The sequence below is a fragment of the Sarcophilus harrisii genome, chromosome 6 (genome assembly GCF_902635505.1).
Source record: "Sarcophilus harrisii chromosome 6, mSarHar1.11, whole genome shotgun sequence".
Classification (NCBI taxonomy): Eukaryota; Metazoa; Chordata; class Mammalia; order Dasyuromorphia; family Dasyuridae; genus Sarcophilus; species Sarcophilus harrisii.
Window position 1 is genome coordinate 135,481,466 of NC_045431.1, and position 144,179 is coordinate 135,625,644.

The following is a 144,179-nucleotide window of genomic DNA, read 5'->3' on the forward strand; positions in this document are numbered from 1 at the left end:
TTCAGAAGATTCAGAAAGATAATGGCACAATTCTGTACTATTCCATGGAGCTGATGAAAACCTATTTGACCATGGGTGTTGGAACTAAAAAGGCTAGGATCAGTAGATGTTTTACAAACCAAGCTGAAGTGGTAGAATACTAAGGAAAATTGCAAGATTTCAAGCTTAATCAATAATTCTCCCATTCTGTCCAGTTTAATAACCCTAGGTGCTCATGAATGTTTTCATGCCCAAATATACTCAGATTTCCCTATGCATTGGTTCTCTGAATTCCTTACTCACCAATTTTCACTGTGGTAACAACTGGAACTAAGCCGTAGCAATAGAACCAGAGTGCAGAGATAAAAGATTTGCCATAATCAATTTAATTTTTCTTTTAAGAGAAAAGAAAGAAAGAAAGGGAGGGAGGAAGGGAGAGAAGGAAGGAAGGAAGGAAGGAAGGAAGGAAGGAAGGAAGGAAGGAAGGAAGGAAGGAAGGAAGGAAGGAAGGAAGGAAGGAAAGGAAGGAAAGAAAAAAGAGCAAGTTTGGGAACAGACAAGCATATGTAATTCATGGGTACAATTCATGGGTCGTATTTAAATACTACATTAAACTCTACAGTTGTTGCAGTGACTCCTTAAAAGATTCCAAAACACTCAGAGTTCCTATGTTGATTTTCATTTTTATCTAGCTCATTTACTGCATTAGTCCTAGCTGTACATCTACAACAATTCTCATAACTGTCTGATCAAGAATGAAAGGACCAATATTTTCCAGAGAAACAAAAAAAAATTTGGAAATAAAGTATTAGGAATGGGAAAGAGAATAAATTGCATGTTTTTTTTTAAATTTACCCTATCTTTGGACATGTAAAATAAATGAATCCATCAATATCTGAAAGTATATCATGTTGGGAAAGAATTGAATTCCCAATGTCACATCTAAATAATATATAATAGAATAAAAAAATCTTTTAAAAAAGATAATCTTTTGGGTATTTAGGGTCACAGACTAGTCTTGAGTTTAATAAAAACACAATTATACTATTGAGTTTAATTTTAATTCCAATTCCCTGAGTTATGATAGATTATATATAAGAATCTTCCCAAATCTAATTTTTCAGGTTTCAATAGAAAGACCTTCAGGTAGTGAATATAATCAAAGTAATATCTAATTTAGTAAAAGATAGTTATTTTCCTTTTATGGCATGATAAAGCAGATTCTTTTCAAATCATATTTAGAATAGTAACTAAAATAGCAGCTTTGGGAAATGTGCATGAAAGCTGGGTAGAGTTAAAAACTCTCTTAAACTGTCCCTTAGAAAAAATGGAGAAAAAAGTGGAGGCCAAGATACAGGTCATTAAGCCAATATCCAACTCTGAGCTCTTAACATTTTTTTGCAGTCTAGTATTTAGAATTAGCTCTGTTCAATTAGACTTGTTCAAGAGGAGCTATATTCCTTCATTATAAAAAAGTTCTCTTTGATTCACCAGTAAAAACACTAGTTGTTCATGTAGAACAACTTATTTTGCATAGTAATAGCTCATCTTCTGAGCACCAAGGCTTAAACAAATAGCCAAATCTAGTTCCCAGTTTAGCTAATTAATTCTATTAATGTCCTATTTTCTTACTAAGAGAAAGACAATTATAAACCAAAAAATTCAAGAAAAGTATGCAATAAATATTTACTATGTGTCAAGCAGGGTAATAAACACTGAGGATAAAATCAGAAAAACTATATTATACCTGCCTGTAATGGGCTGAAGTTTGAGTTGATGCACTGAGGTCCCAAGTACATGAGGCTAAATAGTAATTGGACTATACTCTATACATGATTGGATAAAGAATAGTCCCTGCCCACTTTCTGTGCAAGTCCTGATGTGTTGTACAGGAAATGACGATTTTGGTGGGTGGAGGCAGAGAGAGGAACAGGAAGAGAAGCTGGGAGAGATGGGGCCTGGAGTATATTCTCCTGGCTGCTGGTCGTGTGGCTGTGGGTCTAGCTAGCTTCTTGACTCAGCTGCACACATTGCTATCGCCGATTCTCTTCCGCCTCCGATCCTTCTTCACTGAGAATAAAGACTGACGATTTTCCCCTAACCCGAACTCCGGACTCCTGCTGAATTTAAAAATACACGGTCTTCACACCTGCCCTCAAGATTTTACAGTATAATAGAGAGAGACATTCTAGTAGAGGAGTATAGGCAAGGGAAAGAGATTTCTTATATGGAGTCACACAGATGGTGAGAAGAGTCAAAAGAAATTAAGACTGCCTTCCCAGAAATAGGTCTTCAAACTCTTCATTACTATTTATGAACTTGATATATGTCTTATGTCTTCTCTCCAACTTAATGATGTAACTTGTAAGGAACAGCATCAGTAGAATTGGGTCATGTATATAGAGCAAATAACAATAATGATACATTGTTTAAAAATTGTATTTGCTACACAAACACACAGATTCAGAAAGAATTTGAATTGCCAAGATAATATTACTGGCATTCTTCTTGTCATTAAATTATCTTCTATAGGACTTCAAACTACAAGCTTAAATTTCTTGACTTCAAGAAAAATGATCATTGCATGCACATAAGGGATTCCAAATATCATCAGATGAAAGTTTTAAAGAAACTTGAAAAATAAAATCCAATTCAAGGATATAAATGCCCTCTCTCTCCAAATAAGCCAGAAGGACTTATTTAACAAATGTTACATTCAGTAAGCATTCTTTAAATACTTCATATTTGTAAGGTATCATGCTAGGTGCTAAATGAGACATAAAATATAATGTGGCATGATATATAAAAATAGTAATGATTATAATAAGTAGTAATTTATATAGTGCTTAGGTTTTATATTATCTCTTGTAAATATTTCAACAAATAAGAGTTAGGTTTAATTATTCCCATTTTACAAATGAGGAAACAAACAGAGAGAGATTGAGTTTGGTCTAATATCAGTTTGTATGCTACACAGCATTTGAACTCAGGTCTTCCAACAGAAAGAAAAATTTTGGAAAAATTATTTCTGTGGACAAACACAGAATAAGCAAAGAATGGTACATGATAAGAGACAATTTTGTAAACAAATCACATTTTTACAACTTTAATTACTTGAGCCTATTTGTTTTAATAATTGATATGTAAAATGTGTTCTTTTTTCACATGAGTCAGCATTAAGGCAAGTGATAGTTTATATTTATTAAGGTTTACCTGAGATGGCAAAAATCTTAGAATTTTTGTACAGTCTTTAAATCACTTTCTTCATTTTATTGTAAGAATCTATCTCTATGCTCTACTGTATGAAAGCTACAAAGTGAGATAAAGGAAATCTCAAATCATTAAGTCAGTTAACAAGCACTTATTTAAGTACTTGTTATGTGTCAGGCACTATTCAAAACACTAAAGCAAAAAAAAAAAAAAATAGCACCTATCTTCAGGGAGCTCACAGTCTAATGAGGAGACAGCATGTAATAATTAGGTACAAATGAGATCGATAAATCTCAGAGGAAAGGAATTCAGAAGCATTGGCAAAGTCTTTCAGGTGGTAGGATTTTAATTGAGATTTGAAGAATGTCAGGGGAAACTAAGATGGAAATGAAGAGAGAAAGATATTTCTGGACATGGGAAACAGACAGTGAAAACAGTTGGAGTTGGGAAATGGAATAACATAATTGAGGAACAATAAGGAGACAAGTGTTACTGAATGGCATCATCAAAAGATAAAGTATAAGAAATAGGGAAAGATAGGAAGCAACCTGGTTATGGAGAGATTTAAAAGCCAAATAGAAAACAGTATATTTGATCCTGGCAGTAACAGATAGTCCACTATAGTTTATTGAATGGGGCAGAAGGTGATATAGTTTGACTATCTGGGATATATTAGAGGCAAGAACTATTTGCTGGTTAAATGGAGGAAGGAAGGGAATGGGGAGAGCTTTGACGCAAGGACACCAGTCAGCAAGGTATATCAATAGTTCAGGGAAACCTTTATCAGGTTTCTGGAAATATCAGAGAAGAGAAGGCAATATATAGGAGAGATATCATGAGATAGAAAAGACAATACTTGACAACTGATTAGATATTGAAGATGAGAATGAGGATTTGAGTATGATTTGTGAACTCAAAGGACTAGATTTCTCAAAGATAAAAAAAATAACTAGGGAGCTGTTTTTCATTTTTAAAAGAAAGTCTGTAAACATATGTATGTATATGCATATATATATATAACAGAATGTATAGATAACATCCATTATGTGTATACAAATATGTGTGTATGTGTATGTGCATGTGTGTGTGTGCCAGGACAACCTAAGTTCTAGTCCTTATACACACCGATTGTGTGACTCTCGCCAAACCACTTAATATCTCAGTGCTCCAGACCTGTAATTTATAGGCTCAATCTCTATCTATAGATAGATAGATAGGCTCAATCTCTATCTATCTATTTATAGATAGATAGATAGATGAAAGACAAGTTGTTAATTGAATATCTTGTGAATTAAATTGTTAATAAGTACAAGATGACAATCTGTTTCTTTTTTTATTAATTAAAGCTTTTTATTTACAAAGCATATGCATGGGTAATTTTTCCAATATTGACCCTTGCATAAACTTTTGTTGCAAATTTTCCCCTTCTCCCCCCCATCCACTCCCTCATCTGATAGGTAGTCCAATACATGTTAAATATGTTGAAATACATGTTAGATCCAATCTGTGTATACATATTTATACAGTTATCTGGTTGCACAAGAAAAATCAGATCAAGAAGGAAGAAAAAGAAAAACTGAGGGAAAAAAAACAGAGAGAGTGAGAATGCTATGTTGTGTTCCACCCTCTGTTCCCATGGTTCTCTCTCTGCGATGTAGATGGTTTTTTTTCATTACTGCACAAGTGGACCTGGTTTGAATCATCTCAATGTTAAAGAGAGCCACGTCTGTCAGAATTGATCATCATATATGTATTCTTCTTGTTGCTGTGTATAATAATCTCCTGGTTCTTCTCATTTCACTTTGCATCAGTTCATGTAAGTCTCTCCAAGCCTCTCTGAATTGATCCTGCTAGTTATTTCTTACAGAACAATAGTGTTCCACAGCATTCATATACCATAATTTATTTATCCATTCTTCAATTGATGTGCATCCATTCAGTTTCCAGTTTCCTGCCACTACAAAGAGGGCTGCCACAAACATTTTTGTACATGTGGGTCCCTTTCCCTCTTTTAAGATCTCGTTGGGATATAATCCCAGTAGAAACACTGCTGGATCAAAGGGTATGCACAGTTTGATAACTTTTTGGGCACAGTTTCAAACTGCTCTCCAAGACAATCTGTTTCTTTTGAAATGAACAATAATCAACACAAATTCACATAAAGGAATTTTTATAGACTAGGTCTAGCAATGAAATTTTGAAATAGAGTTTCAAATGTCCTTAGGTTATCCACATTTATTATCTTTTTGCATATAGAGCATTATACTAAATTATTCACAGTTATGAGAGCAGCCAAAATCATAATACCAATTCCCAAAAAAATCAATGGGGAAAAAACTTGCACACAGGAAACCCCTGAAAAAAGCAAAATATAGCTGTAATTACAAATAAATGTGTTATGGACCTAGTACCTAGTCATAAAGCATGATCATGGCCACTCTTAAAGAGCATTTTAGTTTGATTTTTTTTTATTTGCACTGCATCCATCTCAGGTAAATCTTAATAAATATATAATAAATATAAATCGTTACTTGCCTTAATGTTGACTCATTTGAAAAAAAGAACAAAAACTGTAATAGTGGGAGATCTCAACCTTGCACTCTCAAAACTAGATAAATCAAACCACAAAATAAATAAGAAAGAAGTTAAAGAGGTAAATAGAACACTAGAAAAGTTAGGTATGATAGATCTTTGAAGAAAACTGAGTGGAGACAGAGAGGAGTACACTTTCTTCTCAGCAGCTCATGGAACCTATACAAAAATTGACCCTATATTAGGACATAAAAACCTCCAATTCAAATGCAGAAAGTCAGAAATAGTAAATGCATCCTTCTCAGGTCACAATGAAATAAAAATTACATTCAATAAAAAGTCAGGAGAAAATAGAAAAAGTAATTGGAAACTAAATAGTCTCATCCTAAAGAATGATTGGGTGAAACAGCAAAAACAATTAATAATTTCACCCAAAAGAATGACAATAATGAGACATCATACCAAAATGTGTGAGATGCAGCCAAGGCGGTAATAAGGGGAAATTTTATATCTCTAGAGGCTTACTTGCAGAAAATAAAGAAAGAGAAAATCAATGAATTATGCTTACAACTAAAAAAGCTAAAAAAAGAGCAAATTAAAAAACCCCAATGAAACACTAAACTTGAAATTCTAACAATACAAGGAGAGATCAATAAAATTGAAAGTAAAAAAAATAATGAATTAATAAATAAAACTGAGTTGGTTTTATGAAAAAGCCAACAAAATAGAAAAACCTTTGGTAAATTTAATTAGAAAAAGGGAAGAGGAAAATCAAATTGGTACTCTTAAAAATGAAAAGGGAGAACTTTCCACCAATGAAGAGGAAATTAGAGCAATAATTAGGAGTTACTTTGCCCAAATTTATGCCAATAAGTTGGATAACTTAAATGAAATGGATAAATACCTTCAAAAATATAGGTTGCCCAGATTAAGGGAGGAAGAAGCAAATGGGTTAAATAGTCCCATTTTAGAAAAAGAAATAGAATAAGCTATTATTCAACTCTCCCCAAAAAATCCCCAGGACCAGATGTATTTACATGTGAATTCTACCAAACATCTAAAGAACAATTAATTCCAATGATATATAAACTATTTGAAAAAATAGGGAATAAAGGAGTCCTACCAGATTCCTTTTATGACACAGACATGGTACTGATACCTAAACCAGGTAGGACAAAAACAGAGAAAGAAAATTATAGACTAATCTCCCTAATGAACATCAATACAAAAATCTTAAATAAAATCTTAGCAAAACGATTACAGAAAATCATCTCCAGGATAATACACCATGATCAAATAGGATTTATACCAGGATAATACACCATGATCAAATAGGATTTATACCAGGAATGCAGGGCTGGTTCAATATTAGGAAAACTATTAGCATAATTGACTATGTCATTAACCAAATTAGCAAAAACTATATGATCATCTCAATAGATACAGAAAAAGCATATGATAAAATCCAACACCCATTCCTATTTAAGAACACTAGAGAGAATAGGAATAAATGGACTTTTCTTTAAAATCATCAGTAGCATCAATTTAAAACCATCAGTAAGCATCATATGTAATGGTGATAAACTGGAACCATTCCCAATAAAATCAGGAGTGAAATAAGATTGTCCACTTTCACCATTACTATTCAATATTGTATTAGAAATGCTAGCTTTGGTAATAAGAGATGAAAAAGAAATTAAAGGAATTAGAGTAGGTAATGAGGAAATCAAATTATCACTCTTTGCAGTTGATATAATAGTATACTTAGAAAACCCCAAAGATTCTACTAAAAAGCTATTAGAAACAATCCACAACTTTAGCAAAGTTGCATGATACAAAATAAATCTGCATAAATCATCAGCATTTTTATATATCACTAACAAAACCCTACAGTTAGAGATACAAAGAGAAATTCCATTTAAAGTAACTGCCGATAGTATGAAATATTTGGGAATCTATCTGCCAAAGGAAAGTCAGGAATTATATGAGCAAAATTACAAAACACTTTCCACATAAATAAAGTCAGATCTAAATAATTGGAAAAATATCAAGAGCTCTTGGATAGGTCGAGCAAATATAATAAAGATGACAATACTACTTATCTATTTATTTAGTGCTATACCAAACAGATTCCCAAGAAACTATTTTAATGACCTACAAAAAATAACAACAAAATTCATTTGGAAGAACAAAAGGTCAAGAATTTCAAGGTTAGTAATGCAAAATAAATCAAATGAAGGTGGCCTAGCTGTACCTGATCTAAAACTGCATTATAAAGCAGCAGTCACCAGAACCATTTGGTATTGACTAAGAAATAGTGGATCAGTGGAATACGTTAGGTTCAAAGGACAAAATAGTCAATAATTTTAGTAATCTAGTGTTTGACAAACTCAAAGACCCCAGTTTTGGGGATAAGAATTCATTATTTGACAAAATTTGCTGGGAAAATTAGAAGTTAGTATGGCAGAAACTAGACATTGACCCATACTTAATAAAGTACACCAAGATAAGATCAAAATGGGTTCATGATCTAGGCATAAAGAATGAGATTATTAATAAATTAGAAGAACATAGGATCGTTTACCTCTCAGACCTGTGGAGGAGGAAGGAATTTATGACCAAAGGAGAACTAGAGGTAATTATTGATCACAAAATAGAAAATTTCAATTATATTAAGTTACAAAGCTTTTGTACAAATAAAACTAATGCAGACAAGACTAGAACAGAAGCAATAAATTGGGAAAACATTTTTACAGTTAAAGGTTCTGATAAAGGCCTCATCTCCAAAATATAGAGAGAATTAACTCTAATTTATAAGAAATCAAGCCATTCTCCAATTGACAAATGGTCAAAGGATATGAACAGACAATTTTTGGATGAAAAAATTGAAACTATTTCTATTCATATGAAAAGGTGTTCCAAATCTACACACTTCTCAGATTGGCTAAGATGACAGGAAAAGATAATGACAAATGGTGGAGGGGATGTGGGAAAACTGGGACACTGATACATTGTTGGTGGAGTTGTGAATGGATCCAACCATTCTGGACAGCAATTTGAAACTATGTTAAAAAAAAAAAAAGTTATCAAACTGTGCATACCCTTTGATCCAGAAGTGTTACTACTGGGCCTAAAGAGCTCTTAAAGAAAGGAAAGAGACCTGTATGTGCACAAATGTTTGTGGCAGCCCTTTTCATAGTGGCTAGAAACTGGAAATTGAAGGGATGCCCATCAAGTGGAGAATGGTTGAATAAATTGTGGTATATGAATATTATGGAATATTGTCATTTTATAAGAAATGACCAGCAGGATGAATACAGAGAGACTTGGAGAGACTTACATCAACTTATGTTAAGTGAAATGAGTAGAACCAGGAGATCATTATACCCTTCAGCAACAATACTACATGATCATCAATTCTGATCGACGTGGCTCTCTTCAACAATGAGAGCATCCAAATTAGTTCCAATTGATCTGTAATGAACAGAACCAGCTACACCCAGAGAAAGAACATTAGGAAATGAGTACAGACCACAACATAACATTTCCACTCTTTCTGTTATTGTTTGCTTGTTATTCCAAATAGCTTACATTGTACTACATACAAGTGATTGTTCTTTAAATGTTTGGTTTTAAGTCACTTGTAAATCTGTCTGGCCCTGGAGATTTTTTCTTAGAGAGTTCATTATTGACTTGTTTCTATTCAACAATTTTTACCAATATCTTGGATGAAGGAAAAAGGGAATGCTTACAAATGAAACAAAGTTGAAGACCTTTAATAATACATAGTAATAGAATACAATAGGGCCTATAGGCTTTTAAAATTAAAAGGGACCTCAAGTCAGGCTAGGTTACCCGATTTCTATGATTTTTTAAAGGTCTATTAGACTGGTGGATTAGGAAAATGGCAAATCACACACACATGTTATATAATGTATATAAATACATATGTATAAGGAAATAAAGATATATATATATATATATATAGAGAGAGAGAGAGAGAGAGAGAGAGAGAGAGAGAGAGATCTATAACATTGAACTAGAAGGAACCATAGAGTCCATGGAGTTCAAAAACTCCTCATTGAACAAATGAAAAAACAAAGGCAGAGTAAGTTCAAGTGACTTGCACAGAATCATATAGCTAATAACTGTCTAAAATGGTTATTTTTTTCAAGAGGCAATTGTGGTTAAGTAACTTTCCCAGAATCACACAATTCTTAAATGTTAAGTGTCTGAGGCCAGATTTGAACTCAGGGCCTCCTGACTCCAGGGCAAGTACTTTATCCACTGCACCATCTAGCTGCCCTTGCTTTTTGTTTATGTTTTCCTAAAATGGCATTTGAACTCATATCATCCTGAGTACATTGCCAACACTCTATCCACTATACTATGCTGTTCTCAACTCAGAGACTGGTGTTAGAAGAGACAACTAGATGAGTGAGAGGATATAAAACCCATAATATTTGAAAACTTATTGGAAAAAATCAGGATATTTATCCAAGAGAAAATAATTTCATTTATACCAACATCTATCTTTAAACATCTGGAGAGCTATCATGAGAATTAAACTTGTTTGGTTCAATCCAGAAGGAAAAATTAGGAGCAACCTGGTACAAGATTCAGAGGGGCAAATTGGTTAATATAAGAAAGAAATTTCTAACAATGTGTTTTAAAAGTGAAATAAAACATTTTTGAGGTAGGGGATTATATGACTCTTTAAGTAAATGCTGACATATTTGTCAAATATGTTATTGCAGTAGGAGGTCACAACCCTCAACATGTATCTGTGATTTCAAAGCACTTTTGTACTCCTCTTATACACTTATTATGTTTATTTGTAAAAATTTCTTCTCTTTCCAGTATCTTGTAGCATCTATGAGGTCAAGGATCATCTCTTTTTTTTATGCTCTGCTCCAGGGCCTGGCAATGTATTACATGTAGTAGGAATGTAGCAAATATGGCTTAAAAATTAAGAGGAAAAAAGGATATCCATTAATAATACTATTATTCAATATAGTAGTAGAAATGTTAGCCTTACCAATAACAAAAGAAAAAAATTAAAAGAATTATAATAGGCAATGAGGAAATAAAACTATAACTCTGCAAATGATATGACGAGATAATTAAAGAATCCTAGAAAATCATCTAAAAACCTATTCAAAACAATTCATAACTTTAGCAAAGTTCCAGAATTTAAAATAAAACCACACAAATCAGCATTTCTACATATTGTTGACAAAGCTCAGCAGCAACAGATAGAAAGAGAAATTTCATTTAAAATTACATAGACAATATAAAATATTTGTCAAGACAAACCCAAGAACATGAACCCATGAACACAATTACAAAACACTTGTCACACAAATAAAGTCAGATCTAAACAACTGGAAAAATATCCATTACTCATGGATAGGCTGAGCAAATATAATAAAAATGACAAGTCTGCTTAAATTGGTCTGCTTGTTCTTTGCCATACCAATCAAACTGCCAAAAAATCATTTTATAGAAATAGGAAAAAAAAAACATAATGAACAAAATGTCAAGAATTTCAAGGGAATTAATGAAAAAAATGCAAAGGATGGTGGCTTAGAAATACCAAACCTAAAACTATATTATAAAGCAGCAGTCATCAAAACCATTTGGTACTAAGAAATAAGAGTGGTGGATCAGTGGAATAGGTTAGATACACACAACACAATGATTAAGGTTTATAATAATCTAGTATTTGACAAACCCACAAACTCCAGCTTCTAAATTGAGAATTCACTATTTGAAAAAAAAAAATTTGATGGGAAAATTATAAAACAATATGGTAGAAACTCGGCATAAACCTGTATCTCACACCCCATACCAAAATAAGGTCAAAATGGATAGATGATTTGGGCATAAAGGATGATATCATAAAGAAATTAGGAGAGCAAGGGATAATTTACCTGTCAGATCTCTGGAGAAAGGAGGAATTTATGACCAAAGAAGGACTAACATTATGAAAGGCAAAATGGACAGGTTTTGCACAAACAAAACCAGCAGAAATAAGATTAAAAAGAAAGTACAAGGATTAGAAAAAATCTTTACAGCCAGTGTTTCTAATAAAGGTCTCATTTCTAAAATATATAAAGAACTGTGTCAAATTTATAAGAATACATGTCATTCCCCAATTGACAAATGGTCAAAGCATATGAACAGATAATTTTCAGATGATGAAATTAAAACCATCTATAGTTATATGAAAAAAAATGTTTTAAATCACCATTCATTAGATAAATGCAAATTAAAACAACTCCGAGGTACCTCCTTAGATTTCCAGATTTGCTAAAATGACAGGAAAAGAAAATGATAAATGTTGGAGGGGATGTGGGAAAACTGGGACACTAATGCAGTATAGGTGGAGTTGGGAAATGATCCATCCTTCTGGAGAGCAATCTGAAACTATGGCCAAAGGGTTATCAAATTGTGCATACCCTTTGATCCAGCAGTGCCATTACTGTGTCTGTATCCCAAGGAAATCATAAATAAGGGGAAAGGACCCATATAGGCAAAAATGTTTGTAGTAACTCTTTTTGTGGTAGCAGAGAATTAGAAAATGAGTAGATGCCCATCAATTAGGGAATGGCTGAACAAGTTGTATATGAACATAAATGGATAAAATTTGATAAAATGATGAACAAGGTGATTTTAGAAAATCCTGGAGAGATTTACATGAACTAATGATGCTGAGCAAAACAAGCAGAACCAGAAATTCATTGTACACAATAATAGTAAGAATATATGATCTTGGTTCTTCTCAGTGGTTCAATGATCCAAAGTAATCTCAATAGACTTTGAACAGAAAATGTCATCTGCATCCAGAAAAAGAACTACGGAGATTGAATGTACAACAACACATGCTATGTTCACTTTTTTTTGTTTTTTTTCTCTCCCATGGTTTTTCCCTTTTGATCTGATTTTACTCTCCCAACATGATTTATAAAATAATGAGTATTAAAAATAAATACATTTTAAAAATTTTAGAGGAACAGTGCCACATATTCGAAATCATGTTAAATTTGATAATAACTGATAACCTCCATTTTTTTAAAGTTACTTTTTTCTGGAAAGCATTCAAAAAAGAACTATCTCCCCCAAAGTCCTGCTAGCTTTGACAAAAGTTTAGAGTGATTTTCACTAATATTATTAATGCTTTCATCCTTCACTTCAAAAGGCATCCTACTGCCAACATCATTTTCATATATGTTATATGCAGTTCTAGAGGTACTAAAGAACTGAAGAGACTCTCATTATTAGTAATTATATTATATCACCCACTTAAGAGGACAAAGAAATTAAAAGAACATTTGGACTTAAATGGTTTTTGATTTTTTAATTTTTTTCCCTAGTAATTGAAATGAATAGCCAATGAGCTTAATCATATACTACCCATGAATATCATGTACAAGTTGGGGAAGAAACATTAATTTTTTTTCAAATATTTTAGGGTGTATTATGAAACAAAGGTAAATTTCATTTATTCATTCATTTCTTTATTATTGTTATTATTGCTTTTAGTGAAGAAACAAATTACTCATAGTTGTAACTAAGGCAGAGAAATCAGCTTTTGTCTCAGAGTGCTGACATCTGCGAGAAGAAACATTCTTTGTCTCCTTAATTGTCTTCCAGCCCACTATCCCAGCATCTCTTTATCCTCCCTCCCTGCCACTACTGAACATGGACTTTCAACATAACTATATTAAATTGAGTGCCAGTATCCTTTGTGATTCCCCTTTCATCCATAGCACTTCCCTTTACCTATGGAGTAAACTTATTTTCTAGAACCTCGAGAATTCCCTCCCAAGTACCTGTTTAGCTGTCATGGAGATATTTCTTAAATATGAATATCTAAATATTAAACATTTAGAATTGTCAATTCTGCTAAAAATCATTCCCTTGTTCTTTTTTGTATAATACAAATGAGCATTCTGATTTAGCAGAAATATAAATAGTATATAAACAAATATTAGTAATGTAAGTAGGTTCTAAATTAGGTTTTTTTAAAAAGCTATTAGTCACCTGGAAAAACTCAAGTAAGGCTTAATATAGTCACTGAAGTGAGGAATACAAAAATGCATTATTAGTAATAATGTAAGCATACCTTGGAGGACTTACTATAAATAGATCTTAAAATTAATAGGATTATACATCAGGAGCTAGAACAGTCTACATAAATCCTCTTCTCCATTTCCCTCCTTTGTAGATGGGGAAAAAAATAAAAAGCTCACTATGATTAAGCAACTTAAGTTTGAACCCAGATCTTCTTACTCAAGAGCTTGTATTCTCTCCATAGTGTCATACTGCCATCTTCTATTCTTTTTAATCTGGATACAATTTTCTGGTGTATTATAGGCAACTTCAACTGAAATGTTAATGTACTTAAGAAACACCAACTGAACTGAAACCAAAAACAATCTGTAATACAAACAAATAAAGTACAAACCTCTTCAAAACTGCTATTTGACCAGTATGGATCTTATCAAGAGACTAATGACTTTTTTCATTATTATTATTATTTTATGAGGTTTTGTTTTTATTTTTTTTCCTGTCAAGAGGACCACCTATCAGTCACTTTTTTTAATTTCTTGCACATATATGTGGGGAAAGCAAGGGGTAATGAAACAATGTCAAAAATTATTTTCAAAAAGCAACTGTTACTCTAATATTTATTTAAAAATCAACCCATTCCCTTCTCCCACAACTCTACAGCTAGAAAAAATGCAGCATATACTATTAATTTTTTGGTCTTAATAAAATCCTTTATGCAGTACTTTTTATTTCAGTTTTCCTCTTCCAACTGCAATCACAATGTTAATAATTCCCAATATTTCTACTTTGCTCCAGAAGCTTCTCCATTCCAGCTCTGTATTTCCTACATTGGTAATACCTTCCATCCACATTAGAATGTGAGTTCTTTGAGGATAGGAATTGTTTTTCTACTTGTGTTTGCATTCTTATCATATAATAAATTTAATAAATGTTAATTTGAAGAAAAATACTCTCTTTAAAAAAAAATAATTGTCAGGATTTTTTCCTGTTTATTTAAATTGAAAAAAAAAAAAAAAAAAAAAAACCACCAGTGGACTTTGAAAACAACTACAAATATTCTGTAATACCAGAGTAATGAAGATCTGGTGTGTGATCAGAGCTTGATTTGGGAAGAATAATGGAAATGTCTGTTGTGTTGTTGTTTTTTTGTTTTTTTTTTTGATTGGGTTGAAAAGACTATGGAGCATGTGTTCAACTGATTCATGCTGACTAAGCATGTGGTTGAGAGAAAGTTTTTTTTAACTGGCCAGCAGCAGATGAGAGACAGATTTTAATAACTTCTTCTCCTAGATCATATGGCCCTAGAAATAAACCCCAGTTCTTGGGCTCTAGGTTTGTTTTTTTTGTTTTTAGGTAAAAAAAGACTGGAGCCTACCACCTTGTGAGTTTCACAAAGGGAGATGAGCAAGCCACAAAAATTCAAAAGGCTAAATCCAACCCTGGTTTTGCAGACAATCTGTCATTAATGCTAAAAAGAATGAGTGACCTAGAGGATATAGGGTAGAGTTGGCTCTGAGGTATTGGAAATAGTTGGGGCAGGGCTAAGTAGTGTCTGGATTAGCTCTCTGGAGGATCTCCATAGCAGCCCGAGTCTTTGATCTTAGGAGAAGAGTGAAGGGGCAGGACTCACGTGGATGGTCAAACATGGAGTCCATTTATTTCAAATTCTCTCAGTCTTAAATAACCTAGTACAATTATATTACTACAGTACATTGAGTATAATGCTAATAGGCATGCACCAACTACAGGATGCAAAAGTACCTTGCTATTGTTATGTAGAAGCCTCTTTGCTGCAAATATCTCTGCTTCAAATAGAACACAGGTTGTCATGCCCCCTAATTTCTCAGAAAGGCTGATGCTCCCAAGGGAAAATGAGAACCAAACCAGACATTGTCTGTTGGCTCCCTCTGGGCTTAAGAAACATTCTTTGTCTCAATTGTCTTCCAGCCCGCTATCCCCGCATCTTTTTATCCTCCCTCTCTGCCACTACTGAACATGGACTTTTGACAATAACTATATTAAATTTAGTGCCAGTATTCTTTGCCACTTCCCTTTCATCCACAGTACTTCCCTTTACCTATGGAGTAAATATGTTTTCTAGAACCTCGAGAATTCCCTATATAAAAGATATATAAGAATATCTCACCCAGAGTTCCCCACTATCTGTGGCCCTCTATGGTGGCAGGGAAATGGCAAGGGAGTGTGGGGGAAGAAGAAGAAGGAAATCTGTGGGACCTTGAGCTATGGCCATATAAAAGACAAAATACTGACTCTAGGATGCCTTGAACTGAAGCTCCACTAGCACTGGCCTTAAGAACCTCAGATCATATGTACATGAAGATGATATGTCAAGAGAAAACTTTAGTGGAAGAGAGAGAATAAATGAGGAGAAATTACGTGAAAAAAATGCATTTAATTAATACAAAACCATGAGAGACTAAATGAACAGCTATCTAATATTTGCTTGTTTTTATAGATACATTTTATATGTAAATACTTGAATTCAAATCTCCCATATTACATATTGTACTTGTTTCCCAATCTTTCATAATTTTTTAAAATTATACAAACTCTCTGAGAGAGAGGGATGAAATATACTATATCACACTAATATTTTTGGAATACATATTTTTGTATTTCTGTTTAGAAAAGTCTTTGGAATGACTTCCTTCTTAATTTAACCCTCTTAGAATCCCTAGCTTCCTTCAAAGTTAAGTGAAACTTTTTTTAATGAAAATGTTACTATTTCTCCTTTGCTAATGCCTCCATTTCCCCAAATGCTGTATTTCTTGTATACATATTTTGCACTTAAATATTTTCTCTGATAAAATATGATACTTGAGAATAGAGGTGATTTCATTTGTATCAGTTCATCTAGTGCATAGTACATAATAGATAAAATGAATGTAAATCCAATCCAATAAACATTTATTAAGCATCTATTATGTGCTGAACATTGTGCCAGTTTCTAGGGTTACAAATAAGAACAAGACTGTAAGAAATGACCAACAGCATGATTTCAGAAAGGCCTGGAGAGACTTACACGAACTGATGCTGAGTGAAATGAGCAGGACCAAGAGATCATTATATACGTCAACAACAATACTATATGATGACCAGTTCTGATGGACCTGGCCATCCTCAGCAATGAGATCAACCAAATCATTTCCAGTGGAGCAGTAATGAACTGAACCAGCTATGCCCAGAGAAAGAACTCTGGGAGATGACTAAAAACCATTACATTGAATTCCCAATCCCTATATTTATGCCCACTTGCATTTTTGATTTCCTTCACAAGTTAATTGTACAATATTTCAGAGTCTGATTCTTTTTGTACAGCAAAATAACGTTTTGGTCATGTATACTTATTGTGTATCTAATTTATATTTTAATGTACTTAACATCTACTGGTCATCCTGCCATCTGGGGGAGGGGATGGGGGGTAAGAGGTGAAAAATTGGAACAAGAGGTTTGGCAATTGTTAATGATGTAAAGTTACCCATGCATATATCCTGTAAATAAAAGGCTATTAAGTTTAAAAAAAAAAAACAAATAAGAACAAGAAAAATAGTCCCTGCCCTCAAGTAGTTCATAATCTATTAGAAAAATACAACCGATAAAAGGAGGTAATAAAGAAGTCAGGAAACACCAGGTGGAGCAGGCACAAGGGCATCTTTTTCCACGTAGTTGAAACAAGGTAGAGCAGCAAGTGTACAGATATGTAGCAATTGATCCAAGTCTCTCAGTCTCTTCTCTCCTCTGGAGGGCTATAGGGTAAAGCATTAAATGCCTTCCAAAGTTTTCCTTTATAAAGGGCTGGAATCTGGACTTTACAAATAATTCTCTACTTTCCATCTGCAGCTCTTCTTAGTTTGAACTCTAAGGAGAAACATGATGTCTCTGATGGCCCTGCACTGGATACCTCTGGATTTGGTTCCACTTGATCTCCACCATCACCAGTTTCCAACTTCATTTTGTGTTTTGTCTTTCCTTATTAAATTTTCAAAGCCTGGCATATAGAAGGTATTTAATAAAAGCTTGTTGAATTAAATTGAATGTTTTTAATTATTCATAGATTAGCACCAGAAGAGAACTTAGATGTCATTTAATACCACCTTTCTCATTCCACAGATGAGAAAAGTGAGACCTGGAAAGTTTAAATGATTCACCCAAGGTTATATATGTGTTAAGTGCCTGAAGTAGAATTTCAAATTATTTTCTCTGACTCCAAAGTCAGCACTCTATCTATTATGGCAAAGAGTTCCTAATCTCTGTTTGTAATTCATTTTTAATGTTAGGCTAAGTCTCTAGTGTGTACAGCATCAGCTGTGAGCACCATCTGTCATGTCTAGCCTAGCTTCTAGGAGGAGATCCAGGAAGGGAATGGGGCCTCATCTCTAATGAAGGAGGCAACCACGGGTCAATCAAAATAAAATAGAAAGAGCCAGAGGCAAAGAGCCTCTCTGTATAATAGATATTTAATCAAAACTGTTCAAAAGAAAGGGGTAATCACACATAAAGAATTCTTCAATGAAAAAAAGAAGGGAAGCCAGAGAAACAACTAGAATGAGAGGCCAAAGAAAGAAATCAATTAAAATGAGAACTCCATGAGGCCAGAGAAGTTCCAAGCAATGCATAATAATTTGTCTCACTCAGGTAGAATATCCTGGAGGATTTTATGCTGGGGAATGTTTAGTTAGTTCCACAGATGTTGTTTTTTCACTCATTGCCATAGGTTCTGATTTTACTTTTTCATTTTCTAGGTGCAAATTTATTATAAGTTCTCCATTGAGAAGGAATCTCAAAGATCATCTTATCCAAATCTCATTATTTTACTGATGAAGAAATGAAGATCCAGAGAAATTATGTGACTTACCAAAAGTTACACAGAACCTGATACTGTTTTTCTTGACTTCATCATGGATAGATGCTTCCATTGCTACCTTGTAGCTTTTGGGGGAAAAATGACCTCTAGTGAAAGGAAGGAATACAGTTTGCTATGACAACTTCAGTCATTTTTCAGTCCTGCTCAGCTCTCTGTGACTGAAGCAAGCAGAGTTAAATGACTTGCCTATGGTCACATAGTGAGTATCTAAGAGTAGATTTAAACTCAGAAAAATGAGTCTTCTTGATTTCAGGATGAGTACTCTATCCATTGCCTCCTTAGCTGTCCACTAAGACCATTAACCAATCTAAAATTCCTGAGCTCCTGTTCCTCTGCTAGGATTTGAAAATTTATGGCAGCAATGAAGAGAGTGCAAGAAAAAGGATTGTGGTAGGATGAAAGATTCCTTCTTCCATTATTCTTTTAAATAAAATAATATTCATTTCCATTTAGCTTTGAAAAAACCTATTTTAAAAGGTTATTTTCTCAAAAAAAATTTTATCTCCATATTCTTTTTGTTTTCCATGCTCACATGAGTTTAGAGCTCCATAACACAGGAAGGTTTTACAAAATCTTTTTTTTTTTGATAACATAGCATTCATCTTTTATTCTTTTTTTTAAAATAACTTTTTATTGACAGAACCATGCCAGGGTAATTTTTTACAACATTATCCCTTGCACTCACTTCTGTTCTGATTTACAAAATCTTTTTAAATAATGAGTGTAGAGAGAGGGACCAAATACTATTTTTAAAGTGCCATATTAATAATAAAGCTCTAAATCCTGAACCAAAAGGAATGTCAGTTCCATAAACTCTAAGTCAACTTCCTTCCATGGTGGAGAAAATGTAATTCCCTATAACCATAGTTATACAATTAATGTCACTGTTCATGCTCATAGGGGAAAGATTTTCTTAAACATACCAAGATAGTGGAATCATAAATTCAAAGATGGAAGAAACTTCAGAGGCCATGTAAAATCGTTCATTATCATTTTACAGATAAATAAATCAAGGTACAAGAAAGTAAAATGACTTGCCCAAGGTCAGGCTGAAGTATCAATTACACAGAATGAAGGATCAGAGATGATAATTTAACAGAGATCCTGTGAATATAGGGGCAATATTCTTTCTATTATATCATGCTGGAATGGATTTTGGATTTGTTTTTATTTTTTCCCTTTTTGTTTATTCCCCAGAAAACACTTCTTTTTGTTTCCTTTTTAAAATTTTATTTTATTTTCACTTCATGGAACAAAATAATAATTTCCATAAAACAGAACAATAAAAAAGATGATTGCCCCTGAAATTGAAAAACCTACAAGGTACAACTATTCCTTCCAAATACACAATAAAGTTATTGTGTAAATTTCTTTTTTTCTATCCCAAATCAGAGATGACTACCATTGAACACAAATAGATAAACACATACTTCTATTTATTATTTCTTTTTCTGGATTCAGATGTATCTTTATTCATATATTCTTTATTTTTAACTTGTGTATTTATAATAATAAAAATTATTAGTCACTCAAAGTCTTTCTTAAAATAATATTGCTACAAAACTAATGCAGACAAGATTAGAAGGGAAGCAATAAACTGGGAAAATATTTTTACAGTCAAAGGTTCTGATAAAGGCCTCATTTCCAAAATATATAAAGAATTAACTCTAATTTATAAAAAATCAAGCCATTCTCCAATTGAAAAATGGTCAAAGGATATGAACAGACAATTCTCAGATGAAGAAATTGAAACTATTTCTAGTCATATGAAAAGATGCTACAAGTCATTATTAATCAGAGAAATGCAAATTAAGACAACTCTAAGATACCACTACACACCTGTCAGATTGGCTAAGATGACAGGAAAAAATAATGATGATTGTTGGAGGGGATGCGGGAAAACTAGGACATTGATGCATTGTTGGTGGAGTTGTGAACGAATCCAACCATTCTGGAGAGTAGTTTGGAACTATGCTCAAAAAGTTATCAAACTGTGCATACCCTTTGATCCAGCAGTGTTACTACTGGGATTATATCCCAAAGAGATTATAAAGAAGGGAAAGGGACCTGTATGTGCACGAATGTTTGTGGCAGCCCTTTTTGTAGTGGCTAGAAACTGGAAACTGAATGGATGTCCATCAGTTGGAGAATGGCTGAATAAATTGTGGTATATGAATATTATGGAATATTACTGTTCTGTAAGAAATGACCAACAGGATGATTTCAGAAAGGCCTGGAGAGACTTACACGAACTGATGCTGAGTGAAATGAGCAGGACCAGGAGATCATTATATACATCAACAACAATACTATATGATGACCAGTTCTGATGGACCTGGCCATCCTCAGCAATGAGATCAACCAAATCATTTCTAGTGTAGCAGTAATGAACTGAACAAGCTATGCCCAGAGAAAGAACTCTGGGAGATGACTAAAAACCATTACATTGAATTCTCAATCCCTATATTTATGCCCACCTGCATTTTTGATTTCCTTCACAAGCTAATTGTACAATATTTCAGAGTTTGATTCTTTTTGTACAGCAAAATAACGTTTTGGTCATGTATACTTATTGTGTATCTAATTTATATTTTAATGTACTTAACATCTACTGGTCATCCTGCCATCTGGGGGAGGGGATGGGGGGTAAGAGGTGAAAAATTGGAACAAGAGGTTTGGCAGTTGTTAATGATGTAAAGTTACCCATGCATATATCCTGTAAATAAAAGGCTATTAAATAAAAAAATAATAATTAAAAAAAATAAAATAATATTGCTGGTACTATATACAGTGTTCTCTTAGTTCTGCTCAATATGTTCACTTTGTTCTTCATCATTTCATTCAAGTCTTTCCAAGTCTTTCTAAGATGACTGAACATATCATATCCTACAGTACAGTAGTACTTCATCACAACCATACATCACAACTTATTCAGTTATTTCCCAATTAATAAGGATCCCTGAAATTGCCACTTCTTTGTCACCAAAAAGAGTTGCTATAAATATCCATTTACATTCAAAGTTATATTTATTCATTGTGAATTTCCTTCCATCTTATTTTTATTCATTATTTTTTCTCAATCTCTCTTTTTATTCTCCATTATCTTATCTTCTCCCCTATATTCCCACCCCTCACTTCAATAACCTCTCCTATAGTTTCTCCATCCCCTAATCACAATCCACATACACCTCCAAAATTACCCCTATTTTCTTCCCCTCTCCTTCTAAATTCCAATCCATTCACCCTTCTAAAAATCCCTTCCTTGCCTTGTTCTCTCACCTCTCTACATGTTCAAAGGATTTCTACATGCATCCAGATATACATGTTGTTTCCTCTTCTACCCAAAAGGGTAAGGTTCCAATAGGACTAGTAAGTCCTCCACCCTCACCTTTTACCACTGTATAAGTTCTGCCTTTCATTATTATTTTTTATAAACAATTGTTCCTTTTTCCTACTCAATTTTGTTTAGAATTATATATTTCATACACCTCTCAGATCCAACTTATCTTTCAAACTATTCTAGTAATGAAGACAGTTTTAAAAATACTGATAATATTTTCCAATATATAATGAGTAAACAATTTGACCTCAGTATCTTATAATTAATCTTTATGGCTTTTCTTATATTTCCTCTGGATCTTTTATATAAAATTTTCCACTGAGTTCTGGTCTCTTTGTTACAAATACCTGAAAGTTCTTCATATCCTTTTTTTCATATAGGATTATACTCAACTTTATTGGGTAAATTATTCTAAAATGTAACCCCAGATCTTTTACTCTTTGATATATAAGGTTTTAAAACCTACAGTCCTTTAGAGTAAAACTAACTAGATCATGTAAAATCCTGACTGTATTTTCACAGTATTTAAATTGTTTTTTTTCCTAGTTTCTTGCAATATTTTTTCCTTACACTGGAAGTTTTTAAACTTGACTACAACATTCTTGAAAGTTTTATTCTTGGAACTTCTTTTAGGTAGTAAACAATAGATTGTATTTTCCATTTCTACTTTATCTTCTTGTTCTAGAACTCTAGGGCATTTTCTTCAATAATTTCTTGTAATATTGTATCCAGATTCTTTTTTCAATCATAACTTTCTGCTGGTCTTACAATTTGTATATTGTCTCTTTTTAATCTGTTCTCCAGATCAGTTGTTTTTTTAATGAGATGCTTTCAGAGTCTTTTCTTGTTTTTTAGTTTTATTATTTTTTGGTTATTTCTTATAATCAATAATTTCATTATTTCTTAAAATGTGATTGAATGTAATCTTGTCTAACTCTAGATTTCAAGGAGTCATTTTATTCGTTAAGATTTTGTACCTCTTTTTCCATTTGGTTGACTTACTTTATTTTTCACAATTTTCTTGCATTGCTTATGTTTTGTTTTTCCTAATTTTTCCTCAATCTCTCTTATTTTACTTTTGAATTTCTTTTAAGTTCTACCAAGAACTCTTTTGGGACTTATGACTATTTAATGATAATCTTTTGGGTAGAAATGTTTGTGCTTTTTTTTTTTAATCTTTCTCTAAATATGAATGCAGATCTGAATGTGAACCCAAAGTAGCTATCAATGGTGGGCTTCTTTTATCTTTGTTTATTTTGTTTTTTGTTTGTTTGTTTTTAAGAATCCTATTATTATAATGAAGTTTTAATTTCTAAGATGTTGCCCTAAGATTTAGGTCCTCCTTACTATTGTTCTCTTAATTCTGTCCAAGGGCTCAACCTCTAGGATTCCTCTCTTCCTTTTCTAAGTCACAGTTAGGATCCACTTACATACACTGTCCTAAAAATTTACTTGCTTCTTGTGGTACCAGTACTGTATTCACCAAACATGTGCTTATCCCTTCTAGCCAATAGGTACAACTCAAGATCACCTCTGCTTAGCACTGCTAAGCCTAGGTTTTGAAAACAGACTCAAAGACACCTATTCCCTAGATCAAAGTTTGTGAAGTAAAAATTTCTGAGGCCATGGGTGAAAATTTTTGAGGTGAAATTTCTTAAGGCCTACTCTGCTTTTTAACAGAGTTATCCCAGGACTTGCTGTTTATTGATTCATTGAAATCAGCCTGGAGGTGTCTACACTTCACTTGGGTCAAACTTCAGCCTCTGAAATCTTCCCTGAGATTCTCTCAACTTGTCTTAGAAGGACAATTGCTTTAACCTTTTATTTTTTTTTCTTTTTAAAAGAAATCTTCTTTTAAATCTTCCAGGAATTTTAGTGATGTTTAAGCCTGTTATGTTTCTTTCTAATCATTGCTTGTAATTTTTTTTATTTCTATCTTTTAAAGTAGTTCATTACTACTCTGTAATATTTTCCTACCACATGTTATCACCACATATTTCTATTCTTTGAATATTAAAGATAAGGGAAGGAACAATATTTTGTGCCATTTTTATTCTAAATTAAAAATTTATCTGAAGTTCATGATCACAATTAAAGACTATTAAAAAAATATGAACTCAGAATTTTTATGCACATAAGTAAAATTCATTAAATTTTATCTTGTTCTTAATACTATATGATGATCAATTCTGATGGATGTGGCTCTCTTCAACAATGAGATGAACCAAATCAATTCCATTTGTTCAGCAATGAATAGAACTAGCCACACCCAGCGAAAGAACTCTGGGAAATGAGTGTGAACTACTACATAGAATTCCTAATCCCTCTATTTTTGTCTGCCTGCATTTTTGATTTCCTTCACAGGTTAATTGTACATTATTTCAAAGTCTGATTCTTCTTGTGCAGCAAAATAACAGTATGGACATGTATACATATATTGTATTTAAGATAGATATACTTTAACATATTTAGCATGTATTGGTCTCCGTGCCATCTGGGGGAGGAAGTGGGAAGGAAGAAGGGGAAAAATTGGAACAAAAGGTTTTGCAGTTGTCAATGCTGAAAAATTACCCATGCATATATCTTGCAAATAAAAAGCTATAATAAAAAATTTAAAAAATAAATTATATCTTGTTCTTAATAAGGAAAAGGGGGAGTATAGCAGCCAGATGTCTTCAAAAGTCCATCTTTAATATTGTTATCTTTTCAATAAAACTAGAGAAATCACTATTGATCTTATTTAGAGAAGTCTAAATTTAACAACCCTAAAACTATAAGGTGCAGAAGAATTATGGATGTGTACTAATATTTAGAGGTAGCCATCTCTTGGCTAGTAAGATATTTTTTTAATCATAATAAGATTATTCATTTTGAATACACATCACTTTATGAATCATGTTGGAAGAGAAAAATCAGAACAAAAGGGAAAAACTATGGGAGAGATTTTTTAAAAGAAAAAAAAAAAAAAGAAATGAACATAGCATGTGTTAATTTACGTTCAGTCTCCTTAGCTCTTTTTCTGGATGCAGATGGTATTTTCTGTCCAAAGTCTATTGGGATTGCTTTGAATCACTGAACCACTATGAAGAACCAAGCCTTTCATAGCTGATCATCACATATTTTTGCTGTTATTGTTTACAATAAGCTATTAAGATCTTGTGTTATTCTTTCTGTAGGGCTCAGCTTTCTCAAATATAAAGTACATAAGTGAGCAAAATGGGAGCTGATTATACATAAATAAAAAATATAGACAAAGATAAAGCACTTATTAAATATAAAAAGTGTGTTATGTGTTGTCTTTGCTGTGTGTCTACCTAGGTCTATCTAGATGTTGCTCAGAGAAAGAAAGAAAATAGATATTTCTATAGGCTCTTTTAGCTACCTTTCTCCAAGAGAAACTAATTCCTGCCAGGAAGAGAAGGAAGAATTTGGGTACAGAGGCTGGTGACTACTTTCCTTGGGGGGAAATGTAGAAGAATAGAATACTATTTATCTGTTCTCTTAAACATTGGTAGATTAGAGGGGATAATTTTTAATTTCAAGCTGAGCTTTTGATGTCCGCCGTTTTAATGTAGAAGAATAGTTCCAAGTTATATATCTCCTGAAAGAGGGCATCTTTGAAAGAGGAGAGGGCCTCCAAGACACTGTCCCACTGAAAGACATACTTCAGAAACAAAGAAGTCAATTTTGAATAAAATAGCACTGGCAATGTATAGAGAAGAAGGACAAGGTTGGTCAAAAGAATGCTACCTAGGGTTCAATCACAGGAAGTTCCTCCATATGGTCATATTATTTTAACTAATTGTTCTTGTTCACAAGATGCTAAGGTAAAATTTCACTAAATTTCAGCAATGCAGTAAAAGTCCAGAATTAACCACACTTTCTTTTTTGCTATATGTGTGTTAGACTGGCTTATCAAAGGTAGTTATGGACATCATCTAGAGACTTCAACAAAGTGTATTAAAAAAAAATCTTGTATATAAGATAAAGAAAAAGATAGATTACCTTTAACCCAGTGCTATCACTGGAGGGGTGAAAAGCAATCTGTTGTTAAGGTAAATAGTATTTTCCTAAGAAAATGAAAAATTCCATCTTTGCCACTAGAGTAACTAATAGTCGATTGCCTATAAAGAGCCATAATCAATCCATTGTACCTGTATATTTTAATGAGCATCCTGCTGGTTGGTTGTTGATAAAATTTGTGGAGGCATGAAAGGTGCAAAGAGGAGGACCAGGAGAGTAATTCAAATGTTTTCTTAGGAATGTATTGCTTTGTCTTTATTCCTCTTCTGTTTGTACTCCTGACTCTCCATTTAACTTGATCTATCATGTCAGAAAACTGTGAATTCACTCCACTTCTGAACTACTTTGAATACTGGAAGTACCTTCTGTCCCTGTGGCTTCTCCATATCGTCTGGTTCCTCCTAGAATTTCAGTTCCTCCCCAACCTCTATTCTTCACTCTGGACTTCATTTCTTCTTCTCTGACCTTTTCATCTTCCTTTTCTACATTGTTTTCCTCCACTAGAATGTAAGCACTTTAAGGGCAGAGAATGAGATTCCATTTGTATTCCCAGAGTTTAACATAGTGCCTGGCACTTTTGAAGAGCTTGATAAATGCTTGTTAACTTAATTTTCTTCACCTCTCAGTGTCACCAAACTGTCTTCTAAGACTATAAATTGCAGAGCATATGCTGATCAGCCTTGGCAGACAGACTGCTCCCAAATGGATTTCTACACACACACACACACAAACACACACACACAGAGAGAGAGAGAGAGAGAGAGAGAGAGAGTTAGTTCACACAAAAGAACTCCCAGGTCCCAGTCAAAACAAACAGGTAAACACCCACCAACATTTTTTAATAGAAGAAAGCCTTCTCTTGGAGTCACCAGAAGTTGTTGGTTTGCTGGAGTACCCCAAATGGGTAAAAGGTATGAGTGTATCTCCCCATTATTTCTTCCGTCCTGAGAGAATCTCATATTGCACCTCCTAGCTCTAGCACCTGAGCTCCTGTATTTGAATGACCACCTGGAGATCCAACACTTCTCCTATGATGGCTTCTGACAAAACTCACACAACTGCATGTGTTTCGTGTCCTATTGTCTTCACTGGTGTCCGGCCAAACACCATTGGTCACGCCAAGTCCAAACTCCTGGAATTCCATCTTCCGAAATCGAACTTCTGGCTGCCTCTGCTCCCTTGCACTAATATTGGCTATACTAGATGAATTGGAACCTTCGCTCCCCCTCCCCGCTCCCCGACCCTTTAATTTAAGCGTATTTCCACTGAGCAGTTTTTTTTCCGCTTGACAGTAGAAGTTGGGAGAAAGAAGTGTATAGATTTTAAGGCTGGGAAACAGTGAATAGAAGAACAATCTTGGGAAGATAAAGATGAAAAGGGTTTGACTAGAAGCAGAAATGTCACAGAAAAGCACGTAAATCTGTAATTTGCATGAATTGTGTCTTTTCTCCTCAATCCCGTCAATAGCCCCAATAAGACACTTTAAAAATCAACTGGACAGTCATTTGATTAAAGAGAATTTCCTGGAGCACGGAGAGCTTTAGAAGAGGTATCTGCTATAGAGACAAGATGACCATCTAAGAGTATCTAAAGCAGCTAAAAGCTGGAAGTAAATGAGCCTCGCGTCTTCAGGCGGCTTCTAAGTATATGGCGACAAAGCCTCTCCAGCTGGCGGACACATCCTATCAAACAGCTAGTAATGAATGAATGCAAGGCGGAGATTGAGACCTGCTTAAGCCTAAGGAGCCTCTACCCTAGCTTCTCTCTGACGTAGCCGAGAGCCAGCTCAGTCTATAAAGGACGTGCAGGTTGCTGCAGAGCGGTTACTTCAAGCCCAGATCGAAGGATGGCTTGAGCTGCACTCCCTGCTATCCCAGCCCCGCCAAGAGGACAATAATCCTTCCCATAGCCTCTGTGGCTAGGTTAAACCCTCTTAAGAGAAACACCCGCTTCCTTTCTTAGAGCTTTCCTGCTCATATCCCTCCATCTTCCTGCCCCCAAATCTCTCTCGACTGTAGAAGTGTGTTTTGCTACCCATGCAATTCAATCCTCAGGGTATCACTTTGCTTTCCAAGAGGTAGAAAACGACGTTTGCATTACTCCGTTGGAAGAAGGAGAGAGAAGAGAAAAGGAGGGAGTCAGGGAAATCTGAGAGGATCCGTGGTCTGGGTGGCACGAGAGTGGATTAACTTGAGAGACTTCAGCAGCAAATGCAATGATGGAATTTATCTCTGAATTTACGAACTGGACAGAGGGGGTTAGTGGAAGCAGCACCACAGACTCGGAAAACCTGAGTTCTGCTGTCCCAGGAGCTCTGGAGGCAGCGGGAATCTCAAGAGGTGACTGGATGCAACTGATGGCCCAGGAAGGGAACCTCTCTTCAGCCTTGCCCTCGCTGGATTTACTCGGAGGTGTATTATCCACTACCTCCCCAGGGCCTTTGCAACCAACTGCAAACCTCACCAACCAGTTCGTACAGCCGTCCTGGCGTATCGCGTTATGGTCCCTTGCCTATGGCATGGTAGTGGCTGTGGCTGTCTTTGGGAACCTTATAGTAATTTGGATCATCCTGGCCCACAAACGCATGAGAACGGTGACCAATTACTTTCTGGTAAATCTGGCTTTCTCAGACGCCTCCATGGCTGCCTTTAACACCTTGGTCAATTTCATCTACGCTCTGCACAACGAATGGTATTTTGGAGCTAACTATTGTCGTTTTCACAACTTTTTCCCAATAACTGCAGTTTTCGCCAGCATCTATTCCATGACTGCCATTGCGGTGGACAGGTAAGAAGGAAGAAGGGAAAGGAGAGGAGTTAGGTGAGCAGGACTGTGAATGAAAATTTAAAAAGAGAAGAGGAAACATCCAGGGAAAAATCCTCAAACCAGTTTGCAATAAGGGACAGTAATTCGGGAACTGAGGGAAAAAAAGCGGCGAAGAGGGAGAAGAGGGGTTAGATAAGAATTTAAAAGGGTAATACAAGGAGATTTTATTCCCTAGAAAGAAAGATTCCTTTTTTTTTTTTTTAACTCTTTCTTTGCCAAAGAGGAAAATCCTGAATTATATCCCTCTTCTTCATAATCCTAGCTCTTAGGACCTTAAATTTCAAGCTGGAAGGGATTTCGAAGAACATACAATCCAATCCCTTTATTTTACAGATGACACTGAGATCTAGGGCAATGTCAAGTAATTTTTCAACCCAAATCCTTAGATTGCAGGATTATTTCTCATTCTACTCTACCACGTTCCCTTTTAATTTCATTTTTCTCCCACGTGCCTGTCACCAATGCAGCAATTCGTTTTTACTAGGTTGGTTTGGGATTACATGAAAGAACCTTCTCCTTTAATCAATCTATTAAAGGCTGAGGTGGGGAGGGAGGTCTGGGGAATAGTGACTATGACCTTGACTTCTTTCTCTGCCTTTGTTGAATGGATAGAGTTGAACCAAAACTTAATTAGTATTATTACCTCAAACCTAATTAATCTGGCTAGTATTCTTCGGGCAACCGCTTGGAATTTCGTTTACCTGTTGCTGGCTTAAACTTTATTTCCTCTAGTCCCAGGACTCTGTCAGAATCTCTCCATCCTTTTCCCACAACCCCATTTTGTGCCTAGAGGTTTTAAAGCCCCCGTCTCCTTTGCATAGCCCTCAATCCGACCCCAGTTTGGGGCTGGTGACTCTCTGCCTCAGCAGAGTTTCCTGCGTTTGATGCAGGACTCACAGCGGAACTCCAGGCAGAGGCTGAGGCAGAGAGAGAGAAACGACACTGAGGGGTTCAACACCTCCCCGGCCCGCTCTCTCCCTGCCCAGCTCCTTTCCTTCTGTCATAAAAAAGGAAAGCACACTAATGGAACTGGTCTAGTGGTTTCCCAAAGCGATATCTTGACCAGAGATTGGGATTATCAATTATCTTCTCTATCTTTCTATTACATATTTTTTTCTATTATCTTATGTCTCTTTTTCTTTCTTTATCTCTATCTCTTTCTATCTACCTTGCAGTGACATAGTGGATAAAGAGCTAGCCCAAGTCAGGAAGAATTGGGTTTAAGTCCTCCCTCGACATATTAGTGTTCAATACTAGGTATATCACTTACCTTTTTCCCAGGAGATGGACAGCAAAAGTCTGCCCTTAGATATGACCAAAGGAGTTGGATTGTATGTGTTGCCCATCATAAAGACTGCTCCTTATAAATTATATTACTTATATTTGTAAAGAACTCCAATTTTTCAAAGTCCTTTCACATCATAACCTCATTTTAGGGGAGGTAATGCCCTTTCCCAAGATGCCCAAATTATTAGCGTGGCATAGATATTGTGCCTTTTTAAAACATCCACAAGATAAAAATAACTTTGTTGAATCTCCATTCTCAGTATGAACACATTGAAGCATATCCAAGGAAAAACAACTGTGAAATCCTTATCTATCATGAAAGTTGCTTGCACAAACATTTGGTTCAATCTCTAGTAGGCAAATATGTGGATATATGTATGGATATATAAATGTATAATAGAGATAGGAACTGCTTTTGTGATTTCTTTGATTTAGGAGATTCTACCAATGCAGGTCAGCATTTTCTCTACAATTTACTTGTTGTCTTAGAGAGTTACTTAAAGCACTAGGAACAATAACTTGCCCAGGGTGCCAGAGATGAGATTTGAACTAAGGTCTTTCCACTTTGGAAAACAGTGCTCAGATCACTATGGTGATGTTATTTCTCAATGTAATATATAAATATACATAAATGCAGATATATCATTTTAATTGAAATAACTCTAATATCCATCTTTCATCTATCTACCTTTAGCCTTTTTTAAATAAAAGAACTTTAACATTGATCCATGTTTCTATGTGTATGTGTGTATCTATCATGTATCTTCTCTCTATCATCTATCCTTTCTCTATCTATTTATCTTTTTATCATTAGTATTCTCTCTTTCTTTTCATTCTCCTAGTCTAGGCAACTCTAAGATTTCAAAATTGCAGAGCCATGGAAAGGTGGAGGGAATTTCCTTAAAGAGGTACCCATACCAATAAAGTGCCATGTCTAGTCTAGCTGACAATTTACACACACACACACACACACACACACCCCTAAATTGTATTTCCAGTTCTCTCTCTTTCAGGATTGGCTAAATCACTTAAGAACTTGGGCCTGAGATGTTTTGCTTTCTTTCTGTGACAGAAGATTAAAGAATTATTTTCCCTAACTTAGAATTCTTTCGAGATTAAAAGGAAATGATGTGTTTCATTTATCTGAATCCTTTTATCACTTAACCTCTATTTAGGAAGGAAATTAAGAAGAATATTTTTCCTGTGTAATAGCTCTTTTTTTATGGGGGGAGGGGGGTCCACTCCCTCTCCCTGTGCTGAAATAATAACCACTTTGGGTTTGGGGGCATTTTAAAGAACATCAATCAACAGAAGGGACAAATAATTAAACCAGAGGAACAGGGACTGCTAGCCACTGGCTGGGATGAGGATAATGAATCAGCATTTACAACTTTAATCCTATAGTTGCCTCTTCCCCTACCCCTTCTTCGTATCTTTATTTCCTTCCCACCCACCTCCATCCCCTGAGCTTGGTCAGAATGTTAATTGCCCATAAACAATTTCTGCCCTGTTACAAGGTAAATATTGGTCTTTGCATATTGTAAGCATTCCAACTTAATGAAGTAGTATATTACTGTTACAATTGTTACAATAAGAAGTTATTCCTCATGGTACTGGGGGGGCGGGGAGGGAGTTTTATTCCTTTAGTCAGTTTTCCTGAATCTATCTGTCTCTTCTCCTCCTCCTCTCCTCCTTCTTTTTCTCCTTCTCCTTCTTCTTCTCCTCCTCTCCTTCCCCTTCTCCTTTTCCTTCTCCTCCTCCCCTTCTCCTCATTCTCCTCCTCCTCTTCCTCTTTTTCCTCCTCCCCTCCTTGTCCTTCTTCTACTCTCCATCTTCTCCTCTTTCTTCTCCTTCTTCTTGAACATAAACTCTGACTCTTTGCCACAAGTCATGTCTTATTAGAAGAGGCCTGAATACCTGTACAGCTCCTTGGGAAATGGTATAGATCATCTTTAGGCTATATGTGTGTGTATACATATACATATACATATGTTTTATTTACATATACATACATATTGAGTATAAGGCCCAATTTTGCTTTTTCTTCATATCTCTAGGGCTTAAAATGGTATTTGTCGCATTATAAGTGCTTGATAAATTCTTAATTGAATGACTGACTGTTGGAATTTAGACTGTCCTGACTTTTCATCCCTCATAATATTGCCAGATTAGTAGATTCATGAAAACAATAACAGGCAGTAAATGAAATCCATTTATGGGTTCTGATAATATTCAACTGAATTAGCAGATACTGTTCCAATATAATGGACATAGTTATCCTCTATAGCTTTAACAAAAGAGGCACTACAAACTTTCCTCCTAATTCCTTATTCAAAATCTAACATTTATGCCAAAAGTTCCATTGCATGAAATTACTTAATATGGTATTTTAATCACCCTAAAAGATTTCCAATAATTAAAAAGCCCTAAAACTTTTTGAAGAGGATCAAACCCTCCTAACCACAAACCTTCCTGAGTAAATAAATCTTTAAACAAGAATTTTCAATATATTGCAGAGTAAAATGAAACACAAAAAAACGATATCAATACACATACTTTTAGATAATTAATTTGGTTTTCAATTTAAACCCATTCAAAATAAAGAATTCCTAGATGAAGTAAATAAGGGTATATAAAGATCCTTACATGGAGCAAAATTTAAATGATATGTGCTTTTAGAATCAAATGTTGATGTATTTAGACTATTCCAAAAAGCTATGATTTATAAAACATAGAAAGGAAGGTTCATGATTATAATAACTTATTCAATGCTGAGATCAACAGGTCATAGCAGAAAACTATGTGACTTTGTTGGTTAAGCTTTTGGACAATGAAAGTTTTTAGGAGCCATTTATTCATTCAATATATGTCAATTGAGTGCCTAATATATGTAAGACATTGCTTTAAAGAATATCATGATAAATTATACATGGTTTCTGGTCTCAGGATACTTACAGTCATTACCTTTATGTGTTTGTTGGAAAAGGAAGGAGTATAGTTCACATGCAGTGGGGACACTATATAATATTATGCTATTATTTCATGTCATGCCAATTATTAGTATTAAAAATAATTTAGTAAGATAGTAAAGACCACATAAGTTGGTCAGTTTCACTGCAATACCTTAATATCTATTCCTCTGAAACTTTTACCACTTGAAAAGCAAATAGCTCAATCTTTTTTGAGACAGAAAATTTGGGAAACTGAAATCCCATTGTCAAATCTCTTGGCTTTCATTTTATACAGGGCTTTCAAGGAACATGGTCCCTTCATTATTTTAGCAATTAAATTGGGCATGTTTGGAAGTTACATCAACTCTTTCTCAATACTATGTTAGTATTTAGTATATTGAAATTATAATTTATTGTATGATACTTAGTAGATGGTTTTAGTACAGTTTCCAAAAACAAATTAATTCAAATTCTAGAAGAATCTGGCTCATTAATACAATTTATTTAATCTAAGAGACCTAAGAAACTAGTCACTTAATCTCATGTCCCAAAAAATCTAAACAAATATCAATTGCTAAACAGTTGTAGATGTGTTAGTAAAAGTTGAGTCAAAGATACAAAAAAATTATTCAACATTTGATATTTTGTGGAGAAAGTATTTCTTTTCTATGATTTCAGTACATGAATACTATTCAAAGCAGCACTAGCACTGGTGCTCCTAAGACTTTATTATGCAGATATAAAACTGTGTTCTCAAATAAAGCAAGCCTTAAATTAAAAATAAATCACAAAAAAAAATCTTGATACAATTTAAATAATTATTGCAAATATTTTAAGCACAAAAATTTTCCCCAATCCTATAAAAAAGTACCATTTATTTTTACCTAAAATATAACTACTATTCCACTCATGATTCTTTCCATGTGGGAAGAATAATTTTTAATAAAGTGCATTGTATAAGCATTCTTTATTTTTTTTTTTTTTTTTGCCATACAGCCTGAATCATTACTTTAGGAATGGAAATTAGGAAATTGTTTAGGCAAAGGAATAGACTAACTTAAGTTCCAACATTATCATCATCATTATTATTATTATTATTATTGGAGACAATGAGGAATCACCAGAGCTGCTTGAGAAAGCAAGTGACTTGGATAAGACATTTGTTTTAGGAATGTCACTTTAACCACTTTAACCCCTCAAATCCACACTGGATTTGAGTAAACTTGAAAGCAAGAAGATGAATTAAGAGACTATTGTGATAGTCCAGGTGAAAGAAAGAGCTGGAAATGTGTGGTAGAGGAAAAGAATTAGATGTAACAAACATGGATGGAAATAGAATTGACAAGACTTTACAACCCATTAAATAATGGAGTAGAAGGTGAAGCAGATGGAAAAGTTTGTAATAAATTTTGAAATTTTGAACCTGTGTGTTAGAAAAAGAATGTGTTCGACATCACAAAAAAGGAAATTAAGAAGAGGAAGATGTCAACATTTCTTTTGGATATATCAAATTTAATATGCTTACAGGATATCTAGTTGAAAATATTCAAAGAGCAGTTGGTGATTCAGGACTGGCGTGCAGTGGAGAAACTAGGGCTGGATATTTGAACTTCAGAGTCATCTGCTTAGAGAGGGGGGAAAATGAACTAATGGGAGTTAATAAGATCTTTATTGAGAGACAAGAGAGAAAGTCTAGGAGAGATAATTAGGGGCCAGAACTCAGAAAAAGGGGAGAGAGAAAAAGGCAGACAGAGAAAGAGATAGACAGACAGAGACAGAGATACATAGAGAGACAGAAACAGAGATAGAGAGACAGAGAGAGCGAGTCAAAGGGGGACAGACAGAGAGGGAGAGACAACTAGGCAGACACACACAGAAGGAGTTGGATATGGGGTGTGATCAAAACTTGTGGAAAAGAGAATTCTTAGAAGAGGGAAGCCTTCAAGATTTTACTCTGTTTTACTAAGCAATTCTATCAAATGCAAAAGAAAGGTGAAAAATAATAGGGAATGAAGATTAAGAAAATGTCATAAATATTTGATTAAGAAATCACTAATAACCATGGAGATAGCCATATTAGTTGAATTATGAGTTCAAATGTCATTTTGAAAAGAAGAGAAACAAGCATTAAGAACCTGCTAGGTATCTCCCACTATGCTAAGAACATTACATTATGGCCTTTTGTCCTCACAACCCTAAGAGGTAGATGCTACTGTTACAATAACCCTAGGAGGTAAGAACTAATATTATTCCAGATTTATAGTTGAGGAAACTGAAACTGACAGTGGTTAAGTGATTTACCTAGAGTCACACAGCTACTATATGTCTGAGACTGGATCAGACTTAGTGATCCCAATTCAAGATCCAGATCTACCTACTGTGTCCCTTAGCCACCTCTAGGGGATGAGGAGAAAGACAAGGAAAGCCGACAGGATTTTGTTTTATTTTTGTTTTTCTGGATTCAGACTGTGGAAGCCTGGAGTGATATAAAACAATAATTTGAGATACTGTCAAGGAAGGTTTTTTTTTTGTTTTGTTTTGTTTTGTTTTTTATTATTCTTTAAAAAATGGAGAGTATTGGAGCAAGTTTATTGACATCAAGAAAAAAAAAGTAATACATAAGGATGTTATTAGAGATTAGTGAGACTGGAAAAAGTGATATTTTTCAGCCATTATAATTTCTTGTAGTTCATTTATTTATGAATTAACAAAACCTTATGGTTTACTTTTATTTAGATTAATATTGGTAAAGAATTCAAGGAACTGTATTTTTTTTTTTTGATATTTGATTTCTTTCACTGATCCCAGTCGTAACTTGTCACTTGACAAAAACTTTGGGGGCCCCACAATTACTAAGTATCATTCCAAAGTTGAAATCAGAACCATATCTATCCCCCATACCAATTTGCATCTGTCAAAGAGAAGAAAAGAATTTGGAGAGCTTCACCATCAGTTAAAAAACGTTTTAAGTTTATAGACTATTCTCAAAAATATTAGCAAATATTTTAAATACACATATACTGTTATTGTTCAGTAGTATTCCATTCTTCATGACTCCACAGACCATACTATCCATGGGTTTTGGTTTTTTGTTTGTTTGTTTTTGGCATGAGGGAGGGAGTTTGGTTATATATGGCTTTTTCTCTTTGTTTTTTGACAAAGAAACTGGAGTGATTTGTTATTTCCTTCTCCAATGGATTAAGACAAATAGAAGTTAAATGATTTGCCCAAGATCATATAGCCAGCAAATGTCTGAGGTCAAATTTGAACTGAGGTCTTCTTGACTCCAGGTTCTATTCAACTGAGCCATCTAGCTGCCAAGTATATGGATAATATACTTGCCCCCTTGTTTGATGCCTTTTTTGATGTAAATACTCATTCAGGCACTGAACAGTTATCTTCCGAGTCTCATTCCTCACAAAATCATTAAACTATAACATCTGTGTAGAAGAAAATCTTTTTTGGAGGGAAGTCTTCAAGATTTTATTCTGTTTTTACTAAGGAAAATGCTTTTAGAGATCAATAAACAAAGACAGAACAAAGCTTCTTAAACTTTTTCCACTGTCAATCCCTTTACACCTGAGAAATTTTTATACGATCCCAAATAGATAGATATGTAAAATAGGTATACAAATCAAACATTTACTGATAATAAATCATAATTTTGTGACTCTCACATTCATCTGTGAGACCCCAAATGAGGTAATGAACCATAGCTTAAGAATCTGAGACATAGAGGACTATTATATTTTTTATAATTGTCTATCATATCTATAACTATACATTTGTAATCTGCCCTAGAAAATCATATGAAAAAAAAACCTGTCTCTTTCAATCACATGGTTTTATTAAGGATATCCTTGATTCATGAAAAGGTCATTCTTATAAAGAATTCATAGAATTCTATTTGTTCATTTTTAATTACTTTTTTGGTAGGTGATATAGTAGCAGTATGATCTGTGACCTTCAAAAAAATCACAGTTAATTTTAATTTTTTATTAATGCCTTTTGTTGTATCAAATCATTTTTTAATATATTCTTCCCCCTTTCCTACCCAATGGTCATCCATTATTATAAAGATACCATTATATAAAATCAACCTTCTCATATAATAAAGGCTAAACATCCACTGTCCCCACCTCTATTTTCAGAGACTTAGAGCATTTTACATGACACTAATAATAGCATTTATATCCTTTAAGTTTTATTAAGTGCTATGAAAATATTATTCCATGTTATCCTCATAACTACCCAAGGAAGTAGGTGCTATTACTCTCATTTTATAGTTAAGAAAACTGATGAACAGAGTGGTAAAGTAACATGCCCAGAATTACAAAGAAGTAAGTATGAGGCCAGATTTGAAGTTGAGTTCAGAAAAGTGAGGTGATTCACTAGCATGGAATTGAAAGTATTGCATATTTAATATCGGAATATTAAATATGCAGTACCTTAAGTTTTGTGACTTCCCCCATTATTATAACTAAAGGTCAAATTTAATTATATGAGAAATATTGACTTTACCTTGAGTATGATAGTAAATTTAGAAATCTACAAATGGATTTCACAATTTAAATGGTTGAAAAATGCTCACCTTCAAGAACATGAATTTCTCAGAAATTTGGGGGAATTTGTGAATTCTAGATATCATTAGTTCTTACCTAAAGCTTTTCAAAAAGTTTGCAGAACCCTCATTTTAGATTTCCTTGGACAAAGAGGAAGCCAGACAGGATACTTGACCATTGCTGTATATTTCATAATTTGATTTTAAATCCAAATGGAAATCCTTGTGTCAGTCCAGGGGTCCTAGACAAACCAAGTGCACCTTACAATTTAGGATTTGTCTCAGAGACCTCTTTTACATTCAGAAAATCCAAGCAGAAAGCTATAAAACAGAACTAAGATTTAAATGCAAGGACTATGACTTCAAATCCTGTGTACTTTCCATGATGCTATACTACCTTTTGAATGGTTCTGGGGCTAAAAGTTTATTTAGAGAAGAGAAGGGATGTTATTTTGGAAAACTGGATAAAGCAGGATAGAATGAAAAATTTTTTTTGAGATATTATGGAAATTAATAGATTGTATAATAAACCAGAAAATTCCACATTAGATTTACTTTTTTGTTCTGTTGTGCAAAGCAGTTATATACTTTGTATTTATAAATTCTTTTATTTGGTAAATACTTACTTATTACCTATATACAATACATGATTAGACTCCAGTGCTCTGTATATGTGTGTATAGAAAGATAGATATAAACATAGACTATGTATGTATATATACTACACACATAAATATGGATATGTGTATTCTTTTGTGTACATATATCTATTAAATACATGTATTAAATACAAATACATCTTTATATGCATAGATAGTCATCTATTCACTTATATTTATTTGTGTATACAAAAAAACAAAAAAAGAGTTCCCTTGGAAATAAGACTGACTCACAAGTAATTATAATACATTTTTTTCCTGATAAGTGAATAAGAAAAGTGAAAAGTACAACAATTTTTCCAGGACATTCTTCAAATCTAAAATCCTGAATTGAACCAATCCAAAAGACTTATTTAATGATCAAGAAATGTGATATAGAAGAAAATATACTTATCTGCCTGCTAGTAAATTCAAATTCAAATTAAATGAATGGCTTTCTTGAATGGTATTTGATGAATATTAATGAATGTCTTTATTTAGACCCTAGAATAATTTGGGCTAATAGCTCCAAATCACATGAGAGATAAATTAGCAGTTTTATTTATTATATAACTATAAGTTTATATTTAATGGAAAACATTATGCATGTATTTAAACTTTTAAGAAATCTATCAGTACTTAAAATATCTAAATTAAATATTTATCAGTACTTAAATTCTATATTAACTGTTTCTCTTCAAGCATTCTCCTTGACTTTCAGAAGTTATAGCAACAAGAAAAAGTTGCAGGTTACAACAATAAGAATGTCTTCAACAATAAGAAATCTCTCCACTCATAGAATCAGAAATGCAAGGAAAGATAGTCATGTATACTAGACAATCTCATGATTTATCTACAATCTAATGTTCCATTATAGATATATATATTTATAGATATGTCTAGATAGATAGATATACAGACAGACAGATAGGTAGATATAGATGTAGAGTTACTAAATTCTTATTAGATGCAAAGCTCTGGACAAGATATATATAAAATATGTAATTATCGGAAAAGTTGGGCCTAACATAGAAGGACATATTCAACAAAGCTCAAATTGGAATGGAGATCATGAAAGGATATGGGGAAGAAACGATGGCATAACACTGCATGCACAGAAATGCTTCAAGTCAGCAATCAGGATACAATAACTTTGTATGCCTCAGTTTCTCATTTATAAAATGGGAGCAGAAGATGATAAACCAGTGCAATATCATTGCCAAGAAAACCCCATGGACAAAAATCCATATTTTTTATAAACATCTTATTTGATCCTCACAACAAACATATGAGATAAATACTATTATTCCCATTTTATAGTGGAGAAAATCAAGGCAGACAGAACAAAGTAACTTATAGATCACTTGAGCTCAGGAGTTGGATACTGTAATGGGCTAAGAAGATTGAATATTTACCCTAATTCAGAACCAATTCAGTAACAATCCCCCATTGCCACTCCCGAAGGGGCGCCCAAAGCTGCCTGAGAAGTAGGCTAACTGATCCAGATTATCAATGGAGATTAGGTCAGATCAGGCCCATAAATAGCCTTTGCACTTTCAATCTGGGCACAATAGGGAGATCTAGACTCAAAAACAAACAAACATAGTTATCATCTCTTCTCCATCTCAGTTAAAGACAGAGTAGAGAGGAATGGGCTTAATTTAGGGAAAAGGAGAAATTTCCAAGTATCTTGAAGAGTCATATTTTTAGTCAACCTTATCCCTCTCTTTCACCAGTCACCAAATCCTTCATATATTTCCTTTATTACATAGTCATTTGATTACTGACTTTCCCCTTGGTTTCCTTATTTCTAATATTTCTTCATTCCTGTATAACCTGGACATTTCTTAGGTACTACTTGTTTTGAAACACTTTTATTTATCACCTATGCTGTTATGTCATTTACAATGGCTTTCATTTCTGTGTTAGATGGTATTCAAGTTCCATAGTCTTAAATTCTATTAATCAGTAAGTATTTATTGAGCAATTAGCATGTACCACACATTCTGTTAGGTTCTAGGGATGTAAAAGCCAAAACAATGAAATAATTCTTGTTTTCAAGACGTTTACATCGCTTTGAGAATCACATGTACAATGTTAAGCATAGGCAAAATAAATACAAAAAAGAATACAAAATTTTAAAAAATGATAAAGAGAAACTAAGGTCAAAAGTTTTTAATGTGATTGGGTATATATCTATATGCCAAAAATAGTTGGGTAATATAAACTAAATTAGGACTATGACCTAACACAAAAATGGAGAATGGGCTTTTCTTGGCTTTACTCAGGTGAGGGTGGGTTTCCAGAACCCAGAACAACAGGAAAAGCACAGGATTTACTAACATGCTCTGGAAAATTTTATGTTGAGCAAATATCTTATTAGAAGGTTGACTCACACCCACCATAGTCTGCATAAGCTCACAGATTCAAGTGTTGATGGTTTGATTTAGTACATAGGAATAGGGAAATTAAACTTTTACAAATTCTGCCACTGAGATTTATACTATCAAGTCCAAATCTGATACATAAATATCGATTCCAATGATTATATACAATTGCAATAACAAATAAATAATAATAAAAGGGGTATCAATTTTTAATTTCACAGTACTTAATGATTAATTACAAGGTAGTTTGAGAGGGAAGGCACTAATAAGGAGGGAGCAGAAAAGTTTGTAGAGCAAGTGATATTTGGAAAGAGTTTTGAAAGAAGTGGCAATGCTATGAGTAGAGCTGAGAAATAAGTGAATTCCAGGTATGAGGGTCAAATAATTCAAAGACATAGAGATAAGGCATGTAGAGTTGTGTTTGAGTAACAGAGAGAAGACCAGTTTGGCTGGGCTATAAAATTATGTAAAGAGAGTAAAGTATAACGAGGATAGAAAAAGAAATTGAGGCCAAGTTTTTTTAAGGGCTTTAAAAACCAAACAGACAAATTTAAATTTTGCCCCAGACACAATAATGAGCTGCTGCATTTAATTGAGTAGGGGAATAACAGTCAAATCTTCACTTAAGGGGAAACAAATCACTTTAGTATCTATACAGAAGATCTATTCAAGTGGATAAGTGACTTAAAGGATGGAGACCAATTAGGAGGTCTTTGCAATAATTTTAGACTTATTTATTTATTTATTTATTTAAACTGTGTAAATAGAGATAAGGGATCAAGAGTGAGAAATGAGGAGATTAATTTGGCAAACAGATTGCGTATTTAAGGTGAAGGATAATAAAAAATCAAGAGATTTCATCATTTGACGATATCATACTCATTTAACCTTATCTATGAAAGCTTTTCAATCCTAACTCTCCTCCTCAACCAAAACAAATTTTTATAATTTGCAGTTCCTATTTTGCTCATTTATTCCTTCACATTTTTAGTTAAATATGGACAAATCTTTCCTTATGGTAGTTTTATTGCTTCCAGGTCTTCTCCCCATCACTCAGGTAAATTTAATAAAAATGTATTAATTTTCTGCTAGATGTCAGTATTGTGGTGGAGCTTCATAATACAATATCAAATATAGAACTATCCCTGATCTCAAGAAACTATCATTCTTTTGAGGAAGACAAACATATGCTGAAAAAATTAAATGATTTCTAGAGGGATGACTGAGTCAAATATGAAAGGAAATTTATTAATAGTGAAATAGAGTTTTCATGGAGCACAGTGGAATGATAGAACACAATGGAGAAGGACACAGAAGGGATCAATGGTCAAGAAGAAGTAGCAAGTATTTATTAGGGAAAGGAACTTCTGCCTAGGCAACCTAAAACTCAGAGATCTCAATCTCTGGAATGATAAAATTCTGACTAGAAGCACAGGGTAATAGTCATAACCACCAATATACTAGTATTGTAAATTTCTTTCTTTCTTTCTTTCTTTCTTTCTTTCTTTCTTTCTTTCTTCTTTCTTTCTATTTTTGCTGAGGCAATTGAGGTTAAGTAACTTGCCTAGGGTCACAGATCTTGGAAGTGTTAATTGTCTGAGGCCATATTTGAACTCAGGTCCTCCTGACTCCAGAGCTGGTTCTCTATCCAATGTGCCACCTAACTGCCCCTGGTACTATAAATTTCATAATTAATTCCTGAGTAAAAGCTCACTCCAAAAATGAGTAGATTATCTCTACTAGGGTATATATAGCTGATAGGGTAGAAACCTCAAGCATTTGTTCCTGGATAAATAACCAGTGTCAAGGACAGGGTGGCAGCATTACAAACTCTATAGTTTTTTTTTTTAAACAAAACTTAGAAATCAACATTCCTGATCTCATCCTTCAGTATACTTTCCCTACTTCATTGTTCCCAAGCTGATAGAAAAAATGTTTAAGATTTTAGTTTATTCCAGGGCTAATATACATCAGAACTATATCACAGCATTAAGAAAAGCTAGGCTGTTCTATTAAGCACAGAATAAAGAAAGTGATAGCTGCAATACTCAGCTATGATAAAATCATCTATAATAATATTGTGACTTTAAAATGGCTTGTTGGAGTGCTGATCAGACTGTCCTGTCTACTTTCTCTTCTATTTAGCAACAAAAGCTTTCTAAATGAGTGACTTTGTCTTAAGTCAGTGAATGGAGAAATGACATCCCACATACAAAAATATACATGTCTATATCCAAGTTTATTAAGAAGAAATTTGAGGGTGCAGTGGGCTGGTTCTTGGTTTTGTTCAAAATTGATGGAATGGTCGCTATTGGTTTAGGCATTGGATACTTTGAATTAAAAACATGGCTTGCAATTCCACTGCTTATCATACTCATAAAAGTGCCAATATCTGGGAATTACATCTAAGAAAAAAAGCAGCAGCGAATAGGTGGAGAGGTTGGCCCTTTCTTAAACAGAGGAGAAACCTTACCTTCTTTGTGTGGGCTATAACATTCCTAGCAGTTTTCTTCACTTTTTAATCTAGATTTTGTCTTTGCAGCATTTTCCCTTGTAGAAAGCCAGTGTTTTATGTATTAATTCCAATCTGAATCTATATTTTAGGATCTTTTGAACATATTTGTTGAGGGGATATAAAAGAAGGAAAAAGGAACTAAAGAGAGGTGGAGAATCTGGTTCACTTTCTAGCTAATGCTGTAAATGTATTCATTAAGTAGAAATGAGGATCTTGAGTTAGGGGTCTGTGAGACATTTAATCTGTGTATTCTTGGAGCAAAGAGAAGCAAAGATTAAAGAAAAGAACAAAGGAAGATGTCATCAAGTTTTTTCAAGATCTAAATTATTTAAATCTCTTGAACATTTATCTCAGCCAACCTCTAGGTTTTAAAGATATGGGGATTGGTGGAAAGAAAACAAACATTGATTTAGATATTTTGTTCAGCATTTTTTCTTTGGGGTCTTTTGCTAATTGGTGGTGCCAGTAGAATGCTAATAGTATTAAAGTATAGAAGAATAAAAAATATCAAGCTTACAGAAAGTCAGGCTAAAATGGGAGCAAAGAAAAACCAATATGGGAGGCAATGTAGCATAATGGAAAGATCACTGGTATAAAATGCAGGCTCTTTAAAGGGTGTTTTTGGTTTGTGGTTTTGTTGCTGTTTTACTTTTTTAATTTTTTTGTCCCCAGCATCTATTCAAGAATGTTGACATAGAAGATTGCTTATTATAATTATATATAGATTATCTATATTATATCTATCTATCTATATATATAGATATATAGATATCTATATATCTATATCTATAGATATAGATATATAGATATCTATATTTATAATTATATATAATTATAATAATCTTGTTGCTTATTAAATTGAATTTAAATCAGAAGATTTGGGTTCAAATCTTGGTTATAGCCCTTATTCATTGGACTAGATAGCTCCTAAAGGTCTTTCTTATACATTATACAGGGATCATTTGTAAAAATGGAAGATGTTTACTTTGGAGAAGAAAGAGATGACTGGGACACCTTTTTGCTGTCTCCAAATATTTCAGTTTAGAATTTTTGTGTAATCCAGTTTCCTATCCTTGGATGAATTCTACTAGATCAGGAGTGGGGAATATTCAGCACATAGGCTGTATAAGGCCTTAAAAAGTCATGTCAACTGCAGACGATGAAAACTAGGTAGCACAACCTCCCATTGCTTTAGTTGTATAAATTGATAATTTTGTTTGGCTTACAAATGATGTTATAAATATCCAAATGGCCCTTGGCCAAAAAAAAAAAAAGTTCCCTATTCCTGTACTAAATGAAGCTGGATACCCATCTTTTAGGGATGTTGCAGAAGGGGATCATGATTAAGGTGAGAATTTTATTATATCACTGAGGTCTCTTTGAACTCCAAAATTCTATGAGCTTGTGCTTTTTTTACTTACAATGTATATGGATAACATTCTTCTTAGTGGGCAGAATCATGTAGATTCTTTAATTCAAACATAGATTTATGACCAAACTCTCCAAAACTAGGTTACAATTTTCTTGAAGGTAAGAACTATATATTTTTCTTTTAGTATATTTCTATGATATTTGACATGGTACAAAAAAAAAAAACAAAGTGGAAAAAATACCCCATTGATTACCCTTTTACAGTACCCTATGCTATCCTGATTTCTCTTAAGACTGGCTAGCTCACACATACAGCTTATTTTTTTTTAATATTTATAAGACTAATTTATTCATAAGCAAGAACTTCCTGACAGCAAAATTTGCCAATATGACAAGATATACTGAAAAGTTTTGACTTTCCTCCTGGGGAAACTTTAGAATTCTTATATCTGCTTAGAGTGGTGACAATGAAGCTTATTTATAAGAAGGGAGAGAGACAAATACCAGGTCAGTGCTTCTACTATTTGATTATTGTAGACAGATAGTTCAGGTTTTAATAGAATGTATTTTCATTATCATTTGAATTCTACAATTGTTTCAAAATGGACATTTATTTTCTCACTCATGTTCCAGCATTAAGTTTAATTTTTATTTTCTTATACCCACTTCTGAAAGCAGATTACAAAGTACATAGATTCTGCTTCAGTTAATGACGACCAGCACCTTTCTTCCGAATAATTTTGAGAGTTTGCTCAGGCCTACAATTTTAGAGCAGGAATAGCTCCACTAAATGTACTGTGTGAAGAATCTATTCCTTTTCCTTTTCACAAGAAAAGAGAAACTGAAGAATTTCCCACAGATTTTAGATACCACATATTCATTTCCATGGGGGAAAGGAGCTTTGAAAAAAATCCTTTCAAAGACAAATTCAAGAACATCACATTTATAGTAAGCTGAATATTGCTATCTTATCAGTAGATAGACTATGAATAAGAAAGACATTTTCTTCCAACAAGAATTTGAATTTTCAAATGAAAGAAGAAAGCAGTTCTGGTTATTAATCCACCAAAAAAAAAAAAAAACTGCCATCTATTCAAAGAAAGAATTAAGCTTCCAGGTTGAACAGACCCTCTCAGTTTTAATCAAGATACCCTTTTGAAATTCTAAAATACAAGACTACAAAATAGTACCAATTTTAAATTTATGTATATACAAGAGGGACTGCAACACAATGACACTAGCCTAAGGATGCTTAAGCCAAGAACCTTAAACCTTCATTATATTTAGCTTTTATCCTTAACTGAATTAAATACAGATATTTTAAAGGTTTCATCAAAAAAAGATTTAGATTATCTAACATTCAGAGCAAAGACTATAATTTTTTTTTATCAAAAGGGATTAAAGTAATCCAATTTTAGCTACAAAAGAAAGGATTAAAATGAATAGTTTTCTTCTGTAAGCAACTAGAGACAGTCAGTATTCCACAGTTTTTGGAGCCCAGAAGATAATGATCAGTAGTTAACAAGGAGTTGGACAAAACTCCTTTGACACAAATCAAAACTACATATTAAGCTGCAGCAACTCATAAATAGAGCATAAATCTCAAAGATGAAAAGAGTTTTCGATTTTCAGACACAGATGAATAATCATATTCCAAATATCATAGAAATAACTACTTTTGTTTTTGTCAGAATATAAGAGCACCCTACGATATTTCTAACTGGTTAATAAATTCTACTCATACAATTAAAAGCAGGTATAAATATTGTTGTTATTAAGAAATTATTAGAGGAATGAATTACATAATGACATAATGAAGGAAAAATGTCAGCTGAAGCTAACTAACTCAGCTGCATGGGGTTGCAACTAGAACTATTTTGTAAGTTTGCTTTTCCCAATATCAGAGTTTTTCTTCTAGAGCATGTTCTTAACTAGAGCCTGTAAACTTTATTTTTGAATATTTTGATAATTTTGTTTCAACATAAGCAACTTCTATTATAATTCTTTGTACTTTATTGCATATATTTAAAAACATTCTGAGAAAATATCCGTCAAAGGGATCCATGACATACACACACAAGAAAAAGATTAGGAACTCCTGAATATGAATAAAGCTCACATTTAGTCTAGATTTCTCAAATGTGGGTAATAGACTTCCCAACTCCTTCAAGACATTAATTATGAACTTTTAAACAGAAGAAACACCAGATCCCCAAAGAAGAGGACCTGGAATGAACCAGAGTTCAAGCACAATTTACACAGATTGTATTTTTTTTCTAAATAGCCTAAAAAGAAAAAAACTTGCAAACTGGAATATCTATTCTAATATGTTTAAAGCCCAATTGGAAAGAGTAAGATATTTATACAATTTTTGAACAAAGAAAGGAGAAAAGGCAGGAATTTGGGCAGATACTAAGAAGAAAGTCCCAGGAAACAAGTGAAATGAATAATTCTAGGTGTCAGAATGGAGGCTTTTTGGTCCACAAATCAGAAGGCATTCTTGGTGATAAACAATTCATAATTCAAGGCTTGAGAAGGATGTCTCCAAAAACAACATATTCCAAAGTCCTGTAACCAAAGTTAGGTGATTCTCTAGAGAAAAGGTTGTCTCTAAAAAAAACATAAAATAGCATGTCTCTATAATCTCATAACCTATAGAAATCTTTGAATAACTTTTTTAAGTCCATAGAATAGGTTCAAATCTTATATGAGCTTTGCTGATTTTCCTTGCAAAGGATTATTGGTAAGCCAAGCAGCTTTTGGTATCAGAAGTCCTCCTGATTGACTGATTATTGTGCTATTGCATCATCTGATTCCCCTATGAAAAAGTGAAGTTCTAGAATATTGAATCAGTTAGTACAAGCATTACAAAGCCCATGCTCATAGTATCAAGTACTGAACAACATCTATTGTATTCACCACTGTAAATATAAAATATGCAAAAGACTCACAGGATCCTATCTGCAGAAGTACTCAAATAATCCATTAGTCAGTAAATAAGCAATTATTGAGTATCTACTATGTGGTGCCACTGTCACTGGAGGAGTTTGCAATCTAAAGAAGGAACAAAATACAGAAAGTTACATACAGGGTAAGTTGGAAATAATAAATAGAGGGAAGATAAAAGGAATTATGTTGTCTGGATTGTTCATTGTATCTTCCCACAGAAGATGAGATTTTAGCAGGAACCAAGAGGCCAGTGTAAGAGGTTACATAATGGCATAAAAGTTACATAAAAGTTCATAATTAATGTCTTGAAGGAGTTGGGAAGTCTATTACCCACATTTGGGAAATCTAGACTAAATGTGAGCTTTTTTCATATTCATAGACCAAGGAGTTTCTAACCTTTTTCTTGTGTGTGTATGTCATGGATCCCTTTGACGGATATTTTCTCAGAATGTTTTTAAATATATGCAATAAAATACAAAGAATTATAATAGAAGTTGCTTATGTTGAAACAAAATTATCAAAATATTCAAAAATAAAGTTTACAGGCTCTAGTTAAGAACATGCTCTAGAAGAAAAACTCTGATATTGGGAAAAGCAAACTTACAAAATAGTTCTAGTTGCAACCCCATGCAGCTGAGTTAGTTAGCTTCAGCTGACATTTTTCCTTCATTATGCCATTATGTAACCTCTAAACCAAGAGGCCAGTGTAAGAAAAGAAAGTATTGTAATCATGAATAAGGATAGTAAAAATGTCTGGATTAAAGTGACAGAGTGTCTTCTTTGAGAAACAGCAAAGAGGCTAGTATTACTAGATCAGAGTATGTATGTGGAGGAAGGTGGGATGTTAGATAATTCATATGAAAAGATTTTGGTAATGTTGGCAATAAAGGAATATAATAAATATAATATAATAAAGGAAATAATAAAAGAATAACAAACAGAAGATTATTAATCTCCTCCTAGAAGATGACTCCATTTCAAAGATCTGTCTAACAAATGATCCAAATCACCCTGCACATTGTCTAAGCCACTCACCAAGATTTTGGTCCAAATCCCTAGACTCCCTATACTATGCTTTAATTCTTCAGTTATAAATGACTTTTTTCTCAAAGGGATGTTGTTGAGGAATGCTGCCACCAGGAGCAATTCTCCAGCCTGAACTCAAGCTGGAGTTCAAGCCTATGAAAGCTTGAATCAAAGAACTTTGGAATTTAGGGTATACCAAGGTATATCTTAGTATAGACCTATAAAAATATATACATTCAAAGTATACCAGGATATATCTTAGTATAGATTTAAGAAAGTGTAAAATACTAAAAACCAAGTATCAGGAAACATGCAGCTCATTATAAGACAGATAAGCAAATCATGTTTATTGAGGAAAGATCTTCACAAACAGGGAGATGGAAATGGCATTTTACTAAGATCTCAGAAGGAAGGAGTTACCACCACCACCACCTCCCAAATGAATGTTTTTTTAGGTAAAGGTTTTTTAAGACTTTTATTTGGGTAAAAGATGTAAAGAACCTATCCCTCAGGGATTGGTAAAATTTTATGCTAATAGGGGAGAAAAAAATTGATATTCAAACACCTCTCCATGAGAAAGGGGCTTTGGGTCTTTAAGTCTAGTCTTATTCGGACAGGTGACTCAGGGAGTTGAGGTTCCCTGGAGCTTCTTCATTTGATAGAATGTAGAGAGATTTATCAAGAGAGTCACTGTAATACCAATGGGGCATTACATTTTCCAAGATGTTGCCTCCAAGGTTGGAGATATACAATTTCAGGAACTCTGAACACTAGTCTGACAATGCTCAAAGAAGTTAGGTTTCACTGGAAAAAAGCTCTAGAGTTGGGAAACATTGCAGGGAAAAGAAAAAGAGGATGGCAGAGGATGAGACTAATAGATAGTGTCATGGAAAAAACAAACTTGTACTTGGACAGACTTTGAGAGACAATAGAGGGTAAAAGAATCTGACATAGTCTGATCCATAGGGTCACCAAAAAGTCAGACAAGACTGAATGACTGAATAAAAACAAATACATTTAAAATAATGATTCTGGAGCTGAAAAAGACATTAGAGGCCATCTGCTAGTCTAACCCCCTCATTATTAGAAAGACCAAGTTCATCAGTTGCATCAATTGATTCAAAAACTTATTTAAAAATTATGATTTTACTACAATTTCTCCAATCTATGCATCTAGATCTATGCAATCTATGCAAATATACTTTAAATATAAGTGATTACAAGCAGATGTTATTATTTTTTCTTTGAAATAGAAATTTTTCTCCTAGTATTTTGGTATATACAAATGTACTGTGTCAATTGCCACAGCATGTCTTCTGAGGTATTCTTCAATTCTGGTCCTTCTTAATATTTGGGGAAACCAAAGCATAGAGATATTAAATGAATCATCTGAGATCAGACATAAAATAGTAAGCATAAAAGAGGGGATTTAAACCCATATCCTGCTTTTTTGACTGTACCACAATCCTTCCCATATGTAGACTTTAATTGCCTTTGTACCTTTTCCTATCAATATATTATTTTGTTACTTAATATCTAGAATTCAGGCTAAGCATTTCTATTATATTGTGTATGTTCATGCAAGTTTTTGTAGTTATTAAATGAAAGTCTCTTGTCAATTGCTTAACATCATCTGTTAAGTACTGATGGAGGCAGAACATTGTGAAAGATATATCTTCAGTGGGTGTGTGTGCTTAAATTTATGTAAGACTTGATCACAAAGAAGAAATTATAAAATATATATCCTGCCCTTCTTTGAAGAGGTGAAAGACTATGGATGAGTAATACTACACAGACTATCATTTGTGTGATATTGTTTGGTTTTGCTGAAATGCATTTTTTCCTCTCACTTATTTGTTCTTTCATGTATGAGATGACTGAAGAGGGCAGAATGATGACAGGTACATTTGAAAATGAAAATGATATAAAAATGAAAGTCATGAATAGAAATTTTAAAAATAAAATTCATAAGACTTACACATATTTACAATATTAAGGCTACTGTTTTACTAGGTCTGTTCAAAAAACAAAAACATCAGCAACATGCACAAAATATTTCTAAATAAATGGAACAAATAAGGAGCACAATAGCTCAAAATTGATGTGCTTTCCCACCTTTTGTTCCATTTTCCATTTAAAAATCTTGATATTGTTAAATATGACAATGTATAATGAAGTCCATTGTTGAAATTCTACTGTAAGACATTTTTATATTCCTTAAATTTCTGAGGTCATCAGTTGATTTTTTAAGTATGTCCCTTTCATATGAGTCCATTTTCTAATGAGAGACTAATGTTTTCTTCAATGCCAAGCATCATTTCTGGAAAAAAGTATAAATTTAGCAATCATCTTTCTTCATTTGAGTGCTTTTTACACACTCATGCATCTTTAAAATAGTGAAAAATATTTTGTATATCTAATTTGCATTTGTGCTATATAAAGATTTAATATTGTTTAGCTTATGTTTAATTGTATTACAAAATTAGTTTATTTAAGAAATCAGGCTTTCATTTACTCCATTGTGATTTGTCATTCATTCATAGAGATTGAACCTTACAGAGAATTAGGAATAACTGAGGGTGAGTTGTAGAGACATCATGTTCCTCCAGAATAAAAAGTAGGAAAGAAGAGAGAAGAATATGATATAGAATCAAAAAGAGCTAGAGTTATTCAGAAACTAAAATATAATTGAGCTCAGGAGAACTTGAGGACCATTAACATGGTAATTCTATGTAATTATTTTACTTGATATTTTACTTTACATATAATATGCTTTTTAACTTTGTACTTATGATATATATAATATATGCACATATATAATTTACATATATTTCTATTTACTTTTCTCTCCTGCTAGAACATGAGCTTCTTATGAGAAAGAATTGTTTCATTTGTTGTCCTTGTAGTCATATTATCTAACACAGTGCATGGCACATAGTAAACACTTAATAAACACTTGATTGATTGAACAAGTGAGATTATATTAAGATAAATGTCATCAAAACTATAAAAGTTATGGTTAACTTTTAGGTAACTGTAGGACAAAAAAGTGGTTATAGATAAACTTTATGCTTCGTCATATTGAGTGATAAAGTATGTCATGCCAATTTAGGAAACAGTTTAAGGTGAATGACATACAGTCACTAGAATGTATTAGAAGGGGGAAGGATGATTGTGTCAAAGGTAGAGTCACATACATCCTCCCTGACCACTGGATAGTATAAAGGATGGTTGGTCCTGAGGAGCAGCTGGATATGCCTTTCTTTTAAAAACCTAGAAAAATGTTGGAGAATAAACTCCTTTGTTTGTAAGGAGTTTTCAGACAAAGGTACATCCAGGGACATGGCTCAGTGGAAGTGGATGCCCTTATTATTTCACTGATCACTAGCAGCAGTAGAAATAAGTTAAGATGTCCCTGAAGTCTTGTTAGCAATCCTGGTTTAAGACAAGACTTTTGCATGCTTGCATAGCAGAGTATTGTGAAATCCTGACCCTAAATTTTACCTTGCCCTCATAATTATCTGCCATCCAGAGGATGAAGTAGTTGACTCTACGTAACCTGAAAGTAATGTCACATTTCATTATCAACATAGCCAAACCCTGTAAAACTTTAGATTTACAAGGAACCTTATAGATACCTCCTTTTCATTTTATAGATAAAATAAATTAAATGCAGAGAGGTTAAGATTTGCCAAAATTTTACAGTTAAGAACCAAGATACAATTGACTCTAGGAACTCTAACTCAAAATGCCTATTATTATTTTTTATTGTTATTAGATGGTTATCAGCATCATCATTGTTCAAGCATCTCCTGATTTTAACATCCAACCTACTAGTCCAGTTGAACTAGGTATTCATCTTTACCAAGTTTAATTTAAGGGCATCATTCAACTTCATCTGTGTTAACTTAAACTGGTTAAGTGAGAAGTTATACTGTCTGGATTGTTCAGTGAACTCGAAATATTATGACAATTCACGAATACTCACCATCCTCCAAGAATTGATGCACTGTGAAAATAATACATTAATTTACTTTCAAAAACTTGACTAGCATGCTTGACTTTGTGCTCCAACTTATAGCACAAGCACAAATTTGAAGATATAGCAAAAAACAAATAAAACGAAAAAAAAACCCTATCTATTTTTTAAAAACTAGACAATGAGTCACAGTCCAAGTTCATGAACAAGATATAGCAAGAAGGTATTTGGTTGCACTAAAAGAAGCATTGTGTCTAGAGCAATAAAGGTGATAATTCCTCCATATTCTGCCTTAATCAGTTGCCATCTTGAATAGCTGTCTTCAATTGTAGGTGTTACATTGTAGCTAGGATGTAGCCAAAGAGTGAAGGGATTGGGAATCCTGTTATAGGTGGAGCAAATGAATTGTCTACTAATATTTATTTCTAGAAGAAAATCTTTATCAGGGATAAAATAGCCATCTTCAAATATTTGAAATGTTTTCATGGGAAAATGCCATTATTATTTTCCAGTCAACCTTAAGGGATAAAACTGTTACTAATGGCCAGAAATTTTAAGGATTTGGGCTTAATAAAAGGTAGAAAAAAACTGCTAAAAATTAGGTCTGTCTAAAAATGGAATAAGTAACTTTTCTAGGTAGTAATTTTCTTGTAACTGGAAATCTCCAAATAAATGGATGGATACTTTTATCCATCCACCCTCCTTTTGGAGACTTCCAATTATAAGAAATTAATTGTAGATCCCACTTTGGATCTGGATTATGAATTGATTTAGATTAGGGATTTTTAACCTGGTATCTAAAAACTCCTTAAGTATCCATGAATAGATTTCAACGGGCTCATGAACTTAAATTGGGGAAAAACAGTCATTTTGGCCATCTGTTTTGTTGCTGCTCCACTGAAATATTACTCTCGTGGTTATGCCATCAATTCCTATGGAAATTCATACATTCAGTTTTGGAACTGTATTGAATATGATCTAGCTGGATAATATACCAAATCTAGTCCCAAATCAGGTCAGTTGGGTCTTGTGGATCCAACTTACCAATTTCTCTGGCTCACTACTATCTATCTATCTATCTATTTATCAATCTATCTATCTATTTATCTATCTATATTACCTCTATCTTTTAGAATACAGTCTCATTGTATCACTTAATAAATATGTAATAAATATCTTTTCATTTGTTCATTGTTATTTCTTATGACACAATAATATTCATGATATTTATACACTACATTTTGCTTAATCATTCCCAATTATAGGTAAATGTTATTTCCAAAATTATTGTTATTTTTTGTTACTATGGGAAAAAAAAACAAGAATATAGTAAGAACTTTGTATTGTGAAGTTACAATTGCTAGAGAGGTCCTCAGCTTATTTCTGGTTGATGAGTTTGGAAAGATCTGGTTGAGTCTGTGTTGCAACACAATTATTAAGCCCATCTTCTGGATTCCATCATAATAAATTGGCTGTTTGGTTGCTGCCTCTCAGAAAATAGAAGACAAAAGTCTAATCTAGTTGAAAAGAATGCCCAGAAAATCTGCTATTGATAATGAAGTAAATTGACTCAACATAAGGGGAAAAAACTGCTAAAAATTAAATTGTCTAAAAATGGAATGAATAATCATTTCAACAGTGAGTTACTTGTAACCAGAAGTCTTCATATGGATGGATGAATAGATGACCTATTCACTCTACATTTGGAGACTTTCAGTTATAAGAAATTCACTGGTAGAGGCTACTCAGAATGATTATACAGTCTGGAAGCAATAAATGATAATGGATTCCTTCAGATGTATTTTAAGATTCAAATGTTGCCTTAAAATAATAAAATTTTAATATCTTGAAGGAATATCAGATAATATTCACAGCAGTGATTCTTACATCTGCCTATTTTATCTTTTTAGTCCAATGAAATCTATGGACTCCTTTTCAGAATAATGTGTGTGGCTACATTAATAAATACAAGAAATGACAAATTTTAGTTGGAAGTTAGTAAAAATAAAACTGTTTTTCCCCGATTAAGTTCATGAGCCCTTTGAAACCTATTCATGGATACTTAAGGAGTTTTTCAATACCAGGTTAAAAATCCCTAATCTAGATCATTTCATAACCCAGATCCTAAGTGGCATCTACAATTAATTTCTTATAATTGGAAGTCTCCAAAAGGAGGGTGAATGGATAAAAGTATCTATCCATTTATTTGGAGATTTCCAGTTACAAGAAACTTACTACCTACAAAAATTATTTATTCCATTTTTAGACAGACCTAATTTTTAGCAGTTTTTTTCTACCTTTTGTTAAGCCCAAATCCTTAAAACTTCTAGCCATTAATACTAGTTTTATCTCTTAAGGCTGACTGGAAAATAATAATGGCATTTTCCCATGAAAACATTTCAAATTTTTTTTGTATTTGTAGTATAAGATGGCTATTTTATCCCTGATAAAGATTTTCTTCTAGAAATAAATATTAGTAGACAGTTCATTTGCTCCACCTATAACAGGATTCCCAATCCCTTCACTCTTTGGCTACATCCTAGCTAAAATGTAGCACCTACAATTGAAGATAGCTATTCAAGATGGCAACTGATTAAGGCAGAATATGGAGGAATTATCACCTTTATTGCTCTAGACACAATGCTTCTTTTAGTGCAACCAAATACCTTCTTGCTATATCTTGTTCATGAACTTGGACTGTGACTCATTGTCTAGTTTTTAAAAAATAGGTTTTTGTTTTGTTTTGTTTGTTTTTTACTATATCTTCAAATTTGTGCTTGTGGTATAAGTTGGAGCACAGAGTCAATAATAATAATAATAATAACTGAGATTTATACAGTACTTACTATGTATCAAAATTCTGTACTAAGTGCTTTAGAATTATTTTCTCATTTGATCCTCACAAGCATCCTGTGAGATAATAATAATGGCATTCTATTATCATTCTCATTTTTATAGATGAGAAAATGAGGTAGAGTGGGGTTACATGACTTGTCCTGCATAACAAAGCAAATAAATATCTAAAACTAGATTAGAATTCAAGTTCAGATCCCAGGACTGAGCTCTATCCATCACAAATCCAAGCTGCCCCTCAAAAAGACATTTTTAAAAAGATATCATAATATCTTATAGGGAAACTAAAAGTAATTTTTAAGGAGATCAAGCAAGGGAACAAGTTAAATGAAAATTGAGTCTTTCTATGAATACTACACAGATGAGTTTTAACTTTTTTTTAATCTATCTTCATGAAAGAAAATGAACAAATACTTTAAAATACTTTTCACAGCATTTGTTTGGAGAGTGAGGAATTCAGTTTCAATGTTTAAGATTGTTGTTTTGTTATACACTTATAATTGCCATGGAAAGTCTGAGTAAGTCTAAAGCTGATTGGATTTCCACGTGGAGTCTATAGTATTAAACAAGAATAAGCATTTATTAAACATCTACTATATGTCAAGCTCTAAATAAGCACTTTGTAAGTATCATCTTATTTCATCCAGTGAACGAGAAGAAAATAAAAATAAGCATGTAGTAACATGTAAATATTATCTCATTCCATCCATACTGAACAAGGAATAAGAATAAGAATTATTTAACACCTAGTATATGCCAAATTTTATATTAAGCACTTTGTAAATATTATCTCATTTCATCTACAATCATTTCATCAACTCTGGGAGGTTAGTGCTATTATTGTCCCCATTTAATGGTTGAGGGAACTGAGGCAAACAGCTGTTAAATAACTTATCAAGAATCACATAGCTAATAAGTTTTTGAGACCAGATATGAACTCAAATCTTCCTCCTCTAAACTCAGCACTCCACCTGGATGCTTAGAGCAAATATTTGGAGAGTGGAGGATCACTAACCTTCCTTAAAAGAGATGGTAAAATGCAGTGTAAAATGGAACAAGTTTTAACTTCTCTACAAATCAGCAAATCAGTACTGAATCACCAAGAACTTGTGAATGGTCCCTGCATTTCCATTCCAGAAATGGGGAGACCCAGTGTCAAAAAAACATACAAATAAATGAACAAAAACATAAACATTTAAGCAAATTAGATATTACTATATAGTTTTAGATATTACTTATTAAAATAATTTTACTGTATATAGAGCTACTATCGTAGTTAAGAACTGAGGGGTACTGGTGGTGAGAAAAATGTCTATAAATGATTAATGAGAGAGAAAAAGAAAGACAAATTATAACATGCAAAGAGTGTAAAAATTTAAAATATAAAATATAAAAAAAAACTTAAAATTAAAATATAAACAAATATGTCAAGAAAAACAAGAATATTTTTTTAAAAAATTAATTTGGGAGAAAAAGAGAATCATTGACCATAGTATATGAAATGGCAATAACTAATATCAAGTAAAGGCATATCTATTCAGTTGCTAATTTGGTTATTTCTCAGACAAGGAAAATTGCCTTTGGATTAAAAATAATACAGCAAAAATATCTAATAGAGAAGTGATATCCAATATAAATAAGGAAAGAGTAAGAAAGCTCTTAGCTCCATTTGATATCAACAGATTTATCATTGCTGATTGTTTAACTACTGTCAGGAATACTTGAAAGGTCATGGAGATCGAGGGAAATGCCATGTGACTAGGCAAATGTCCCAGTTTTCAAAAAAGGAAAAAGCCTAGAGATTTGAAAATTGTCAAGCTTTACTGTGATTTGGTGAATGTCTACAAAAGAAATCAGTTGTTCTTCGCTCTTTTCAACAATGAGTTGAATCAAGGCAGTTCCAACAGACTTGTGATGGAAAGAGCCATCTGCATCCAGAGAGAGAACAATGGAGACTGAATGTGGATCAAAGTATAGTATTTTCAGTTTTTATATTGTTGTTTACTTGGTTTTGTTTTCTTTTTTTCCCTTTTGATCTGATTTTTCTTGAAAACATGATGATTATGGAAATATGTTTAGAATAATTTTACATATTTAACCTATATTGAATTACTTGCTATCTATGAGAGAGGTGTAGGAGAGAGGGAGTGAGAAAAATTTGAAACACAAGGTTTTCAAAGGTGAATGTTGAAAATTATCTCTGCATATATTTTGAAAATTAAAAGGCTGTGATAGATAGATAAACAGGCAGGTAGATAGATAGACAGGCAGGCAGGCAGGCAGACAAGACAGATAAAAAGAAAAGGAATCAGCCATAACAAAGGGACTTCAATAATAACAGGTCATGCCAAACTAGTCAAATACTCTTTTTTTTTTTTAACAGTTTTCTAAATTGATTACTCAGAAAAATGTGCAAATATAGTTTGCCTAAACTTAAGCATGCCTTAAGTTTAAGTTTGCCTAAAACTTAATAAATTTCTCATGCTCAAATTGTGGAAAAGGTGGAGTGATGTGGGCTAGACAATACTATAATTAAATGGATTCTGAGGTAGTTAAGTGACACAGGGTTATAAAGCCTGGATTTGTAGTCAGAAAGAATTAAGTTCAAATCTAGTCTGAGACATTGATTTGCTCAATGACTCTTTACAAGCCACTCAATTTCTGCCTCAGTTTCCTCAACCTAAAATGAGAATCAAAATAACACCTATCTCTCATGTTTGCCAAGAAGATTAAATGTATAAAACACTTAGCACAGTATATGGCATATAGTAGATGTTTAATAAATACTTGTCTTCCCATTCTTTTCTCCTTCTTTGGTTGAATGTCTTAACTCAAGAAATTGTCACTGAGGTTTTTATATTAACCTCCATATATCTGTATTTGACCTGGTGCTTTTCAACATTTTAATCAACAAGTTGAATAAAGACATACTGGTATAAGCTAATCCAATTTTCATATGACACAAAACTGAGAGGACTAGCTAACCTGGTGAATGACAGAATAGAGATGCCAATAGGTTAACACATTTGACTAAGTCTAAAAAGATGAAATTTAGTAGTAATAAATAGGCATTTTTATACTTAGGTTCAAAATATCATCTTTCCACGTACAAAATACTTTGTCTTTAAAGATATGGGAATTTTAATGGATTGAAAATTCAACAATAGAATATGTTAGCCAGAAATAATTTTCAGCTAGATTGAGGAGAGCACAGTTTTTAGAAATGAGGAGATGAGAATACTGCTCTTTTCTGCCATGTTCAGATTATACCTAGCATTTTTGTTCAGTTCACAGACCTACATTTTACAAAGAACATTGATAAATCAGAACAAATCTAGAATAATGAAAGGCTTCATATGAAGACAGAAGTACAGATGTTTTTCTTGGAGAAAACTCATGATGACTATCTGTTGTGATATGGGAGCCACCTGCCAGTGGCTGTTAGAAGTCTAACTCAGACCTGTAGAATGGATCTCTTCATGTGAGAGCATGATGATACAAGGAGCCTGAGAGGCAGTTGCTGTTCTCTGACCTCCCAACTGAGAGGTAGTAGGTAGTTGCATTGTTTGACCTCTCTCCTCTTCCCTCTTGCCTCCAATTTGTTTCCCAAACCAAAGGAACACCTGCATCAGCAAAGGCTGCACCACAACTCCCTCAAGTGTCATGATCCACAGCAGTGGAGGCTCTTGGAGAATTGACCTGCCCCTTCACCCAGGCATGGTCCTTAACAAATATCTTTAAGAATTTGAATTTATTTATTCAAATATTTGAATTCAATATTGTTCTATTTGTGCTAAGAAGGCAAAATAATCAAAAGTTGAAAGAGGCAAACCTGCACTTGATGTTAGGAAAAAACTGGTAATGATTAGACAGATCCAAAAGTAGAATGGGCTGACTTGAGAAGTAATAAAATCTCTCTTATTAAAGGTCTTCAGTCAAAGGTTAGGTGACAAATAGTGAGGTAGTTTATAATGGGCTCCCCTTTTAACTATAAAAATTCCATAATTCTGTGATGTCTTTACCATTTGATCTAGTACTTAAAGATTGTCTTCTTATATTCAATCTGATTGTTAAAATATCAAGAAGATTAGTAAAATGTCCAGGTTCAAGAAATAATCCATAAAAGAAAGGACGTCATATTTTACTCAAGTATATAATTTGTGATTCATGATACAAACTTGGATCCTTAATATATTTTATTCTCAGTTCTCTGTTGTCAAAATCTGTCATTTAGAAAATGAATAGGTGCTATCTACCTTTTTCAGAAGATATGCAATATAGAATTGCTCTTGAAATGTAGCATTTAAAAGAAAAAAGAACCTATATGTACAAAAATACTGACAACATTCTCTTTGTAATTCCAAAAGTGGAAATTGAGGGAATGCCAGTCAGTTGTGGAATAACTGAACAAGTTGTGCTATGTAATTATAATGAATACTACTAATGTTATAAAAAATGATGAGCTCAATAATCTTAGGAAAAATATGGATAGACTTACATGAAATAATGAAGAAAAAAGGAGAAAAAACTAAGAGAACATTATGTACAGTAATAGCAAAATGGTTTTAAAAACAACTTTGAGTGACCAAAGTTATTTTGACTACTATAAATCCCCAAATTAATTATAAAAGACATATATGAAGGAAAAAAGAATTGATAACTAGAAGAATATATAGAATGGTTTTACATAAGCATACATATTTGCATCTAATAGTAACCATGTTGGGGAGAGGAGAAAAAAAGTCACATGATAACCTTATATATTTTAAAAGAATAGCAAGACATATTTGCATAACAAATTTGCAGTTTCCTATACAATCGACTATTATGTCATGAAAATGCTTGTTTTATTAAGTTTAGAATAAAACAAATACAATTTTAAAAATGTTTACCCATCTTCATTTTGCTTTTCAGGACAAATTTAGGAACTGAACCTTGAACTTTTTCAATATGAAATTCATTCTCCTAATAAGAATTTGAATTATTATTTTGTTTTCCAAACAGGTACATGGCCATTATACATCCTCTGAAACCTAGACTATCTGCAACTGCTACTAAAGTCATCATTGGAAGTATTTGGATTCTGGCTTTCCTTCTTGCCTTTCCCCAATGTCTTTACTCCAAAACCAAAGTGATGCCTGGTCGAACACTTTGCTATGTACAATGGCCAAAAGGTCCAAAACAGAATTTTACGTGAGTTTAATTTCATCTTTTGTCCTCCTTATAAATAAAATCAGGGCAGGAAAGAATCATGAAAGACATAGAATAGTAGGAAGAGCTTTGCATTTCTCTACTATGATTATATTTAGGGTGTATATTGAAGAAAAAAAACAAAAAGGGAAACATCCTTTTTTAAGAACTTCAGTTTTGGACAATATGCCCCATTGAATGATGAGAGGAATGAAAATATTCAATCATGCATGTCCTGGAAATCTCAGATTTGTTTTAATCCTGTGTTTGAACATATAAGGAGATCTGGAGATGTTTTATTTTGTATTGCTATTTGCTTCTACTGTTCCTATGGTAGCATTAAATGTTATATATAATAAAAGACATGTGAGTATGTATAATACACAATTATATATTACTTAATTTCAACTGGAATTTCAGTATTTTCTCTACCAGATTGATTTTTCCCTTTAGAAATAACAAATTATTCAACTATGATTGCTCTCTATTTACAATAATGCTGTCACCTGAATAAAGATGGAGATTTACTTTTCTAAATTTTGTTTTTCTTGGCTTTCTGGGGGGGAAGAGGGATCTGAGTTTTCTTTTACAACATGAATAATATGAAAATAAGTTTTGCATAATTACATATGCATAACCAATAACCTATACCAAATTGTTTGCCTTCTCAATGAGAAGGGTGAGAAGGGAAGAAGAGAGAATTTGGAACTCTAATTTTTTAAAAATGAATGTTTTTGACATGTAATTTTTGACATGTAATTAGGAAAAAATAAAATATTTTAAAAAGTAAATTGCAATTTAAAAAATAATAATCCTGTCATCTTAGGTCACCAAAATATGAAAAATTATGAAGAAAAAAATGTAAGGGAGATCTTAAGAAAAATAAGATGATAAGAATTCATATTCAATACATCAACCTTCAGAATCTTTGCTTTAATAATGTTATCCCTTCGATTTTTTTATTGTCATCTACATGTCAACAGGATTATTCTATTAGGTAATCCTAAATACACATATGTATAGCAAAATAAGAAAATAGAAACTAACACTTTAAATTTTCTCCCACCATACTCATCAATCTATTTATGAGGTTGGTTGCCTTTTTTTTTAAGGTCCCAGAATAGTTAAGAATCTTTCTTTCTATCTTTAACATCTCGTAAAGGTTTGAGACTCAAACAAATTTAGAAAGATGGCATCTCAGACTTCTGGACTCTATAGTCCAGATTTTAAAATCTGGGCTCTAAAGTCTAGGACTTTCTCTTGAGTTAGGAATTATCCATGTAACTTTGATATATTGTTTATAATTACAGTGAATTTCTTTATATGTATATATACATATATATATATAATTTTAAAAACAATTTGTGCTGCCCCATTACCTTTATGAAAGTAACAAGCGTATTTACTTTGACAACTTAAGAATGTAGTTCTGCTGCCTGCTAAAAGATATCAGTTATACTTTGACCTTAACAAGAAGTATAAACAATTGGTTCAAAATTGTTTCAGCTAATAAAAAAGGAAGACTGATGGATCTATATATAATATTTGACCCTATTTATAATATCTATTTATTTATAAAATATGTATTTATATAATTATGTATTCAATTATATTACTTATAATTAAGAATCTATTTATAATATGTTTCAAGAGAGGTGGCAGAAAGAGCAAATGCTTAACCCAATTCCAAAAGGAAATGTAACAGATAATTCCTCTTGTATCAAATAGGCCTACTAAAAATTAATTGTATTTGTTCATCCAGATCCAGGGACTAATTTTGCCATTTATCATGGCATTTATTATGTGCTGGACTCAGCTTTAGTCACAAAGAAAAAAATAAAACAGACTTTCTCCTCAAGAAAATTGAATTCTATTCAAGTGGTAAGGGATAGCATCACATGCATGAAAAGATAAAGACAAAACAAAGTTTCTTCTAATGAGATGGCAGTAGCAACTAGGGAATCAATCTGTATAAGATGATACAAACTGAGCTTTGAAGGAAGCTGGGAGAAAGAGGTAAGAGCAAGTGAGTTCCAGGTATGGCCTATACAAGGCATGGAGGTGGTAGTTAGAATTCCATAAATGAGGAACAGAAAACAGTTTGAAATCTTCAAGTTTTCATCACCCTACACTGTATAATAGCATCATGAATAGATAGATCATTGGTTCTGGAATCAAGAAGCCTCTTCTTCATGAGTTCAATTCCTGCTTCAAACACTTATTAGCTGTGTGACTCTGAGCAAGTCTCTATATCTCTGCTTGTCTTGGTTCTTCATATATAAAATGAGCTGAAGAAGTAAATGGCAAATCACTTCAGTATGCTTGCCAAAAAAAACCCAAATGAGGTCACAAGATTTGATTGAAAAATGACTCAATAATAGTAAAATCACTTTTTAGACTGATGTGGGTCTAGTGGTAGAGAACTGAGATGTGAGAATCCCCTCTGGTCGGCAAACAGGTCCAATGAGAAAGAATTTATGAACCGAAAAGTCTGAATGGCCAAAGGAAATTTTATTGGCACTGAAATTTTATTGGTTTTGCTAGGAAGACAGACTTCTTAGTGTCAAAAGGTCCTGTCAGCAAAATAACAAAGGTTATCACTGAGAAGAGAATGTCTTCAAATCAGGCAAAAGTCCTGGTAGGCAGCTGTGCCAAGAAGAGAGATCCCTTGGCAAAACATAATCCTGCTTAGGACTTCTGCAGAGATTGAGTTCAAAACTGTCTTTTTAGGATAATTTAGGCTGGGGCTTCTATTGAATGAGATTTCTTCGATGTTGTCAATGCCCCCAGGTCTAGATTTCCAGTTGAAAAGAGAGTACTTATCTTGGAGTTTCAAGACACTCAATAGGAATATCAGGCCCAGATCTCCAACTGAATGAGACCACTTTGAGGTACTGAGAGTGGTCCTGGGCTAATCTTCAACTTAATGGAGGGTGCAACTACTCCATCCCCATCCCCACCCCCACTGAGATTTCCAACAGAATGAAACTACTTAACTGTCCTGAGGGGTGGGTCTCTATCAGAGGAGAGTTTCAGAGTCCACTCCCATTGTTTCCCCCCAAAAATCAAGGGGGAAAGTTTCAGGGTTCACCCCATCAAGACTACTTCAATGTATATATGTGCTTTGTTTTCTTCTGTTTTTAAATGTAAAAAGAACATTCAGAGGATAAGGCAACTTTTTTTGAAGTTTTTATGTTTGATTCATAACCAGAATCATTTCAACCTAAGTCTTTTCTTTGGGTCCTCTTACAAGCTTTGTCTTTTCCATTGCAGGTACCATATTGTTGTAACTGTACTGGTGTATTGCTTTCCGTTACTCGTCATGGGTATCACCTATACCATTGTGGGAACTACCCTTTGGGGAGGAGAGATCCCAGGTGACACATCAGACAGGTACCATGAGCAGCTCAAAGCCAAAAGAAAGGTATTACTGTTCCTAATTGCACATTTATTCCCTCTTCCCCATCTCCCTTTGATTAAGATGAATTAGCCAATAAGCTTCCATGTCAAAATTTCATCATGGTAGTTAGATTAAGAGGGAAAAAATATATTGATGAAAATATCTCCTTCCAAAAATACCTTCTCCTAGATTTCTTTCTAGTCAGTAGGTTTTTAATTAGTTAAAAATATCTCAAGAAGGAACATGCTTGGCTCAGATTACTCAGAAACTGAAGACTTTCTTGGACTCCCAGAGCAGGACTCCCAGTTATTTAGGTTTTTTTCTACCTTAAGCCTGATTCATCATGCCTTAAACCCAAATCACTCTGATTCTCATTGATTGGGCACCAATAGGTCCCAGGCCAAATCCCATTTGGTCATTGTGTGGGCCTTGATTGACTCAAGTTGAATGTAAATAGCAGTTATTTCTGCTTTGACCAGAAACCTCACCAGAAACAAATTTTTATTTATTTATTTGTTTGGTTTTTTAGAGAGTTGTTTTTTGTTCTTGTTGTTGACTGGATAAAGAAGAGATTCTTTGTCTCAATTGCTACCTAGCCTTATTCACTGAATGGGTGCAACCCCAATCACCTATTGAAGAACCTAGTTTAAAAAAGCCAAGGTCTCCCATTGCATCCAGGACCATCTCCAGTTGTCCTGAATTTTATCTGGCCACTGGACCCAGAAGGCTCTGGAGGGAAAAGTAAGGCAGGTGACCTTGTCCAGCCCTTCCTCACTTAAATTCAATTCATTTGCATATCATGGTAGCACCTCCCTGAGGTCATGGTCCTCTTTGAGAACAAAGGACAAACAACAACAACAACAACCCTAAAGGCCTCTTAGAGAAGGCTGACCAAGGATCATGTGCTTCATGCTAAGGGTGATTATTCCATTCCCCCTATCTTTTAACTGGAAGCTAATTCCAGTCATATCCTACTCTTTATGACACCACATGAGGCTTTTCTTGGCAAACATATTGGAGTAGTTGCCATTTCCTTCTCCAACTCCTTTTATAAATAAGGAACTAAGGCAAACCCGCTTAAGTGGCTTGCCCAACCAGGGTCACACAATTAGTAAGTTTGTGCAGTGAGATTTGACCTCAGGAAAATGAATCTGACTCTAAGCCTAGTGTCCTCTCCACTATACCACCTGGCTGTCTATACATCTAGAACTATGAGAATCTAAATGGACATTTTTACTTTTTTAATACTGCAAAATTCAGCAATCATAACAACACAGCAATTTTTTTTTATTACATATGGAAATCATTCAATAAAATCTAAGAGCCACATTCTCATTGTGCTTATTCTCAAACCAGGTAACAAGGCCCATGAACTTTAGAGACCCAATATCATCCTCAATGTTTGTTTTTAAGTGTAATCTAGTTCTTAGAGATTCTTCTACCAATGTATATGATGTTATTTTATATGTGCATGTACATACATATATGTGTAGGTATGCATAAATATGTATATGTCTCAGACCAATGATTCCATTGCTATAGGTAACTTCCTATAAGAAAACTCTCTCTATTAATAAAGATCACAGCCTGTTTGATAGTTTATTGCTTTAGAGGTTTGCCTAGAGAACTGAAAGACTATATCAATCCTATAGCCAATAAATATTAGAGACAGAACTTGAATCCAGACTACTTAGCCCAGCTCTTATTATTTTCATCACGATCCTTTCTTTTTCTCTTTTTTTCCTACTTCATGGGTTGTTGTGGTGAAAGAAAGTTCTTTACAAACTTAGACCAATGAGATATCTCATTCATTTCATCTTTTTATGATTTTTGTCATTATTATTTATTGTTGTTTTTAACAAATAATGCCTTAAATCTCACAAACTGCTTTCTCCACAAGGACCCTAGAGAGTACAAATGACCCTGGGAAAGTCTTTAAAACTGTCTGCCTCAATTTCTTCATTTATAAAATGGGGATTAATAAATAATAACATCTAACTTTCAAAATTGTTGTAAGAATAGAATAAATGCTTGTAAAGCACTTTACAAATCTTAAAGCTCTATATAAATGCTAGCTTTATTGTTCTTGTCCTTTCCTTGGTACTGCTTATTTCCTTTTGCATCAGTTCATATAAGTCTTCTCATGATTCCCTGAATTTTCAGTCATCTGTCTTACAAAACAGTAATATTCCATTTATAGTCATGTACTAAATTTATTTAGCCATTCTCCAGTCAATGGGAGTCTATTTAATATCCAATTTTTCAGGACTACAAAAATAGGTGCTAGACCTTTTTTGTTTTCCTTTTTACCTTTGACCTCTGTGGAATATGCACTTAGTACTAGGATTCCCTTAACTAAAGGGATATTTTGACACCTTGCTCATATAATTTAAAACTGTTTTATTGAATGGCTTAATCAATTCAAATCAGTGATTTATCCTTCTTTCTACCTTTGACCTCCTTGGAATATGCAACTAGAAATAAGATTTCTGAATGAAAGGATAGGGACATTTTAGATATTGATGACCTAATTTTTTTAAAAAACAAACAGGAATGGTGAGATGGGCTTAATTTTTATACAGATATTCTTGTTTGTATGCTATGTCAAATTTTCCTCCAAGCATTAAGTTTCAGAATAAAAATTTAGGAGCTATTTTTAGGGAATCCTTTTAAAGGTAAAAGACAGTCTTTGGGACATGGTTTTATTTGAAAGCACTAACACTATCATGTCTCTCCCTCCTGAATTCATTTACTGATTTATAATTATAATTATATAAATGAGCGAATTATAATTATTGATAGTGAATTATAATTAACTGATAGCATGAACTGTTTTATTTTTGCCATTGAATCTTTACAACTGTAGCACAGCACATGGTAGCTGCTTAATAAATGTTTGTTGAATGAGGGAGGTGTTTTTTGATGTCTATTCCACATTCACTAGCTACATATCTTACCTAAATTTAGTATCTCCCTGAACCCAAGATAATTTTTTGCCTTCAATTGGCAGTTTAGAAATAGTTGTTAATCAGTTATCTTTGCATCATCAGGGCCAGCAGAGTAGCTTACATGCAGTAGCTGTCAAAGAAGTATTTGCTTAATTGAATTATATCAGTAATCTCTCCTAGATGCTATAGAGGATAGAATAGTGGACATGAAGTCAAGAAGACTTTACTTACTGGCTGTGTGAATCTGGGCAGGTCATTTAATGTAAAGCTATTAGTAAAATGAGGTTAGTCTTCATAAACATCTAATGTCCCACAGTTCTAAATCTTGAAAACAATTTAAAACCTGTGGACCCTTTGCTCAGAATTTATGGTTTAGTTGACTCCATTTTAAGGAGCTGAAGATGGTTCAAATATTCATCAAACCTCTCCTTAGGAAATGCTGAGTTTTAACAATTGGGCATAAAATGCAATTCAGAAATTCTAACACTACTATGCTTTTATTCATTCCTTTATTTATTTAATGTTTAATACACATTAATTTATGAATCGTATTGGGAGAGAAAAATCAAAACAACAGGAAAAACCATGGGAAAGGAAAAAAAAACAGAAAAAAAGAAATGAATATTGCATGTGTTGATTTACAGTCAATCTCCATAGTTCTTTTTCTGAATGCAGATGACCTTTCTATTCAAAATTTATTGGGATTTCCTTGGATGACTGAACCCCTGAGAAGAGTCAAATCTTTCATAGTTGATAACTGCACATTCTTGCTGTTACTGTGTACAGTGTATTCCTGGTTCTGCTTGTTTCACTCAGCATCAGTTCATGTAAATCTTTCCAGGTCTTTCTAAAATTAGCTTGTTCATCATTTTTTATAGAATAATAATATTCTGTTACCTTCATATACCACAACTTATTCAGCTATTCCCCAATTGATGGACATATACTCATTTTACAACATTTTGCTACCACAAAAAGAGCTGCTACAAACATTTTTGCACATGTGGATTCTTTCCCCTCCTTTATGATTTCCTTGGGATACAGACCCAGTAATGACACTGCTGGGTACTATTATTGTAATGCTGGAGAAACTGAGGCAAGATAGAGATTAGAGAGTTTTAATTTTATTTACTGGAGAGCTTAATTAATTGACTGGATCAGACTTATATCTCAAAGTATCCAGTATTGAATGTGAGATTCCAGAGATTCTTTATAGGACCTTAGTGATTAGGGTGAACAAAGACAGAAGAGAGGGAAGCAGAGTGAGCCCTGGACATTCTGAAAAGTTGGGAAGGTCTGGAGTCATGTTGTCTGAAAAAGAAGATCTTCCCCTTATCTGAAATTAAACATTTACAGTTTATAACCTTTAGAGTACCCAGCCCTAAGTTATATATGGTCATGGGAGGGGGGGAGGGGGAGAGACGGGGTTGTAACCAGGGATACTGAGGCAGAACAATTCAGGAAAACTGAGGTAGAACAATTAGAGAAATGGAGGCAGGACAAGCAAAGGAAACTGTGGCATAACATTCCACACTCTTTCTTCTGAATATTCAAATCATTGAATCACCTTCCCCTTGATATCCAGAAGGTCTTAAGCACCATAATTTTGACTAGGAGCAGATGAGGTGAACAAGGTTAGAAAAGATGCAAGGATTTATGACAAGGGTGAGGAGAAGTAGCAAAGGTTCCATAAGGGATATAACAAGGGTGATTAGCCATAGGGAGGAATTAAACAGAGACTGGTACAAATTCTTTCCCTGACACTGCTCCAGTTGTCTGGACTCAAGATTCTTACAAACCAGGGCCAGACATTCCCCAATTACGCCAGAGTTATTAGCATGAAAACAGCATTGCTCATTTAGGGCATCACACAGCTCTCTCCTTTTCAGAAATAGTACACTAAGTTCCCTATGATTTTGGAATACCATCTCAGCCAGGGAGTCACCTGGCTTTCCAATTTTGAGATGGATGATTCAATCTGAGTCAGGTTTGTGGTCATTTGTGCACATAACTCAGCATATACAGAACTGCGCTTCAGGAGGGCTACAATGTTGAGTGCCATAGTGCCTGCCAGCCCAAGCCCTACTATGAGGGGAAGGAATGGCAGAGTACGTTTCTGTCTGATAGTCTCCAAGGGGGAAAAATGGGACCAGAAGTGGCTCCATCTGTCCCCTCCTGGAAGAACAGATAGGCTGGGAAACACTGCTACCAGGACACAGAATGGATCAGGATTTCTGAGGAGAGTATCAGAGCAGATGCACTTAGTCAGACCATCACAACAGGCAAACCATTAACCTTCAAGGACTTTATATCAAACTGCAACGTCTGTTGAGGATGCTGAAATATTAATCAAAGAACTGTGATTACAGGACTGGAAGAGAGGGGCAGAAAGACTCCTGGAAGCAGTTACAAGACAGATTCCTATACCTTGGAGATTCCCAAGGGTGATTTTAGGCTGCTCCCAGAAACGGGTAGCTTGAGAAGTGGTCCCAGGAACTGAGTCTGCCAGAGCAATTCCAACAAAATAAGGGGGTTCAGAGTTAAAGCAGAAACAATTATGGCCCAGCTGAGGATTTGTGGAGTTTAGATATGAGTGCACTATTGGCAGTAAATCAAGCATGGAGTGAATTCAGGGGGGCTGTCAACGGGAACTGATGGGTCAGGAAGGGTAGAGGATTTTGGACCAGGGGAAGGTCTGGTGGTGCCAAGGATGGCATTGGCCGAATAGGATAAGCCAGGACTGATGTTCCAGGAGGGATTAGTAAGGCAGTAAGAGGTCCCATGGAACCCTTTGAGGGGAGTTAACTATATGTTGAACTAGGAGGTAGTGGCTGAATTGAAAACTGCTACCTGCCTGGGAACAAAGGTCAACCTTTGGGACTTTCCCCACTTCGGGTGGGATGGTTGCTGGATTGTTAGGATGATGGGGGGTGGGGGAGAGGGGTTGCATAGTGGTCTGGAACTACTGATCAAAGGTTTGAATGGTCAACTTAAAGGAGTCGTCCGCTGGCAGTGGGCACCACCTGGCATCAAGCACAATTGGACTTGAGGGGACATTGGGGCATTAAAGTAGAAGCAGAGAGCCAGGGTGGGATCTACTGTCACAGAGGGTTCTAAACCTGAGTAGTAGGTGGCAGAAAAGGAGGAACCTCCCTCAAGGTCCCTAAAGGTCATTGTCCATGTGGGCTTTGGGGCACATGGGTTTCCTGAGGGTTTGGAAAGCAGAGGGAGGAGGAGAGCTAAGGAAACCCTCATGGTGTGGCACTGGAATTACACTTCTGAAGAAAGGACGAGGGTGAGTGGCCCTTAGGAGACAATGTTGCTTCTATACAGACAAATAGGGCAGTTCCAAATAGTAGTAACAAAGCAGTGAATACAAGGATTAATCCTCCCAGGATTTTCCCACCCAATATCTTTCAAAGATTTAGGGGAAATTAAGGACCAGAGGAATGGATTAGTCTCAGTTTCAGGAGATATTCATTAATTTCCACTTTCTATTCAGTGGTGACTGCTGGCTTCACGCTGCCATAGTGAATCCATGTGGGGATGGACTCAACCTTTACAGTTGTAGGTGTGGTCTACCTGGGTTCCAGGCCAGAGGTAGAAAATTTCTTTATCAGAACTGCATCACCAGGCTGGAATGGATGAGAGGACTCAGTAACAAGGACGGAAGAGTCTCTCAGATGAGGTGGGGGTGTCTTTCTGGGTTTTCTGTAGGGCCTGTAGAAACTTGAGAAGGGAGGAGTTAGAGACTTCAGCAATTATGTCTTCTCTAACCAAGAGTAGGATAGGTGGTTATCTCCCAAATGGAGTTTCAAAGGGAGTTAAACCCAATCTGTGGGAGTGCATCTACTTCTAAGTAATGCTAATGATAGCAGTGAGAACTATGAGCATTGGGTCTCTAAGACAACCTTTGTCAGGAATTCCTTAAGTGTTCTATTCATTCTTTCCACTTGCCCAGAGTCCTGTGGTCTATATGCACAATGAAGTTTCTACTCTATTCCCAGGGCCTTGTGATATTTTTGCAACAAAGGCAGAGCCATTATTAGACTCTATGGCTATTGGAAGACCAAAGTGGGCATTCATTCATTTAGTATCTTTTTGACTACTGTGAGAGTCATTTCATTTGTTGTGGGGAAGGCTCTGTCCACTCTGAGAAGCTATCTACAAAAAATAACAGGTATTTATACCCAGTTGTTGATGGCTGTATCTCAGTATAATCTACTTCCCATCTCTCCCCTGGGATATTCCCCTTAAGCCTGATTCCTACATGGGCTTCTTTAATTTTTTTTTAATATTTATTTTTATATTTACTCGGGTAATATAATATATATATATAACTTCTGATCAATTGGCTAACATCCTTTATGTAATATCTGCTCAATAACTGATGCATTTTCTTTTCACCCAAATGAGTGAAATCATGCAAGTCCTTCACTAGCATTCTACTTAATGCTTGTGGAATAAAAATTTTGTCCTGTATGTACCACCAGAGACCCTCCCTCTTTCCTCTGTTCTGAGAAGCAAAGGAATCTTCCGAAGGAGAGTATAGGTATGGGAGGAGTGGGGGGAGGGAATTGCCAGAGGCAGGGAATAAGCGGGGTGGTGGTGGCCCTTTGGACTGCTGCATCTGCATCCCTATTTCTTACTGCTTCCATTTTCTCAGCAGATTAGTGGCCTGGACAGTGAAGAATAGCAACAGTGACGGGTAACAAGACAGAATTTAGTAAGGAAAGTATCTCCTCCTTATTCTTAATTTCCCTATCAGCAGAGGTTGGTAAGCAGGGTCTTTTCTTTATAAAGAGAGGTATGGACATGAGCTGTTGAGAAAGTATAATGGCTGTCAGTGAAAATGTTAGCCAGTTTTCCTTTTGCTATGTGCAGGGCATGAGTCAAAGCAACAAACTCAGCCTTTTGGGCAGAAGACCCAGAGGGGAGGAAAGAAGACCACAAGTAGAGAGAGACAGTCCACCGCTGCTACCCCAGAAACACAGGTGTCCCCCACAACAAAACTACTCCTGTCTGTAAAAAGAATCAGGTCATGGTTTTCCAGTGGGGTGTCAGAAAGGTCAGGACTCATTGACTGGGTCTCATCAAGGAGCTGGAAGCAGTCATATACTGGAGCTGGGTCAGAACAAGGAGATGGGAGCAAGGTGGCAGGGTTCAGGACAGACATTTTAGAGAAAATGAGGTAAAGATAGTCATGAAGCAGGGCGTGATAGTGGGTGATGGTCGAGTTAGAGAGCCACAGGTCAGGAGCGGACCAGAGCAGAGCCTCAACAGAGTGAGGGACAGAGAGAGAGAGAGAGAGAGTGGCCCAAGGAAAGCTTATCAGCTTCCTTCACCAGGAAGATGCAGGGAGACCATCCTCCCACCACCAAATCCAAGCACTTAGATAGATAAGCAACAGAGCTATGCCAGGGGCCAAGCCTTTGAGGCAGAACCCCTTTTACAATACTTCTAGCCTCTGCCACAAAAAGATGAAAGGATTTTGTGACATTGGGGAGAGTTAGGGTGGGGGCCTTGGTAAGAGTGGTTCTGAGACAATCAAAGGCAGCTTGTTCAAGGGAGTCCCAAACAAGGGGATCCTGAACGGCTATGGCAGAATAAAGGGGTTTTGCCATCTCGGCAAAGAAGGGAATCCCAAGGCGGCAGTAACCAGCTGTCCCCAGGAATTCGCAGACCTATTTTTTAGTAGTAGGGACTGGAATAGATAAAATAGCCAGGATACGATTGGAATACAGGGAGAGGTGGCCAGATTTGAGAACATAACTCTGATAAGACCTCTAGTAGGCAGAGCTGAGCCTTCTTAGCAGAGACTGTGGAACCTAAGGATTGCAGGATTGCAAAAGGGCACAGGTTGCCTGCAATCAGAGGGACTCATCAAGAGCTGAAAGGAAATCATCTACATATTGGACCAGAACGCAATAAGAATGTTCCTTGCAGAAGGTCCAGATGGAGAGCTTCTCCAAACAGGGTAGGGGAGTTTTTAAAACCCTGTGGTAGCCTAGTCCAAGTGAGCTGCCCTGAGAATTCCCCTTGGGGAACTATCTACTAGAAAGCAAAAAGGGGTTGAATAGCCAGTGCAAGAAGTATTGAAAAGAAAGCATCCTTTAGGTCCAGAGCAATATATACAATATGAGTAGGAGGCAGCAAGCTGAGTAAGGTATGTGGATTTGGAACCATGGGATGGATAGTTTCAACCCATTTGTTAACCTCCATAAGATTCTGAACAGGGCAAAACATAGACCCAGGCTTCCCGACTGATAGCAAAGGAGTGTTCCAAGGGGACTTGCAGGTTACTAAGATACCAGCATTCTTCACCCGGCTAATGTAAACAAAAATACCCAGGAAGGCTTCCCTTGGCATGGGGTATTGCCTGACATATACAGGAGAGGCAGTGACCAGAAGCTGCTCAACCACCAATGCATGATGGGCAGCCAACCCTGAGGGATGTCCTGATGTCCTCAGCTGCCGCATCTGGCCCATGGGCCGTAGTTTAAGGACCCCTGCTCTAGATGGATTGTACATTCAGTAGTCCAAGGATAAGAAACACTTTTACCAATAGCATGTTGTATAGGGATAGATTTTAGAATACTGGACCCAGAGGTTTTGTTAGAGCAGAGTAAGTGGCTTTAGTATCAACCAGAAACTCAACAGGCTGACCTCCAATTTGTAAACATACCCTAGGTTCTTTGCTGTCTAGAGAAAGAGAAAGAGAACCAGAGCCACCTCAGTCTGCCCCCTCAAGAAAAAAAGATATTCTTGGGATGATTCTGGATGGGACATTCGTTTTTCTAGTGGCCTGTTTCTTTACAATAGGCACAATGGTCTGAGCCTAATGATTGCCGTCCATGGGGGTGCTAGGGAGAACCCTTAGAGATGTTGTTTGTTTCTCTCATGGCTGCCACAACTGCCTTGGCATGCTGTTTACCTGCTTCCTTCACGTGTGTCTCAGGTATTAAAAATTTTCAGAGTTCTCTCAACTAGCTGAGATATATTCATGCCCTCAAATCCCTCCTGCTTCTGTAGCTTCCTACATATATCTAAGGCAGACTGACTAACAAATGCAATATTCAGAGATCTATAATTCTCAGGAGCTTTAGCATCTATAGTACTATAAGTTCAGTAAGCCTCCTATAAACTTTCTAGAAATGCACTGATTTTTCTGTACCCTGAATAACTTCAGAAATCTTTGTCATATTAATAGGCTTCCTGGCTGCAGCTTTAAGACCCTGGAGAAGTTATCTATGATAAGCAGAAAGTACAGTATGACCATGATGGAAGTTAGGGTCCCAGGAAGGCCTCTCAGAGGGAAAACTAGCTTCTATCTGATTACAGTTTTCTTCTATGGATCCCCCACTAGGTCCAAGTATAGCTTTTCTAGGCTCTCACTTAATCTTATCTCTTTCCTCAGTAGTAAGAAGTTGCTGACACTCATCCCACCTGGGTTGATGGGTGTGAAATACAGATTCAAGATGATTAATCAAAGCTTGTGGTTTCTCAGAAAAAGGAGGTTTCTGATTTTTCTAGTTATATGTATCATTCATAGAAAAGGGAACATAAACTAAGAAGGGGACTCCCTCTGAGCCCACCATTTCCTTTAGAGGCAGAACAGGTTTTGGGAGAACTGAGAATGGCAGAACAGATCCCAGAGCATTGTATGAGAGTACCTTAGGTACAAAAAGGTGAGAGAGACAGAGGAGACAAAGGGGAAGGTGAAGTGGGAAATGGCACAGGAGAAAAAGGGGAGGTAGGAGACAAGGGGACAGGAGCCAGTACTTCCATGCTGGCTTTAGAAAGATCCTATGTGCAGGGAGGAGGAAAAGAGGGGGTCAGGGAAGCAGAATGGAGCAGGGTTGAAAAGTGAGACTCAGGAGGTTTGAGTCCTTCAGGCAGCAATTCAAGTGGGATTGGGGAGTTTCCAGGTAAGGGTAGATACAGATACTAATCTAGATATGGCGGGGGCAGAGGATTCTCTAAGGGATCTTTAGAAGAGTCCTATGGGACTTCTCAGGTTTTGCTTGAGCAATCAACAATCTGCAACCTTTTTTGACTGTCCTCACAGATTGGGTGATCAAAATATGAATACCATTTCTCATGGTCACAACCCTCAGCCAGGAAGGGGCTGTAGGAGACAACTTGCAGCTAGACATCAATATAGGGATACTGATATGGATGGCCAGGTTCACCAGTAACTATCTGGTGCATCACTTGTGCTATGTCTCTATTATATGTGCCTTCCAGTAGCCATCCCATCCCAGAGGAAGGCCTCTCCTTTTGGCAAAACAGTTTTAGTTTATCCTTTTTCTATGATATTCCATAATATTCCATAATTATGATGTTTAAATGTTTCAGAAAAATGATTTAGAAGGTAATCAAGTGTTATTCCTGTCTTTGAAGCAGAATTCCCCATGATAAAATGGCTGAATTGACAGATAGCCTTATACCACTAGAAGAGAATTCCTAATATCTTTGAACATTGCTTTTTCTGACAGAATAGCTAAACCTTTTCAATCTCTTTATGACCAATTGCCAAATTTCCCAATCACAGTTCTTAAAACTTAGCAGAACTCTTTAATCAACAAAACGGATTAACAAGTCATATAGCCTGCAAATTACAACATTTAACTAGACCGAACCAGATAGTGCCAAAAGACATTCAGAATCAGATCCAGAACCAGATGGTGGCAGAGCACCCACCAGATTTATTGCCCAAAAAATATTCAGACTACATGTATCTTAAAAGATACTCAAAACAGATGGTATAATCCAGCATCCTGCTGATACTCTTCCCAGAAATTAAAGGCTGTTGCCGTCTTATTTTTTCTGAGAATCCAGATACTAGCAAACAGATAGAACAGGTAAACAGACCAGATTGTGGCCTAAAATACCCAAACATACTCTCCTGTGGCTCAAATGGAGATGTCCATGATGAGTCTTGCTGCAGCCAAAGACTCCATGTGGAGACCCAAAAGTCTCTAATCTCTAATGCTGCTCTCAGTTCTGATATCTTGCTGGGATCTCCAAAATGTAATGCTGGTGAAACTGAGACAAGATAAAGATTAGAGAGTCTTAATATTTTATTTATTGGAGAGTTTAATTAATTGACTGAATCAAACTCACGTCTCAAAGTATCCAGTATCAAAACTGAGATTCCAGAGATTCTTTATAAGATTTTAGTGATTAGAGAGAACAAAGACAGAAGAGGGGGAGGCAGAGTAAGCACTGGACATTCTGAAAAGTTGGGGAGGTCTGGAGCCATGATGTCTAAAATAGAAGATCTTCTCCTTTATAGTTTATAACTTAGAGTAGCCAGTCCTAAGTTATATCAGTCTAATGGTCAAGGGGGGGGGGGGCACGGGGGAAGGAGGAAGAGAGGGGAGGGAATGAAGAGTTTGCAACCAGGAGGACTGAGGCAGAAAAATTCAGGGAAACTGAGGTAGAACAATTGGGAAAACTGAGGCAGGAAAACTGAGGCAAGAAACTGTGGCATAACATTATGCTTTAAGGAAGGTGCTGGCCTTCATTTATCCAATAAGTTTATCTATCAACACTCAGGAACTAATGTAAATGATACTAAGAGTCTAGACAAGAAAACTGCATGAAGACAAAAATGTTACTGTAGTTTCCAGAAAGGGGAAAAAGGTCAAAATAGCGTTAAACATGTTTTAGCTAATAACAACACAAACTCATGTTCATAGAGTTTCCAAGGTCTACTTTGAGACTTTATACTGAGGCATCTTGACATTTCCTTCATTGAAAATTATTTCCTTTTAATCCTCAGATTTAAAGTCATTCAGACATTACTCTCTATATAGGCTTTGATATGCATTTCCTTTCTTGAACCACAGAGATAATTAAAGGTCAACATGGAAAAACCTTTGAGTGGTTTCCCTTCTCTTAGACTGTAGATGGCACTAGATAGCAAAGTAACTTTCCTCCCAGTTAGCTATTTAAATACTGCAGAGAATTCTCCTCTTACAATCAGCTCTTTCAAATAAGAGAACTTTCTTCTAGTCAGATTCATGCCTTTATCAATAGCAGAGTGTACAATCAATTGTTCTTTTTACTGTCAGCATGTCAGCACCAACAGCTTCTCAACTCCATATGATTCAATGTTCTTTCTCCTCATGTCTCATTCTCACATGCAGTCTCCCATTTGCATCACTTATTTTTTACCCTCACTTGGTTCTTCTATTTCTGATTTCTCATCTTCTTATCTGGCTTTTCATTTACTTTCTTTTCTGAAATCAGCCCTTTTATGTATACTGATCTATCTTTAGCCGAAGTCAAAATTCCCAAATTCTACAATTCTGTCAGATATGATAGAAATAGCCTATATATTATAGCCCTAATTCAATTTTTCTGCAGTAACCTTCAAAGTTTCATTCAGATAAGCTGCTAAGAAAAAATGCATGGCATTCATCTCTATCTGTCCCTCTGGGGTATTATTCTGTCTCAGGTCCTCTCATAATTTTTATTTGAGGAACTGTTTTTCTCTCAGGTTCTCTCAACACGTTGTTTTTCTCAGTGTTCCACACAGAATGTCCTTTTTTTCTGTTTTCTTCAGTAAGTAAAATGTCCACATAAGAAAAGGAACAGTACTTTACTTTTCCCTACTACAAATGTTTTTATTCTTACAAATCAGAAATCTGAATAACAAAGGGTGTATAAGCATAATATAATCAATAATATCTCAAATACTTCATATGGCCAACATATTTTGTGTTAGCTCAACAGAAAATATTTTTTATTCAAGACACTATACATTATATATATTTAAGATTTCCCATTTGTGTCAGTATATATATAATGATATGCATTATAGCAATAATACGTTCTAGATATATTTATATACATATATATGTATGCATATACATATATAACCAATATATATGATGAAAATTACACACAAAAAGCATATAAATGTATCCTATACACACATATACACGTTTATATGTGTATGCCTGTGTGTATATATATATATATACATATATATATATACATATATCACAACTCTATAAACAATTCAAAACAGATATAAATGATATAATGATATAAAACAGAGCAAAATGTAGTTGCATGTATATATTCAATTAAAGAATTGTTTGGCTCTATGAGTAATTGTCTCTCCTATTTTGTTTGATGTATTATATAGATCTAATCATTGATTTAATTAGTTTAACATTATTATCCTGAGTTCTTAAATTTTTAGCTGTTTTATTTTAGTATCATGTAATAACTCTGAATTTCTAAGTCACCCTAGATTGGTTATCATTGTTTCTTATTGATGTATTCTTGTCCCTGCCTTTATTGAGATAAAATAGGTTACTTTGGGATTCAATGCTCTCTCATCACCTGACCTAGTATTCTCCTATGACTGAAATATATCTAGTAAAATTATTTGAACCTCTACCAACATAGAATCACATCTTTATTGGAGCCAGAATTTTTCTCAGTTCTAGGCATAGGGTTTGGTGGTTTTGGTGGGGTAGGTAACAATATATTTTTGTTTGTTTTGTTTGATGGAATTCTTTTGGGATCTTTCTTGTCTTTATCATCTTAGAAACTTTGCAATCACATGATCCTGACCTCATGGCTGTTTCACTATACTCCGTGCCTGGAATTTTCTCTCTTCTCATCTCCAATTCCTAGTTTCCTTGTTTGTTTGTTTGTTTGTTTGTTTTAAATAACCTAAAATTCCTCCTCGTATAAGAAACTTTTCTGAATTCTCTTTAATCTTAGTACTTTTTCTTTCAGATTTTCATCAATTATTCTTTTTGTACATAGTTGTTGCATGTTGTCTCTTTCATTAAGACATGTGATCTCCTTGAGAGCAAGTACTGTTTTTTAAATTTATTTTTTGCTCCTTTTTGTACCCACCATGGGTGCCTCATATATAGTACCTAATAAATGTTAGTCAACAAACTTTCTGTCTGCTTTCTCAGAAAAAAGCTTATTTACCCAATCGTGGATTGCTTCTTTAAAGCAGCTTTTTTTTTTTGATCAATTGAATTATGATCACATTCATCTTTTGGTTCATTTATTTCATTTTGTAATTTTCTCTTTATCTGACATAAATCTTAAGCATGTACCTGTGGATATCCTTTTCTGATATCAAATCATAGCATGGAAATGAACTGAGTCCTTAAAGACTACTTTTGGAGAACAATCTGTGGTTCTGGAGGTCTATGAACTTTTATACATGCATGTATATTTCTATGTGTACATATGTCATACAGTCAGAGAAAGAGACAGTGACAAAGACAGAGACAGAGAGACCAAGAAAGAGAATAAACCAATGCAAAAATTTGCCACATACCTACATAACAAATTTCTATCTTAAATGATTGAAAAATAGAATACCTCAGAATTCTTTAGCTTCATGTCTTCTTCAAGTAAAGTGTAATAAATATGTTCTTTTTCCTATCAATTCTGTAAAATGGAATTCTTTTTTTCAGGACACCAAATATCAGAATATTAAAATTTGTAACACTTTGTAAATCACATTTACCGTGTTCTTAGCTATTTTCATTACCAACCTAGCTAATGTGAAAAAAAATTAAAACCTTGTGACTAAATCCCTTTAGATTATGCAAAGAAAAAAAAAAACCTAGCAGTCTCTTTATATTACATAATTTATTTGCAAAAATTACAATGAAGAAACTGGAGTACATTATAATAATTAGTTTTTTTTCATTCCTTCAAAATTGGGGAGAATTCTGTATATTATATAATCCATTTTACCTATAAAACAGAGGATATTGAAAAGTGAAACAAAATCTCAACAATCTGGTGCTGTTTTAGTTATATTTGAAAGTGGAAGGTCTCTGTCAAATTTTCAGGTGCTAGGCAAGAGATTATATGAGGATGCCAGAATCCTAAATACTTGAGAGATAATAAAAGTGCATATTATTAAAATGCTGCACTATTTCTCCCCACCTCCAATATTTAAATATATCTTGCTTTATGACAAAAGTTTAAACTATAGCTAAGATCAGGATGACAAAAGTTGTTTCCGCATTGCTAGTGAGAACGTAAAGGCAGTGAGGCAACATGGCATGGAATGGTGGACTTATACCAAGGTTTCAGATATTGTCTCTGATATTTATTGTTATGTAACTCCCACATGTCATTTAAATTATCAGAACCCTAATTTCCTTATTGGTACTAGGAAAAGGTTGGATTCTTCCAAGGCTAGTGTGGATGATTTCTAAGAAGTCTTACATCTCTGGGCCTCCATATCACAACACTACTCTTTGAATTCCATTCACACATACACACACACACACACACCTGCAATGTATGAGAAACCAAGTCATCCCGGTAGAAGATACCTAAAGCTAAAGCTACCTATGGGTTTTACATCTGATTAGAAGAAGTGAAGTGGGTAGGGACATATGGAATACCTTATCAATTTGGACATCCCTAATATTATTTTAAAAGGGAAAATATGGGTAGATATCAATACTGTATATGTAATCATAAGATATCAAGTTGTAATAATTTGGAAAACGAGTTTTTATCTTACAAGGGGAAAAGTGTCAATATCTTTTTCTTGTAGGTTGATGACATCTTCAGACTACTGGTATGGGGAATGATCTAAACAATTAGGTCTCCTATCAAATACCTATCAACTTATTCTACAAACTATCTCCATTCTTTTTCCCAGGCAACTGTGCAGTGCAGATGGGTACACTACTAGACCTAGAGAGAGGAAGAACACATTCTGATCCTGTCTCAGACATTTACTAATGTCTGTCTACCTCAATTATATAATAATAGCACCTACCCCCTGAGGTTTTGGTTTTAATATAAAATTTGCAAAGCACTTTTCAAACTAAATTGCTATATAAATGTTAGCTATTGTTAATCTTTACTCATCACTCACAATGCATTTAGTTGCTTATCACTCATAGTTACACACAAATCCTTTCTTTTTATCCCTTTGGCAAGTTGCTTCAACAAAATTGTTTTTCTTCTTGCTTTTTCTTTCTTTCTTTGTTACTCATGGGAGTAAAAGCATAATGTTAAATCTTGAGAGTATTAGTGCTAGGCATTTACCAAGAGAAAAAGAAGGCATAAGATCAGAAACATCTCACATGATAAAGCATTTCTGACATTAGTCTCTGGAGCTCTTAATTTCCCTTCATAACGTTTACAAACATCTCTAAATTTCTCTTCATGTTTCTTCATACTTCTTATTCAATGTCATTTTCCTTCTACTTTGTTTATTATTGTTAATGGAATTATGAACTTTGTGGATAAAGTGCTGAAAATATAGTCCTGGGATTTATACCTGAAAGAGACTTTAGAGGATATTTAATTCAAACCCCTCATTTTACAGATAAAGGAGCTTCCATGATATACCTATAATACTCTAAGACAGAATGGTGAAAAGTCAAATGCATGATAGAAACAATACAAAAAGCAGGAATTCAAAGAAGCTGAAATCTTTTCATGAAGAAACAAAATTTGAGTGTGTGTGTGTGTGTGTGTGTGTGTGTGTGTGTGTGTGTATTTGGACAAATAGAAAGCAGAGGAATGAGCCAATATAGCAATACTTTCAAATGTGGTAACTATGTGCAGGTTGTCACACCCAAATTCATCACCCAGTGGTCAGGTAGGTTACAAGTTTATTCATACATTGCTAGAATGCAGATGGCATCATCAGGGTCATATCTGAAGTTTTTCCAACCCAGTGGCACCTCAAAAAGCTGGCATTTCACTGCTAAGGTTTTTGGGAACCCAAAGTCCCCATCTAAACCTACAATGTAAGATTTGAAATAGGAAAAATGTTCAGGGCAAAAAGACCTAAGTCTCAAAAACTTAGGACCTATGTGATACTGTAAGCAAGATACTAGGTATTTTGAATCTTGCAATCCTTATCTGTCAAATGGGCATAAGAATAGCAGTTATGTCACAGGCTTTTGTTAATGATCAAATGAGATAATTATAGAAAATATTTTGCAAAGGTTAAAGTGATATATGAATATAATGTGAGTGATAATGATGATGCCATTGGCCATCATTTCCATATAATTTTTGTTTTGGGTGGTGAGGAGTGAGGCAATCAGGAGTAAGTGACTTGTCCCTAGTTAAATAGTTAATAAGTTTTCAAGTGTGTGAGGCCAGATTTAACTCAAGACTCTTGACTCCAAGACTGGTACTCTATCCACTATGCCACCTATCTGCTCTGACATTTTAATATTTAATTTAATTTTGTATTTTGAACTTAGCCCAAATACAAATTTGTGTTATACAAAGAAAAGCAAAACATTATATTGGGTGTGAAACAGGTTCCATGATGAGCTTTTTGTTTTCTTATGTGTATATTAAATATCAAAATATGATTGCCTTGTTTGCATATCTGTCTGAACTTTTTATTTTTCTTTGTTAATTTTTCACATTTTATTGTTCTATTTTATCCTTATTATTACTCATGTTACTCAATAGAATAAAAGGGATAATTTTAAAATATTTATTAAGTGCTTACTATATAAGCACTGTATTAAGCTTTAAGTACAAAATGGAAAAGTGAGAGTTCCCATTCTCAAGGAACTCATATTCTTGTTGAGAAAGACAGCATTTAAGAGACAGTTCAGCTTCAGTATGTGTAAAGAGACATAGAACTCCAAATGGTACATCAATAGACAGATGACAAGATTGGAAGAACAGATGACAAGGCTTTGGTAGGTATGGGATATACCAGCAGGGCAAATAATGAGCGATTCCTTGTATCGCATAAGTAGAATTAAGAAGAATGTTTCACTGCATTAGGGTGTCTAAAAAATCATTGCATTCTATACCTCTAATCTATCATGTCCCTGCCAAATGGTAAAAGACTTACTTCAATGTCAATCTTTTGAAATTATGATTATCAATGCATTAATCAAAGTTCTTTTTCAAAGGTGTTTTTCTTTAAATTATTATGGTTATTATACTTATTATTTTCCTAATTATATTCATTTCATTCTGCGTCAGATTATATGCTTGTTTCTTTAGCTGTATATTAAATTTAACGTTGTGTGTGCCAAAAGTCATAGTGAACTTTTAAACATTAACAAAATTAAAACTACAGTAAGACTTTTGAGTTACCTTGTATATGTGTCATATTTCCTTGAGAACAAAGATATTTTATTATACCTCAATTTGTTCAGTCATTTGCCAGTTATTGGACACTCTCTTTGTTTTCAATTCTTTAATACAATAAAAAGTACTGTAATAAATATTTTGTATATATAAGTCCTTTGACTCTGCCTTTGATCTTTTTGAATTAAATATCTAATAGCTGATATTGATAGAATGTTAAAAATCCTCAAATAGGACTTTTTAACTTTTGGGGAATTATGGATTTCTTTTGCAGACTAGGAAAATATATGTATCACTTAAGAATAATAATTTTAAATGCATAAAATGATAAAGGAAGTCAAAGGTTAGTGAAAGTAAAGATGGTATTTTTTTCTATCAAAGTTCATAAACACCTGGAAATCTATTTATACATATCTTAAGAGGTCAAGAACTTATGAGTAGAAAGAAGGAATCCTTCAGTACAGTTGCAGAGAAACACAAAATGAAGATTTATGAAAGGCTCTGGACATGGACCACACAAAATTAGGACATAGAGATGGTTGTGATATACATCATCAAAATTAATAAAGCCCAATAGTGGATATTTTACAGAGGGGACAGGGGAAAAAAAAAAGCAGGTAAACAATTCAAATGTTATTATCCTTATTTGGTTGTGAAGTTCTAAGTGCTTGGGCTTGAGTGCTGATACTTGAGAGTAGAAGTGACAAGTGTGAAAGAAAATACTTAATAGTACCAGACTGAATGAATATGAAGTAAGGGAAGGGATAAGGAAAAAGATGAGACCAAAGGGAACCAGAGATTTCCAAACTGGTGACTGGAAAAATTAATTCTCTGATAGAAAAAGAAAAGTTATCAGAGTAAGCTGTTGAGAAAAAAAAATGAATATAATTTTTTTTTACTGGAAAAACATCTGGGAGATTTCTTTTTTTCTGATCTAATGTATTTTTAAAATTTATTTTAATTTATTTTTACAAGTGTACATGGTATCTCCCTTCAATTTCCTCTTCCCACAAAAGAACATTGAAAATATAAAAAAATTTTAAAGTAAGAGATTAAGTAAGAATTAAACAGTTGAGGATATGAGACTAGAGTAAACATTTACTTATATTAATAAATATCAAGGAACGAATGTTCCCTTAGTTGTTACTGGACAAATAGTCACTCAGTATGTATTTATCAAGCACCTGTTACATTCCAAAAACTGTGCTAACCACTGGGAATACTAAAAAAGGCAAAAGACAGTCCCCTGCTTTCAATCATCTCAGTCTGGGGGAGGAGGGGGTAGATACAAGAAAACAGGTACAATCAAATGAGATAAATACAGGATAAATTGGAGATAATAAAGTGAAGACATGAATATAATGAAAGATAGTATATCTCTTGTGTCTTACTATGCATATTTGATAGGCAGAATGATGACAGGTTATAAAAGGGTTCTTCATCATTTTCCCATTGATGTATAATAATGTCTTCAAAGAATAGAAGCCATTTACTTCTTTCATAAAAAAACAAACAACAAAAAAAAAAAACCTCTCTAACTCAGCTGTCCATAGTGAAAGTAATAGTGCTTCCCAGTTGGTTTAATCATTGAATGCTTCACTGGTACTTTCATTGCTCTTTCTCATTAAACATCTTGAGAAATCCTATTCTTTCAAAATTATTTTCATAGTCTTCTGCTGATAAATGCTCTGACTCTGGAAGATTGCTTCTCACTGTTCTTTTTATGCATAGAATTTTTATTCTTCTTTGTTCCTAGACTTTGAAGCAAACTTCAATACTATTATTTGTCTGATGCAATGACTGTCAGGCTAGGTTTAATTTATTTAGTATTTTATAGAAATAGAAATTTTCTGTTGATAGAAATTTCTATGAGCACTCTCTCTTTTCAAAGAATTGCCATCCATTTATCTTGTGCTGTTCATCTCCTGGTTATCCTGTCCTCATCTCTTCCACAATAACTTCTTATTTTTTTAACTATAAGTTTAAATCACTTCAGCTGTCTGATTTGTGAGTTGTGATATGTAAATGATAATTTCAATCAATTTTAATTTTCTATTTAAGGACATTAAAAAAATAAGCTTGACAATACGGGCAGGAATCAACTTAAGCAAGACAACATAAGAAATGAAGAAGGGAAGGAGAAAGATGAATTGAAATGAGGCCAAATTATAATTATGTCAAGCAATAGAGTGCCCAGTGAAGAATTTTAAGTTTTGAAGCAATCACCATAGGTAAAGAAACATTTGCTATTTCAACCAAGAGCATTCAAATCTGTTGTGTTTTGGTGCTAATCTTTTCTCTCTTCTGGAAAGAAAACCAAGGAGAAAATGTCAAGTTTATGAATTGAAGCCAATTCAGTAATGATCTATTCAAAAATAATATTTTATTTGTGGTTGCAATGAAACCATAAAAATAATATGTATTTTCTCCAACTGAAATGAAAACTTTCCTTTGATGGAGGAGAAAATCAGTCAGTTAATTGGTTTTGCCTTCATCCTTGCTACTATTTGAGGGACCTCACAAGACCTTGGCAAGTGTTAAGTTTCTTACCTTTTGATAATTTTGATAAGGTATAGGAATGAATTCCACTGTCAAAATGCAGATCATACACTTCATATCATGTCATACAGGTTAGTTTTGTTCAACCTTTTTTTTTTTTTAATTCTTTGTTATTAGGGATTGCTCTTTGGAAAGAAAAGGGAAAAGGGCTAAATTGGGAAGTGTAGGTGATGCAAACACAAAAAGATATCAGTAGAAATGACCTGGGAAATGCAATGATAATGTCATACAATAATACTTCAAATTAGGTGAAGCTAATTTAAAAAATAATAATAGCTAACACTGATATATAAACACTTTGCAATTATCTTGTTTGATCCTCACAAGAATCTAGACAGCAGGGGCTATTATTATCCTCATTTTACTGATAAAGAAATTGAGGCAAACATATGTTAATTGACTTGCTCTGACTCAAACAAATTTCTAAGACTTGATTTATACTCAGATCTTACTGAATCTAGGCCCTAAACTCTATATCCTCTATCAACTGAGGAGGTAGAGATTACAAATAATAATAATAATAATAATAAGCACAAAATTATAATTTTTAATATAATTTATCATTTTATTATCTTTATTTGCCCACTATTTTATAGTGATAAATAAATTACTTCATCTCTCTAAAACTCAGGTTTTTCATCTATGAAATGAAGGAGTTGGATTGTCCTGTCTGACTTTCAGTTTTTAAATGGGTAGGACCTATCTTTTAAGAAAGGGAAAGGAAAAGGAAGGGAATATGACTATATTGCCAGGCACTGTACTAAGTACATTAAGCTATATTATCCTATTTAATTTTCACAATAACCTATGAAGTAGATATTATTATTATCTCCATTTTATACTTGAGGAAATTGAGGGAAACAGCAGTTAAGTGACCTGCTGACAAACACAATTAATGTTTGAATTCAGGCTTTTCTTGACTGTAAGTCCAACACTCAATCTACTGTACCACTTAGTTGCCATTAGTATTTAAAAAAAATAAAGTAAAATAAAATATCAAACTTAAAATAAAAAATATATAAAAGGAAAAAATGACGATAGAGTTCTTATATACCCACTAGTTTTGTTTTGTTTTATTTTTATTCTGAATTTAAATATTACCATTACACATTCACACCCCTGGAAAAAAAGCATTCTCATGCATATGGCAGAATGAGAGGATTCCATATAAAAGCCATACATCTCCATTTAATACCACTTGATTTTTTTGTGTGTGTCTATCAGGGTTTCTGTTTTTATTAGATTGTTTACATGGTTTACCACTTTGTAATATAGTTTCAGATCTAATACTTCTTAAACCACCTTCCTTCACATTTTTTTTCATTGATTCCCTTAATATTTATGACCTTTTGTTCTTCCAGCTGAATTTTCTTAGTTTTTTTCTACCTTTATAAAATATTTTTTGGTTGTCTGCCTGGTATGGCACTAATTAAGTTAATTAATTTAGGTAGAATTGTCATTTTTATTATATTGACTCAGTCTCCCTGTGAACAATTAATATTTCTCCAGCTGTTTAGATCTATCTTTGAGTGAAAAAGTATTTTTTAATTTTATTTATATAATTCCTTGGTATTTCTTAGTAAGTAGAGTCCCAAATGTTTTGTGTTGTCTGCAGTTATTTTGAAATGGAATGGACTGAAATTTTTTTTTCTGCTGAATTTTTTTGGTAATATAGAAGAAAAGCTGATGATTGATGTGGGTTTATTTTATACCTTAAAACTTTTCTAAAATTGTTAATTATTTCAGTTAGTGTTTTCAATTGATTCTTTAGAGTTATTTAAATTTTGCAAAAGTGATTATTTTGTTTGCTCATTGTTCTAATTTCTTCTATTTTTTTGTCTTATTGCTATAACCAGCATTTGTAATATAATATTAAATAATTGTGGTGATGATGGGCACCTGATTTCATCCCTGATCTTACTGGAAAGGCTTCAAACTTATCCCTGTTATAAATAATGCTTTCTGATGATTTCAGATACATGTTACTTTAAGGAAAGCTCCATTTATTCTAATGCTGCCTATAATTTTTAATAGGAATGAGTGTTATAGCTTGTCAAAAGCTTTTTTCTGAATTAGTTGAGATAATTGTATGATCTTTATTGGTTTTGTTATTGATGTGCTAATAGTTTTCCTAATATTGAACCAGTCTTGCATTCCTAATATGTCTTACCTGGTTATAGTCTAAATCTGGTTAATTTGTGTTATATATCGCTGTAATCTCCTTGCTAGTATTTTATTTAAAATTTTTGCAACAATATTCAAAGAGAAATTATTCTATATTTTTATTTCTGTTTTTGCCCTTTCTGGTTTGTATATCAACACCAAGTTTGTATCATAAAAGGAATTTGGTAGGATTCCTTAATTTCCTAATTTTTCCAAACAGTATTAGAAAAGTATTGGAATTAATTGTTCATTAAATGCTTAGTAGAATTGACTTGTGAATCCATATGGTCCTAGGAATTTTTTCTTAGAGATCCTGTTTATGAGATTTCTTTTTTCTAAAATAACATTATTTAAGTGTACTCTTTCCTCAGTTTTTTCTTCCTTTTAAAAAAAAACAAATTTCCCAATGATTTGTGTCTTTTATTGGTGCCTTTTTTTTTCATAGAAACAGCTCTTTATTTTATTTATAAATCCACTTTTGTTTGTTTTTACTTTTAGTTTTATAAATATTTTATCTGACTTTCAGAATTTCCAAATTGCTGCTTAATTGGGGATTTTTAGTTTGTTCTTTTTCGAGTTTTCTCTTAGTTGCATACAATTCATTTGTTCTTTCTCTATTTTAATGATATAAGTGTTTAGAGAATAAATTTCCCCCTATTTACTGCTGTGGATGCATCTCACAAATTTTGACATGAATTATTGTTATCATTCTCTTTCATGAAATTGCTGGGTTTATGTTTTTTTTTTTTTTGATTCAATCATTCTTTAGAAGTAGACTAACTTCCAATTAATTTTAATCTGTTTCCCCAATCTTTTTTTGTATTTTTTGTATTATAATCTGAAAAGGATGCATTTACTATTTTTGTTTTTCTGTGTTTGTTTGTGAGGTTTTTATGCCCTAATACATGGTTAGTTTTTATTGCCATATATATATATATAGATGAGTCAAGATAATATTTCTTTCTATTTCTATTAGTTTTCAGAGGTCTGTTTTAAACATGACAGATAACTTTTTTTCTAAAAGAACATTTTATGTTCCTTCTTGTTTATTTTATGATTAGATTTATCTCTAATAGGGGAAAACTGAGGTCTCCCACTAGTATAGTTTTACCATTTCCTCCTTTAGCTCAATTTTTTCTTTAAGAATTTGGGTGTTATGTGACTTGGAGCACCTATATTTAGCATTTATATTATTTTATTGTCTATGGTAATTCTTAGCAAAATGTAGTTTTCCAATTTATCTCTTTTAATCACATTTTTTGCTTTGTCTGAGATCATGATTACTACCCTTGTCTTTTTCCCCCAGCTGTGACATAATAGCTTCTCTGCCAGGTCTTAATTTTATTTGTGTATCTCTGTTTCAAGCATGTTTCTCATAAAGAGACAACATGTTATTGAATGCTTGTTTCTAATTCATAGTTATCTGCTTACATTTTATACCTGAGTTCATTCCATTTACATTCACAATTATGATGACTTTGTATTTACCTCCATGATATTTTCCTCTATCTATTCCTCTCTCTGTGTGTCCATCTGTCTGAATGTCTGTCTGTCTCTCTTTCTCCCCTCCACTGCTTATCTCTCCTCAGGAGTGTTTTATATATGGCTATCTCTCTCCCATTCTGATCTCCCTTCTAGCAATTCCTCTTTTTCTTATCTTTTTTCCCTCCTACTTCCCTATAGCTTAGATCCTTTTCCTCACCTGACTGAGAGTGTGAACCAAAATGAACTACATCTGATCAGAATGAGGTTAAAGTATTTCCTATTACCACCATTCTATTTCTCCCACTCTATGAAAACTCTTCCTTGTATGCCTCTTTTATGAGAAATAATTTTTCCAATCTTCCTTTCTCTTTTCCTTTTTCCCAACAATTCCCTCTGTCAATCTTTAATTTTGTGAAATCATCCCATCATAGTCAACTCACATCTGTACTCTCTATATACTTCTTTTAACTTCCCTAATAATGATAAGATTCTTAGAATATACAAATCTCATCTTACCATATAAGGATACAAATAGTTTAACCTTAATGTGGCTTTTCTCTTTTCTCTTTCATGTTCACCTTTTTATATTTCTCTAGAGTCTTGTATTTGAAAGTTAAACTTTCTATTCAGCTCTGGTCTTTTTATCAAAAATACTTGAAAGTCCTCTATTTCATTATATTTTCATTTTTTCTGTGAAGGATTGTTATTTCCACACTACCCCCAAACTCATCTCTTTTTTCAAACTTACATGTTTTTATCGAGAGCAACACCATCCTTTTCAGTGTCCCAAGTTTTTAACCTTCTCTTAATTAAAAATTTCAGTTAGCAGTAATCACTTAATCGTCAGTCCTAATGGTCTTTTCTTAGTCTTCATCTTTCTTGACAGTCTGTAGATCTATCTTATTCATACTTACTCTTTCTTCTCCTTTGCTAAAAATGATGTCCATATGTCACCTATAAAAACACTCAAAGGGTTTTAAACCAATATGTTAAAAACATAAAAATGCAACAATTTCTCATTAGTTTGCAAGGACAACTGATTGGCATTAAGTAAGATGGGAATGTATTAACCATATTTCAACAAAAGTAAATGGATTATCTTAATTGGCATGATATGATCCATGTGAAACAAAAAGTTAGACACAACTGAACAACAACAACAAAACCTCTTGCCACAATCTCTCTATAACCTGTTACAAGAAGAAACAATATTTCGAGTGAAAAGTAAATAAATGCATGCATGTGTCTTCATGCCCCACATTCCCTCTTAAGGAGGAGAAGAAACTTCTTAACAGAATAAAGTCAACTAGCACCACTGATTAAGGGAAATAAAAATGAAACACCAACCTTCACCAGAGAAAACACCAGACCCTTCTAAAGGAAGTGTTCTTAACCTGCTATCTGAATTTTTAAAAATAATTTGTTAATTGTATTTCTAAATAGCTGTTTTCTTTTCCTATGTGACCCTATATACCTTTATTTCATGCATTTATAAATGTCATTCTGAAAATGAGTTCACAATGCAAAAAGAGAAAAAATCATTAGAAGCCCCTCTTCTACACCTATCTATACTGATTGGGAAGCCAAAAAGGAGAATAACAACTCTCTTTATAAGGAGAGTTCCCCAAAGGAAATTGAAAAGTGAAGGTTGATTCTAATCCTACATAAGGGCATATACTCTAAAAAAACTGAATTTTATGCCTTATTTATAAGAGGAGATTTTATGGGCAAGTGGAAAGATTCCATGAAAAAATAAACACTAATGTTTTCTTTATTAGAATTCCATGATCACTTGAGGATGAGAAACACATTCTTCATCTCTCAATTCTTGTCTATTTTCTCTGTATTTGGGGGTTTTCAGACTTGCATGACCATCAGTTGAAAGCATTAGGATCTATTACCAAGATACTACAATACTAGAGAGGACATTCTACAGTGTGTTACAAAATAAGGGTAGTAATTTTGGACTTTGAAAATAAATTTACTTACATTGACTAGAGAATCTCACATTCCTCCATAGAAAAAGTGCTATCTATTACTAAATATTGTTTTCTTGATATTCAACAATGCTTTCAGTGACCTCCATTTTTTCCTGCTTGGGGCTCATCTGCAACAGTTTCTGTTCTCAGGGAGTTTAACTTCAAAGAGAGAGGATCAAACTTTCTTTAATTCTCTGGCTTGTTATACCCCTACTTCAGAGTAGAAATCTAGGAGAAATTTCCAATAATGTGCTGATAAATGTTTAACAACCAATTCTCAAAAAATCATGATATATCTACATTATTGACATTTTCTCCAACATTTTCTTTATCAACAATCAACAAAATAAATCAAGCCCTAACTTGTCCTTGGTCATTTCTAAGATATAAAGGCTTACATTAAAAATTTGCAATGATAGAAGCCCGGAAAAAAAATAGTTGTAGTATATCCCATAAAAATTTCTAAAGCAAAGTTTAGGCATTGTTCATGTTTAAGGTCTTCCCTAAAAGGAATTATTAACAGGATTCCTACTAGAAAATGTACTCTTTTATTATATTTTTATATAACTCAATGTACAAAGTAAATATGAAATACAAGGATAGCTGAACATACAAAAGACTCATAAATGCTCACAAATACTTAGAGCAAAATGATAATCCAACACCACTATTATACTTTTCCATGAGAAAATGCATTGGGGCTGCCAAACTGATGTTTTATATATAACTCAATAATGTATTTGAGCAATTTTCAGGGTTCTTTCAATCCTTACAGCTTTGGGATGAACCTCCTCTAAATCATATTTCCCTCTGAGAAAGTGTCATGGTAGGAAGCACATTCTTCCAAGCAGCCAACACTGCCTTAGGAATCCTGACCTTTCAAACTCATATGAATATCACAAGGAGTAGAAACTTTCATTTCTCAGAACTGCTGCTCAGGGAAAGAAATACAAAAACAGAGAAGGCAGGTAAGGACAGTCTCAGGATTGCTAGAGGCAAACAGCTTCTCATTGCCATTTGCTGAAATTATAATTGCTATTGATCCCGGATGGAACAAGAAAGGAATCACACACACACACACACACACACACACACACACACACACAAACTTCCCACCCTTTCTTTTGGAAGTTCAAAGGAAATTGTCAATGTACCTGTCCCAAGAGAGTGTAATCCAAAGAAAGAGAGGAAGAACCTTTCTACAATGGGGAGGTTCCTTCAGAAGAGTAAATCTGTCATGATACTTAGTGGTCTTTCCTTTTTTACCTAATTTCCAGTGATGGGAATACTGAAAGGACTGTTTAGAAATTGTCACATCATCTCAGGAGAGTAAAAAGCCTCTCTCTCACTAATTAGCCAGTGTCCATGTCCAATCCCTGTTGACCCTCATTGTTTATATAGGAAAGTCCACACTAATTGCAAATATTAGATACTATCAGTAGAAATAAATAATAGTTTACCAGACATTATCCAAGAAGAAAGTGAACAATAAATCTCATTGCCTCACAATTTACTTACATATAAAATAAATTTTGATAAAAAGATAGACTAGAAATTCTAATGTAAGGAATCAAAATCAATCTCAGATCTTCCTGAAATTTAACAGAATGGAACTCATGACAAGAATATAGCCAAGGAAATGCATGTCTTATTAACAAAGAATAAGGTAAATAAAAGAGGTAGTGGAGAAACATTAAGAAAATGCATTTATATCAGGAAATAGTTTAAACAGAGGCTCAGTGGAGAAACAAACAGAATTCATATTATTTTCTACATCAGGATGAAATAGCTGAAGAATTTTGGAAACATGGAAATTAGGCATAATATAGCAGACAGTAAAGCAGAATTTCAGTTTTCCCAAAAGATGAGAAGATAATTACATTTTGGTATATCATAATGATAATTTCATTCTTCAAGAGGTGAAGAAAGTAACAAAAGGAACTGCTAGTCTGAATTAGGTTCTGAACAAGAACAAGGAATTTGTTGCTGGAGTAGAAATAATGAGACTTAGGAGAATGTGATAAATAGAATTTGTATCAAAGGGGAAAAAAAAGGAGGATTAACACTAAATTTGGAAAACCCTAAATTCTGAAGTTTTTAGAGAAAGCTTGGCAATGATTTCAAATGCTAAGAATCTACATAGGACATTTACCTAGAAGAATGGAAAGAGCAAAAGAATGGCTTCTGATGTCACAAAATAATTATGATGATGGTAAAGAAAAGATAAAAAAAATTTTCTAAAAATATCTATAAGGATCACAGGGAACTCATTGATTGATTTAAATTTTCAAAGAACACATATAGAAAATAGAAAAAAGGAGACATTATTGAATACAAAAAGGTAGCAAGATTCTGTGACAACAGAAGCACTATAAGAAAATTTAATGATGACAAAAAAGCATTTTTAGTGAGAAAAGAGAAGGAACAAATAAAGGATGACTGTTGCTAAGTAAGTTACACTGACCACTTCATATAGAGCAATTCTGTGATAAAGGGGACAGAAAAAGTGTTTTTATTTAAATAAAATGTTTTATTAGCAAAATAAAGGATGCTTTAAGATACTGCTCCTTTCATAGATGAACAATTTGATCTCTGAAAAAAATACTAAAACTGTGATAAACAACAGTTTTCAGGCAGGATTTAAACAGTTTGGGCAGAAATTAAACTGGCTCTGATCATTTTTTAAGGATATGAAATAATCTCATTTGTTTTTGAATAATGTGATGGTTTAAATAGACAGGAAATAATTTTTATTAATTTGAAAGTTCATAACTATTGATTATGAAGAAAGTTTTGAGGCCACAAAATGTGATGGAGGATAATGATCCCTTAACTAATTTGCATAGAACTGTTTTAACACAATAGGGGAAAACTAACAAAGTGAAAAATCATAAAATTGTTAAGTGAATACGGGATAATTAAGTAAAGATTATTAATTCCATTTGAAGATATATAATGAATTTGCACCTCATAAGTGAAACTTAATCATAAGTTAAACCTTAGGAGGGTTTGAATTAAGTCACTGAAAAATAGGAGGCAGAGACTAAGAAGTTATTGTGGCAATGAGATAAAAGGCTAGATAGTAGAGGAAAGCTTTACAGGGAATTGAAAAGTAGTTTTGAGGTTCTCAAAAATGCTCTGGAGAGCAAATAGTAATCAGTTTTCAAGACTTTAGCTATTCCTTTTTAGCTGAATTTGGGGTTCTAGTCATTATTCTTTGATCTAAGCTAAAAATGAAGAGAGGTGAAGTTTTAATTGACTGGCTAATTATGCATTATTACATTCTACTTACAGTGAAACTTGATCATAAGTGAAACCTTAGGAGGGTCTGAATTAAGCCACTGAAAAATAGGAGGCAGAGTCTGAGCAGTTATTGTGGCAATGGGATTGAAGATTAGACAGGAGAGGAAGATTTTATAGGGAATTGGAAAGTAGTTTTGAGTTTCTCAAAAATTCTCTAAAGAACAAAAAGTAGTCAGAAGCAAAAGTAGTCAGCTTCTTTCTTGCATCACACAGCTATGACCTGTTACGTGTTTGAGGTCAAATTTGAACCCAGGTCCTCCTGACTTCAGGGCTGGTGCTCTGTGCCACCTAGCTGCCCCAGTAAACAACTTTTAAGACTTTAGTTGTTAGTTCCTTTTTAGCTGAATTTGGCATCCTAATCATTACTCTTTGATATAAACTAATAATGAAGAGAGGTGAAGTTTTGAACGATTGGCTAATTGTGCATTATAACACTCTACTTAATTTCTGAGACAACTCAAAACATGTGATCAAAAAAGGTTAAATATTGCACTTTTTAAGTGTTACTAAAGTCTTCTGATATATGGTCTGCTCTGTAACATATGCAAATTGACTTATCACAAAATAAATAACTGTGCCATAGAGAGTTCTCAAGCATTATAATATGTGCATTAATAAAAAGAAATATTAAAATATATCTCTTGTTATGTCTCACTGCAAATTGTGCCTTAAGCAGATAGTTGCCTTCCCTATTCCTAGGCTTGGCTCAGCACTAATGAATCCTATCAACTGATGCCATCTGATTCCCTCAAGGTACACTTTATTCATACAGTATTTTTATAACCTTTCAGCATTTCAGTCTCATCAAAATGGAGTCATGACCATTATTATGCTAATAGTCTAATTAAAAGGAAAAAAAAAGAAAAAAAAAGAAGAAAAATAGTAAGAAAATAAAGGAACCAGCAACGTAAAAGGAACCAAGAATGATATTTTAAAAATTACAAACCAAAACAATGTTCAGTCTCCAAGTTCTCAGACTCTGAGAATATCAATTAATCTAAATTTCATCCTTTTCTACTAGATTTCCAAATTATATTTTTTCTAGGAAGTGATTTTTTGAACAAATAAGAACAGCTATTTGGAAAGATACCTTAATGATGGAACTCCATCTTTCTCTTGATTTAATGTCAAACTCACATTCCTATTGTACATTTATTATAACTTGTGTTTATTGTTCTCTGTACATGTTCCATCTTCCTAACTAAATTGTAAGGTTCTTGAAGGCAAGAATTACGTACTGTCTATGTTTGCATCATTAACTACTAGCACAAATAAGAGCTAATAAAAGTGTATTATGTAAATGAATGAACAAATAAATATCTTGAAGATCACTAGACCAAAAAATTCTACTTCAGTACTTAGCAATTTGATGATTTGAAGTATACTGATTCCAATCAGGTGTCATATTTTCAAAGAATAAAAAAAAATGAAAATTCTGCTTTTGAACTATAATAATATTGAAATTAGACTATATTAGGCTATTTTATAATTTAAAAAAATAATCCCTTATAATATGGTCTTACACTACCTCAGGGAGCAAATGATGCAAGTGTATCTCCAAGATTAAAAGCCAAAGAGTATGTGTGAAGGGGAAAGGGATAAGAGGATGTTAGACTATTGGGTGAACATTTTAGGTCATCTCATATTAATCAGCCTGAAATATAAGAAAATTACACTTCTGAGCTGTGTTGCCACAAAACACAAAATCTTACAGAATAGTCATGGGGTTAGACTATTTCTGAGAGGTTGCATAGACATTCATTTTGCTAGTGATCTACTGATGCCAGCAGAGGAGAATTTATAGAGAAAGAGGTATTTCAAACATTCTTTCAGATCATTAGGAACCAAAATTGTCACCTTTCTCATCTTCCTTTTTCCTTGCATCCAGTCACCTTACCCCCACCTTTCAGGTCAACTAGTAAATTATTGTGTGTGCATTGTGCTAGAAGACTGCCAATGTCCCTTAAAACATTTGAATTCCTGCATATGTTTAAGATATATTGGATCACTTGCCAATTCGGGGTGTGGGGGAAGAAGGGAAAAAATTAGAACACAGTGTTTTATAGTGTTGAATGTCTAAAATTATCCATGTATATATTTTTAAAATAAGAAACTATAATTTAAAATTTTTTTGAATTCCTATAATTTGGTGAATAAAAGCAAATAATTCTAGTCGTACCCCTCCATCTTGTTTTCTTTTCCCTGGAACAAGAACTCCTTGAGAGCAGAGACCATATGGTTGCCTTTATTTTAATATTCAGTGTTCAACATAGTGCCTGGTACATAGTAAGAATTTATTAAATGCTTATTTATTACCTTTTTAATAATTCTGGCATCCACCTCTCCTCCTTGAGGTTACCAAAATGTTCCAGAATATACCAGGAAAAATTTTATTTGAAATCAAAAATATTCCTTTTGGGAAGTCCTAGATTAGGGTTACTAGATAGATTAACATATATTGAAGCTTGTCAGCCTCATACCTTGGAAAGTTTTGGAATTAAATGAACAAGTGACAAAAATGACAAATATGAGCCATTCAGACAAACATGAGGAAATTTGTTTGAATTGAGAATCAAAAAAAAAAAAAAAGAAGAACTCCCCAAAATAGATTAGGACTACAACAATGAAAACAAAAACAATACTAAAAGACAACAGAATTCAGGGTAAATGCAGTGGCCAACAATGTCCATTCCAATTAAATACAGCCTTGTTGAGGGTAGGGACTATTTCTGCACCTTTGCTTTGTCATATGTAAAATGGGAGTAGAGTAATTTTTATCACCTCAGAGGGTTTTTATAAAGATCATATAAGACAACACAAGCCAATTGTTGTGTATATCATAAAGTAAAACAAATGCACAGTTTTGTTATGATATTAGCATATCTGTGAAGCTCTAATACTTTAACATTTTCTAGTTTTCAAGTAACTGACAAAACTTGGGTGGGCATCAAATGAAGCCAATTTCTCTTTGTGCATCTTCAACTCAATTCCATTCCAATATTCCAGTTTCTACTCCCTCCTATTACAAGTGAGTTTTTAAACAACACTTTTACAGTGATGGAAAATAATTTACAAACCAGTCTTTTATCTATTGCAACTGTAGTTTTCACTTGAAGATCTTCTCATCCCATATTCCATACTAGATAAAACTAAACCCTGTTGCAACATGCCAAACACCTAAGAAAAGATATACTCAGAGATACACACTCTGCCCTAACTGTTCCCTGTTGGTCATTGCCCAAGGAAAGACATAATGACCAAACTCATTAGGGAAGCCATGTTCTCAATGCTCACTTGAGTCTTATTTTTATTCTGTAAATGTACCAAAATGCCCCCAAATCACCAAGATATGCAATGAAATAAAATCTACTCATGATTATCAGGTTTCTAGGAGGTCTCAGTAAGATTCCCACAGGCTCTTAGCTGTTTAGGGGAAAAAGGACCCAACAATTCAATTCCAACCAGGATCAAATGCCACCCCTCATTATACCTGTTTTGAAACTGATAATCAACCCCATTGCAGTGATCAGAAAACTGAAAATAATTCCAAAGAGTCTTTTCATTGCAGGTTTAGGATCTCTAAAGGAAGAATTTATCTCTTGTCTTCTTTGATTTAGCTATTGAACTTTACTTAATTTCTCTGGCCTATTTTATTTGACCTAAACTTCAAGCATTCACCCATATTAATTCAAAGTGATAGGTGGGAACAGCTACAAGCATTGTAGCCTGACCTGTTTAGGAGTCAGTCAAAGGTTTGTCCTACTTCTCAAGCAAAAGGTGCCTGCCTCAAGCTTATTCTAGTCAGGATATGACCTGCAAATTATTTCTGCTTGTGTATGTGTTGGAGTGTGTTATAAAGTTTTGAAATAGGTCTATCCCTTTTATAGACTTGGTATTTCTTTTGACATTCCCAAAGCAATGAATAAGCTTTGTCCCCAAGATTGGAAGAAAATAAAATGAGAGCTATTGCTACAAAATGAAAGCAATTGTATCCCTGAATGTTCTCTTAGGTTTCTGGAGTATATTGTGGCAATGCTCAGTTCTAACTCTCTCTATGACAAGGTACAGTGTTTGCATGAATACAGAATATTGGATGAGAAGACCTTCCAAAGACAGCTATGGCTAAAATGAATATAGAATTGGCTTGGAGACTTGCATCATTATAAGGATTTTATTTGAAAGCTGCTCTATAACAGAAGATAAATAAAATCCTCCCTATAACAGAAGGAAGGAGGAAAATAAGGATATTTCAGTGGTATTGGGTTGAAGATATCTGACTTTTTTTGGTCAGTCACTTGCCTAGAAAATGCTAAAGTATTAGGGCTTCAGGCACATCACTTCCATGATGAATACCAAACACTTGCATCCATTTGTTAGTACTTTGTGATCCACCCAGCACTTGACCTATATTATTATATGTGAGTTTTATAACTCTGTAAGCTCTCACCCTCAGGAAGAGTGCATTCTATTGAGGAAGGGGGAAAATCAATAATCTGGACAAGATTGGCCATTACATTTAGTTCAATAGCCTTTTAGCATAATTTTCATTTACATTCCCCTTATCTCAATCCTGCCTCTTCCTTCTTATAGAGTGAACAAGACAGAATCTTGGCTGGAGACAATACTTAAATGAATGATTAATTCAAAATATCAGCCAGTTTAAGATGACAGGAAAAGATGATGTGGGCAAAATGGAACACTAATACATTGTTGGTGGAGATGTGAACTGATCCAACCATTCTGGAGAGCAATTTGGTACTATGCCCAAAGGGCTATCAAACTGTGCATACCCTTTGATCCAATAGTGTTTCTGTTAGGCTTATATCCCAAAGAGATCTTAAAGAAGGGAAAGGAACCCACATGTACAAAAATATTTATGGCAACCCTTTTTGTACTGGCAAGAAACTGGAAACTGTCCATTAGTTGGAAAATGGTTGAGCAAGTTATGATATATGAATGTTATGGAATATTGTTGTTCTATAAGAAATGACCAACAGGATGATTTCAGAGGAACCTGGAGAGACTTACACAAACTAATGCTAAGTGAAATGAGCAGAATCAGGAGATCATTGTATACAACAACAACAAGATTGATCAATCAAGATGATCAATTCTGATGGACGTGGCTCTTTTCAACAGTGAGATAATTCAGACTATTTCCAATGATCTATTGATAAAGAGAGGCTTCTACACCTAGACAGAGAGGACTGTGGGAATTGAGTGTGAATTACAACATAGCATTTTCACTCTTTTTATTGTTGCTTGCTTGAATTTTATTTTCTTTCTCATTTTTTTCCTTTTTGATCAGATTTTTCTTGTACAGCAAGATAATTGTATAAATATGTATGCATATATTGGGTTTGATACATTTTTTACCATATTTAACATATATTGGATTACTTGCTATCTAGGAGAGGGAGTGGGGAGAAGAGAGTGGGGAAATTGGAACACAAGATTTTGCAAGGATCAGTGTTGAAAAATTATCCATGCATATGTTATGAAAATAAAAAGCATCAATAAAAAAGATCAATCAGAGGAGTTATAATTATGAAATATAGCATACGCGGGGGAGAGAGAGACAATTTGGAACACAAGGTTTTGCAAAGACGAATGTTGAAAACTATCTTTACATGTATTTGGAAAAATAAAATACTATTCATTTAAAAATATATATAATGAAAGAAAAATATTTTTTTAAAAATATAATATACATGGAAGTCATAAGGGAATGTGAGCTATTAATAAATAACAAAGATAGAGCACAAATACTTGAGAGAATGAATTGGAAAGGCTTAATATGCACGGAAAACTTATTTGAAACCTCCCCACCTCTGAAACATAAAACCACAGGCCCTTAGTCCTTGTGGATGTAGTTTATATTACTTATGCAATTGACCTAAATTTTCAACGCCAATGACCAAATTCCAAGAGCTCAATGTCAGCCATCTGTTTAGTGATCCTTTAGGGAAGAGCTGCCTTCAATTTGATTTTCTTTAGTGTCCTAGTTGACTGTCTTTAGAATCATACCTCTTAATACCTGTGTGATCTTATATTAATTGTTTAATCTTCCTGGGCCTCAGTTTCCCCAACTCTACAATAAAAGAGAGTTCAGAGTTCAGAAAATCAGAAGTACAGCTGATAGAAGAATGAAGGTTGGCCAGCCTGAAACCCTATGCCAATATGGAGGCTCTGGGCAGACATTGTCACCTAATGAAAGGAGCCAACATTATAGAGAAATCTTCTAGAACCTTAGCTGAGGCAGTGTTGAAATCTAGAGAAGCTTAAGCTCATTTTTAGAGAAAAAAAATTATTCTGTATGTCATTGATATATTAATAACTGATGTCAGCTATTAAGTATATTAGTTTCAATTCAGTGAGTAGTATGACAACTTAAAAAGTCTGTGAAAATAATATATACTTGTCTGATGACTTTAATGAATTATATATATTTAATAATTTCTCTCTCTTTTGTAGGTGGTAAAAATGATGATTATTGTTGTGGTGACATTTGCTATTTGCTGGCTGCCCTATCATGTATACTTCATTATTACTGGAATATACCAACACTTGAATCGATGGAAATACATCCAGCAAATCTACTTAACTATCTTTTGGCTAGCCATGAGTTCCACCATGTACAATCCAATTATCTATTACTGTCTCAATAAGAGGTAAGGATGAAATGAACAAATGTTTGGATATAATTTAATTATAAATTTTGTATGCAGATATATTAAGGTGTTCTTCAAAATTGGTGTAAATTTAAATAGTAAGAAAAAGAAGAGTAAAGGGATATGTAGATGATTTTAAAACTTCTTACCATTTTGGCATTAGAAGGAAATATTTTGTTTTAAGAATCCCATTTTAATCCACTGAACAAGCATTAATTAAGCATATACTTATCCTATGTTAGTCTTTGGGAATATAAAGATAAAAATGAAAATAGTTCCTACTCTCATGGTCTTTATAAAATAGGGGGAAGAGACAGCATGTACATACAGGCATACATAAAATAGATGGAATGTCCTGATTCACGTGATGTTCATACATGTCAAATTTGTTTTAAAGTCCTTAATTTGGTCTTCAATGGAAATTTTGTCAGTCAAAGAACTATATGTTCAATTAATTTTTTTAAACACAAAAATAACATCTATTGTCAATTAGAAGAGTAATGGTGTATTCTCTTTTTTCTTTAGCTTTGCTCACTTGTTTTCTCCCTTTCTCCCTACCCCCATACTTGTCCCCTTAACTTCAGTTGTATTGAGGAAAATTTTTGTTTAAATTAAGACTATAAGAGTGATTTGAAATCTTAACTCAAGATAAGTTAGGAAGAGGTTGGCAAAATTATCTGTAATTTTTTTCTTCTTTGGCAGGCCTGACTCACAGAATGGTCCCTATTACATACACTTCTGCCAAGTTGTTCATTTTAAATCTCACTTCCTGTTATCTTTTCTTTTCTTCTATTCAAATAAACCATGTTCTTTATAATAAGCTATTTGCATGCTTCAAAAAAAAGCTTAGCAAAAAATTTTAAATGAATTTTTTAAAGATTTTTTCCCTTACAGAAACTAAAGCCTGATGCATGACTTTATATGGAATTTTAATTCCCTCTCAGAAACTAACCAACAATAAACCAAAATCAATTAGCCTTCAAAAAGGGGAAAAAGTATATTTCTTATATTTTTAAAATAATCATGAAGAAATATGCTTTGAATGAAACTTACTTATTGAATCTTGGAATCTGAAGTAAGAAGTCACTAAAGTCATCCCCCTTTATATAAAGCATTGCAGACAAATCTCTAAGCTAGCTTTTTTTATCATATCCTTTTAAGAAAAAAAAAATTGATAACATACCCTCAAACATACATCTCATAGATTTTATGGATATACTAAAGTATTAATAATTGTGCATTTTATAAAATTTACACAAAACAGAGATTTCAAAGAATGAGATAAAGAAGAAATAATAGTTTAGTCTAGCTCCAATAGCTTTTTGGCATTTAGCTAAGTAGGACAACCTTTTCACTTTTTGATGTATCTTCCTATGGATTGTGTTGGAGAGAGAGACAGGTGAAGCAAGGTGACCATTTGGCAGGCTATTATAATAGTAACCCATTCTTGTTCATTCTATGAAACTATGTCCCACTCAAAAAGAAAATGTGAAAAGCAAAGTTCTTACTCACCAGTTTCTGCCAAAGTTCAGAGATTGACCTCAGAAGGATCCCTGTCTCAAGTATGAGGTGATTAATAGAGCTGACCAGTCCAGCTGCAATGATTGCCCAAATCAGTTACATTTTTTTAAGGTGTAGAAACAGGGAAGATAGGAACAGGATCACTGGAAGGAGGACAAAGTGGAGGAGAATTGTGGAATAAAGTTAAGTGCACTTGTTGACTATAAGCCTCATAATTAACTATCACAAGGAAAGCAGAATAATAATCCCCATTGGGATATTGCTATGATCTCCCTGGAATATCACACAGGACCTCTTTGGAAATCATTCCAAAAACCATTGTTCTAGAAGAAAGAAAGCTTCGCCTGAAAAGAGCTATGTTACCCTGGGCAAGTCCCATAACTGCTGCTTGACTGTCTATGCTTCCTTAACAGTAAAATAACAACCCCTACCTTGCAGGATTATTTTGAAAAACAAATGAGATATAAAATACACAGCAGTAGCACACAATAGGCACTTTATATGTATTCATTCCCTTCCCCTTTATGATTACAATTTAAACTTTTTTTTCATCTTTTTGAGACCCCAGCAGAAAAACTTACCATTTTCTATAAATTTAAATGTATTTTTCCCACCCATCCTATTTTCCAATCCCATTTAAACATTAATTTCCATCCTAATTTCCAATCCCATTAAACATTTAAAAAATGAAATCAAGGTTTTTCTTTTCAAATGTTAATTATTCTCATTGTTTTTTTTTTAAATCCTCTCAAATTTTTTCTTTCAAGTTATGGAAGCCTAATTTTGAAAATAGTACTCTAATAAGGATCTTGCTGTTGTGCTGTATGGGGAATGTTTTACTTGTAATTCCTACATCCAATAATATGATTTTATAAATACCATATTGCTATTATTTTCAGCCTGCCATCCACCATGAACTTAGGCATGTTAATCTCTCTGCTTGTAATATTCATTTATTCTCTATATCCTGTGTTCTCACTTGAATATACAATAGATAATACATCTTAGAATTCATATTTTATATGTGCCTATTATTTGAAAGATAGAGCACTAAGTACTAGGAATTCAAAGATGAAAAACAGTGCAGTTTCCTTAAGCACCTTATAATCAAATGTGGGGAAGTTAGGTGGCACAGTAGATAGAGCACTAGAACTGGAGTCAAAAAGACCTGAGTTTAAATCCAACCTCAAATACTTACTGTGTGGCAAGTAATTTATCCCTGTTTGCCTCAAGTTTCCTTATCAGTAAAATTAACTGAAGAAGGAAATGGCAAACCACTCCAATATCTTTGCCAAGAAAATCCCAAATGGATTCATGAAACAATTGAAGAACAACTATGTAACTGAAAGCCTTCCAAAGATAGTGAAAATAACCAAGCATTAGTTTTTTATGACAAACAATCTGTGTGGCTCTCAGGCATTCACTTAACTTTTAACTTCTCTCAAATAGTATCTATCTCATGGAATAGTATGAAAATGAAATAATGAATGGAAAACACTTTGTAATTTTAAAGCACTATAGAAATGTTCATCACTGTTTTATTCTTTTTACATATTCTAGCTTTATTTTTCTGCAAGATGACAAAATTGAATCTAATACAGACATTGAAGTTTAATTATAAAAAAAAATGAAATTTATTGTAGCAGTCCTTTCTATTATAAGCTTTTTCAGAGGAAAGAACTGCAAATGCAGTACCTTTCTAAGGTATAAATTAGACCCTAACTACTCAAAAAAAAAAAGACTTTCATTAATTTTCTTAAGAATCTGTGATTGTGAAGAAAACATAAATGTGTTTGCAGCTGCATGATACAGTAAAATATAAAGGGTTAGAAGTTCCCATAACAGATAAATAGATAAGAGGAAACAGCACAAGTCAGACCTAATCATTTTGAAAATTTAATCTTAACAACTGAATATCTTTTTGTTACTGTCTGCATTTGGAATTTATTCCTCCAACAAATATTGATTCATTGTATACCATTTGCCATGAGTGCACTGTGCTAGGCACTAGGAAGGCAAAAATCAAACAATCTGGTCTTAGATAAACAGGAAGATTCATAGGATCATAAGACCCTTTACTTGAAATTAGAAGAGAGCTCAGAAATAATTTAATTCAAACCTCTTATTTTATAGGAAAGAAATCTGGGATCTAGATAGGTTAAGTGTCTTAGGTTTCAAATACAACTCCTCTGAATTTTGATCCATAATTCTTTCCATTGAACTCTACTGCCTTACAGGGACATTGGAAGTAGTAGCATATATGACTGCATTATATTATATTCTATTATACAACAAGAGTGCCCCTCTTAAGTAGGTACCTAAGTGGTACAATGAATAGAGTCCTGGAATTAAGAAGACCCTGGGTAAATCATTTAAACTTTGTTACCTCAGTTTCCTCAAACTATAAAATGATAATAATAGTAGGATTGTCATAAGGATCAAATGAGATAATGTTTGCAAAACATTCCTGGCACATTGTAAATGCTCATTTCCTTCCTTCTCTAACTCAACTAACTGGTTATCCTGAGATGGTAATCCTATGAATAAAATGCCTTTGCATTTTACATTTATGATAAAATGAGAATATTATTCCAGCAAAAGTACCCTAATATTGTTTTACGTCTACACTTTCTAACAGTATCTTAAGATTGATTGATTCCCTTCGTAGCATTTTAGCTTTAAAGCCTAGAGGTTATGGAATTTTAAGTATATAAATCTATGATCCACTTTTGTGGATCATAGAGTCTTGCAAATCAAAAAGGGCTATAACCTAAGAAAGAGTTGAGGACAGAAAATTGCATATGTATATCCATTAAGCTAGACACTTTTGAGAGCACCTATGATGTAGAAATTAAAATCAGTAGTCAAATGTTCACAGGAGACAATATCGAAGAAAGAAACATACTAAAATCCACAGCTTCATGTGACTATATTTCTGCCTAAAGTATGGCTTTTTAAAAAAGGCATAATTAATGATCCTTATAAAGAGAATCAGATCTGACCTACAATTATTTATGAAATTAAGTATATCTGTGTCTAAAATACATATTAGTGTCCTATTCAAAAATATAGGATAGATAAATAAGGAAGGGAGGGTAATATTTCATATTAAGAAAACATACTTATGTAATGAAATCCAGGAATCAAAATTAAGTGAAATTTGGGGAAATTTTTTCAATTTTATTTCAACAAATATTTGTTGGCTACAAAGAGCAGTCAGAGGGGAGACCAACAGAGTTGAAATAAGATGGAAATTATCACTGGAGCATATTACTGACCACCAGAACAGAACCAAAAAAAGGGAATTAGATGAAAGCCTCAGTAAAGAGATCACAAGTCTTATGTGGAGACCAGAGAATAATGATGGGAGACTTCAATTACTCATATATCTGCTGGACCTCACTCTGCCAAAAACTAGAGTTGCTAATAATTTATCTTGTCTTAATGATGGCTCCATTCTTCATGGAGGAATCAGTAAAGAAAAGTCTTTGTCAAGAGCTAATTCCCACTGAAAAAAGAAAAAAAAATGTTTCTCACGTAGGGAGGATAGAAACCTTGGGGAAAACTGACCATTCCATTTTAAAATGTTACAAAAAAGAAGAAAGCCTAAAATAACCAGACATGCAGAACTAGATTTTTGGAAAGCTAATTTTAAAGGCTTCAAAGAAAAAAGATAGATAGGACTTCATGGACTAAAATATTATGGGCAAACTCAGCCAAGGAAAAAAATCTCAAGGTTGTAATTCTGAATTATTCAATAAGTAGTTATTAAATGCTTTATATTAAATACCAGTCACTGTACTATGAACTGGAGACATAAAAAAAAAAAAAAATCACTCCTGTCTTCAGGTGTATATTCTATTCTAGAGATCCAAGGAAAGAATATGTAAATGACCAATAAATTAGAAAAAAAAAATTTAAGCTGAAAGATGAAAGCAAGAAAGGGTAAAAGAAAATGACTACAAAAATTTGACATGCCTGTAAGAATAGTGTCAGGAGTGCTATAGCATAGAATGAACTAACGCTGATAAGGACATTGGAAGGATAACAAAAAGGAGAAAGGGAACAGTTGGAGGAAAGAGCAAAAATGGCTACAGATCAGGTAGATAAAATGATCACTCATGACAAAAGGAAGTCAGAATTGCTCGTTTGTTATTGTGCTTATTTCCTTTGCCAAGGATAAGAGTTGGACTGAAAAGGGAAAGCAGCTTAATAAGAAGTTCAGTAACCAATCCAAGAAGATGGTAAGAGGGGAGCTAGATAAATTCAAGTCACCAGGATTGGTAAATTAATTTCTCAGGATACAACAAAAATAGGTAAATATAATTGTAAAGCAAATAATCCCGCCACAGTGATTATTGAACAATAATAACAGTGAACAAGAAATTTACCTCTGAATTGGAGTAAAATATTAAGATTTTTTTTTTCCCCAATGGGGAAAACAACAAATTCTTCAAAACTATAGGCCAATGAGATTTGATATTCCAGATTTTATTGCTTACAGAATGGTTACAGAGCACTTAAGAAATAAAGATAATAGTAGTAATAGCTAGAATTAACATAGTGTTTAAAAAGCATTTTACATTTGTTACCTAATTTAATCCTTGTGACAACATTATGAGGTAGGTGCTATTGTTATCCCCATTGTACAGTTGAGAAAATGGAACTAAACAGATGTTATGTAATATGCCCAAGGTCACACAACAGTTACATTCTTAATTTTAACTCAGATCTTCCTGACTTCAGGCCCTGCTCTATCCACTGTGCCACAAGTTGCCTCATATTAAAAAATATGCCATATGCCAACGCCATATTGTATTGGGCTTGGAGTAGGAAGACATGAGTTTCAAGTCCAGTTTAAAATTCTAAGTATGTTACCTAGAAAAACCATTTAATTTTCTTCAACCTCAATTTCCTTATTTTCAAAATGTGGTTAATAATAATGCCTAACTCTTAGGGTTGTTGTAAAACTCAGATGAGTTAATATTTTGAAAGCACTTTGCAAACCATAAAATGCTACATAAATACTGGTAATTATTAGTTTATCCTTAAGTCCAACTTTTTAAAAAATGTCATGTTAAATCATGGACTCTTTTGACAAGCTGGTGAATTCTTATATCCCTTCTCAAAATACTGTTTTTAATTTCATAAGAAAAAAATTATATTAAAAAACCATCATAAATATACTTTCAAAAACAAGTTCATGGACCCTAGATTAAGAATCCTTTAAATAATAGAGAATCACTGAAAGGTTTTGAGAAAGAAATTTTCATTATTTTGCTGTTTACTTGTTTCAGTCCCATCTGATTCTGTGTGATCCTATTTGGAGTTTTCTTGGCAAAGATATTGGAGTGGTTTGTCATTTACATCTCAGCTCATTTTTATTCATATGTAAGTTTATTGGGTCCTCACTAAAATTCAGATTTTTTTATAATACTAAAAATTCACAAATCATTGTTAAAAACACCTCTTTCTTAGAATATATATTAAAAGTATGTATTTTATATATTAAATTTATTTTGCATATAATATGTATTTTAATTTAACACTTTAATATTTATTAAATAGCATTAAATATTATTTAATATTTTAATAATTTAATATATAAAATTTTATATCTTAAAAATAAGAAAGGAACATTAAATCATTGTTTTGTCATAAATTCCAGGGGCCTCAGCAGACTTTCTAAAAAGTTTAAATGTCATAAGTAGATATATAGATAGATAGATAGATACATGTATATCTTATATATATATATATATGTATATATCTATCTCTATATATTTTTTTAATCACAATTTTATAAAATCAGGGTAGAAAAAAGTTTCTTATCCTCTTGGTTTTTTACTTTTCAGATTCCGAGCTGGTTTTAAGAGGGCCTTTCATTGGTGTCCTTTCATTGAAGTATCCTCTTATGATGAGCTAGAGCTCAATGTCACCAGATTTCACCCTACCAGACAAAGCAGCCTGTACACTGTGACCAGGATGGAGTCCATGAATGTGGTATTTAACCCCAATGATGACCCCAACTCTAAATCCACACGAAAGAAGAAGGAAGCTTCAAGAGACACCAGCTTCAATGGAGGTTCAAACAAAAATTCCAAATCAGCTTCAACCTCATCTAGTTTTATCACCTCTCCTTATATATCTGCAGATGAATATTTTTAAAATCCTTAAGCTATTAGTAATGATTCCATGAAAGGCATAATTATAGTAAAAAGAGGCTATGTGTATTAGACCCCTATATTTCTTCAATCCCAACAAAAAAAAAGTGTCTGTGGTCAATCATGCTTTGGTGCATGTAATCATTATATATGATTCCATATCAGTATTATCTGTGAGGAAAAGCTTGAGGCTAATTTTTTTGTACATATAGCATGTTTCAATACAGCAATCTTTATCTCACATGCAGCAACATCACTTAATCTGTTTAAAATACCTTGTGGCTTTTTTGTTTACTTTTTTTCTACAAAGTTCAAGTATTGCTACATGCCCCTAACATGACATGATTCTGTTGGTTTTTTGACTCTCCTAAAGCTTAAAGCAAAAAGGTTTAAAAATTATCATAGCAGAATGGGAATGAAATTTGTTCAAATTCAGCTTATAAGTGGTGACGTTAAATGAACTAGAAGGCCTCCAAAAGTCATCATAGTTATTGCACAGAGAACTCAAGGGGATTAAATGTCTTGCCTAGGTCACACAGATAGCAATCATCAGGGATGGAATTCAAACCCAGATCTTCCAACTCCAAATTACTCTTTTTTTGTGTGTACTGCAATGGCTTCTCTGTAGACTGGATGCTTCTACAACTCATTTTTTAAATTCCCAAAGTACTTTGCCTCTACAACAACTCTTTGAAGTGGACAGGACAAAATAAAAATGATCACCTCTTTTTTTCTAAATGAGAAAGTAATAGCTCAGAATCTTAACTATGACCCAAATCCAATTTTTTTATCCTAAACTAGAGATGTCAAGGTCAAATAGGAACAAGGGACTACCAAATCATACATAAAGATCCCCTTTGGTGCATATTGGCTTAGAAAACCATATATCAATATTATCTGTTTTATTATATTTTATTTATTTTTGTTAAATATCTCTTAATTATATTTAAATCTGATTTGGGTGGATCATATGTTTGATATCTCCATACTATATTAATATATTTACTAGTATACCACATATTAGTGGTATACTAGTAAACTAGTATACTAGTATACTGCACAAGGATTATCTAATGTTAATAGAATATTATAGTATGATTGGAAATAGTTCTTTAAGAAAATTCAAAAGTATCTTTTAAATTAAAGGAAAAAATAATCCCTTTATTTTGACATCTAATCTAATTTACATGTCATTATTTCCTATTTTCCCAAAGAAAATGAATCTCAGAAGAAAAAAATCTATTTTCTCTTTCATTCTCTTAAAATGAAAAATTAGGAATTCAAAATACAAGACAGAAATTGAAAAAAATAGTCCTCCTTTCTCTTTCCCATTAATCAAAAGATGAGAATGAATTATAGAACACAGAATGCATCTCAGTCTAGGTCACAGCTCTTAATTCAACAACACTGTGTCATTAGTCTCTCAGAACAAGTACTTAGTGGATAGACAAGGAGGGAGGACCACAGAGAGTTCTTTCACAATCCATAGGCATGAAAGTATCATGTCATCTTTAAAGACAACTTTTTTTTCCTGTCAAGGAGAAATTTTTATGGGAGAAATTATGGACATACCATCACAAAGGATTAAAAATAGATTCTGTTTACAGACTGAGAGCCAGGAATGGTATAGTACACACATGAAAAGTACATACATATTTAATCTCTGACAAAGACAAATACTAATGGAGCTGAAAGGAAGAATTATTATAAAGTCAAGCTAAAAAATATTAGAGTTGATATTCATATACAAGCAGAGAACTCAGCTAAGTAAAAATGAATGCAATTTCCATAGTGTGATCACATTTGTTAACCACTTGAATGCATGCAAATAAGAACTGAGAAAAGGAAACAGAACCTCTCTACCATACAGAGAAGAGTTTCCTCTACTAGGTGACTGAATTAGTACACAATCTAATTTCCATTGACAGAGAGGATAATATTTCCTCAAGAATCAAATATTTTCTTAGCTAATATATTATTTTCAGATTTTTTTCCCTGAAAACCATCACAAAACAGTGGCAGTTTTTCAATAAGAATGTTTAAGAGCACAATTTATCAATGTGATCTGGTCTAATATTCTCCTTTATTTTAATAAATACTACTGCCATTACTTCTGAATTGTCAAGAAAGCAATACACTGGAATCAAATAAAATTTAGAATGATTTAATCAATCAGTGAACATTTAGTAGACTCCTATTATGTTACAGACACTGAGCTAGGAACTAGGGATACAAAGTCAAAGTGAAACAGTCCCTGCCTTACATTATATCAGCACAATTAGAACTATAAAGACATATGCAAACTAGATATGAGGTAATGAAGAACACTGAAAAGTAGTGCTGAAACTTGAAACTGAGACTTTTTCCCCAAAAATTAAATTTTTTCAGATTTTACCCTGTTTTGTGTCCTGAATTCCTTTGGCAATCTGGTGGTGCCTAGAACTCTTTTCAGAACAATGGTTATCAAAGAAAGCAATTAAAAGTTTTTTTTTTTTTAAATTCAGAGACCCTAGATGAATAAATCCTAAATTAAAATAATAATAATTAATAAAAAAGAAACCTTAAATTAGATTTTTGAAGAAGTCCTTGTAAAATAATTATCTCTAGCATGTCAAAAAAGTGCACTCTTTCCCTTTCTTCTTCTTGGCTCCCAAAAAATAAGACTAAGAAAAATAAAGTGAAAGCGAGTCTTCCGTGGCAAGGTATGGCCTATTTCTCTAAGAACATCTACTTATTTTAAAATTTCACTAATAATTTTGGAACAATATGAGCTGAAACTATGATTTAATTTTTTAAGTATTAAGAGTTTTAATAGTTATGTATTTGCTCTAGAATTGGTTTTAATGCATAGTATTTTATGATAATAGAATATAGTTATTTCAAAACTGCTGTTCACAGACCCCAGGAAAAAAGATGTCTATGTGCATGTTTCACAACTTTATTATTCCTGTTTAAATGTTTTAATTGTTTTATTTGTATAACTTTTTGAAATATTATTGATTTTATAAACATGGGAATATGTTATGCTATGTAATACATAGGGAAATGTTTAATATTTAAAAATTGGAGGGTTCCTCTGCTCTTGAAGGTCTAAATTATGAAGGCATTATTTCTTAATATTATGAACATGTGGCCAAAATAGTACAATGCAAAATACTAGATGAAGCATTGGGGACACAAAATTCTAAAATACCTCTATTTCATTCGCAAGGAATGATGACTCAATCTTCACATAAACTAAAAGAGCTCACTGGAAATTACCAGGAAGAACCAAGATAAAAAATGTCTTCTTTATTTCAAGTAGAAATGTAAATCCAAATCTTCACCCAAGATTATACCCCTGGATGTGGCACAAGTCAGAAAGATTTGTTGTACTTTTTTCCCTTTGGCTGTAGAGGACATCCAGCTCAAGTCAGACTCAAAAGGTTTTCAACAAGATTTACGAAGGCGAAAAGAAAAAGAACCAAAAAAAAAAAAAAAAAAAACATATGTAAAATTTGATCATGAAAAATCAAGTGAAAGCAAATCTTCCATGGCAAGCCATGGCCTATTTCTCCAAGAATATTCAACTTATTATCTCTATCACTCATCTCCTTCAAACTGACTTTTCCCATATTTATTCTGTTTAGTATCATTTCTACCTACCCTATAAGCACATCTGGAACTAGGATGTAAGGATCCAAATAGGCAAGTTCACTATTTTTCATGATGAAAATAATATTTTTTCCTCTAGCAATCTTTGTAGATATTTTCTATTGTTTTCTTTGTTTTTCTTCTTTTTTCCATTTTTTATCCATAAATGTCCCTTGAGTTGACTTTGCCTAGTTGGATCACTTGAAAAAATTTATTTCAATAATTTATTCTCTGCTACTTCTCTCAGCTTTATGAGACAATTCTGATTATAATTATCCTTCATTGTTTTTCATGACATGTTATAAATGACTTTGCAGTTAATCCCAATGTTTCCTTTGACTGTCATTTCTCTCCATTTGGTAAACAAATCAATTGATTGCTGACATGTTATGTATTGGTTATCTTATTTTAGTAACTGATGTTCATTACTTAAACTTTTATTAGAAAAATGATTGTAACCAGAGTCAGTCACTTATTTTCATCATGTTTTGATGTCAGTTATTTTTTCAATTGTTCAAAATTGAATTGTTTTGATTCTATTTCATACTTTTATTGTTGGTTTTTGATCTGACAAGTCTGACTGTACATAAATAATTGATTCATTGATAATCCTCACATCAATAATAAGTTTGCTCACCTACAACCTATTTCATATTTGTGATGTTTCTTAATGCTAAGAATGTCTCATACTTACTAAATCTTTTCTCAAGTATTCATATAAAGATATGAGGCTTTTATTCAGTCTATAAGTCTATTGTCTTCTCATGCCTTTTTCCTATATTACACTTTCTTTTGTTTATTTCACTATAGAATGTCTACCCAATACATGTGAAGATTTCCTTTAGCAGAATAGGCAAATGAGAACAATTTGTTCCAATGGCCATGAAGGTGATGGATTAGTACCTATGAAGAGCTTAGAATTTAGGTCAGATATCAAAGACCCCAAGGTGTCAGTCATGACTTTACTCTTGTCACCAGACTTTGATGAGTCAGAAAAAGAGAAGGAAGCTGATGATTTCTCTGTTAAACATGTGCAATTCTTCTATACATTTTTCCAAAACTGCAATTCTTCTACACGAATTTCCAAAATTATCCACAAGAAAAATCAAATCAAAAAAGAAAACAATGAAAAAGAAAACAAAATGCAAGCAAACAACAAAAAAGATGAAAATACTATTTTGTGATCCACACTCAGTCCCCACTGTCCTCTCTCTGGGTGAAGATGACTCTCTCCATCACAAGATCATTGGAACTGACTTGAATCATCTCATTGTTGAAAAAAGCTACATCCATCAGAATTAATCATCATATAATCTTGTTGTTGCCATGTACAATGATCTCTTGGTTCTACTCACTTCACTTAGCATCTCCAGGCCTCTCTGAAATCATCCTGCTGATTGTTTCTTATAGAACAATAATGTTCCATAACATTCATATACTATAACTTATTCAGCCATTCTCCATCTGATAGGTATCCACTCCATTTCCAGTTCCTTACCACTAAAAAAAAGACTGCCTCAAACATTTTTGTACATGTGGATCCTTTTCTCTTTTGTATGATCTCTTTGAGTTACACATCTAGTAGAAACACTACTGGATCAAAGGGAAGGCATAGTTTGATAGCTCTTTGGATATAGTTCCATATTGCTCTCCAAAATGGTTGCCATTTCACAACTCCACCAACAGTGTATTAGTGTCCCAGTTTTCCCACATCCCTTCTAATATTCATCATTATCCTGTCATCTTAGCCAATCTGAGAGGAGTGTAGTGGTATCTCAGAATTGTCTTAATTTGCATTTCCCTGATCAATAGTGATTTAGAGCACTTTTTCATATGACTAGAAATGGTTGCAATTTCTTTATCTGAAAATTGCCGTTCATATCATTTTGAACATTTATCAATTGGAAAATGGCTTTCTTTATTCTTATAAATTTGAGTTCTCTAGATTTAAGAGATTCTATATTTTTAACATAAGGCCTTTATCCAAACCCTTGTATGCAAAAAAATTTCTCCCAGTTTTTTGCTTCCCTTCTAATCTTGTCTGTATTGGTTTTGTTTGTACAAAACCTTTTTAATTTAATATAATTATAATTATCCACCTTGCATTCCATAATGTAATGTCATTCTTCTTTGGCCACAAATTGCTTCCTTCTCCAATAGATCTTAGAGGTAGACTATCCTTTGCTCTTTTAGTGTTCTTATAGTATTACTCTTTAGGTCTATCTAAATCATAAACCCATTTTGACTTTACCTTGGTTTAGGGTGTTAGGTGTGAATCAATGCCTAGTTTCTGCCATACTAATTTCCAATTTTCTCAGCAACTTTTGTCAAGTAGAAAGTTCTTATCCCAGAAGCTGGGATCTTCAAATAGATCAAATGCTAGATTACTATAGAGATTGACTATTGTGTCTTGTAAACCTAAACTATTCCATTGATCAGCTGCTATATTTCTTAGCTAGTACCAAATTGTTTTGATGACTCTGCTTTATAATATAATTTTAGGTCTGGTACAGCTAGCCACCTTAATTTGCATTTTCTTCACTAATTTCCTTGAAATTCTTGACCTTTCGTTCTTCCAGATGAACTTGGTTATTAATTTTTCTAGGTCTATAAAATAATTTCTTGGGGATTTGATTAGTATGGCACTGAATAAGTAGATTTATGTAGGTAGATTTGTCATTTTTTTTATATTAGCTTAGCTTACCCATGAGCACTTGATATCCTTCCAGTTGATTAAATTTGACTTTGTTTGTTGCGAAAGTGTTTTGTAATTGTGTTCATATAGTTACTGACTTAGTCTTGGTAGGTAGACTTCCAAATATGTTATTTACAGTTATTTTGAATGGAATTTCTTTTTATATCTCTTGCTGCTGGACTTAGTTGGAGACATAGAAATGCTAATGATTTATATGGATTTATTTTGCATCTTGCAACTTTGCTAAAATTGTGAATTGTTTCTAATAGTTTTTTTTAGTTGATTCTCTGATTCTCTAAGAATGCCATCTCATCTGCAGAGTGATGATTTGATTTCCTCATTACTTACTCCAATTCCTTTATTTTTTTCCTTCTCTTATTGTTAAGCTAACATGTCAAATACAATATTGAATAGGTGATAGTGGGCAACCTTATTGTAGCCTGATCTTATTGGGAATGGTTCTAGTTTATCCCCATTATATATGATGCATAGATATTACTGATCATTTTAAGGAAAACTCAATTTATTCTTATATCCTCTAATGTTTTTAATAGGAATTGGTATTAGAGTTTGTCAAATGCTTTTTCTGCATCTATTTAGATAGTCATATGATTTCTGTTAGTTTGGTTATTGATATAATCAATTATGCTAATCGTTTTCCTAATATTGAACAGTCCTGTATTTCTGATATAAATCCCATTTATTCATGGTGTATTATCCTATAATCTCTTTGCTAATGCTTTATTTAAGATTTTTGCATCAATATTTATTAGGGAAATTGGTCTATAAATTTCTTTCTCTGTTTTGATCCTGCTTAAGTTTAAATATCATCACCATATCTGTCATAAAAGAAATTTGATAGGACACCTTCTATCCTTATTTTTCTAAATAATTTGCATAGTATTGGAACTAATTGTCCTTGAAATGTTTGGCAGAATTCACATGCAAATCCATCTGATAATGGAGATTTTTTTCTTAGAGAGTTGATTAATAGCTTGTTTAATTTCTTTTTCTAAAATGGAACTATTTATGTAATTTATTTCTTTCTCTATTAATCTGGGAAATCTATGTTTTAGTAAGTATTTATCCATTACACTTAGATTATCAGATTTTTTGGCATATCATTGGACAAAATAGCTCAATTATTTCTCTAATTTCCTCTTCATTGGTGGAAAGTTCACTCTTTTCATTTTTGATACTAACAATTTGATTTTCTTCTTGTCTTTTTCTAATCAAATTTACTAAAGTTTCATCAATTTTGTTTTATTAGTTTAATATTTTTTTACTTTCAATTTTATTAATCTCCCCTTTTATTTTCAGAATTTTAAATTTGGAACTTAATTGGGGTTTTAAAATTTGTTATCTTTTTAGTTTTTTTTTTTTTAGTTGCATGAACAATTCATTGATCTTATCTTTATCTATTTTATATAAGTAAGCTTCTGGAGGTATAAAACTTCCCTTTAGAACTAACTACTTTGACTCCATCCCATAAATTTTGGTATCTTGTCTCATTATTGTTGTTCCCTTGGATGAAATTATAGATTGTACCTATGATTTGTTGTTTCACCCACTCATTCTTTAAGATTAGATTGTTCAGTTTATAAATAATTTTTGGTCTATTTTTCCCTGGCCCTTTATTACATGTAACTTTTATTGCACCATGATCTTAAAAAGATGCATTTACTATTTCCGTCTTTATGCATTTGATTTTGAGGTCATCGTATTTTAATATATGGTCAATTTTTGTGAAAGTTCCAATTACTGCTGAGAAAAAAAGTATATTCCTTTCTGTCTTCATTCAATTTTCTCCAAAGGTCTACCATACTCAGCTTTTCTAAATCTATTTACTTCCTTGTGTTCTTTCTTATTTATTTTGTGATTCAATTTATCTAATTCTGAGAAAGTAAGGTTGAGATCCCCCACTAGTATAGTTTTGTTTTATATTTCCTCTTGTTGCTTTCTTAACTTCTGTAGGAGTCTGGATGCTATACCACTTAGTGCATATATATTTAGTATTGATATTACTTCATTATCTGTGGAACCTTTTAGCAAAATGTAAAATCCTTCCTTTCTTATCTCTCCCTCTCTCTTTTTTTTTGTTTCCCAGAGGCAATTGGGGTTAAGTGACTTGCCCAGGATCACACAGCTAGAAAGTGTTAGGTGTCTGAGACCACATTTGAATTCAGGTCCTCTTGACTTCAGGGTTTGTGCTCTATTCACTGCACCACCTACATGCCCCCTGCCTTATCTCTTTTTGCTTTTGTTTGTTGAGGCTGATGGTTTTGTAGAACTCTGACACATTTTAATCCACTTCATGAACAAGTCAAGATTTACCCTTTGTGTCTTCTCCAAAAATGAAGGACCACCAACAACAACAGCAACTTTTTCCTACTGATTTTGATTTCCTCCTGATTATGAGAATGTGCACTAATTCAATTTGACAAATCTTATTGAATTATTCATGGAACTTCTCTACCCTTCATCTTCAACAACTGTTTGTTGATCTATAAGCTGTAACTATCTTCATGGTGTTTTTTTTTTAAATAAATTCTTATAAATATATAGGTTTATAAGATAAAACATATCATACATATACAATATCACAATAAAATATATATGTATATATATGCATGTACATGTATATGTCACATGAAATAAAGGGAGTTTTATGCTTTGGAGTATACAACAAACCTAAATCCAGTCTTTGCCTTTCTGAGAAGTACCTATGAGATATCTGGTAACTTTAACTGCAATTTTATTCTTTTATTTAAATTAATAATGAGATCAGAGCCAATATAATTCAGACTCTCTACAATGTATAAAATTATTGACAACTGGATAAGAATCTCATCTGTAGGCTACCCAAAATACAGTCAAAACAAATAGTTTAAAAACCATGTGATTAGGCATATTTCCTGTTTCTCTTTCCACTCTTATTTCTGTCACTACAGAATCATTATGGGGCCACACAGGACTGAGAGTTATTTTGTATTTTTCTTAGTTACATGAATTGCCATGGTCAAAGACCAATCACTAAGTAGTCGGCCATATACTGTGTTACACTGGTCCTCAGAAAGCAGAGTCTTGTCAGAGCCTTGTGGCCTATTTAAATCTGACTACACTTGTGCTGAGATCACCTTGATCACCAAACCATGATGAGCAAACCAAATAGGACTTTTTGGAAGTTATTACATGTCTTTAATTTATATTAAGTCTAGTCTCATGATTTTCTCTATTTCCTAGCCTCATGTGAAGAGGAATGAAGAAGGTGAATGGTGAGAATAATCTAAGGTTGGGGTTTAGCAAGAAGTGATCTCAAATAGGAAAATAAAGTATACTGGATCTCAGAGGGGATAAAGGAAGGAAGAAAAATGTATCCATTGTGGCCTTTGAAAGATCTGAAGGAGAGGAGTGATTAGAAGCTAGAGTGAAATTGAATAACAAAATGAGGAGTCATAAGGACTGTGAAAAGATAAAATGATAAATTATAATCAGATATCAAAATTTCAGAGTTTATGAATTACTTGTAGGAAATGACAAGACAATGTTATGACAATATTTGTATGGGAGTAAGTCATAAGAATGGAATGATTAAGGAATTGGGAAAGTAGGAGTTAGGGAGGAGAAAAAGTATTTATGAATCAGGCATTCATCTCATTGAAAAAGGAAGGAAAGTATCCTTTGGAGAAATAGATAACAACTACTAGAATCTTGATTGTCATAATTATAGGTTAAATGAATCTCAAAGGAGGAAAGATTACTAAAAGACTGTGGTAAAGGGAGAATCTGAAAGTGTCAATGAAAGCAAGAGTAAGAATACTCTCATCATGACCAGTGAGTTAGGGAGTATGAAATCAGCATTGGAAAGGCTAACATGGAATTTAAGGGCATCAAGACAATCAGGTATCATCAGATATGAATCTGGCATATATTCATTATATGCCAGAAAATATAAAAAATGAGAAAAGAAAAAATTAAGATAAAGGAAATTGTTAATTTGTTAATTTGGGACCAGATATTCCAGAGAGCAGAGAGAGACTAGGGTAGATCTAGAGTGGGACATTGCAAAAGAGTAAGGAGAAGGAGTGAGCAGGGAATGTAGAGTTAAGGGGTATGAAAGTGAATGGACAGAGAATGAGGGACAGGATTTGCATATTGGCATCTGGGAGTTCAAAATAACTGGAAAGATTGTGAAAAAGTTGTAGGATGCTAATAGTTGAGGACAAGCCCAATTAGTGTTAGAGTTAGATCATTTGTAGGTAAATGATTAAACTCTTCAAGGTAGTCTCTCAAGGTTGAACCTGATAACAAATAGTGTTGTAACCTGCAAGGCTCAACTTCATAGCAAGCAAGAGCTTGGGGGTAGCAGTGAGAAGTGAGTTTAGAAAAGGAAGGTTTCGTTTCTTAAGGTTAGAGGTAATTGGGACAAAGAAGTGAGTGAAGTTTTATACATTTTAGGATAAGTAGGGAGAACGGGGATTTCTGGTGGCCAAAATACAGTATCAAAGAATTCAGACTTTGCTGCTGACATATATACACAATAAATACAAGAATTTGGCCAAGTTATTTTGAAAATACTAAACTTGCCTTTTTAGGCTACTTTGTGTTCTGAATTAAACTCTATTTTACCAATATCCACAATAAAACATATTAAAAATAAAGACCATTTTAATCTTCATTCCAAATGTAATGTTGACAGATACCTATAATGCCAAGATTAGCAAAGGGCATAAGTTTTAAATGTTAAAAGGTGTGGGCCAAATAGGAACAAACAATAGGATAATTAAGAATAATTAAAGTCATTACTAACTAGATGAAATGTCACAATCACAGAGATAGAACAGACACACATACACACACACTAAACCTCCTTTGACTATCAAGTCTCGTACATAAATGAATTCATTAATTACATTGTCACCCTTCTAATGAATCAAAAGTCATGAGTTTTATAAATACAAGGTGAAGACATCATTTAAAGAGCTATATTTTAAAATTATAATGGATACTCTCTTGGGTTTATATTCAGAAGCCTTTAAAGTATAGGGTCATATTTTAAGGACCATAGTAGGAATAAACATATTTGCAACATTATGTCTTCTTTTAAATCATGGATTATTAACCTGGAATCCATGTATTCCTAAGGGTCCATAGCAAATATTAATAATAAAGATCAAACTTAAAATTTTTGTATATATTTTTTCTGATGATTGATTACTAAATATTTATCAGCATACCTTTGTTTAAAACTATAGGGAAGCTCAGAACGCAGGATTAGTAGTAAGTTAATATGTATGTCAAGATCAGGAAACCTGGGATCCCTTCACAATTTGAGGCTATGGATTTCTAGTAGTTTGGGGATGATTTGTTTAGGTACGATACATCACCAGGAAGTGTAAAGTCTCCTTTAATTTTTTACTTATTTTTTTACTTATTTATGGGGAAATGAGGAGAGTAAAGAATTAAATCAGCACTCAATCTCCCATGCCCTAAACATTAAGTTTAGAAAGAAGAATTGAGAATCAAATATCATGAAACAGCGATGACAAATTTTTCTCATAGATATGAGCTACCTGATAGTATAGTCCTCATAGAAGTAGTTTATATATGGGAAAAAGAACCCTTCATTGTGGGAGTGGGGAGGAGGGAGTAGGCAGATCAAAAGGAACATAGCAATGGGTCATAGATTAGTCCACAATAGAGAGTGGGTCAAAATCTCTTCAAGCCTCCCTGTAAAAGTATCAGATTATAAGATAAAAAGAAGAGGACAAAGAGAGGACAGATATAATAGAACTCCTTACAGTCTGGTGTACAGCACTGAGCACTGACCAAAAAGAAAACGGTGGGGAAATCCACAAAAAAAGCCAAAGGTAGCCAAAAGTGAGAATAAAATATAAATGTCATAGTAATTACCCAAAACCAAATTTTATCAACACCTCAAATTTGACTTGAATCCAGATAACACAGTTTCATATCACCAAGGTATTAAAATTAAAATAATAGCTGTGCTGACCACTATAAAATTTAAGTATGAAGGGGGGAGATTTGGCTGAATATAATCCTACCTATTTTTCCTACCTCTATTTCTTGTGCACCAAAGTCAATAGGAAGGGATTAAAAAGAAAAGGGTAGAAGAGTGTGGAACAACTTCATTAATTTTCATTTTATTAGATTTGGTCTAATGTTCTAGCCTGCCCAGGAGTTAAAAAAAAAAAAAAAAAAACTAGATTCATTCATCAGATATGTTAGCTATCCCTCCCAGATTTGTGTCATCTACAAATTTGATGAACATGACCTACATCCTTTTATTGAAGTCACTGATAAAGAAATATATGGTCAAAATCCCTGGGGTTCTCCACTAAAGACCTTCTTAGAAGATATTATTCACTAGTAAATATTAGTCATTCATTCAGTCCCAAATTCACCAAATTATATCGTTACTTAGCATGATAAACCAGTAAAAACCTTACTTTGCAATATTCTTCCTTCTCAAAAGATGTTTTTTTTCCACTTAAGACTATTTAGTCTAAATTATTACAAAAAGTAAATGAGACAGATCTCCACATTTCATTGACTAATTATCAATCAAAACACAACACAGTAAAATCAATAACTATTCTTTTCCCATATGAAGTACTATTAGAATAGCAAATGGTTAACAATTTGATCATAATTAATTCATGCATGTATACATGCTTCCATGAATGAATTTATAAATGAATGAATATAAAAGCATTTATTAAGCACTTGTCAAAATATAGGGTTTGTTTTTTTATTTTGTTTTGTTTTGTTTTTTAGTTAAAATGCTTACTAAGTGACAAGTATTGTGCTAAGAGTTTGACATACATAGATTCATGCATACATATTTGACCTGTATTTATATATGTAAGTATGTATATATGTATGTATGTATGTACACACAGATGGTGGGGCAGAGAAGGGAGAAACAAACAGTTCCATTTCTCTAGAAGTTTATTTTCAAATAGGGGAGGAAGAGGAAAACCTCTAAAAGTGTACAATAATCAGGAAAGACTGTTTAGTGAGACTGGACATTTTGCACAGACCTTTCTCACTTAAATCCAATTCGTCTGTCTTGATATAATTTCCAAGACTCCATGGTAGTCTTCAAGAACAAAAAACATACAACAACCACCCTCCTCATCCTAGTAATTCTGAAAGTTTAGTCACCATTATACAAATCCCATTCCCCATTACAGATTTCTTGATTACTTATTCCCATTTCCCTCAATCTGACCTCTCACAATCTTCCATTAAACTCTCTAGAATATCTGGTTCATAATTAAACTGTTGTTTTTTTCACTCCTTTCATATTTGGCACTCTTGAGACCGCTCTTTCAGATCCCCCTGAAAATGTTGCATCCCTAACTATACTTTCTAGCATTAAATTTGTATGTATAAATATATATATATATATATATGTATGTATATGTGTATGTGTATGTATATATATATATATATATATATATATATATATATATACATATCTCCACATCCCACTCAGTAGCCATATAGCCATAATAGGGAAGTTCAAATTTCCTTACTCCATATTGCAACTTGCAGACTTTCCCTCTACCACGACATCTCCTTTGATGAGCATTTAATTCATATTTATCACTCAGTAAAGATTCTAGTAACTGTTATTTACTAACTTCTAGGACATCATTTCATCCTCAATCAGTTCAGTGCCTGGCTTACATATGCTTTTTCTCCTCAATATTTTCTCTCTGATTAGGGGACTTCAATATAAATATTGATATTCTAATATCAAATTCTAATATCAAATATCTAATAATTACTTATATCCCATTATCTAGTCTAGTCTCTACCTCAGTTACACATAGAAATGGTTATATCCTTCATCATAAGGATGATGTGTTTAATTTTTGTTCATAAGTGTTTTAATTTTTATGTTCATAAACTCTGAAATTCTTCTGATTGTAGTCTTTTCTCATTCTTTGTTCTCTGCTTTATAGTCCCTCAATTCTTTCCCAGGGCATCACACTTGTATTTTTTAATTTGTATTTTATTTCCCTTCCTTCTTCATATTGACGTTCTACTTAAAGTAATTTATTTAATCAATATCATACCAAACTATCATAAATTATTTTATAGAGCTACAAAAAATAACAAAATTCAGCAAAAGGTGAAAATAATAACAGCAAAAGGTCAAAAACTTAATGGTAAAAATCACAAAGAAGGTGACCCCACAATACCAGATTTTAAATGATATTATAAAGCAGCAATCATCAAAATTATTTGGTATTGACTAAAAATTTGAGACGTGGATCAATGGAATACATTAGGTACACAAAATACAGAAATCAGTGACTATAGAAATCTGCTGTTTGATAAACCCAAAGACTCCAGCTTCTAGGAGAACTCACTATTTGACAAAAACTGCTCAAAAAAACTGTAAAATAATATGGCAAAAACTAGGCATAAACCAGCATCTTATACTATACCCCAAAATAAGGTAAAAATGGATACATGATTTTGATGTAAAGGATGATACCATAAGAAAATTAAGAGAACAAAGAATAATTTACCTGTCAAATCTAAGAATTTCTAACCAAACAAAAGACAGAAAACATTGTGAAATTCAAAGTGAATAATTTTATTACATTAAACTAAAAAGATTTTGTACAAACAAAATCAATGCAATTGAGATTTAAAGGAAAACAAAAGTCTAGGAAACCATTTTAATAGCCAGTGTTTCTGATAAAGTCTTATTTCTCAAATTATGGAAAATGGAGTCAAACTGATAAGAATACAGAGCCATTACCAATACTATTTGAACTATTTGAAAAATTGCTAAAGCAGTCCTGCCAAATTCCTTCTGTGATAACAAATACGGTGTTGATGCTTAAACCAGGAGAGCCCAAACAGAAAAAGAAAATTACAATCTCCCTAAAGAATATTGATGCAAAAATTTTAAATCAAGTATTAACAAAGAGATTACAATAACTTATCAGCAGGCTTATTATGACCAAATGGAATTTATACAAGGAATGGAGGGCTGGTTAAATATCAGGAAAACTATTACCATAATTAATCTTATCAATAACAAAACTAACAGAAATCATATGATAATCTCAATAGATACCAAAAAAAAAAAAAACTTTGACAAAATACAGCACTCGTTCCTATTAAAAACACTAGAAAGCACAGGAATAGAGTTTTTCTTAAAATATTAAACAGCATCTATCTAAAACTATCAGCAAACTATTTATAATGGAGAGAAGCTAGATACATTCACAATAAGATCAGGGGAGAAACAAAAATGCCCATTATGCCACTTTTACTCAAAATTGTCCATGTTGGCTTTAGCAATAAGAAAAGAAAAATTTTTTTAAAATTAGATTAGACAATGAGGAGATAAAGCTCTCACTCTTTGCAGATAATATGCTAATATACTTAAAGAATTCTAAAGAATCATCTAAAAAACATACTTGAAACAATGAACAGCTTTAGCAAAGTTGCAGGATATAAAATAAATCCACATAAATCATAAACATTTCTACATATTACTAACAAAGCCCTGCAGCAAGAAATAGAAAGAGAAATTCCTTTTAAAATAACTGTAAACAAAATAAAATATCTGATCTACTTGCCAAGAAAAACCAGGAACTATAAAAACACAATTACAAAACATTTCTCACCCAAATAAAGTCAGATCTAAACAATTAGAAAAATATCTATTGTTCATGGATATTCCAAACTAATATAATAAAAATGACAATTCTATCTAAATTGTTCCACTGTTCAGTGCCATATTAATCAAACTGCCAAAAATTGATTTTATAGAGCTAGAAAAAATAACAGCAAAATTCATTTGGAAGAACAAAAAAGTCAAGAATATCAAAGAAATAAAAAAATACAAAGGATGGCCTATACCTAAAACTATATTGTAAAGCAGCAATCATAAAACCATTTGCTACTAGATAAAAAATAGAGGGGTAGGTCAGTGGAATAGGCTAGGTACACATGACATAATAATCAAGGACTATATTAATCTAGTATTTGATAAACCCAAAATGGGTATATGATTTGAGCATAAAAGGTACTACCATAAGAAAATTTGGAGAGCAAGGGACAGTTTACCTATCAGATCTTTGGATAAGGAAATAATTTATATTAAAAGAAGAACTAGATAAGATTATGAAATGCAAAATGGACAACTCTGATTATATTAAGTTAAAAGTTTGTGCACAAACAAAACCAACACAAACAAGATTAAAAGGGAAGCATAAAGCTGGGGGGGGAAATTACCACCAGTGTTTCTGATAAAGGTCTCTTTTTAAAAATATATAAAGAACTGTCTCAAATTTATAAGAATACAAGTCATTCACTAATTGACAAATGGTTAAAGGGTATAAACAGACAATTTTCAGATGAAGAAATTAAAGCCATCTGTAGTCATATGAAAAAATGCTCTAAATCATTGATTAAAGAAATGCAAATTAAATACCACCTCACACCTCTCAGATTGACTAATATGACAGGAAAAGACAATGATAAATGTGGAAGGGGATGTGGGAAAACTGTGACACTAATGCATTGTTGGTGAAGTGTTGTGTCCGGACTAGCTCTCTGGAGGATCTTGGTACCAGCCCAAGTCCTTGGTCTTAGGAGTGATGAGGCAAGACTCACATGGATGGTCAAACATGGAGTATGTTTATTCCAAATTCTCACAGCCTTATATACTCTAATACCCTTACATAACCAAAACAACATTGCGCATGCAGGAAACTATATACTGAGCATGGTCTTTGCCACTTGGTATCACTGTGCTTTAACTACAGCGCAGGTTGTCACTGCCCCTGACTTCTCAGGAAAGCTGGAAGCCCTTAGGGAAGATGGGGAGCCAAACCAGACATTATCAGCAGGTTCCCTCTGGGCTGAAGGGTCTTATACCTCATCCAGACTTCCCCCACTATCTGTGGCCCTCTATATCTCTACTTTTCTTTTGTTTTAACTGAAGCAGGTATACATCACTGGTTAAATCCATCAGCATGGGGGGAGAGGGGAATCATACAAGCAAGTAGTAATACAAGAAACAATATGAATAAACAAGATACTATAAAAGACTTCCATGAGTCCCAGAAGGAAGGTATAGAAAATAGCTATCAATTCACAGCCACACATACACTTCCTTCAGCACCCAAGAGATAACCCAAAGCCAATCTATTGTCCACTATTTCATGTGTCAGGGAATCCAATTATTCCTGCAGGTTTTGAAGTCCTGCATCAGTCTTATCAACAATTTTTGATGTTCATAAGTCAATTGCCATACACATAGGGTTAATTGCCATGCTCTTTCAGTGGGGGAAGTAGTCAGAGATAGAACCAATTGATGTTTCTTGGGTCTTCTCCTTTGTGTTTTTCTGTCTCTCTCCTATGGATATAGTGGATATGGCTCATTGGTACCCTTAAGTTCCTTCTCCATCTGTAGAGACACAAGCAAACCCTCTGCCCCAACAGTTAACCTATCTGGTTCCTTCCATTCACCTCTCTCTGGATCTCTCCACATCACCTGGTGATTAATTAAAGATACTGGAGCTGCTCTCACTGGACACCGCCATTCTGGCAGGTTATAAAACCTGTCTGCTGGAGCCAATGCATCTCCATCAAAAATCAAAAAATTACTAATATAAAGGGCTAAGTTTAGAAGTTCTCTAGAATTAATATGGCTCCCCCTTTCTTTTGTTTTTTTGGAGGAGTGTCTTGATGTCTCAGTTATTCCTCTCTACAATTACCTATCCTAAAGGATTGAAGGGTATGCTAGTAGTGTGTGAAATCTGAAACTGGAGACAAAAGTGTGTGAAATGTTTAGAAGTATATGGATGTCCATTATCTGTTTTTATTGCTTGTGGCACACCCATAATTGCAAAAGCCTATATAAGGAATTCAGTGGCCACCCAGGATGCCTCTTTTGCTGCTGGTACTACAAAAGTAAATCCAGAAAATGTGTCTACAACAACATGGCTAAAAGGCAAAGGACCAAAAGATTTATAATGGGTCACATCCATTTGCCAAATTTCATTGGGTCTTAAACCACTAGGGTTCTTCCCTGGAGGGAGTGCAGGAACATGAAAAGGAAGCCAAGCTGTACAGGCTTTTACTATGCTCCTAGCTTCCTCTTTTGTTATCCCAAATTGCAGATGTAGAGCTCTTGCAGCCTGATGATATTTAGAATGAGATTCTTGAGCTACCTGAAGTAGAGGAGTGTTAGCTAACATGGTGAGAAGGTGATCTGACTTTGAGTTTCCATAAAAAGTGGGACCTGAGAGTCTCATATGACAGTAGACAAGCAATATATAATATTTATCTGGCTAGTTTCTCACTTGCTCCTAAAGTTCCTTAAAAAACTGATATATGTTAGAGGCTACAAATTTTATTTGGACTCTGGCAATTCTTTGTACCATACCTACTGAATAAGATGAATCAGATATTATATTTACATCTCCTGAGTAATAAGTAAGAGCTAGCATAATTACATACAACTCATTCTGCTGAATGGACTGAAAGGAAGTTCTGACTAGTCTTTTTAGGGCTAAGTCAGGAGAATATACAGCACAAATGTTATGTTTTGATGCATCTGTAAAAATCTGTAAAAATGGTTGGTAAGAGGAATCTTAGAAACCTTTTTTTCAAAAATCTATGACCAAAGCCCTTTTTGTAGTGGCAAAAAACTGGAAACTAAATGGATACCCATCAATTGGAGAATGGCTAAATAAATTATGGTATGTGAATGTTATGGAATATTAGTGCTCTGCAAGAAACCCAGTAGGATGCTTTTAGAGAGGCCTGGAGATACTTAAATGAACTGCTGTTAAGTGAAATGAACAGAACCAGGAGATCATTATATATGGCAACAAGATTATATGATGATCAATTCTGATGGACATGGATCTCTTCAAGAATGAGATGATTCAAACCAGTTCCAATTGTTCAGTGATGAAGAGAGCCATCTACATCCAGAGAAAGGACTGTGGGAACTGAATGTGGTTCACAACACAACATTTTCACTCTTTTCATTGTTGGTTGCTTGCATTTTATTCTGCTTCTATTTTTTACTGGTTTGATTTGATTTTTCTTGTGCAGCAAAATAATTGTATATATATATATATATATATATATATATATATATATGTATATTTTGGATTTAATATATATTTCTATCACATTTGCCATCTAGGGGAGAGCTTAGGGGAAAGGAGGTAAAATTGAAACACAAGGTTTTGCAAGGGCTAATGATAAAGAATAGTTTATGCATATGTTTTAAAAAATAAAAAAATCTGGCCAATTATGTAATAGCAAAGTTATTTTTAAGGTGGACCTGTGTGTAAAATTTTGAGCCGTGGCCAATAAAATTTGCCACTCCGGGATGGTTTCACAGCATACATTGATTTGTGCATTGGTATAGAAGTATATATCTTGTCAGATTCTATCCCAAATAATTGTATTACTTGCTTAATGGCCTTTAATAAGATTTTAGCCATAAGCACTGGGTAAGAAATAAGGGTTTGGTCTGATTGTGCCTGGAGATTTGCCGTCTTTCACACTATGTCCATGATGAAGGACTGCTGTGGGTGCCTCTTTTGAAGCAAAAACTGATATTTTCAAAGGTTTTTGAGTGACTCTTTCAATCACACTGGATAAAGCCAGTTCAACCTCTCTCAGAGCCTCTTGGGCTTTTTTGGTAAGCTTGTGTGGTGAGTCTAAAGCAGTGTTTCCCCTTAAAATATCATACAATGGTTGTAATTAATAAGTAGTTAACCCTAACACTGGATGCATACATTGAATATTTCCTATCAATTTCTGAAAGTCATTTAAGGTGTTTAACTTCTCTGTTCTTAAAGAAAGTTTTTGTACTGTAATTAACTTGGGATAAATATTGAAAAGGAGCATGCCTTTAAATTTTTTTCTGTGGCTACATACAATTGGTAGTTTCTTAAGAGTTTCCATGGTCTTTTGTAGATATGCTTCTAACATTTGCTCCTCAGGTAAATATCCCAAGATATCATCCATGTAATGTAATTTAACATAACTTGTGGAAATGTTTTTCTTACTGGAGTAAGAGTGGCAACCACTTACATTTGACATATGATAGTGATGTAAACTGATATCTTAGGGGGAAGGGTGGTCTTGGGTTAGAAATTTCAAACCCCTCTGGGAGGGGTTTCAAACCCCTCCTGTTCATAAGAGAACTCCCAGATAGAACTTCTTCTATTCAATTGGAGATCTTGGCCTGGGGTGTACCCTTCTGTAGGATTGAAAATTAGTCCTCAAATTGCTCCCTAGCTGAGAGCAACAAAACTCCAATATAATCAAAAGCTGTGTGCCCAAATCTTTACAAAAAATCCTAACAGGATTTTGCCTGCTGAGAAGTTGTCTTCTCAGTGTAATAAACCCATTTTTGCCACAAATCTCGCCTGTATTCAGTCAGGTTTGCAAATTCTTTCACAAAGCCTGCGACACCAGCCAGGGGACCCATTGCTTTCAGGGATCCCAGCCCTCATTTCTCACACCTCAACAATAGGGCTATTTTTCATACCCTGTAGAAAAACTGTCCATTCAAATCTTTTTATAAGGCTCAACTAAATTAACACTGGACATTGAAAAGGCAAATCTTTTCATGCTCTCCTTATCCAAAAGGATCAAAAAAAAGCAATCTTTAATGTCTATAACCCAAAAAGGCCATTCCCTAGGCAATTGAGTAGGAGATGGAAGCCCAGGCTGAAGAGTTCTCATTGTTTCCATTTGTTTATTTACTTTTCTTTATTCTGTCAGCATCCTCTATTTTCTAGATTTCTTTTTTACAGAAAATGGGGGAATTCCAAGGATTTAGAGAAGGTTGTAAGTATTCTTGGTCAAGTTGCTCCTGTACTACATCTAATAAAGCCTAATTTTTTTCACTGGTTAAGGGCCACTGTTCCACCCAAACCCGTATATTAGTTTTCCATTGAATGGAAATAAGAGAGAGTGCTGTCAGGCCTTCCAGAGTAGCCCTGCCTAAAAAGTAGACGTACTCAATAGTAATCCTAACTGCAGTAAAATATCTCTTCTTTTTTGCCTTGCCTCGGGGAACAGGAGGACAAAACTCTGCTGGAGGGGCTGATGGTGTCATTGCCCCTCCTGATCTTCCTTCTCCCCCCCCTGAAGGCAGGGTTGAGGGAGAAAATTCTGGAAGCGAAAGATACCCCAAGAGTACATGCACAGACTTCCGGGAAAGTGAAGGTGAACTGAGAAACAGAGAAGCACTAAGCCCCTCAAACCTGTCATGACAGTCCTTATCTCCCTTCCAGTTCAACTCTCCTTACTCCTCAAACCTCCTAGAGTAGTAATAAACAATATAAATAAACAAAATACTAAAAGAGATTTCCTTAGCTCCATCCCACATGCTGTACCCTCCAGGGCTATGGGTACCAACTCTCTGCTTATTTTTCTCTTGATACTTCCTTTTTGGGCCACCCAAGTTAAAATCTTTCCTTGTTTTAAAACTTGTGGCATTCCTTAAAGCCAATTGTATTATATTGTACAGAAGGAATGTTTCCTTAGGAATCGAATTAGGACGCATAGCTTTATAATACCCAATTAGTTGCTCTCCCACTATTTTCGACATCTCTTCAACATTCCTTAGAGAGCCAAGGAGATGTGCACTCTAATACAGTTAAGAACTCAGTGATCTACTTCTGAGTTACCAACAAACCTTGCTGTTCCATTAACCTAACTAAGTCTTCTTCATACTTCCCTTGAGAGAGAGGCTCTTTTGTTAGTAATTGCCCCATTTTGGCTAAAAAATTAAAGTGATTATTTTAGCCCTTCCCACTTGCCTATTTTTATACTTACCCTATTCCTAAAGTCACGGGGACTCCTTTGCTGAACTTGCTGATCGCATGGGTCAAGCTGATGTATACTTTCTAGGGTCCCACATCTAGGACCCCTCATTGAACTCCAAATGCTGTGTCCAGACTAGCTCTCTGGAGGATCTCAATACCAACCCCAGTCCTTGGTCTTAGAAGAGGAGTTGAAGAGAGAGACAGGACTCATGTGGGTGGTCAAACAAGGAGTCCATTTATTCCAAATTCTCTCAGCCTTATATACTCTAATACCCTTATATAACTATGAATGCGCTAACTATATACTGCATATGTGAGACCACATAAACACCTTGCTATTATATGTAGGTGACTCTTTGTCACTTGGTATCACTCTGTTTTAATTACAACACATGTTGTCACTGCCCCTTGACTTCTTAGGAAGGCTAAGAGTGCTTAGGGAAGATGGGGAGCCAAACCAGACATTGTCAGCAGGATTCTTTTACTGGACTTACGAGTCTTATACCTCACCCAGAGTTCCCCCATTATCTGTTGGGATAGTGGAGTTGTAAAACTATGCAACAACGGAGTTGTGAAATGATTCAACCATTCTGGAGAGCAACTTGAAATCATGTCCAAATGGCTATAAAACTATGCATATTCTTTGATCCAGCAGTGCCACTACTGGTTTTGTATCCTGAGAAAATCATAAAGGAGGGAAAAGAGTTCACAAAAATGTTTGTAGCAGCCCTTTTTGTGGTGGCAAAGAATTGGAAAATAAATAGATGCCCATCAATTGGGAAATGACTGAATAAATTATGGTATATTAATGTAATTTAATATTATTGTTCTATAAAAAATGATGAGCAAACTGATTTGAAAAAGGCTTGGAAAGATTTACTTGAAATGATGCTGAGCAAAACAAGTAGAAGCTGGAATATGTTGAACATAGTAACAGAAAGATTGTACAATTTTTCTCAATTATGGAAGACTTGATTCTTCTCAGCGGTTCTGTGATCTAAGGCAGTTTTAGTATAAACATTGGATAGAAAATGCCATCTGCATAGAGAAAGAGTTATGGAGTATGAATGCAGGTCAAAGCACATTATTTTCACTTTTGGGGGTATTTGTAGCCTTTTCCTTTTGTTCTGTTTTTCTTTCACAACACGATTAATGTGGAAATATGTTTAACATAGTTGTACATGTATAACTTATAACAAATTGCTTGCCAACTTGAGAGAGGGAAAGGAGAACAGAAGGAATAAAATTTGAAACTCAAGAATCTTATAAAAATAAATGTTGAAAAACTATCATTACATGAAAACAGAAAAAATGCTATTTCAAAAAAAAAAATTTTTTTTGAAGTTATTTACTCTTCCTCTCTAACATCATATATACATCCTCCATCACTACTTTGTTCTTTACAACTATTTCACATGAAGAATGGCCCTACTCCTTGAAAAAATAAACCTCTCTTCATGCACAATTGTTCCCATTCCATCCCATTTTCTCTATCAAAATGCCCCCTCTAATATTCTTACTTTGTGTCACTTATCTTCAATCTCTCTATTTATTAGTTGTTTTCTGGCTACCTATTAACATGCCCATGTCTCTCCCCCAATCTTTAAAAAATCTCACTTCTTCTGCCCATTCCTCTGCCCATCCTATATGTTTCTTTATTTTTATCACTAACCTCCTTGACAAAGCTGTCTGCAATTGATACCTCCAATTCTTCTTTTCTCATCCTCTTCTTGAGTTGGAGTGTGACTTCCAATCTCCATCATTCAACTGAATTTCTCCCTCCAATGTTGTCAAATCCAATGGCTTTTTTTTTTAATCCTCAACCTTCTTGACTTTCCTGAAATCTTTAACTATTTATCACCCTCTTCTTCCTCATACTCTTCTAGGTTTTAAAACATTACTCTCTCTTGGTTCTTGCTTTATCTATCCTAAGTCTTCTTTGATAGACCTTCAGGCAGGTCATGCCTATAAAATATTGTTGTCCCAGCTCTATCCTGGGATATCTTTTCTCTATAAACTATGTGATCTCATTAGCACACATGGATACAATTCTAATCTCTACACAGATAATTCTCTGATTTGTTTATCCAGTCCTAGTTTCTCTGCTGATCTCCAGTCTCACAGCTCTAATTGACCATTGGAATTTGGATTTTGAATTGGATATCTCATAGATAACTTAAATCCAGTATGTCCCAAACTGAAAGTATCTTCTCTCCTCTTTTTCTAACTTCATTACTACCATCAAGGACACCAACATCCCCTCATTTACCCAGACTTACCATTTTGGGGGATAACATAATCTTGCCCATATATCTGAAGAGAGGATAACAGGCTCCTATAGTACAATGTTATTTTCTCTCCATTCTCACTCACATTTGAGATTAGTCCTTTTTGAATCCCCCATGCCATTAATTTCCTCCATTGTTGCCTGCTCTGACACTTTTTTAGTCCTGGAAGCTTTTTGGGTGAGGGGCATGGGCATATGATTTTGTTTTTGTTTTTGTTGATTGTTAAACATTGATTTTTTTCTTTCTCAAGCCTCCTCCCACCCCTTTGGAACACACATACAGAGAGAGAGAGAGAGAGAGAGAGAGAGAGAGAGAGAGAGAGAGAGAGAGAGATTGAGAGAGAGAGAAATAAAGCCCTTGTCATTTAAGGTTATCTTAAAGTTTGTTGTTCTCCTGTGCTCTGAGAAGAAGAGAGATTTCAGAATAGACTACTCATGGTCTCCATAGATTCTGACAAGCATAAAAAGGAAATTGATGATTTATGTTTGCAAACATTCTGGTGAATAATCATAATGATTTTTTAAGTGTAAATATACAGAAAAGAGAGACTAACCAACAGACTGACAAATCAAGAGACACACCAACATACAAAAATGCATTTAGGTAGGGAGAAGAGGAAAGAGAATGATGGAGAGAGAGACAAACACAGACAGAGAAGAAGAGAGTAAAAACAGACAGAGAAATGCAGTGAAAAGAATAGAGAAAATAGGACAATATACTAAGAAGATACAAAACTGGACAGGAAAGACCAGATCATGGAGAGAAGCTAGGAAAACATCACTGCCCTAGTGGAAAGTCTATTCCTTGTGACTCTGAGCCATTCCATGAAAGAACCCCTCTCTGGGAAGGGTGTTTATTAGTGAGGAACAGAGGTAAAAACAACAAAACAAGATGTTTACTTCACATCTTTCACCTTGGATGGGCTATTTGATGGGTCCTTAAAAGTTTGTCTCTTTCCTTGTCTTCAAAAATACTTCATCAAGGGACAGCTAGATAATGCAGTGGATAGAGCACCAGCCCTGACATCTTAACACTTCCTACCTGTGTGATCCTGGGCAAGTCACTTAACTCCAATTGCCTCAGCAAAAAACAAAAACAAAAACAACCTTCATCAAAATTATTCTAAAGTCAGTAAACCTTGGTTTCTTAAAAGTTCATCATGCTGTTATTATAGGTGAGGGTTGTGGTAAGAGGAAACACTTATTGCCTTTCCAGGCAAGATAAAAATACAATATTGTTTTAGAAAGTCACCTTGACCCTAAGTGTGACAGGCTCAAACGCAAACACCCTTGTTATTTTCAGGCTGAAAAACCCATCATCCCATTTTAGCTTCAAAGGAAAGGCTTCTTCTTTTGCAAGGCTGGACTTCTCTGAGATTCTACTTAATGATTATTCACCAGGATCCAAGGAATTTTTGCAAACATGAATCAGCTATTTCTTTTTTATGCCTGTCAGAGTTTATAGAGATCATAACCACCTGCTTTAGGCACAACCTACACAGTGGTAGGATTTAGCTTTATTTAAACACCTATTTTGTGCCAGGCATCACACTAAGGACTTTACTAACATTATTTCCTTTGATCCTCACAACAACCCTAAAAGGTAGGAGTTACTAAGAGAGATATTAAGTGACTTGGTCAGGGTCATACAGTTAGAAAAGTGTCTAGTCTAGTTTTGAACTCAGATCTTCTTGATTTCAGACTTCATCTAATTTCCATATTTCAAGTGTTCAAAGCATTGTACTAACTACCTCATAAGGGGACAAAAGTTCTTTGAATTGTAGATGAAAGCTGTTTCTTTACTCTATTTACTTGTGGAAGAGTTTGTCTCAGACTTTGGGAAAAAATGTTATTCCCTATACTGCCTTTGTAATTGCTAAAAGCTATTTAATCTGGTTAATTTATATCAACAAATAATTAATTAAGGCAGCATATTAATGGAAACACGAAAGCAATAATATTAAAGACATATCCTAAAATCCAAAAATTAAGGGGAAAATAATAGCCTCTGTTTGTGAATGTAACCTGTCTGTGCAAGTAGTGGCAAGTGGTGAATATTACAGAGTCTGGAATATACATATATTAGTTAGACCTCTGGATTTTAGTTATTCCTCTCATAATGTGAGGGTTCTTAAATTCCAGTATTCTAACTCAATAAATTCTACACTTGAAAAGGCTGCAAAAAAAAAGAAATATCTTTTGACCATAATAAATCCATATTCTTTGGTAGACAAATGAATGTCTGGAATGTCTGGAATGAATGGCAGGAAATGAAAAATATTTGAGAATTTGGGGTTGTTTTTTGTTTTGTTTGGGGAGGTTTTTTCTCTGCTTTTGACAAATTCAGGTAACTTAACCACTTTTAACTCTTGTGAATGAGGGTCCAGCCACCACAACCATCTGTCACCCACTTGCCATACAGAGAGCAAGCCAGCCAGCCTAGCCAGAGTATCAAGTCATCCCAAGGGAGCAACAGGTAGCAACATGTACCAAGCATGTCAGACTTCCTCTTACATTGGACCCTGATGAAAAGAGATCAGGAATGTGAACCTGAAGGACAGCAAGATTTCCCGAAACACCAAATTTGCATCTTGTCCAGTGCCACGCAGGTTATAGGAGTGGGAGGAAAATGAAAGGGGATTTACCTTCTTTATCATCACTAGTAACAACTGCTGATCAACTGTTACCAAAAAAAAAAAAAAAAAAAAAAAAGGTACAGGAAGCCTGAGAGTAACGTCACCATCTCCCCTGATAGATCCTCAGAACTGTTACCCAAGAAAGCAACAAATTCTACGTAATTAAACAATGTAAATAGTTCTATTCTTTTAGGTACCTAGATGCTTCAGTGGATAGACTCCATCAGGAAGATCTAAGGCAAGAATCCATTTCCCTCACTTTGAAATTAACTTCTGTTTGATTCCTGTCTCTCCTGGATCTAACCTACTCTGTTTAGTTCTGGCTACTCACAGGTTGGAGGCTGGTTCCATCCAATGGTTATTAATTGGTGACAGAAGTGGCATGGACATAGAACTAAAAAACTCTTCCTGAAATATTTTCTTATAATTAAAACTTTATTTCATAAAACTTTCTACTTATGGTAATTGGAAATACAATTAATTACTATTGGGATACAATTTATTACTATCTTATCTTGGCAGTTATTCCATATTCCAAATTTGTTGACAAAAAGCAATTGAATTTTCTCTCTTCTTTGCCCAATAAAATATTAATTTGGATTGAGAAATCTCAAAAGGAAGGCAGATATGAAAGAACTAAAAGAACTGGATACTTCGTAAAAATGAATAGTAGACCACAGAAAAGCTAACTGCTGAGTCTAAATTGAGTCTTTTTCTATGTAAAAAGTACTTTGCAATCAATGCTATTTTTTCTCAATAGCTTTGTAGTGCATGCAAACCACCCTGGGTATGAGACTGGCACACAAAAATTTAGAGAATGTACTTTATAGGTGTATGAGAGCCTTGAGGCTTGAACTTAATGTCCCTTAACTTTTCAGCTCTCTGAGATCTCTTATTTCCTAGCTAGAAACAGCAAATATAAAATATGGCAACCTTTCTAGCTCCCAAACCATAAATTAAATAAAGTTATGCAGGAATAAAAACTAAAATAAAATAATAAAGAAATAATTTCCAAGCTCATTTTTCAAAAAAAAAAAAAAAAAAAAAAACATTTTGCCTGTATTGTCCTATGCTAGGACTGGAGAAAATGAGCTAAGGTGATTCCTAATAGAAAAATACATTCCATTTCTAGAAAAAATGATGCCATTTTCTGAATTACATTCCAAAATAGAAAGACTTTCATTCAATGCTGTTTGGGGTCTAGGTTAGAATTTTTAGAATTGGATCAAAATATCTTTTATATAAGGTTCATGTCTATTAGAACACCTTCAAAAAAAGATCTGACTGAATCAAAGACCTAAAATTGCAGTGTGTTAGACTAGGCAGGGACCTTAGAAATTAGCTAGTCCAATCCAAACCTGAAGAATGATTCTCAGGCTATGCCTAAGAAATGAAGCTACCTCTAAAAGTAGCTCTAATTGTTAGGAATTTTCCCCTTAGAGTGAACACAAATCTGCTTCCATATAAATTTTACCCATTATTCCTTGTTCTTCTCTTTAGGAACAAATTATCTGATATCCTTTTACTATTTATCTCCATTTCCTTTCTTGGATTTAAGTCAGGATTGGGACTTTGAAAGAATTGTTGTATGGTCTGAAGTTTGTCACTTGATCTCTCTGGGTCTCCATTTCCAAATATATAAAATAAAAAGATGAAAGGGGTCCAAAGAACCCTTCCAGTTCTAATATGTTATCATTTTTTCATGTCTTAATACTGAGCAATCTTCAAAAAGTGAGAGAGCCATTTGGACTCTCATTTGAGAAAAGAAATGTATTTTTTCTGACCTATTCTGAGCAATGTAATGATTGATTTTTAAAATTAAATATGTGTGATTTTTTTCATGGCTGAACATTCATATCACAGATAAACCACATCCTGATATATTAAGTATTAGTCAACTTTTTTTCATTTTTTAAATAAGAAACAGAGCTATCTAGGTGGTGCAATGGATAGAGTGTCAGATTGGGAATCAGGAAAACTCATCTTCCTAAGTCCAGTCTGGCCTCAGACACAGCATCCTAGCTGTGTGATCCTAAGCAAGTCCCTTAACCCTGTTTTCTTCAGTTTCCTTATATGTAAAATGGTATGGGCCAGAATTCTGTACTTAAAAAACAAGGATTCTTACAAAGTGCTAATTCAGTAGAATTGATGAGACAATGGTTATATAGTTTAGCATGTTGATTAATAGTTCTCCAAGTTCAGTATGACTGATTTAATCTTACAACAAATGATGGTTTCCTAGTGATATAATGATTGGTTTATATTCAAAATAGAGCATATAAAGCTGCAACAAACTTAGCCAGGATCAGAGCCAGATTCATTCATTCCATCTTCATCAGCCTCATGGTGGCTCTCCTTGGGGCACCAAGAGGCTCGGAGACAGAGCCAGAGAAGATAAGTGGACTGGAGGTGGGAGCTCAAGTTCTCAGAGCCAAGGAGAGACAGATTTATTCCATCATCTACCTTTGTGGTGGCTGGAGGCTAAAGCCCTTGGACTCAGAGAGATTCATTCATCCCATCTCACACCACCATGGTGGCAGGGCTTTCCTCCTTAGCTTCTCCACTGAAACCAAGACACTAGAAAGACTCTAAGAAAGCTAGCCTGGGCTCCAGGAAAGGAAGATGTGAAGGAGATAGTAAAGGATTTGGACTTTAACACCTGGCTATTCTTGTAGTGATTACTCAACTAAATTGAAGGCAGCTCCAAGAGCTCCAGAAAATCAACAAAAACATTAGATTTTGGCATCCGAATGTGGAATTAAGAATTTACAATCAGCAGTCCAGATTGACACAATCCTGAATTCAGTGGAAAGCCTCTGCTCCTGATTTCAGTGGGAAAGTCTCCAATACTGAGTTCAGTGGAAAAGTCTCCGGTGACCCAGAAATTAAGATGAATACAAAAATAGAAAAGAAGGAAACTTTGTTAAGGGTTAAAGTATTGTTTCAGCTGAATGGGACAAATGTTTAGAAAGGAGCCTTTTCCACTTCAAGGAAAATATGTCAAAAACTTAGTTAAATTCATAAAAAACCAAGGTTTGATTGTAACTTGGGAGCAGATCATTGAACTTTTAGAAACATTACAATACACATCTCCTTGGTTCTCAAAGGAAAAAGAATTAGATCCAGACAAGTGGAAATTAATAGGAGAGCAACTAAGTGAATATTAAAATGATAATGGCCCTGATTCAATTCCTAAAGAAACATTTTATATGTATAACTTAATACAACTGGCTTTAGGGAATTATATAAGTATTAGAAAAAGAAAAAAGAAGAAAGAGCAGGAGGGGGAGGATACTGACAAACTAAGTGAAAAGCATGAAGAATCAGATAAGAATGGAGTTAAGTACAATTTTGATGAAATTAAGGAATGTGGGGCTTCACAGCAGAAGCCATTAGGGCTCTCCCTAACTCTCCCCCCTCAATTAACCCTTCATGGGTGGAGGGAGAAGGAGGAGGAGAGTCAGTAACACAATCAGCACCACCTATGAAGCAGCCTATGATAAGATTACAAAAGGCACTAGTTAAAGCTAAAGAGGAAGGACAGGATATGTCTGATTTTTTAAAAAATGCATACCCTGTTATTGAAGAATTTGATCCTTCAGGTCAAGGCAGGAAGAAGATACACTCCTTTTAATCTGGAAATTGTTAACGGTTTTAAAAAGGCTTGCACTCTTTATGGGGCTACATTGTCTTTTGTTAAGTTGATATTAGAGAAGATGGCTTATAAAATTTTAACCCCTACTGATTGGAAATCTATTGCAGGGACATGTTTAGAACCTGTGGCTTTTGGAGTATAGTGAACTATGTAGAATACAAGCCCAACAAAATAGGCAAACTGTAGTTAATATACAAATCACCTTGGACCAACTAGCAGGAAAAGGTCAGTATGCAAACGCTTCAGTACAAATTAATTACCTTTGATAGAATATGAGCAAACTACTGCTGCTGCTATCAAAGCATGGCACTCCCTCCCAGGAAAAGATAGAAGAGAAGCCCTCACAAAAATAGAACCCTTTGCTGATTTTGTGGGACATCAGCAAATAGTTGTCATATGAACCATTGATGAAAATGCTGCAACAGGAATAATGATCAAAAAACAGGCTAATGAAAATGCTATTGAGGTTTGTAGAAGAATTATACTAGGACTACACAAGGATGCTACTTTAAAGAAGATCATAAGATGCTATGCCACAGTGGGCACAAATATCTTTTATAGTCTATGATGCAGAACATGGGAAGACAGGGTCCCTTGTGGCAAGGGACTTCCAGAGAGATTCTTCAATGCTTTCAGTGTGGTAAAGCAGGGTATCTGAAAGCTCAATGTAGGCATAGTGACAAAGGGAGAAGACAGGGTGAGAGAACAAGACCCAAAACCCATGCAATAAGGGCTTCCACTGGGCCTCAGAATGTAGATTGACCCAGGGAAATGAGAGGCAGGGCCCAGCTTCAAGACCTCAACAAAAAACAGATGGGGCAAGATGGCAGCTGAAGTTACACCCAGAGAATCTTTAGAACTTCAATACTCTGATATGATCAATCAGCAGAGAAGCAATCAGATGGCAGAAAAGGATAACATGATCAGCCAAAAAGCAATCAGATGGGAGAAAGAGATCACAATTGGAGAGAATATAGGCTTTTTAACCCGACAGAAGGGCAGTGTCCAGTGCAAGCAGCTCCAATATAATCTCCAGGTGATGGGGAAAAATTCAGAAAGTGATGAATAGCAGGCACTAGATAGGCTAACTGCTTAGGATCTTGTATCTCTTGTATCTCTACAGATGGAGAAGGAATCAGAGGAGTGTCAAAGAGCATCTTGAGAGAGACAGAAAAAGAGAAAAACCTCAAAACAAAGGAGGAGACATAAGACACATCTGACATTGAAAGAACATGGCTGATAATGAAACTGTTACAGAACTTCAAAACCAGCAGGAATCATTGGATTCCCTGACATATGATAAGACTGTTAACAGAACTTTAAAACTTGCAGGAATCATTGGATTCTCTGACATATGAAGTAATGGACAACAGATTGGTTTGGGGCTATTTCTAGGACTTATGGACATGTATAATTCCTCATGTTGATTAATGTCTTTTGTTTGTAATACCTCCCATGTTGATGGATTTTTGTATACCTGTTTCAAGTGAGATCCTTTAGAAACCCACTAATCTGATTTGATTCCCCCTTTTCCTTTGGTTTTCATCTCTCTTCTTGAGATGTCAGGGAGGGCATGATCACCTATGTTCTAAAGCAAAAGAAAGCAGGAGATGGTATGGGTCAGAACTCTGTACTTAAAACAAGGATTCTTACAAGGTGCTACTTCAGTGGCATTGATGAGACAATGGTTATCTAATTTAGCATGGTGATTAATAGTTATCCAAGTTCAGCATGATTGATTTAATCTTACAACAAATAATGGTTTCCAAGTGATATAATGATTCACTTATATTCAGTATGATGAATGGATTTAATTGTAATAGAGTGTAAGAAGTCAGAGTCAGACCTAGAGGAGGACTCAGGGATAGACAGAGAAGACAAAGGACTGGAGGCTGGAGGACAGACTCAAAGACAAAGACCTTTGAGATGTGTGTCTTGTCTCCTTCACTTCTCCACTAAGACCAAGGACTTGGGCTGGTCCCAAGATCCTCCAGACAGCTAGTCTGAAGACTATATTTTAATCTCACCAGTGTGGGGAGCTCTAGAAAACAATGGTACATTTTGTCACCCCAATTTGGGGGCTCTAGAAAGCAGGACATTACATTTGGATGTGCAGACTGCTGAATGGCTGACTGACTGAGACTGCTGACATAGACAGGGAGACCGAAGGAGACAGGATAGTCACCACAAGGGACTTTGTCTTGAAGTCTGAGCTAAACTAGATAACCATGGTCTTATCAATTCCATTGAGTTAACACCTTGTGGTAAGAATCCTTGCCTCAAGTATATGTCTCTAGAGTTTTGACCCAGTACATAAAAAGACAAAATAGATAGTCAGAGAGAGAGGCAGAAACAGAGACAGAGAGAGAGACAGAGACAGAGAGGTGATGATAGATAGATAGATAGATAGATAGATAGATAGATAGATAGATAGATAAGTCTGTGGGTAGGCAGGTATATAGGTAGGTAGGCAGGCAGCTAAGTAGGTAGGTAGGTATATATCTCTTTCCACATATGTGTATACATTTATTATTGTGGAGAAATGAAAACAAAGTGAGTAACCATCAATTGGGGAATTGCTGAACAAGTTATAATATATAGACAAAACGGAATAGTGTTCCAGTGTAAGAAATGGTGATGGTTTCAGAGAAATTAGTAAAGACTCATATGAAAGTATGCAAAATGAATTGAGCAGAACCAGGAGAACAATTAATTCTGAAAATAAGAAGCTAGAACCCAAAGTCACATCACTTCCATCATATGAACTTTGCATATGAATAGCTGCTTTTGTAAAATTCTTTAAAGAAAAAAGCAAAGAAACACAAATCCTGTGATTTGTCCTTATGATCCCAGTCTAGGTCATCAATTTCCTCTTCTTTTTTCTAGCAACTCTTTCTCAGAACCCTCTGTGAACCAATTCCAGCTACCTTCTTAGAAACCTTCCCAAGGTTTCTATTCCAAAATATGTATCGTTGTGCATTTGGAGTCTGATATGACTCACAAGTCAGCACTTCATAGAGATTCATGTTTTCATATTTCATTCTCTTTTTCTGTTTTACTTCATATATGAATATGTTCTCAAACCTTCACTCATGTTATCTAGTAAAATGAGTGGAATCTCCAGCAAGGTAAGAGACAATCACAAGAATCCAGGAATCAGAGTTTATTCTGAGTATCTCGGTGTAGCATCAGTGCCTGGACACTGAGAGGATGGAGCAAAAGCACATACTGTCTCAGGCAAGCCATATCACCTCCGTTACTCTTAAACTGAATGAAAAATGCTGTTAAGTTTGGATTATTTGTATTTAAATTTGTAGAAATATTAACATCACTTGCACATTTAACTGTAGACTAACATTACCTCAAATGCCAATCTTTCTGACCTCAAATGACAATTTTTCTGATAGTTCATGAAATACATACTATATGTACATAAATATAAAAAAAAAGACTTAGGAATGTTTGTTTACTTGTTTATGTGTGTTCTCTTTAACACAACAATTGGATTGATGTAAACTAGGCAGGAAAGGACAAAGTAGAAAAATTAAGAAAACCTCAGGACAAAAAACTAAATTAAACTAAATCTCTCAAATTACAAATGATATAAATTAAGCCCAGAATCTGAAAATTAAAATCTCTTAATTTATAAATACAAAGTGTCAAATGAAATTCGAGTTAAATTAAACTCCAATTAAACCCAGATAATCTGTATTTTTTTGTGACCAAGGAGTGACTTTTGAAATCATCCATTTCTTACCTTTCCTTAAAAATCCTATCCTACAACTGAGCAAAAGAAGCAAATAGTTCTTTTGTGATATTCTGAAAGACCTATTCAACCAAATTTGCTGACTCTTTTTCTAATATACTGTTTGAAGTGTTATCTTTCTTAGCTAAGATCAATCATCCAATTCTTTGGCCCAAAGCTTCCACTTCTGAAGAAGGAAGAAAGTCATGATCATTAAAAGATTATTACTCATAGAATCTGGCTTCTAATGGTCATATCTTATAACTATGATTTCTAAAAAGGAAAAAAAAGAAAATGTGCAACAGAATTTATTTTCTGAGATTTCTTCTTTAATAAAAATTTCCTCTTATTTTTATAAATCTAGAGAAACTCCTAATGATAGGATGTCACATCCCTTTTAGATGTTAAGATACCATTCAGTATACCAAGTAGAAAAAAAATACAAATTCCATTTTGCACAGCTCACTTTCACTGTCACCAAAGCAAGGCAGGAACCACAACTTTTTGCAGTTCTTCTGTCCCCAAGAACCAACCTCAGTATATATACCTATAGCAACTATACTCTCTTTCTATGACAGTACTGACTTCAAAATTGATTATCAAAATGATATATATTGCCTAACACAGAGATAGTAGATCCCAGAAGGCTAGCTCAGACTGAGATATCTGAGAACTGGCACCCACCTGAACATTGCTCTAGAGTCTCTGCCAATATTTTTCCTTTTACAAGCTAATCAATTCAATTCAAAGCAAAAGACATTTAACCAAATAGGATAGCAAATAAAGTGATAAAATAAAA

General features: G+C 33.9%; 1 protein-coding gene across 1 annotated transcript; it reads left to right on the forward strand.

Annotated features, from left to right (window-relative positions):
* Window positions 1-27,804: 27,804 nt before the first annotated feature.
* Window positions 27,805-109,781, forward strand: TACR3 (tachykinin receptor 3). Its single transcript, XM_003774493.2, has 5 exons — window positions 27,805-28,832; window positions 60,393-60,581; window positions 63,852-64,002; window positions 100,985-101,181; window positions 108,558-109,781. The coding sequence occupies exons 1-5, from the start codon at window positions 28,261-28,263 to the stop codon at window positions 108,868-108,870; spliced, it is 1,422 nt and encodes a 473-aa protein (XP_003774541.2). The 5' UTR covers window positions 27,805-28,260; the 3' UTR covers window positions 108,871-109,781.
* Window positions 109,782-144,179: the final 34,398 nt, after the last annotated feature.

Excerpts from the sequence above, each read along its gene's own strand:
- TACR3 (XM_003774493.2), top strand. The coding sequence starts at position 28,261 with ATGATGGAATTTATCTCTGAATTTACGAACTGGACAGAGGGGGTTAGT. Across the intron at positions 28,833-60,392 it reads ACTGCCATTGCGGTGGACAG|GTACATGGCCATTATACATC; the intron begins GTAAGAAGGAAG and ends TTTTCCAAACAG. Across the intron at positions 64,003-100,984 it reads AGCTCAAAGCCAAAAGAAAG|GTGGTAAAAATGATGATTAT; the intron begins GTATTACTGTTC and ends TCTCTTTTGTAG.